The sequence below is a fragment of the Polypterus senegalus genome, chromosome 8, assembly GCF_016835505.1.
Source record: "Polypterus senegalus isolate Bchr_013 chromosome 8, ASM1683550v1, whole genome shotgun sequence".
Lineage (NCBI taxonomy): Eukaryota > Metazoa > Chordata > Cladistia > Polypteriformes > Polypteridae > Polypterus > Polypterus senegalus.
In genome coordinates this window covers 135,081,744-135,225,922 of record NC_053161.1, presented here as the reverse complement: position 1 = coordinate 135,225,922, position 144,179 = coordinate 135,081,744, and the positions used below count along the sequence as shown (strand labels likewise).

Genomic DNA, 144,179 nt, shown 5'->3' with positions numbered 1-144,179 from the left:
CATTCCTTCACATGGACTCCTCCTCTTCAATCCTGCCTCATTCCATTATTATCTTGGACAACCACAACATGAAGAACTACATTTATATGGAACTAGCTGTGTAAGCCCGTGCTGTAAAAAGCTCAGGGTCCTAGAAACTATTGAAATCGTCAAAAAAAAAATTGAAATGTAGAGATGTCAGGTAATTGAAAGGAACTACTCTGGGCATCTCTCTTATAGGAGGATTCTTTTTGCCAATGTGCTTGTATCGCTTGTGTATTAACAGCGGGAGGAAAAGTAAAAGGGATACCGTTTCACGGATGTTAGTGGCTAAGTGACTTTGTTTTACTTCTGAGGTTTTGTTTTGCCGATGTGCTCGCCTTGCTTGTGCACTAGTGGCGGGAGGAAAAGTAAAAAGGATATCGTTTTGCTGATGTTAGCGGCTAAGCGACTTTGTCTTTCTTCTGAGGTTTCGTTTTGTTGTTTGCTGGTGTTATTAGTGGGTAAGCGAGTTTTCTGTTTCCTGAGAGGTGGAGCCCTTACCCTGACTCCACCTCTCACTTACGGTCCAGACAGACAGACACAAACACTTCCACGCGTAGACATTTATATATAAAATAAGTTACTAAGTATTGTAGGTGATGCCAGTACTTTGAATAAGTTTAAATATCAAATTTATTTTGGGAGAATTAAGTAAGTGAATCAGGATTGACACACTGCATTGGGGAGCATGACTTTTTCTGGTTGAACTCACATTGTGCATTTTTGTTACAGGTATATACACTTCATTGTAAAGAAATCATGGCCAATATTGAAGGCACCACTCTGACTTTCAACTTTATTTTGTGAAATATATGTACAAGTTTTAGACCCTCCACTAAATAGTAATATTTTAAAGGACACAACAGAGAACTGAAGAAAAGTCGGGTTGCCAACTGGGTCACCCCTTTTACTGCCAATGTCCTGAAAAGTGAACAAGCATGAATGCAACAGATAATAGGCACAAAATCAACATCTTAAGCCTCAATAGTTCTGGTGAGCAAGTCTGGGTCTGGGAGCTCGCTCATTTGGTAAGCTGAGACACCATCTTCTGAGAGCTCTTGGATTTATACTGTCCAAATTAGAAGGGGCGTGGCTTATTTAAGTGGGGGCGTGACTTGGGGCCCTTCCTTGGGCAGAACTAAGGAGGAGAAAAGAGATGGTGTTGATAGCTCTGGTGCTGTCTCTTGTTCTTGTGGATTACTGCATACCTCATCCGAGCCTGGAAGGTGATCCTCAGATGTGTGATGCCATTTACAATTAGTTCCTGCACAATAATGCCAGGATAGTCCCTGAGCTCCTAAATTAATGTGTGGATAGATGTTTACAGAGATGTGTGTGTGTGTATATATGAATTTATATTTTGTATTCCCTGTTTTCTAATGGTGTTTTATTTGAACCCATGTGATATAAATGTAAACTATTTTATCCACTATGTAAATAAGTGGAATGTGTTCTTCATTCATAAAACTCACAGGTTTTTTTACATTTTGTATGAGGGATTAATAATTAAAGTGTATCATTTTTGGTTAATTGCCTGACTACATCACAAGTAAGACACAGATAATGTCTTCAAGCCAGTTTTTATAAACTGAAAACAGGCTGTTTTTTCTTTTCCGGTTTGATTCATGTTTTAGAATGATTTATTACAGCTCATTGTTAACATTTATATTGTAGCTAGTATGCATAATACAAATAGTTTTTCAAAATAATAAATGAGATATTATACTGTAAGTTTTATTGTCTAGCATCAGCATGAGTAAAATCCCTGCCTGAAAATGTAACCTGCAACAAAAATTGAAAAAAATACAATATGAATCACAAAGCAAATGCCAGCTGGCAGCTATGGCCAGGCGTGTGCACAATAACGTCATGCTTCACTGGTTGTTCAGAACGATGCTCTGCCCTGTAAGAACTGTAATGACAGAGTAGGGAAAACAATTAGAAAGGAAAGGTTTTCCTGATTGCATTCAGAGGTGCGTATTGATGTATGGATTTAACTAAATTGAAGGAATAAAATACGCAGCATTGATGATAAATGTAGAGCCCAAGCAAGCACCATGGTGGCATTATGAAGAGTCTCAAGATACTCGAGCTGTGCTACATTTACTTGACCTATAAAGTACTTTATTTGTATTCAGCTCAGAATTACTGCCCTCCAAATCATCAGCCAGGAGGCTGACCATTGTTTATTGTTCAATATGAACTGTAATTTTCTTCCTTTAATACTTTTGAAAAGTTGGTATTGGAACCATACTCAGTTTACTGTTACTTTTTCCACTTATCTCAGTATCTGACTGTGACTGCCACAATGGCTTTGATGTGTTATATTGCTGTTTTGAAGCATTGTTGGTAAGGCAAAGTTAGGCTGAATGCTTTCTTTCACCTTTAAATCCCATTCTGAAAATGTTCTTAACATGAATGCCATGCTTTTGAAAGCAGAAAGCTTTTTCATATATGTCATATATTTACATAAAATTATGTAAATGTATTTTTCCTGCATCAAGTGGAGCTTAATACCCAGATTTGCAAAATAGCACAAAGCAAAATCTTTGCAAATTTATTAAAAATAAAAAAGTGAGCTATTACGCTTTACACAAGTATTCAGACCCTTTGTTATGACACTTGCAACTTGGGCCAGATGAATTCCATTCTATTGATCATCATTTGTGGTTAATTCAAGTGATTGGTCTTGACTAAGAAAGGCACACACAGAAGGTCCAACAGTTGACAGAGTGTCAGAGCAAAAACCAATCCATGAGGATGAAGAAATTGCCTACAGAGCTAAGAGACAGGATTTTGCTGAGGCACACATCTGGGGAAGGCTACAAACATTTCCTGCAGCGTTGAAGGTTCCCAATAGTAAAGTAAAAACACACTGACCTCTGTAATTCTTAAATAGAAGATGTTTGGAACAACCACAACTCTTCACAACTCTTCATCCAGCCAAACCTAGCAATCAAATTGCTTGTGGAAGAAGGGCCACAGTAAGAGGTGACCAGCAACCTGTGTGGAGAAGGGAGAAACTTTCAGAAGAATAACCATCACTGCAACACTCCACAGATTATGGGCTTTATGACAGAGAGTCCAGACAGAAGTCTCTCTTCAGTAAAACATACATTGAAGCCTGCTTGGAGGTTGCAGAAAAAAAACACCTAAAGGACTTTCAGAATGTGAGATACAAGATTCTGTGATATAATGAAGCAGGAGGAAATCAAGCAACACTCATCACCTGCGTAATTCCATTCTAATGGTGAAGCATGGCGGTGGCAGTATCATGCTCTGGAGTTGTTTTCAAACAGCCAAGACTGGGAGACTAGACAGGGCTCAGGGAAAGATGAACAGGGAAATATAGACAGAGATATATTATAATGAAAACCTGCACCAGAGCTCTCTGGACCTCAGACTGGGCCAAAGAATCGCCTTCCAACAGGATAAAATTCATAAGAACAAAACAAAGACAACAAAGGAGTGGCAAAGAGACAATTCTTGGAATTAACCAAAAAGGCCCAACCAGAGCCCATACTTATACCTTATAAAATATCTCTGCAGAGACCTGAAAATAGCTGTCCACCAACAACCTTCATCCAACCTGACAGAACTTGAGAGGATCTTCAGGGACGAATGGCAGAAAATCCCCAAATCCAAGTGTGTGAAGCTTGTTGTGTCATACCCAAGAAGACTCGAGGCTGGAATCGCTGCCAAAGGTGCTTCAACAAAGTTCAAGGTAAAGGGTCTGAATACGTGTGTCAATGTGACATTTCAGTTTTTTATTGTTAATAAATTTGGAAAGATTTCTGAAATTTTGTTTCACTTTGTCATTCCGGGGTAGTGAGAGTTGCTCTATCTGGAGATAAAATTGACTTTAAATGATTTTAACTCAAGTCTGCAGCAGAGCAAAATATCAAAAATGTGAAGCTGCTGAATATTCTCCGAATCCACTGAATGTATTATTACTGAACAATGTGCTAGCATTTTTCTTCAGATTACCATATTTTAATATGTATTCTGGAAAAGTTTTTTTTTGATAAAACTGCAATTATACAATATATTTTGATAATAGTTTGAATGCATTTTATTGCCAGAAGGCCTTATTCTGTATGCATCTCATAATTAGGCTTGCTCTGTATGGATCACATAATTATGTTTCCTAAATTGGGAACCCTTTACATTTAATCCTTTCTTGGATTTCTTTGAAAGATCTCAAAAATAAACCTACAAATCTCATATGTTAAACCTGTAGGTTTCTTTCTGACTCCTTTGATTCTCCCTTTGTGTTAGAATATAATAATTAACGACCAACTCAGTTCATTGTATTGAGCGCTAAAGCTCACTGTATAGTTCAATCATTTACTGTGAGCTATAGTATGGTTATGTTGGATCGATACTAGCTTTCAGACCACAATATCACAAAACAGTTTTAAAGCAAATAACTCCAAATTCCGCCAACCATTGCTCCAGCCTCTCTGGTGCACCATGAATACTGAAGTATGCAATGCTTGATAGCCTCCCAATCGCATTAAAGCAATGGGTTTGTAATGTCAAGTGAAAGCAATATTTCCCCACGTGAAGTTCCGACTGTGCTGAATCGAACAGTTTGTATCATTAAGTCTATGAAACGGATTTTTTTTCACAAATGCAATATCAAAAGTCAAGTGGAGACAGAGAATTGAGAGGAATGCTGAAGTTCATTTTAAGTACCAAAAATTCCAAAATGCTGGCACTGTACCATTTAAAACTTTTAGGTTTTTTAGGTACTTTTCCAGTGCCAGTATACCGTACAACCCTAATGTATAGACATGTAAGAAACTTGCTGAGAGTTCCACAGTGAGCCACATGTAGGAATTGACCCAAACACCTTGGAATTAAATGACTGAGACACAACATCACAGTGCCTGTCCCGTGCCTGTTACTTAGTGAAAGTTTTTGGCATGAAAAGAATTACATAAACTAAACTCATCATTTTTCATTGCCACCTTATGAACTCCCATATTGTCTTTGCATTGAGCTTCAGGGCTCATAATGATGGAACCTCCCACTCAAATCAATTCAAGGAATAATACAATGAACATCATTCATACTTTAAACCCATCCATCTATCCATACATCCAGCCCACTTATCCTACTGAAGAAGACAGCAATGAGTTGCATCTTTTTGTATAACTTTATTCTTTGCAATGCAAAAAAATATAATTGATTGTGTAACATATGTGTTTTCAGTTTTTTTGAGCATTTGAGGATGAGGTTGAGGTTGAGGGAGCATGCATTAATACAGTGTGTTGCCACCCCCACCACATGACGACCCACATCAGGATCCCAAAGCACAGCGGGTGACACCTCAGCACCACACTAGTTCAAATGGAGGGGAAGAGTGTGAAGTTTTTTACAGTGGCTGGAGTGTCAATCCTGCCACCAAACCTTGAGTTTTCCTTGCAAGATGGAGGACCAACTTGCATGGCTGGATGCAGGATAACATCATACCAATGATGGAGCAATTGCTGGTTAAGAGCCGTGCTTGAGGGCCCAACAGAGAGGAATCACATCTGGCATTTATGGGATTCAAGACTTCTGATTTCCAGCTCAGATCCCTAGTCTCAGAGGCACCGCTAAACTTTTCCAAAATATAAAATTAATTCCTATAGAAGGGTATCAAAGAATAGCATGGTGACACAGAAAAATGAGCTTAACCTTTACCTTTTATGGACTAAGGGTTTTTTGGCATTAGTGTGCCTAAATTACACACCCAAAAATAAATGGCTATTACTCTGCTTATGTAATAAAGGTGAGACTAATGGCTGACGAGTAGCGTGCACAACACTTCAGATTTTAAAAATGAAGTATTTATATGATTAAAAACCTTTGCTTATACTAATATCAAGTAAATAATACACAAACATGTGGTGTTTTAGGGATTTCTTTGAAAAAAGCTAGATTTTGAACCTTTGAGGGGCACAAGTGCAACACAACAATATACGCTAAGAAACATTGTATTCTCTGTTGAAATAGAAAGAGCACTGCTAAGAAAACTAACACTGGGAAAATGTACAGTGGACAGTGTCCAGGTTTGGTAATTGAACCTAAGACGCTTGAACTGTAAAACCGCATGACCCAATTCTTCAAAGTTATACTAAGCAGTGCTTACAAATCCAGCGTAGCCTCGAGTTCTTCATAAAACATGCTGCTCAGAATCTGAATCTCAACGATGTACGTAACGATGAGAGGTTACATAGGCATTGTTTTTGTTGCTGTGTACGTACAGCTGTGACATGTAGTACAAATGACCAATCATAGGCAACGATACATTATTAGAATGCTTTGAACCTCAGCTATCCAATAGAAACGGGCCTTTCACTGTATTTGGCTCAACGTTGGTGTGATATTTGATAAAACCTGACTAACTCACGTATTTTAATAATGAAAGAGCATACACCATGGAGACTTATGATTTTTTTGAAAGAAGACACGTTTGGGTTTGTAAAAAAATGCCATTATTAATTTAGATTAGCTTATGGATTTATGGCATCATACACAAACAATTTTGAAATATGATGGTGTAATGCTGGTGGGACACCACGTGCATAAATGGTTAAAGCCACACTCTCTTTTTGTGCAGCTGTAATGCTTCCTATGTTTCTGTGTGAGTTTCTCTTGAGTACTTTTTTCTATATCTCAATGATGTGTGTGTTAGGTTGAATGGTGACTCTAAAGTGACCTGATGTGGGGACCTAGTGATGCATTTGTTCCTCACTTGTTTCCAGTGTCACACACATGCGATTGGGAAAAAGCTGAAAGGACCAAATGATAGTAATTCCATGCCAGACCAGGGAGCAATGAGGTGCACTGACTGTCTCTCTCAGTCTCTTGCAGACCATCCATAGGAAATCCCGCAGGGTACCGGTGTCATTGATGATATCACTTCCGTTTTTTCTGGTGCCAATGATGACACCAATTCTGGTTCCAACAATATCACTTCCAGTTTCCGGTGCCATTGATGACGGCACTTCCTGTTCCAGCGCCGACAATGATGTCACTTCCGGTACTGATAACATCACCTCTGGCTCACTTCTGACGTCATTTCCTTTACTGACTTTTAAAACTGTCATCTTACCTCAATAACATCAGTTCTGTTTTGGACTCGAATCTGTGAACATCTCTGTTCAAATAAACTCATTTTGCAGCCGTGGGACAACATACGGGTAGCTGCCCCAAACCTTCATGATGTCTGTGAGTCATTCTGTTGACACCAGGAAAGCTGGCAAATGTTCTGGAAAGAGTGGGGATTTCAGAAAGGATGTGCTAAAAAACAGAGCCAGACCCACTTCATATGCTATGGTACTACCACAATATGCTGTAAACACCATTCCAAGACAGATTAAATCAGACTTCCACAGCACACTTGCTAATGCATATGAACAATCAGGTTAATGGTTGAAAGTCACACAGCAAGGATGTTACAAGAAGCTTACCAGTGCAATAAATCCTTGCTTTTGGAAATCAGCCCAAGTAGACACCACTGTGTTGAATACTAAATGTTTCAGATGGCATTTGATTTGGACATAGTTAAGAGTAAGTTAGATATACAGTTAGGTCCATAAATATTTGGACAGAGACAACTGTTTTTTAATTTTGGTTCTGTACATTACCCCAATGAATTTTAAATGAAACAACTCAGATGTAGTTGAAATGCAGACTTTCAGCTTTAATTCAGTGGGTTGAACAAAACGATTGCATAAAAATGTGAGGCAATTAAAGCATTTTTTTAACACAATCCGTTTATTTGAAGTGAAGTTTTACGTACCACTTGCTGTTCCTTTGGTGATCTGTGCTGTTCCTGTTGGGTAAACTGCTAGTAATTCTAGGGTCTTCTTCCAAAATAAACTCTCTAGGATTTGATGTTTGTCCAGGTTTAGCATGGTTAGAACTCTTTGTTTATTTCTATTAATATGTTTTGTTTTTGTGAGGTTTCTTCTTGTGCTTCACGGGTCCATTTCAGATTTACTTGAGAGTTTAAATGTGTCAGTTCTTCCCTTTAATGTTAATTTCCTCTTGTTAATGTTATTCAGGGCCTTTGATCATCGTGTTGAAACTGAAATTGCTAATCCTTTATTATAAAAGAAAACTGAATTATAATTGTAATATTAGGTTGCGTGCCATTCTAGTGTTTACTCATATTTTACCCATTTAATATTTAGCATTAAGACAGGTTTAACTGTATTGGGCTGGTATTTCTCACATTGCTCCATTATATAAACACCTACAAAAACCAATGAATTTGTACTACTTCAATATTATTTGTGGTCCATGTCCTGTTAAATACATGTTGCTTGTTTCTTGCATGGCATATATTTGTTTATTTTGTATTTGATACGGTTGAATCACTATTGCTATCTATTGAATTTGGTTATTGAGATGGCTTTCCTGTTGTTATCTAATATTGCCACAACACTTTTTTGCTTTTTGTTCCTGTAGGACCAGCAGCCAATAATTTTGCTCATTTTACTAAAAGGTATATTAACAATGAATTGAATGAAATTACACATCTCAGGACCATCATCCACTGCAAACATCTAGTAGGTCCCACCCATACCTACTGTATCACTAGACTGACATTAGCTTTGACCCACACTCTTTACTTTTTAGGTGAGGAGTCCACATAGTGTGCACATCTGTGACCTCTTTATGCAGAGCCCATCTCAGCTGTTTGGGTTGCCAATAAACCTCACAACCACCAGTAGGGCTTGGTATAGCCAATGCAGAATGAGATTTACTGAGACCCATCATGGAAGTCAGCACTTGTATTCTTATTTTTCTGACTCTCATCTTAAACCAATTTTCTAAGCATAATTCTACCTGGAGCACATGGTGCCTGACAGCATAGCTCTAAGGCATAGAGGGGCACACAAGCCCTTTCATTACACCAAGGTCACAAGGACCTTTCAGTCTATTAATATTTGATTTATTATACTATATAGGTTTTTCTACGTTGGCCTCAATTATTTCTTGAATAAAGTTGTGTTTTACTGCATCATAATAGGTCACTGCATGCAAGCAGCATTAGACAAGATTTCATTGAACATTTTAATATTGGAACTTAAAACCTTTCAGGACCTGTTCGGGAAGTGCAAAAACAGAAAATTGTGATCTTAAAGAGAAAACTAACCATCCTCCCATAGAGAACTGAAACCCATTTTGACAGTACTGGGGTTGCAAGTTAGTCTCGGGTGGCCAGATGTGTATTCTCATTTGACTTGGGGACAACCTGTTAAAAAGTGTGTAGTGAATGGAGGTGGAATCCTGATCTGCAAAGGCTACACCCACAAGTCTTCTTGCTAAAACACCAAAACCCAATTTCTTCAGTCCAGGCACTTTAAAACAAAGCTGGGGTTTCATGGAGACAGCAAATGATAGTGAATTATAGACATCATGCAGAAAACGAGATGCATATTAATGTCAGAAAAAGTAAGGCCCAACGGAGTAGGGTCATTTCTTGCATTTGTGGGATTCGAACTGGCAACCTTCCAATTGCTGGCTTAAATTCCTAGCCTCAGGGCCACCACTTCACCGTAGACTTGATGCAGAGAGTAAATAAAATGCTAAAATTGCTGTTATCCATTCAGAAGTTCCATGTAGCACAAGGTAACTGAAGCTTAATAATTAATCTGCATGTTGTAATGAGCGCTGTGACATTAGAGACAGATAGACAGACACACGCATATAAACCACCGCAGCTACTGGGCTTTGCACGTTAGAGAAGTGCCTCTCTTTGCTATCATATCTTTCTGTCATTTTAACTATTGCATCACTACATGACATAAGAATAGCAAATAGAGTGTGGAATTAAGCAGTGTGGTCTATGAATATACAATGTGTTAAAACACTATTTTGTCATAGCATTTCCAATTGATAGTAATGTTACATTTCTTACATTATTTGTGGATGATGTGCAGCTTCATCTGTGAATCTACTGGTGTTAGACAGATTTGTTGATTTGGGTGTTTTGAGTATTAAAATTGGCATCTCATGTGGCTCTTTGTTATAATCTCACTTAACAGCAGTCCTTTTGATGGAGTGTGACACACCATTTCTATATGCTGGCAATGCTTTTAAGCTTACATCGACTCCTACACTATTGTAACAGTGATCAACATACAGCACACACAGCATCTGTATCAATGTATTGTTCCTGTTTACCATTCATCTATTGATGCTGCTGAATGCCAGTGTGTAGTCTGATTCTAAAGACAGCACTGATTATTTTTAAAACATACAATGTGATCTTTGCACATGCAACTCACATTTATATGTCTGAGTTTTTGAATATAGAAAATTCATTATAAGCAGAAGCTTTCTCTCTGTGGGACCAGGTTAATGAGAACATCTCTGATCTTTGCAGTTCAAAATCTTCACCCTTACTTTGAGTGCCACCTTCATTAGGTATTGGATTGGTTTTCAAATGTGGCACTCAGTAAGCCAAATGTTCCCACACAGTTTTAAGGAAAAAATCACTCATGCTTGTCACCAGACATATACATTTGGCTTTAGCTAGACTACGTGCAAGCTGGAAACCAACTCTTGGATGGAGCAACGATCCATAACAAGGCCCACTCTTACACATACCAGCAGTCAAACACATAGGGTCAATACTGTGCCGAGTTTTCATTTCATTTATTTAGTCTTCCACTTCTAACATTCATTTTTTACACCAGCATTTTCCTGTTGACGTTCATATGAAGTTGAATCAGTGAAAGGTGCAAGAAAGCCCTGGATTGGATGCCAGTTTTTTGCATGCTTCACTCAAACACAGAATTCCACTCACTCTTACTGGGGCAATTTAAAGTAATTGAAGTATGAAAGAAAGCTGGAGAAAATGCACATAACAATAATGAGAACATTCAGACTATTCAAAGAGAATGCTTTATGCAGGACTCGGGTATTATTATTGTAAATGTATTTGTAATTGTCTTTTAAAAAAAAATATTATTCTTTCACCTGCATACTAATAATGTTTTAAAAGTAATTCCTTATTTTATACCTACACATTTTCTGCACTCTAGTTTTCTGTTTTTTTCTTTTTAATCAGATTCAACTCAATTTATTGCCTTTATATTTTACATTACATTGAAAAGTATTTGTTACTAGACCACTGGTGCAGAAAATTAAAAAAATATAAAAGTGACAATACAGTCCAATGACATGGCAAACTCAAAGGACTTAACAAGGCAGTAACAATAAACAACAGAAGTAAATATGAATACATATGCAACATTATTACATTAAACATTCAGCACTGGTATGCCATTGAAGGTTATGCCATTGCTAGCTGGATGTGTGGGGGACAAACAGTTTGTTGTTATGGTATGTGTGGTCTGGAAAAAACTATAAGATGTTTTCAGAACTTCTTGCTGTTAACATCCTGTATAGCATGGGATTGTGGGCGCAATGACGATGTGAGTCGTTTGACCTACAAGCCACTGGGCCTTGTGGTCTGCAACAGTGCAGTTGCCATACCAGAGTGTGAAGCAACCTGTCAGTTTCCACTTCATTATGCATCTGTAGAAGCAGGTGAAGATTTAGGAATAACAAATTGACTTTCCTCAAACTTGTTATAAAGTGAAGGCACTATTGAGCATTCTTAACAGGAGAGGGGGTGCTGATGAACCATGAGAGATCCTCAGTGACATGGACAGCTAAGACCTACTCACATTTTACATTGAATTCCCATTATTGTCAATATTACTTGTTTTTTGAAGTTACATTTTTAACATCCTTATTGTTACATTCACAAAGTACATTCCTATACTAGATTGCCCTCTCTTCCAATGAAAGGGGTCTTCTGAGTATATTTTTAAGTGCTAGGGAAAGGTTTTGAGAGAAGACCAAAGTCATTGGTGGCAAGACCATTTATTTCAGATCCTCATGAAGTACATCACAGAACATGACAAATTACAAACGAATAGCAATAGCAATGAATTACTGTTTAACATTAAAATCCCTGGGGCCTCATGCATAACGCCGTGCGTAGAATTCGCACTATAACATGACGTAAGCAGAAAAAGCCGAAATGTGCTTACGCACAGAAAAATCGAGATGCAGGAATCTGTGCGTATTCTAGCTTCCATGTACTTCCACTACATAAATCCCGGTCAGCGTGAAAAGTAACGCTCATGCACATGCCTTATGTACCTCCCAGAATTACGCCTCTTTGAATATGCAAATCAATATAAATCGCCCTTAAGCTCAGCCTTCTATGAAAAGACAATTGGAAAAGTACAGGGGAAAATATAAGAATTTCAGCGAATACCAAGTGGAGGCAAAGGAAAAACGTACTATTTGCTTAATTAAACCGTGGTATAATCAACAAAAGGAAGCTGATCGAGTGACATAGCATGTTGGAGAAACTTAAAAGCTCAGATATCAAAGTCGCCATGAAAAGGCGAGTTGTAGCCCACCTTCTGACTCTCATATGAAAGCTTATTAGGGTACAGAGAAAAAAAAGGCACACAGTGGGGAAAAAGCACGAAATGTCAACTTCAATCTCGAAATTTCCACTTTAATCATGTAGTTTATTTTGTCATTAAAGTAGAATATCATAAACATCATCTTAAAATCGTTTAATTAACCAGTTTCTCAAATCACATCGTAATTAAAGTAGCACGTTAAATGCTTTGTTTTGTATTTGATCTTCTATGTGCTCTATGCGTGTGAATCACTACTTGCTTCTTAAACCGGCTCTTTTCCTCTGACTGTAAACAGAATCCATTACATTCATGATATTACAACTCTCTGAATAACTAAAATACTGAGATGCATACGTGATATCATTTTCACGATGATAGGAGTAGTGCGCGCAGTGCGCAGTGATTGTGCGCGACCTTTGATGAAATTATTTATTGCAGCAGTACTCAGGGGCGGCTCTAGGCTTGTGGTGGCCCTGAGCAGAGGAAAAATCGGTGGCTCCTTCGCCCGCCAATGTCAATATGGTATCTTATGCACAGTGGATGGCCACGTCTGTTGTGGACACTGCATAGCCGCCTCGTGCTCATGACACAAGAGTTTATCTTTTATTGAAATTTGCCGCTGCGTTTTTAGCTGTGTCGTTATTTTCTCTTTCTGTTTTATATTCAAAATATATTGGCGTGTCCGCCCTTGCAGTCCTTGCTTTTCTTTCTCCAAGTAATCGATTGCCACACAATCAGCTCTGTCATAGACATTAAGCCATCTGTAAGCTTGGAGCGCGATTCTTCAAAACTTTTAAGGAACATTGAACTATCTTCGTAGTACATGTTTAATTATTCTATCCTTCACGCCAGTCCCAGTGAAAAATATAGATTATTTAAATGAAGTTAAAGTTTTACCCTGTATAATATAATAAACATATTTTGCTGCATTTCATCTTAAAAATGATATTGTCATTATATGTAAATACGCACTTTATAAAGTGGCTCAGGTTGTGCAATATTATAACTGTAGTGCAAGTTTACAGTGAGGTAATTGTACTTATAAGTACAAACAGTTCTACAAGGAGCAATTGATTGAGTGTGTTTATAGTTCTTGGGATGAAACTGTTTCTGAATCGCGAGGTCCGTACAGGAAAGTCTTTGAAACATTTTGTCGTGGCTTAGACAGCGTGTGCTTAATGCTGTATACCGATAATTCCCTTTCTGATCATCTGCTGCTATGATTAACACTCAGATGCAGTGATATAAATACTCCGAGTGGTGCAGTGAGAGTAATATGGAAAAAGATCATCCGCTGTGGCAACTCCTAACGGGAGCAGCTGAAAGAAGAAGAAGAAGAAGAAGAAGAAGAAGGTGCAGTGAGAGTAACAATGCTAAAGCAGTTATGGTATTTGGAATACTATGGCTATTCCTTGGACCATTATATTGTTACAAGTTAATTACAATCAGATGCATTACACTAACAAACAATATGCGGTTAGTTTCAGTGTATTTATAAAGTCAAAAACCAATTGGAGAACTTGCGTATGACATGGTATGAGGTACCGTGGAAAAATGCGCGGCTTTACGCCAAGCGTAGGTTTTATACATTGCGATTTGAACGTGGAAAACCGTTTATACATGAGGCCCCTGAAGCCTATGATAAAACATGCAATCCCAGCCCACCTTAAATCCTTTTGAACCTCTACCATCAGCATCTTTTGTTTTATAAATGTGTCGATCAGCACAAGCAGCAAGCAGCAAGCATGCTGCCATCCCATCCCCTACCGACGGAGCTCAGCTCTCACAGCTCAAGCCTTGTTTATCTCAGTCTGATGTACCTGGAGTTGTATATGGTAAATATATCTTTATTTGGAACACATGCATTTCATGTGTTCCGTGTCTACAACAATCTAAGTGTTGGATGAAAGGAAATGCGAGAAATGCAAGAAATGTTGAACACATACCTAAAACACAAACTTTTTTCATGTTTTAGTACTAATGACAAAATTCAGTACACAAGCAATGGTATAATAATGCAGTCAGACTACTTTTTTTGGGCACATACACCGTCAGATCTAAATACTAGCATGGAGAATCGCTTGCGTACTGAATAGTATACAGCTGCACTTTTAGTGGCATTACACATACAGGTATACTTTGTCAGCATGCCCGTGTTGATCAAGCACAGGAAGCTCTGCAGTCTACTTGTGACTTTACGCTGCAGGAAGATAGGTAAATAAAACAAGGTAAACAGATAAATAACATTTCATGTGGTTTTTATATAAGTAATATATAAATGTTTTTTTTATATAAAGACCATCACAAAACATAATCATAAATGGAACTTTGCATGATACTTTGGCAAGCTCGGCATGTCTTGCTCATCTTCGCTTTAAGGGTTCACCTCTGTTATAGTTTATTTGCAAACAGAATGTCAGATCGGTGGGAGCGTGAACGTGACTGAGAGAATAAAACTCAATAAAAAAAAAAATAGCTAACCTTTACAAGTACTATAAATTTACATCGGCTGTTACAGACTCAAATCGAATATATGTTTTTATTGGATAATAGAAAGAGCAGTAGTAAAATTAGGAGCAGCTCACGACTCAAAATGCTAATTCTGGGAAGCAGCCAGGATTGAACCCACAATGTCTTGATTATAAGTCAGCAGATTTTACCGCTGTACCACCAAATTGGTAGCGTCAGTGATCTACCCTAACCTGAATTCTTTTTCTTTAGTTATATCCTCTTTAATAAAACCCCTGTGTGCATCCAGGTGTCTGTGTGTGTGTGTCTTCTGTTGAAGTGCGCATTCGCGGGGCCACACGGCACGTGTTCAGTCTCTTCCTGTACATTCCCTGTGTGTTCAGAGAGAGAGACACACACAGGTGTGTGCGCGAGAGAAAGACACACACACACAGGCGCGCAAGAGAAAGACACACACACAGGCGTGCGAGAGACAGACAGACACACAGGCACGCGCGAGAGACCCACAGGCGAGCGTGAGACAGACAAACACAAAGGCACACGTGAGACAGACAGACACACACACAGGCATGCGCGAGACAGACAGACACACACACAAAGGCGCGAGCGAGACAGACAGACACACACACGCAGGCGCACGCGAGACAGACACACACGCACAAGCGCGCATGAGACAGACACACACTCACAGGAGTGCGAGAGAGAGAGAGAGAGAGAGAGAGAGACACACACACGCACGCACGCACGCACACACACAAAGGCAAGAGAGACACAGACACAGTGGCACGCGCTTAAGAGAGACAAACACACACACCCAGGCTCGCGAGAGAGACACACAGGCGCACATGTGTGCATTGTTGCAATGTTACTTTTCTTGGTTGTTTATTAAATTACGGATTTTTCAAATGTTCATTTTTTCCCTGTGCTTAAAACTCATTAAAAAAAAGTGTTTTTAGCGAGCGGGTCGTAAGGCTATAACACAAACTCTTGCAGTGTTAGTTTTCTCTGTTGTTCAAGGTTTTCTTAGTGTTATTCAATGTTTTTACATTTAGTTTATTATTATGCTGTGCATTCAATGGTATAATTAACTATATTCGTGCTTAAAAACTTAAAATAATATATATTTACATACAGTTTATACGGTCTGTAACTGATTCATTGTATTTACATACAATCCTATGGGGGAAATTACTTCGGTTTATGACCAAATCGGGCTACAACCAGAGTTTTGGAACCAATTATGGTCGTGAACAGCGGTTCCACTGTATTACTGTCAGACAAAATTACAGGTATTTTACGTAAATACAAACCAGTATTACTGAGAGAGAAAATTAAAGGCACACAATACAGTGACACATATTACAGCCACATAGAAGGTCCCTTGCCATTTAATATAGACTGTTCCTACTAATGTTTATGCACTACTGTTCTAGCGCCCATTATTGTAATGGGCTTAATGTCTAGTTCTTGAGTAAAAGGACACTTGTTTTGTTATACATGTACCTTTTGAGAAAGTGTTTATTTGATATTTGGACTTCCGTCTTCACACATTATAAAACTTCATGTCAAAATTTTTTAGTTAGTTCTAAAACATGAAAAAAGTTTGTGTTTTAGGTATGTGTTCAACATTTCTTGCATTTCTCATATTTCCTGTCATCCTACACTTACATAGATTGTTGTAGACACAGAACATGCATGAAATTCATGCGTTCCGAATAAAGATATTTTATTTACCCAATACTTCTCCAGGCACCTCATACCGAGATAAACAAGGGTTGAGCTGGGAGAGCTTTTTGCTCGAATTGAGCTCCGTCGTGGGGGGTAATGGGATAGCAGTTTGCTTACTGCTTGTGCTGATCAACACATTTACAAAACAAAAGATGCTGGTAGAGGTGCAAAGGGATTTAAGGTGGGCCGGTATTACGAGTTGTTTCGTAGGCTTCAGGGATTCTTTTGTTAAAGCATTGTTCAAGTTTTTAATGACAGTCATTACAATACTATTTAGTAACCTGTTTTTTCCATTTTTTTCCCACTAAGTCTTTGTCATGGTGGTACACTGGAAAATGTTGTTCCCTTGCAGCTCCTGAGACCTTGGTGCAAATCATAAACAGTTACTGCCTTTGTGTAGTTTGATTCGTCTCCCTTTGTCTGTGTAATATTTTTCCTGATGCCGTGGCTTCTCACCATGTCCTAAAGACGTGCACATAATCCAGAATTTATCTAGCATGTGTGAGGTTGTTGGTTATTTATCCTGTCATCCATTAAGGATTGGTGGTTGACACTGGTGGGAAAATTCCAAAGTGTCTAAGACCCTGTACTGGACAGGGCAAGTCCAGTTTAATCCATAAATGTTCTTACTCTATTTTTTACAAAGTGAACAACAACCACATTATATTTATGACCAGTCATATTGGGTTTAGCATACATTTTATCATAGATGTGATGTGCTTGGAAAATAGTCCAAAGGAAGCGGAAGTAAAATCTAGTGTCTAAAAAATGATAGTGCTTCTTTTGGTTATAGGCAGAAAGCTAATGAGATGACTTTAGTAACAAGAAACATCAAGTGGTTGTTTTATTTCGGCAAGTGGCTATCCTAATGGTATTTATAACTCACCTCTATTGACAAACCCCTCTGGATTTAGCTGCTGAAGAACACAAAGATCAATATGTCTAAAGCTGTGTTCTGAATCCTCAACAACTTGATTCATTGCCTTCAAACTAAAAACACTTTTACCTGGAGGAATACTACACACGATTTAAAAATGATTGTCTATTATTTTTACTATGCGCTTTTTTTTTCCTAAAACAAGTAGAGCTCTATTGATTTCCAAATTCTCTTATTACCCAGTGTTCCCATATGTGTAGTGAAGGCTTATGGGCAGGTTTATTACATATTGATCTTACCTGGCTTAATTTACGTTAGTATACCCTCAGCACCTGGGACTTTGTTCTTGTGAAGAGAAAAGGTAAAAACATTTGGCCACTGAAAGACCTTTTAGACTAATAATATTTGACTTACTGTATGGACCTTTCTATGCTTGCCTCAATTATTTCTGGAATAAAAATGAGCGTTTTACAACGTCACAAAAGCTCTTAGGCTCATTGCATGCTAGAAGCATTAGACAAGGTGTGAACAGACCAATTTAATAATGCAGCTTAATTTCCCTCAGGACCTGTTTTGGATGTGTAGAGAGACAATGAAAGAAAAAGAAGACGTTCAAAGCAGGAAGCTGGTGCAGCCATTCAGAAAGAGGAGAATTAACTGTAATTGACATCAGAGAAAGAAAAAAAGAGGTAATCTGGCATCTGGGTCCTCAAATCTCTAAGTAGATAGAATAATCAGTTAACCCAATAATATTATAACGAGCACCGATAGGAGAGGAAGAGACAGGCACACCACATAGAATGAGTAGTTCAGGACCTTATGCAAACAGGAATATTTGTTGTTTGATTAAACATGGATACATGGCTACATTGTCTTGCTGTTAGGGCAACAGGGAACACCTTCACAGCTGCAAATATGCAGGCAGACAAGTTGAAACTCAACTGAGCTTGTCTGCAATTCATGTATGCTCACAATGACCCTGGTCCAGACTCTATGGTGCACCTACAGACTTGTGGACAGTTACTTACAACTCCCTTTCCAGCATTCCTGCCACTTTCTTAACACAGGTTCTCCTAGCTCCATCCAGCTGTTCTCAGCTGTCCCCCCAGCCCTTCAACTCCTCATCATTCCGAGTTTTTTCTCACACAGGCATTCGTCACACATCTCATACTACCAGAACACTGGACCATTTAATAAACGCTGTTTAAATCACACATGCCATAAATTGCTCCACCCTTGGAAAGTTGTGGAAGACTGGCAAACCCCATCCTGTCCATAAGTGGCCGTCTGCTGCACCGACTTCTCTGGGGTAGCTGACCCCACCTAATAAGTAAGGGTTTTGATCTTATTAGGGCTTTTTTTAATGACTAATGTTATTGTCAAACTAACTGTGTATAATTTCATGTATTTAAGTGGTATTTGAGCAAATCTATTGTTTAGTTTTTGAGGCTATGGGATTTTTTTCCATTTAAATTAATGGAAGTTCACCTTACAAAGTTGTCTTAGGAACACATTTTCTTTGTACAGTGGGGGGAAACCTGTACATGGTTTACATTTTCATTTTAGTTCTCTTATTTTCTCAACTTCTCCACTTTGAGGTTAACTGTCAAAAGACAGGTAGAGAATTTGACAAATCAATACAGACAGTGACCACGTCTCAGTTCAAACAAGAGTGTAATTTGGAGTAGGTCTCTAGAGCTGCTAGGGAGTACTGCTGATCCCTGCACTATTATCTGTTAATCTACTGAACTGAAATAAAGCTTGTATTCTTTTTAATATTATAAAATGACAGATATCAGTTTAAATTTTAAGAACTTATAGCTGGGTTAATATTTCATTTTTTAGAGCCTAATGTGATAAGCTCAGCCTGCAGACAATTTAAAAGAATTGTAGAATAGAAGAATAATATAATAATAATTGAATTATTTGTGGCTTATCACAAAGGTTTGAATAGTTATAGCAGTAAAAGTTACCTGTTGTTTTAGCACTCTAGCGAGGGAGAATGCATTGCCAGGGCCAAGTCGCACCGGTGTCTTCTTGCAAGTCTGCCCACTAATTGGGAGGCCTACAAGTCAGAAGATGTCTCCAGGCTTGAGCTGGTAATACCCTGAAGTGCGAATCTGATGCCACTATATTAACCCCAGGCACATATTCAAATTGAAGCAGCCTGACACCGCTGCAGGAAGAAAAGATTAGAGCAGTGAGTTTAGAAGGTTGGCAGCAGAGAGAACACACATGTAGAGAAAGACAAGACAGAATGAAAGTTGACCGTGTAACATTGCTGAGTGGTAAATGAGCAGCTGACACGATTGTTTGCTGATTGCAAACAAGTACACGTGATAGGGGGTACAGATAAAGGTTTAAAATAGTGACACTGCACCTGATTGGAGGAAGATGTAGGGTGTGTCAGGTACTGCGGTGGGCTGGTGCCCTGCCCGGGGTTTGTTTCCTGCCTTGAGCCCTGTGTTGGCTGGGATTACCTCCAGCAGACCCCCGTGACCCTGTAGTTAGGATATCACGGGATGGATGGATGGATGTTCCCAGGTAGACCTTAGCTGTTACGGAAGTCTAACCTTAGGTTTCTACATTCTAGTTGCATTTTTTCTCTCTTTTTTATTTAATTTTATTGATTTTTTCACTCTCATTACAATGAATGAGCCATACCTAAATCCATTGTACAGTACAATATTTATATTTCATATTAGATCAATCTCAACACCATTAATCTACCCAATTCCAAGAGATATGTGAGAAAGCAGTGCAAAATAAAGCAGCCTCTCATATTATACTGAGACGTCAAAAAGATTAAACAGAAGCTTGTTGATTTTAGCACAGAATCAGTATATTTTGCCAGATTTGTTGGACCATTCCTTATAAAGAAAATTAAATTGTTTTTTTCACATTTTACTAATGCTATGACATCCTTTTCCCTTATAGTAATGAAGGGATTATTACAACTGAAAAAGACAAGATGATGAACAGGCAAAGTAGTGCAGGGCTTGACAATTGATATATTGTGGCATAACATGGCAATTTTAAGTCAGGGACAAGAACTGTAGGAAATAAAATCATATTTAATCCTAATTCTTTCCATGAAGAGTAAACATTACACTGTTATTTATTGAGAGTATCTGTAACTAAATCAAACAAATATAGATGTCACACATGAGTACACCACCGACAGCATTACTTTGTCTTAATTTTTAAAGATATTCCAAAATTAAAAACTTTTAGAAAAGCCTTCCAGAGCATAAAGCATAGTAAGCCTCCTAAACAAATACCTAAAACACAACCAAATCAAAGAGGTGATCTGGTAATCTTGAGAGCATAATCTAATGCTGATCCCAAGGCAGTGGCAGCAAGCGTTGAGGAGCTCAATGTGACAATGAGAGGCACAGGCTGATCAGCATTTGGCACAACTAACTCTAGTAGACCTATGTTACTGTGAATATGCACCACAAGGTTCATCACTGCACTTCTCAACACCAATGAGCTGCATATCTTTATTGTCTACTCCAATATAATATTTTACACCAGAACACAATATAAAAGGTAATGCAGACTAAAGTACAAAATGATCCCAAAGGCTTTTAATCTAGGTAACTTCTGCAATTTAGAGAAGAAATGGGTTTATTGGGATTTTGTGATCACATCGGAGATAAAATGCACAAAAAATGAATAAAATCAGTACTCAGCTTGAAGATAGAAAAAAGAACTGATTACTATTAGAACTACTAGCTTGCCTATGTGGGTTGCAGTTATTGCAATTAAAAACTGGGCTTTCAGAAAAAGAATTATCAGTGTCCATGTGAGATTGAAAGATTGATTCTATTAAATATGTTTTTGTAACCATTAAAAAAATCCTTGTTTTATTTCCTAAGGGTGTTGTTTAACATCATAGTCTTTTTTTTTTTTTGCATAAAGATTATACTATTATAAGATATCTTCATTTTGTTTCTACTTCCTAAGGGGATTGTTTAACATCATACCCCAGGTTCATTGCATCCTGACTGTAATATTATAAGATCTCTCTCTTTTTTTTCCTAAGGGGACTATTTAATATCATACTCTAGGTTTATTGTACTTGGACTGTGCTATCTATAAGATATCTTAACTTTAATTTGAATCCTATTTGCACTGCTGCTGGGGGTTTGTTTTGTTTTGGACATGCTCTGTCTCTAGGCATGTCACAGGACTGGGACTTCGTGAAATGTGGTTTAGTCTCACTTGGGGAGGCAAATTGAGGGAGTGCTTGGGGGGGAGCAAGTTACTTCTTATCTATCCTTTTGACCCAAACAACTATAAATGGCACCGTAATAATTGACTCCTTAGCCATAATACTTGGGAATAATATATAATCAAAGCTTTACTTAAGATTACAAAATATCCTAAAAAGTTCAGAAGCGGTTTCTCTCTGACCAAACAGTGAAATTTGTTGGCTGGAATGTTGAAGGTTTCAATCATGATCTAAAGAGAAAAAAACTATTTTCTCACTTAACAGGTCTAAATATCAAGATAGTATTTATACAGGAGACCCACATAATAAGTAAGAGTCAGCTTTGGTTACAAAGAGATTGGACTGGCCAAATCTTTTGCTCTAGCTATACAAGGAAAACTAGAGGTGTGAGAATCTTCATATATAAAATGATTGAATTTGTAATATCAGAAATAGTATCTAATTCTAAGGGCAACATAACTATAGAGATTTTTCCAAACTCAAGAGCATATTCCTTCTTCCCATCAGTTCATCACAGTTACTCAAGAATTGGTTATTTCTTTATAATAAAAATTTATTGTCCACTATCAAATCTTGCAAGTATGACAGTATTGTTAACTTCGACCATGAACCTTAAATCACTATGCCCCACACAATCATTTTATAGCTGGCTTCTTAACCCCCTACCATTAGCTGAAGAGAATTGTACAGAAGTCATCTCCAAGTAAATTGATTATTTTTTTAGAGACAAATGCATCCTCAGAGGTCTCTGCAGGAATACTCTGGGAAACTCTGAAGGCTTTTTTAAGAGGACAGATTATTTCATATCTCTCACATAAAATAAATTGGAAACCAAGAAGGCGTCAGAGTTAATGAGTGATATCAGCAGAATAGATGAAGAATATGCCGGGTCTCCAAATGAGGCACTTTATAGGAAAAGACGGGTTCTGCCATCAGAATTTAACCAATTGAAAATAAAAGAAATGGGACAGATCATCTTTTAATTGTGACATTATTACTTTAAACACAGAGAGAAGGCTAATAAAATCTTGACACAATAAATCCACATGCACAAAGTTTTTAACGCAATAAATATTACTACCAACACAGATCTAAATTAAATCAGTAACCACAGAAGTAGAACCCACACATTTAGAGAGTACTATAAGTCCTTATATTCTACTTGGTTTAAAGAAGGTTAAATGCAATGTAATGAGTTTTTAATGCATTACAAATTCCATAGCTAGATACTCTTAGTGCATAGGAACTGGACAAACCTCTGACACTCCCAGAATTACTGGATGCTAAAAACTCACTCCAAAGTAAAAAGAAGCATGTCTTCATGGCTACCCAGTTGAATTGTACAAAACGTTTTTCAAATAAATTAACTCTGCTGTCATTATCAATGTTTATAGGAGTTAGAGACAACAAAACTCTACCCCAAACTTTTCACCAAGCATGAATTACTGTCTCCAAAGAAAAATAAAGACTTGCTACAATGTGCATCTTATAGACCAATATTGAATAATGATATTAAGATACTCTCCAAAGTTCTAGAGGAATTGAGAAAATGTTTCCTTATGTAATTTCACAAGACTAAACAATATTTATTAAAGGCATACACTTAGGTTATAGCCTTCGACGTTAGTTTAATATAATACACTCACCCATAAAATCTAAAACACCAGAAATCTTATTATCCATGCATACAGAAACGCGTTTGACATGGTTGAATGGGACTACCTATCACCATATTGCACAAATTTGGGTTTGGCCCTAACATATGTGCATGAATCAAACTACTTTATACCAGTCCAGAAGCTTCTGTTTGTATTAACATTATTTCAAGCTTGTTCAAACTAGAACATGGTACTTGACATGGATGGCCCCTATCACCATTGCTTTTTGTAATCGCCATCAGCCATTTACTTTCGAAATGTGTCAGAGATAAAAGGGCTTACCAGAGATGGACTTGAACAGAAAATATCACAATATGCAGATGATATGGTACTGCATATATATCAGACCCACAAAAGTCCTTAATGCACTAGCAAATTTTTTAAAATTAATTTGAATAAAATGGTGCAGTTTCCAGTGAACTCTCTTGCACACAATATTACACTAGACACCTTCCCATTTATTTAAGCAGATCAGTTTATATACAACCTGTGAACGTTGCAACTGAGCTCCACCATCACTGGGCCTCATGTTTTGGGTGTGCACCAAATTCAAATCATTGTGGACAAAATATTTGACTTATCTTGCTCAACTGGAAGAATCCCAGCCCACCTGTCATAAGTCAGTGGGTAACTGATGTTATATACTATCTGAAATTGGGGGAAAAAAATCTCACTTAGAGGATCTGGTCAAAAAATCTAATTAATAAAAGTTTAGAACAAGCTTTTACAGGTATATCTGGGGAAAGCACACCCTCCTTTCTTTGTTATTTTTAAAGGTTTGCTCTTGCTGTTATTTCCATTGTTGTAAAAATAAGTCTTGATTGTATGAAAAGTATTTTTTTCAAATAAAATCTGTAAAAAAAAACAGACAGAGGGAATGATGAGAGCAGAGTGCCCAAATCCCATGGGGGGCCATTCACAGAATACAAGGAATAAACTACCATTTAAAGCAAAAGTATACAACTACAAACATTATAGTAATAGCATTACAATATGAAAATTAATAATTGAAAATACAGCAAAAAACACAAAATAAATATATGGCAGAGAAATACCAATGTAGGACTAGTTAGGAATACTGATTTATTAAAAAAATGGTATCTCTAAGCACAAAAAATCAATATGGGCCAAACAGGAATAGTGATTTAAAAAAAAAGGAGGAAAAGTAAAAGGGATACCGTTTTGCCGATGTTAGTGGCTAAGCGACTTTGTTTTTCTTCATAGGTTTCATTTTGCTGACGTGCAGGCCTCACTTATATTATTAGCGGCAGGCGAAAAAGTAAAACGGACACCATTTAGCCGATGTTCGTAGGCTAAACGACTTTGTCTTTCTTCAGAGGTTTCATTTTCCTGACGTGCAGGACTCGCTTGTGTTTGCTAGCGGCTAAGCGAGTTTTCTGTTTGCTCAGAGGTGGAGCCCTTACCCTGACTCCACCTCTCATTTCCAGGCCGGACAGACACATGCACTTCCATGCATAGACGTTTATATATTAGATTAAATCAAAGTGAATTTAATTTTGCTTTTTTTGACTCTGATCAACAATGACAAAGTGAAAACAGATCTGCACAAAATAATTGATCACCTAAGTATTCACCCCTTTCAAGTCAGCATTTAGTAGGCACCTTTGGCAGCCATGACAGCCTTGATTTCTCTGCAGAATGTCCTTTTTGCACAATTAGCCATTTTCTTTTTTGTAATGCTAATGAATAATGTCTTTAAATATTAAAAGAGTCACTTCTTCTTCTTTGCATTTCTAATTGCAAATTGTACTTTTCTTTTTTTTTATTTTATTAATTTTATTGCAATCCATACAAAGCAATCAAGTTTTTACAAAAAGAAAAACTAAGTTAAAGAACAGATCGATCCCCACCCCTGAGAGAGAGAGCAAGCCAATTTGTAAACATACCTAAATTAATACGTTCTCTGTGCTTCCTGAACTTATTTTAAAATATTACTGATTAGATCCTGCCATGTTTTGAAGAAAGTCTGTACGGATCCTCTAACTGAGTATTTGATTTTTTCCAATTTCAAATAATATAACACATCGGTTTCCCACTGACTTAAAAGAGGAGAGTTTGGGTTCTTCCAGTTTATCAGAATAAGTCTGCGTGCCAAAAGTGTAGTGAATGCAATCACAATTTGTTTGTCTTTCTCCACTTTAAACCCCTCTGGAAGAACCCCAAACACAGCTGTTAATGGGTTAGGAGGGATTGTGAGTCCAAGGCTGTCTGAAAGGTAATTAAAAATTTTTGTCCAGAATAATGTTAATTTGGAGCAGGCCCAGAACATGTGACCCAGTGAGGCTGGGGCTTGGTTGCAACGTTCGCAGGTTGGATCATGCCCTGGAAACATTTTGGAGAGTTTTAGTCGAGACAGATGTGCTCGATATATAATTTTGAGTTGTATAATTGTATGCTTTGCGATATGGAGCTCGAGTGAATTCTCTGCATTGCTACTTTCCACTCCTTTTCTGATATATTAATTGAGAGATCTTTTTCCCAGTGTCCTCTTGGATCTTTGAAAGGGAGGGATTGTAAAATGATTTTATATATTGTAGAGATGGTGTCTAAGTCCTTGAGATTGAGCAATATTTTTTCCAGCATGGATGAGGGTGCAAGATGAGGAAAATCTGGAAGGTTCTGTTTAACAAAGTTCCTGATTTGAAGATAGTGAAAGTATTGTGTAGCTGGAATGTTAAATTTGGAATGTAATTGTTCATAGGATGCAAAGACGTTGTCTATATAAAGATCTCTAAGCAAGTTAATTCCAATTTTTTTCCAGATATTAAAAACTGCATATGTTTGTGAAGGTTGAAAGAGGTGGTTCTCTTGCAGGGGTGCCACAGATAGAAGCTTCTCCGTCTTAAAATGCTTTCTACATTGGTTCCAGATTCTAAGTGAGTGGAGCACAATTGGGTTATTAGTGTTTTGCCGATAACGTGTGTTTATTGGAGCGCAGAGCAGGGAATATAAAGAAGTACTGCAGGATTTTATTTCTATTGCGGTCCAAGCCTATGTATGTTCTTCTATTTGTGTCCAGGTTCTTATCGCCTGTATATTTGCTGCCCAGTAATAAAACTGGAAGTTAGGTAGAGCAATGCCGCCTTGTAAATTATACTTTTCTCATGTGGACAATTAGAAGGACAGTCTTCACATCAAGAAAGTGATAGGTTGCCAGCCAGGTCACCCCTTTTAATCCAAATGTAAATAAAAATGAGCAAAAAGAACACTTGATGGCATATTTAGTAGCCACAAAAGGAGATAAGCTGAAAGAAGTTTTCATCTTATTTAACAGAAATCAATCAGGTTGTCTTCAGGAGCTCTGTCCTGTTTACGATTTGAGACACCTTTCTCCAGGGTGTCCATTCTTTTATAGTCCTCTGGCCATTGGGGACTCAGTAGGAGTCTTCTTGCTGCTGTGTGTGACAGAAGAGACAAGATGTTAGTGACTGTGACCCCACTCATCCTGGGATTGGTATAGCGCACCTTCGATAAACCGGGAAGGTGGTCCTTTGAAGTGGATGTGCTATATTCATTATTATTTCTCTCAATTTTTTTGAAAGCCTTTACAACTATCTAGAATGTTTATATAAGCCACAAGTTTTTTATCAAGCAAAGCATGCAAAATTTATCTAAAGAAACAAATTACAATGTGTTCTGTAATTCAGGCTGGTTTTTATTTGATCACATATCAACAAATGTAGTCTTTCCCAGCAGCAATGGCATCAACCACCACTGGATGGATTACAAGTCCGTCAGATAAGTTGAATTTAAGAGAAATGCAAACATGAAGTTAATTTGGGATTTGCGGTCAAACATACTTTGACAAGGATTTAAGAACACAAACAAAATTAAACAAGAAGAACAAGAAAAACCACAAGTCACTTCATGCCAATTGTCATTTCTTGTAACACTTTGCTGTTTTGTTTATTTAGCTAAAATATTTTTTTTAGTCTTTATGTTTAACCAAAATTTTACATTTTAAATTCTTTGGGTAGGTGAAAACAACATCTTATTTGGTTTGCAATGTTAAGGAACTGAACATCAGTTCATTAAGAGTGGGAGCTGTTTTAGGAAGTTTGTATTAAAATGTATGTAAATATGAATATTTTACTCCACTCAAGTAAAGTCTATTTCTAATGTTATCTTTAAGACATATTACCTTTTTTAAGATGCTTTTCAAAGCCATCTGTCTTCCATATCTTCTGTTGACTGAAGGAAGGCAGGACCCTGCACTGTACTTGTACATTAACAACATGTTTTTTGACTGGGTGAGCTTGAGTATCCATTATAACTATTACAGGAAAAATGGAGTATTTAGGCAAAATTAAATTTGGAAACAATACTAAATTGATCCATCCATCCATCCATCCATTATCCAACCTGCTATATCCTAACTACAGGGTCACGGGGGTCTATTGGAGCGAATCCCAGCCAACACAGGGCGCAAGGCAGGAAACAAACCCTGGGCAAGGTACCAGCCCACCGCAGTACTAAATTGATTTTGAAGGAAATTGGAAATGTAAATAATGCCACTAAAATGCTCATAATTGTAAAGTTTCAGCAAAATATAAATTTCCTTATATGGCTAACGCCTTTATCCAGAAACTCAAAATTTCAGATAAAATTGGCTACATTTCTTTTTGCTTTGCTAATTGGAACAGAGGGAGAGACAGCAGTGAGATTTAAACCCACAACCTCAGGATTTGAGGTCCAAAGACTTACCCGGTATGCCAAAGCCTGCACAGTGCATACAAGGATGCTTTTCTTTTAATGCCATGTTGAGCTTTGGCACATAAAGTGCATTGTGCTTCAGAGATCTCGTTTAAATAGCATAAATGCTACACAAAGCGTCTGTTATTTCAGATCAAAATGCTGGAATAACTCAATCATCAGTTGCTTAGCAACAACAAATGGACTAAAGTCAGGGCATGACAGTGACTGGTCACGTGACTCCATAAACAACATTTTTTACTTTTTTCTATTTTATCCTCAGAGTTGAAACAATTAGTGAATGAATTTCAAAAGCACCTGCCAGATTGCACATTGTTTCCAATGACAACCAAGCTATTACTCTATTTTTAGACATGAGTTCCAGTGCTGTAGTTCTTTTTTCTAAATACATTCATGTACTATCCATAAAAATAGTCTGCAAAAACTTAGCAACGATTATGCAGTCTTAATAATTTTATATAGATCATATTATGCAATATGCAATGCATAGATTTTCAAATCTGTTTAATGTTATGGACAGTGCAGCCTTCCCTGGTAACTAATGGTGCAAGGCAGGAGCCAGTTGGATGTGGTCATGTGAAAGAGGGGCACAGACGACAAAAGAGGTAACTCACCTTTCATTGGTCACTCTGGTATTGTGCATCAAGCTGCTCGTGTATAGTGCTTAACTGTGTTTATGTGCCAGGTGAGCTTTAGATTTTTGTCTCTATTTTATTGCTTGCTTTTGTTTTTCCGTTTTTAATTTTTTGATCAAGAATGTATGTTTGGATTAAATATTTCTTTATTTGGACCCTTGCATATAAGACCTCCATGCTTTTTGTTTTCTATTAGGAAAATTGGATATTAGAAAAAAAAAAATCTTTACCAGTTCTGGTAGACCAGCATCATGCAATCAAATTGTTGGCGCAAGCAAGCCAATAAGAAACCTCAAGAAACATATTTCCTGAGCTACATCCACATTTTTACACATTGAAGGAATGATTTTGTCTCTTTCTGTTCCATCTTGATGGTTAAGGCGTGCTAAAAATCATTAATGTCAGGCAGGGGTTGGTTAAGGACAAGGAAAAGAAGAAAAATATGAGTTCTTGCTCGCTAAATGTGTAGCTTAACATGTCAGAAGAAAACTTGATTGGGTGGTCAGGTTTCCTAGTACCCTAAGGCACTGCATGTTTTGTAATATTTATGTATTTCTCTTGGGGGCAAAGATTAGGGGTATGTGTGGAAATGTTAGCAAAGGGCAGAGTGAATCAGCATTTCTCTTGAATAGTTCATTCCCAAATGAAACAGACCACTGTCCTTGCAAAGGCAAATGTGCACCCTGAAATGGCACCCTTACAACACCCACATCTACCTTTACAGTGCTGGCTACCAAGCCTGATGGCCTGCAAGGCAATGAAGGAGATTCACCATTGGCAGCATGATTGTTAATGTGGAAGGAATTTCTCAACCACAGGCATGAAGGTAGGTAGTGTAAAGTACAGAATTTAAAAAGTAAAGACAGTTCCAGAGAGCAGAGACATTAACAGGCCCACAAAGAACCACCCCTGACCACAGAGATAACTTAAGAGGCTTAACAAGAAGTAACATTGTGTTGGTTTGTAATGCTCCTCAAAGCTAGTGACTTTGTGAATCAACATGGGCATATCAATAATGGAAGAACAGAATGTGGAAGTGGAGAATGCGTTGGACAGTGCAATGGTGCAGTGATTAAAGTGCCAGTTACAAAGAAAGCAGTGATGTTGTTATGAAAGTATGATGTGTCATTTGGGATGAGCCTTTATTCTTGGTTTAAAATTTATTTATAATCTAAAATTGCTACCATACTGTGCCAGGATGACTAGTCAAGGTTAAGGTTTACCTTGAACCTGAGATTTGCACAGCATGTAGCTATTGATTTGAGATTGGCATGTCTGCTATTGTGGGATGATAATGTCATTGTCTTTTAGCCTCTTTCTCTTGGACTGGGTGAAAATCTGCTCCCAGGGACTTCATTACAAATGTTTGTAGTCACAATCATGACATAGGCTAATGGAATGGAGCAGCATTTATTATACTATGATACTATGCTGGACCAGTATACAGTATTAAAACAAATGTTGCATTTTTACATAAAGCTCTCTGTATTAGAGCTATCAATGTGCCCATCATCAACAGTGAACTAGATGTTAAGAATACCACAGCAAGTGTCAGACATTTTCGTTTTAAAGCTGCTGGGCTTACCCTTCATTACTGGATGATAAGGTGTGGGCAAGAGAATCGTTGCACCTCCACCATGACAGTAGTCCATTGAGGTAGCTGTGGCCATCTGATGAACAGATAAAGTACAGTTGTATTACATCGTGTGCAATCCAGAAAAATCATAAATGTTTCCATCACAAAATCTCAAATAGCTAAGAATAGCTTCCATTTGAAAATAAGCAGTTCACATTTTGAAGACCAGGCTAATGTATTAATTTTACTATACTTAGATTGATTATTAGTCAAGTTAACTTTCAAAACATTTATAAAGCACAGCCTGGATGACTTCATCAAAGGCAGAAAAACACTTCAGGTTTTAAGCAGAGGATGTGTCATTTAATGGCATGTACTTTAACAGCAAATATGTAGCAATGCAAATCTGACAGTGCAGTTGGATTTCTGCCCAATAGCAACCTCAAGTAATTTAGGATAATTCATTTCAACAAGACAGTACCATCTTCTTAAATAGTTTTGCAATGACTATGCTGTTATTCACATGATAAATCCCTAAATGTTACAAAAAAGAATTTGAAGTCCACCTTCATGCCCAGTTGGTCTAAATTAATTGTTATCAAGCTTATCACTGGGTGGCACAGTGATTAGTGCCGCAGTGTCACAGCTCCTGGCAGCTGGCAGTCCCGTCCTTTCAATTCAACTCAGATGAGTTTTACTGGTGTGACAAATTCACATTGGGATTGCCAAAGCAGAATTAAAAAATAAAAATGTATTTATAGCTTTAAATATACAATTATGTTTTGGAAGATCTTACTTACATTTTGGTAGAGTGTTTACAGAACTATGGTGCTGTTATGGGGTCTGGTGTCATGACAGCGTTGCTGAGTGTCTCTGGCAGTCTGACAAGCTGTTATGTACTTGGTCTCCATTCTCCTCCAGCAGCACTCTGAAGTGGGTCTTTAGGCTGAGCGGTGGGAAATTAGGGACTTTCCTGGTGAATCTGGAGAGGAATGGAATAAGAAAAACAACATTTACTTCTATAGCACATCTCATACAAAATATGTAGCTCAAAGTGCAAACAACTAAATTACAAAGAACAAATGAATAAATAAAATGACATGCAATGAAATACAAAATAAAAAATAAAATATGGTTTATTTGGGCCGTAACCTGCACATGTACTGGGCGTGGTTAGCAGCTGAGTGTGAAGCAGCTAGGATAAGGATCAGCACCTCCAATTGCGAGGTCGTGGTTCACAGCTGAAAATGGCTAGGGTGTCAACTCCAGTTTGGGGATAGGGTTCTGTCTCAAGTATATCGAGATCTTGTTCATGAGTGAGGGGCGAGGAGAGTAGAAGACCGACAGGTGGATTGGAGCCGTATCTGCAGTAATGTGGATTTGTACCAATCAGTCGTGGTGAAGGGAGAGCTGAGCTGAAAGGTGAGGCTCTCGATTTACTGGTAGATCTACATTCCTATCCTCACCTATGGTCATGAGCTTTGGGTAGTGACTGAAAGAATTAGAACATGGATACAAGCAGCAGAAATGGGTTTCCTTCACAGAGTGTTTGGTCTAAGCCTTAGAGAGAATGTAAGAAGTGGAGACATTTGAGAAGAGCTCAAAATTGAGCTGTTGAATGGAACCAGTTGAGGTGGTTCGGGCATCTGATTAGGATGCCTTTCGGACATCACCCTGGGGTGGTATTATGGTCATGTCCACCTACGAGGAAACCTCCAGACAGACTGACTCGATACATATCAATATCACCCCAGAGGAGTTGGAGGAGGTGGCAGGAAAGGGATATCTTGTCATCATTATTTAGACTGCATGCACTGCGATCCGGACCCAGATACATTACAGAAAATGAATGGATGGATGGGTGGAAATTAATAAGGAATGATTAAATATAGAATTTCATAATACCAATAAACAAGTAAGCAATAGAAGTTTAAGAAATTCCTAAACTCAGTTTTTAAGCCTCTAATGACTACAATGACGAGGGCAATGCTTTGGTGAGATGACCAGGGAGGAGAGGAAAACAAATCCTCCTGCTGGCGAGATGCTGGAAAAAATAAACCAGCAGGGGTTTCAAAATCAAATGAATACCAAACCCAGACTTTCCACTAAGCATACATGTGCTAAAGAAGTTCATTATTGTTTAACAGTGTCCTTAAGAGTAGACACATTGTCTCAATAGAGTTGGACTGTCTGCACTGCTTTCAACATCACAAATGGCCACAGAGTACTTCGACAAGATGGCAGTTGTGCAAGACCTGCTGCAGAAAAGAAGAACAGAAAATTGAGAAAAGTAGAGGTTAATAAATCTGGTAAATCTATAAAGTATGAGAGTAAACCTAAAAGTTAAGGCAATTTGAAAATTACGCAGTCAGATAGAAGCTGACCAGATACAACACATTCACAAAGGCTTATGAATAGTGTCAGCACACACAGTGGGTCGCTCGGCTGTTAGTCTAGTTGAAGCCAACGTCAAATGAACATGGACACTCAAGTGCAGATTGCATCAGTGTTGAACAACATGGCGTAGTGAGATTTCTTTGGGGCAGGGGGAGTGAAACCTGTTGAAATTCTTTCAAGTATAGGAGGGAGAACAGGCATGTCTCATTGAGAAGTTTATGAAGGGGTAGAAAGGTTTAAAACTAAAAGAACAAAGCTTGAGCTGATCAACCACCAATATTGTGCACACAAACCCACATCAACCTGACGAATGCCTTCCTCAGAGAAGTCCACTCTTACTGCACATTTGGATCTGCACATGCCATAATGCATGATGACTTTGGGTACCTTACATTTTACACAAAGATGGCTACCCAAACAGCTCACTAATCTGCACAAGCCAACATGCTTTGGTGAATATCAGCAGCAGCAATAAGAATCTTAAAGAGCAAAAGAAAATGTGAACACACCTCACCAGTTTTAGCATCATTACACTGGTTATATTTGTCCTTTAGAATTGATTTTAAAGAACCATTAATCATATATAATGCTCTAAATAATTTTGCTCCCTCCTACATTTTGGAGTGCCTGTCCCATTACATTTTTATTTGTGATCTTAGAACTTCCAATAGTTAGTGGTCTGCATATTATTAAGACTTAAGCATAACAGAAGTGATGTGGCAGACATTTGCTGTTATGCACCAAAAATCTGGAATACTTTTACCGATATAAATACAACAGGCTAATACCTTGGAACATTTAAAAAAAACAAAAAACATTTTTTAGTTTGGCTTTTTCATACCTGCATTTTAGTTCTGCTTGTATGCATAGAAATATCATATACTCGGGTTGATAAATTGTTCATCATATTCAAATCTTAATAATAGAGTTTTTAGTGCTATTTTATAACGAATGGCGCTATTGAAGTTTAATGTTAGCATTTGGCACTTTCAAGCAGGCAGTATATAGGAATTTTATTATGTTATCTATCTCTATATTTATGAATTTCAAAGGAACCCAATTTCAGAAACATCATTATATGAATCTATTTAATATTCATGTTTCTTCTTTTCATCACCACATGTTTAAATTATAATAAAGTGACAGTAGTCCCATAAGCTTGCTGTGTGGTGGCCCTCTGCCTCACTGCTGGACAATTTTTACAGAATCTATCAGCAATTAAAACACTAATTGTAATATTTTTAAACTGTCATGTCAAGGCAGTGGGAAGAATGACGAGAGATGTGGCCTCCACAAAGAAGAGCAGAAGTGTACACAGGAGGGACAAAGATTCAAGGTGACTGCAGACCCCTAAACACTGACAAATACAAATTCAACTATTAGAAAAGATTATTTACTAAGTCACCTCAGGACATATTATCCAGACTAGGTGCTTTTAGGAGCCACATAGCAAGTTAAATATACTACAAGAATAGGCTTGATTTGTGTGTTTTTGTTATGAATGTCTGATGCGTGTGAAATAAAAGAGGAATCTGACGCATTCATTGGTAAGCTGCCTCTGCTGCCAAGGAGCTGGTTACAAATTACATTATGCCAAGCAAAAGGTTTGAAACGACATGGAAACGGTGATTTATTATTTAAGACTATGCGGTTCAGGTACTGTATGTTATATTTTTTATGCTATCCTTTTGAAGCAAGCAATGTATCTATCAGAATGGATTAGGAAAAACAAGTACATGACAAAAATTCTTTTAAGCTATTAATCTATTATACAAAAGCATATTATCTTTTCTATGACTGTAGCAAAACCAAAGTTCTCCTGTTACAAGGATTAGTGTTTTGTCCACTTCTTTATTCATTTTATTTATTTCTTTTATTCATTTGATCATTTTTGTCTAATTTCTGTTAGACTGGTGATGCAAGCCATCCGTCTCCATATCCATTTTCAAAACCAATTTAATCATACTGGGTTGATCAGAATAGGTCAAAAATGACTCGAGTCCATTGATCTGTCAAAAAAGCTGGGCGACAGTAGTAAGGCAATCATTTGATGTGTGTTTTTGTGGGCCTGTTGAAGTCTGTGCAACAATGTTTGAACACGTGATGGTATCAGAGCGGCCTTTGCAGATCAGGTCCCTTCATATTAGTAGCATACACCCAGTCCAATGTTATTTCCTATCTTGTGCCCTTTGCTGCCAGGATAGGCTCTGCACACTAGGACCCTGAACTGGATAAAGGGGGATTCAGAGTGAGCTGAGCACACATTATATTATCTAGGAGCATAATGGAGAACATGTGTACATACAGTACATGCATTATTCATTTTCTGAACCTTCTTTTGTCAGATTATGGTTTGTGGGAACCTGAAGCCTTCTACAACAGCAGTGTGCACCATGCAGGAACCAACCTAGGATGGGACATGTTAACTGGGTCTATGTCCATATTCACACACACACTCCCTCATACTGGGACAATTTAGATTTTCCAGTTTCTCTAACTTGTGCATTTTTGGGATATATTGAGGAAAGTGGAGAACAAAAAGAAAATGCATGTAATGATAGGAAAGAATGTGTACTCTCTATAGAGACAAAGGCTTGACCAGGAGTTTAATCTGTGACACAAAGGGACTGTTACAGTATGTGTACCTCCTGGCCTCATTCCTCAGCCAAAAAATGTCAGGAAGAATTTTTTTTACCAAAAGTAGTTCTTCACTTAGATGAAACACACAAGGCAGTGATAACCACATGGAAAACTCAACTAATAAAAGAAGGAAGTCTACTATATAACTGTGTCTTCTGTACTGGTCTTTATCATTAGCGTCTTCTTGTTTGGTTTTGCTGCCTTACCAAGTTCCATAGTACATTGTTCCTTCCAAATCCTTATCTTTCTTTCCTCCCCACTGGTTGGAAGTGCTTCCTTTTACCTGCAATTGAAAGAAAGAAGGGTGTCAAAAAAACAACACTCCTCTGGTTTCCAACGTTCTGCTTTGAAATAAATTCATACCTTGGTAAGAGCACACTGTAGGGCTTTGTTTAGGGTGGAGCTGTCTGCTGTTTATGCATGACAAGAGATTTTGCCTACATAGTGTTCTTGTCTCTTGTAAATTAGACTCCATGTTTATGCAAAGATTTGTATCACTAACAATGGAAATATCTCTGGTAATGATGCAGCGTGACATCTTTAGTTACTGGTTTGCTTTCTACTGCCAGTCAAATGTGTTCCCATTTCTATTCACAGTTTATAGTTCTAGGGTTTTGTACCGTGTTAGCCATTATAAATGTAGAGAAAAGCCAAGCAAAATGACACCTGTTATTGGCTAACTAAAAAGATTACAATATGCAAGCTTTCGAGGCAACTCAGGCCCCTTCTTCAGGCAAGATGTAATACAGAAACTGGAGTTCCCTGTGTTTATATCCACGCACTAGGACAAGAAACAACATTGGTAAATCTTTAAATGAGAAATCTTAAATGTAAAAAATTAATAGATTCATCCAGGCTAAGATTAATTTAACAAGAGAGAGAAGAACAATGTATGGTCAAGATCTTTGGATAAGATAACTGTCCAACAAAGTCTTTTGAAGTTTGTAATGAGTTTTTCAAAACAATGTGGATCTGTAGACAGGTTATCTGTGTCAGTCTGAGAGAGGCAAACAGTCCTCATACCTGGCCATAAAACTCTTGACTTTATTCAAGCCGTGTTGTAATGTATTAAATTTTAACATCAGTTTCACTTCCCATTCTTTTCTCTCTTGCTGTGTTTTGAAGTTGCCCATAAGCACTGTGACTTTAAAGTCCCTCTTACAGTTTCCATGGCTGTTGAAGTGGGCCGCTACAGGAACTTCTGTGTTGCCATGTTTAATGTGGAATCTGTGCAAATTCATTCTCTGGCGGAGTGTTTGTCCAGTTTCTCCCACATAGAGTGCAGTGTCAGGACATTTCATGCAGAGAATTAGGTAGACCACATTAGATGATCTGCAGGAGAATGATCCCTTTACGTGATGTTCAAGTCGGCAGTGTGGTATAACTATACGGTCTGTATTATATATGTGGGCACACGTTTTACATCTTTTCTGTAGGCAAGGAGATGTGCCATTTTCTGTTGATTCACTTAGGGAGCTTCGGACAATTAGTTGCTGAAGGTTTTGTGGTTGTCTGTATGCCAGGAGGGGAGGTTCAGAAAATACATTTTTCAGTGTTTGGTCATTGTTTAGTATTGGCTGAAGTTCTTTTATAATTTTTTGAAGTGTTTCAAGATGTGGGTTGTAGATGACAACAAGGGGGATGCATTTCTTGTTGTCTTTGTTTTTATATTCCAGAAGGTTGTCTCTGGGTATGGCAGTAGCTCTTCTTATTTGAGTGTCTGTTGTTTTGGGGGTATAACCTTGTCTGATGAAATCTTGTCTGAGCTCCTGCAGTTGTTTATCCCGGTCTGTCGGGTCTGAGCAAATACGATCGTACCGTATTGCTTGGCTGAAAATAATGGAGCGCCTTATATGCTTGGGGTGGAAGCTATTATTTCTTAGGTAGATGCGTCTGTCTGTTGGTTTGTGAAAAACAGAAGTTACAAGGGTGTTGTCTTTCAGTGGTGTCAAGGAAGCTGACTTCTATTTTTAAGTAATTAAGCTTCAGCTTTATGTTGGGGTGAAAATAATTATATTCATTATGGAAATGGAGAAGGTCCGTCTCACTGGCAGTCCAGATTATGAAGATGTCATCTATGTAACGGAGATATAACATTGGTTTTAAGATGCACATTGACTTGAAATCTTCCTCCAATTTTGCCATAAATAGGTTTGCATAGTGAGGTGTAAACCGACAGCCTATTGCAGTCCCCATTTGTTGCAAGTAGCAATCTTGTCCAAAAGACATTGAATATAATTCTTTTCACCCTAAAATATAGCTGAGGCTGAATTACATTGTCCTTTGACAGTGATATTGCCTGTTCCTTTTGTGTAATTCCATCTCCTGATCACACTTCTTTGACTCGGCCGATGGTGATCATTATGAGATCTTAATAATCCCCATTATCATTTCTAATTCTGGGTAGTGGAAAAAAAACCCAATGAATTTGTGGTTTCAAGTCAACTAAATGAAGTTCTTCTTGGTTGGTTAAGGTGCTTTACAGCTGAGGAAAAACTCTTGAATTATAGTCTGTGCTGCTTTGGATTGAAAAGATCTAACTGAAGTGGTTTAAGAATTACATGAGATTGTTAATGTGGATCATTATATTCTAATGATTTCAGTTTTTTTGCAGAAATAAAATACAAGAATCTGATTATCTGGAGATAAAGAAATGCAGCTCTGTAATAATACTGGAAAATGTAACTGAGAATGGTACGGGAATGGGAAAACCAAAAGAATAATTTGCTTACCTTTAGTACCATCCCATTTGGTCTAACTCATTGGTGAGTTTAACAACATTAGCTCCAAGTGCCTTGAGGGAATATAATTTTATACAAGATGGGAGAAAATGCAAAAAGTTTAAAAAAGCAATTATAGTCAGAGAATGGAATAACACATTACAGTAGATACAAAGAGAAAAAAGAAGAAAGGGGCAGATAGCCAGACAGTATGTAAGATATGTCTTTAAACATAACTTAACATAAACTTAAACAGAATACTATTAGGGTATATTGTGGCATGGCCCTGTTAAAATCTGTAACAGTAAAGTAAACCAAACAGAAATAAGATTCGGAAATCATAATTGTGCTTTAGAGCCAGCTGCTCGCGTTTCTTTTTACTGTAGCATATAATATACACTATATAGATTAGAACAGTTTTAATTGTCCTTATTGTGGCTCTTTCAGTAAACATATTGCCGGGCCATGTCCCATATGCAACATTTATTGGCTTAATGCTGACAATTGACCAGTTGGCAGTGAATCAGCTGTGGTCTGCCCAGAAAAAGAAAGATAATCCAGCAGGCACTGCATCACTTGCTGCATCACTGGACTTATCAAATGTATCTGATGTCAAGCACAACATTAACTTGATTACTTAATATTTTGTGCAGCAAATGTTGTCCTTGTTATGTGCTACATTTTTGTTTGCACTTACATGTTCTCCAAATTAAGTGTGAATGGTGTTCAAAATTCACCTGTAGCTAAATAAAAATGTCAAGTTTTACTGGTACAAGTTTGCTTTTAAAAATCCTGGAAAAGTAACTAAACCAGTAAAAGAGATGTGTATTATTTATAATTCTTCTATTTCTTTGTCTTCATCTTTTCCCATTTCTATGTGGAGTCGATAGACTTGATCCACCTTCTCCAAACAGCTCGGTTCTGCACCTTCTTGCCAGTCAAGCCCTTTTCCTTCAGATCTTCTTTTACTTTATCCAAAATTGATAAAAAAAAATCTATTAAATTGCTGACATCACATCTGGTGAAGACTGTGGTTTTGTGCCTGGAGATGAAGCATAGGAAACAGAACAACTGACCGTGTAAAATGTCCATGAAATGGTGACACATCTAAATAAATCAAACCACAAGATGGCACAGATAAGATGTTAAACATTGCAATGAGTTGAAAAACAGATTAAACGATATCAATGTTTGTTCAACGGATTCTTAGATTACAATTTCTCTGAAAATAGAATGACTCCAAGAACAACTGAAGTGAATTAAACAAAGGTGTTTTACTAAATGAACAATAAATACAAGAAGAGGGTAGAATGTTCTAAAATAAATTAGGAAAACAGTGAAACTAGGGCCATCTTTCCCCTTTTGAAAAGGTTCTCTATCTATATTGTTCGAAAAGGGTGCTCACCTTAAACACACTAAAGTACACTCCCTTCTTATCTCTACTACCTTTCTGGCCTCTTTTCCACCACCAGTTGAAGATAAACCTTTGCCTGACTCTCCTTAGTTCACTGGACTTCTGGTCAGAAGTGCCTTTTTAAGGCCAGACCGACAATCACTTCCAGATAACCTATAATCATTTATTTTAAGTTCTCTGGAGGCCATCTCTTGCTGAACGGGTTGAACTTTCCCTAGAAGCACCAGGTACTAACTTATATAGCATCCTCAACATAGAATTGTACTTGGGGGACCTAACCTGGCTGTTCTTTCTGGTTCCCTTGTGAGACCACCCTACATTGCCCTCTAGGGACTTGGGGAACGCCAACACATTAAGTAAAACTACTCTTCACTCTTGAGCCTTGCCTAACCCAGATCTTCACAAGTAGCACCCCCTTCTTTTTCTAAATAGTGACCCAAATTCTGTTCTCTATATAACTAACATTGTTCATTGACATGTCAATTCATGCTGTGCTAAACTTGTAGATAAGTTAAACAAATTGAAATTAAACTTTACTTAAAGACTGAAAGCGCTGTGGCACAAAATCCAGTACTGCTTTCCCACAAGCTAAAGAAGAATGGTTCTGAATTATGTTCTGGTCATTGTCTATGTGAAGATTACATGTTCTTCTCATGTCCTCCCACATTTAAAGTGGCAAATGCTTGTGTGGTTCTGTGTATGTGATCAATTAGCTCACCCAAACAAGAATTGCCTTAAACAGATATATAACTGTATCAGAAGATAAATAAATATCATTCACTATTTTTTTCCATGTATCTTCTTTAAGTTTCTCCTCTGTAATTTCTAGAGTACCCTTTTGAACTCATTTGCTTTTAACATTTTTCTGGTATTGCAGCCTGATAGCACTAGAATCCTGGGTTTGAATCTTATCATGGATATTCTACGCAGGGTGTTGCTCCCACTCAGATATCATAGGTGGGATGTAAAGCTAGGACCTTGGAATAACAAGCAGCAAAGTCTACCATTCAGCCAGTTCCACTACCACAAGTTTATAAATTTCAGGCCATATCTGTTCTCCCCATGCCTATGTGAGCTTCCTTAAGGTGAATTGGTGTCTTTGCACATCCAAAAACATGCACGTTTGGTTGGTTGGCTGTTCCAGATTGACTCTGTATGAGTGAGAGTGTGGCATGGGCCCTGGGACAAACTAGCACCCTATTAAAGAAGGATTGTTGTCTCAAGCACATTTCTGACATTGGCTATAGTTTCCCAGTACTTTTTTTTACTGGAAGTAGTGGGTTTACACAAATGAATGAATGATTGAGTAACCTGGTTTCCATTAAAAAGCCCTGACAGGATGAAAATGTGAGCTTACAGCTACCTCCAACTGACATCATGCTCTTTTAACCAACCGCTTGCACTCTTCCCTGACATATCATCTAACATGACTCATGGTGTTCACTGCTTCAGGACTTTGCAGGCTTAGATCTCTGAGTGACACTTGATAATGGCTATGCCATTCAGAACAAAGGCCATTACTAACACATTGAGAGCAAGAACAAAGCCAGCACTGCACCAGGTCCCCAAAAGGGGAGGCTCATTATGACATTGTGGAAAAAGCAGGCTGCGTCTATTGTGGTTAAGCTTCCTGTCCCTGCCGTGTATCAAAGTTAGATCAAAAGCAGTTTCCATCATTTGGTCCTTCAGTTATGTCCCAGTTTTCCATGAAAGGGGATGAGACATTAATGAATTTGAACTAAAACCTTTACACTGCTATAGAATGCTGCTGCATCAGAAGGCATTTGTTTTAGATCATATTGTTTTAGGAGTATTAAAGGAAACCATCAAAACAAATATTCATTTGAGGTTTCTTTCATTATTTAATTAAAGCAATTCATTTAAAGCTTTCCTTCTGATATTATAGCTCTCATGAGGAGCACAGATGTAGGGATGCATACCCAAAGCTGCCAGGAAAGGTACTACCATGAATTGAATAAAGCCAGTCAGAGAATGCCATGATATGTTAGAACCTGTAATTTTTTTAAGAGTATGTAAATTTAAAGTTTGTGCCATTATGTTATTAGGCCTTGTCTGAGATCTTTATTGCAGAGTCTTTAAATTGCCGCAGACGCTGCTTTTTACATTGAAGTATTCATTTCAGTCATTTGCACAGGAAAAAAAAAAAGATTGAAAAACATAAAGAGCATTGCATATCATTCATTAATGGGGAATGCTCTTGCTTAAAGTAATTTTCCTATCAGTAATTTTCTAACATGTTGACAGATGAAGTGTCAAGGAGAGGCAGAGCTTTTCACATCAGGGAAATGGAAAATATGTCAAAGATAAACACTGGGCAGAGAATTTATCAGAGTCCTATTGTACCCCAGTGGTCAAATTTATTTCACAAGCTTGTTATTTCCATTCATGTGGGAGTGTGTTTGGGTACGAAATGCTGGCTTTGCCTTTGTTTGGGTTTTTTTGCTGCACAAATATGTTGATTTGATTCGCTTTCCCTCACCCTGTTTCTGCTTAAATTATCAATCCATGGTACTGTTTGGTGCTTTTCATCCACAATATAATACTTTAGATGCAGAACTTGTTTACTGCTAGCCTTTAATCTTTAGAAAAAGATTATCTATCTATCTATCTATCTATCTATCTATCTATCTATCTATCTATCTATCTATCTATCTGTATTACTTCTCAAAAAAAATTAAGGGAACCCTTAATCGTCACAGTCTAACACCAAGTGGGTTGGGATATCAATCTGTCCAGTATAAGGGATTGTGAATCAACTTTACCTACTTTAGTGCAGATAAAAGGGACAACAGGTACACTGGAGAGGCAACCCCCCAAAATGGGAGTGGTTTGGCAGTTGGTGCCCACAAACTATTGATCTCTCATTGTCCCTCCTGACTGAATTTCTCTAGTTTTGCATTTTGCTAGTGTCCTTGTCACGACTGGTAGCATGAGACAGTACCTGCAGCTCATTCAGGCTACGTGGGCAGTCCAGTTCCTCCAGGATGGCTCATCTCTTGGTATCTCCACCCTGCTTTTGAGACTGTGCTGGGAGACACAGCAAACCTTCTTGTGAAGGCTCGTATGGATATATTGGGAGGTCCGAACTACAAAGGAAGCATTGGGTGCAAGAAAGGGTGTCATTGTAGGGCACACTTACACACACACACTCCCACATTCATTTAAAATGGGCACATTAAGAGTCAATATTTATTTTTTAGAGTGTGACAGATGCCCGGGGCCCATGCCTGGCCAGGACGCCCCCTCACCACATCTGCTAGGGGGACAAGGGTGGGAAGCCCAGTATCACCCTCTGGACACTAGTTGGCAGCCTCCCTGGGTTGCAGTGGTGCCTCGGACTCCCCCAGGGCTTCATGAGGGTTGGAGTTCTGTGCAGCTCTGTGGCCCCTTTTGGACACTGGTTTCGCCTTACCCCGGAAGTGCAGCCAGATGTCGGCAATCAAAGAACTGGAGCATTTCCGGGTACCCAATAAAAGGGAGCCAACGACCACCACTCAGCAGCCAGAGTTGGGAGGAGGAGGACAAAGCTTGTGGAGGAGTGGTGGTAGAAGAGAGAAAAGGAGTGTTAGTGTGGTGCTTACTGTACTTGGGACTGTGTTGTGGCTGGAGGGATTACGGGGAAGACATGCCCTCCAGCTGAAGAAAAATAAAAGTTACTTTGTTTTTATACATGCCTCCGGGTCCAGTCTGTGTATATAGCACCTTTTCTAACAAAAGAATAAAAGAAGATGAAGAAAGTGCACACAGACAAAATGTGAATATGCTAGGATTGCAATGTAGTTCAGCATTATGGGAAGCCAGAGGCTATACTAGAAGCTGTAGGTGCACCTAAAGAACTAATTCTGCATGATCCACCAGTCCTTGGCAGGACACTGTGTTCCATTAAAGCATTTGGATCCCCTCTATAACGTCTATGGTAACAGTTTAAGATGTAGCTTAAAGGTTGCTGCATTCTACTTATGGGTTCTTTTGCTAATGTTTTCTGCAGGTTTTCTTCCAGGTAATAAATAATGCAGGTGTCTTCAGCTACAGAGACTAAAGGGTGAGCTACCTTAATCGATGTTCACACTGAAGCTAAAAGTAACTCAGATGTGATTTTTGGCTCATATCCTTTTTATATTTGACTGTTCAAATTAATTTTGCAAGAGGTTCAAATCAATTTGAGTGTGTACAGATATCTGACCAGAATGTGCCTTGCATGTGCAAAATTAATTAAAACAAATTTATCAGACAGATGTGACCTAATAGACAACAATGAATGCCAACAGTCCTGGAATCCGTAAATTCACTGGCTTATAATGGCAAAAAGTGAAATAGAAGACAAAAAATGATATCTGATACTTTTAGATGGAATAATCACTACTGCATCCATATGTAAAGAATTGTGAACATGAGAGAGGAGCCTGATCTGGGAGGAGTGAGACATGGTGAGTTTTGATGCAAAACAGTGGATTAACAATATGTCAGAATGTCAAGGGAGATGTTCAATGAATTATGCCATTGTCTGTCTGCAGGACTCTTAGAAGAATATACTTTTGACCATATCCTTTAGAAAATACAGAGAATTTGGGCTGTTAATACTCATTAAGTCTTCAACCTTCCTTTCTTTTCATTGATACTGTCATCTAACCTGCTACTGTCAGACCTAACAAAGAAAAATTATTTGGGGTGTGCAAATCTCCAGACAAATACAATTCTGTCATTCAAACGCAAGTTGCATACAGTACATCTGTATCCGATTTAGTCTCACATAACAAAGTGGTTTCGGTCTCATCTGAAATGTTCTTATTCCATGTGTTTATTTGCTGCTCACACTTCTTTAAAATATTGTATTTGTGTTAAACAGAAGAAAGAAAACGAGCTGTAGTGTAAACATATGAAATCCTCCCTCTTCCAGAATTCCAGGTTTGTGTGCTGACAGACTAATTACAATGCAGTGACCAAGGGCCTCATGTATAAACGGTGTGTAAGCACAAAAATGTTGTATAAGAACGTTTCCACATTCAAATCGCGATGTATAAAACCTAAACTTGGCGTAAAGCCACGCACATTTCCACGGTAGGTCATAACCCTGTCGTACACAAGTTCTGCACTTGGTTTTGCAGACTGGTGGCACCCAGCGTCAAAGCAGTGCTACTGTTCCTGTGTGGTTACCCTTTCTTTTTTAGATCCACATCCTTGACGTGGCTTTATAAATACACTGAAATTAACCGCATATTGTTTATTAGTTTAATGCATCTGATTGTAATTAACCTGTAAGAATATAATGGTCCACAGAATGGTCAAACTATTCCAAATACCATAACTGCTTTAGCGTTGTTACTCTCACTGCACCTTCTTCTTCTTCTTTCAGTTGCTCCCATTAGGGGTTGCCACATCGAATCATTTTTTTCCATATTACTCTCACTGCACCACGCAGAGTATTTATATTACAGTATCTGAGTGTGAATCACAGGAGTACAGCAGCTGATTGGAAAGAGAATTATCGATATACAGCATCAAGCACACGTTGCCTCAGCCACGCTGTATATTGAACTGCTCTCATACGGCAAATGCTTCAGAGCCTTTCCTCGCGGTTCAGAAACAGTTTCATCCCAACAACTCTAAATGCAATCAATCAGTCCATCAAGTGCTCCTTGTAGAACGGTTTGTACTTATAAGTACAATTACCTCACTGTAAACTTGTACTACAATTATAATATTGCACAACCTGAGCCACTTTATAAAGCGCGTATTTACATATGATGACGATATCATTTTTAAGATGAAATGCAGCAAAATATGTTTATTATATTGAACAGATAAAACTTTAACTTAATTTAAATAATCTATATTGTTAATAATTAAACATGTGAGGACACGGTGCCGCAGCACTATTGAGCCACTGGAGCTCCGTTCACGGATTGTTCCTGCCTCGCTCTATTCTTGTTGGTGCTGACGTGACACTGGAAGGATAGATGGATGAAATAATTAAATACATACTATGAAGATATTGCAATGTTCCTTAAAAGCTTTGAAGAATCGGCATTCTAAGCTTACATACGGCTTAACGTTAATTACAGAGCTGATTGTATGGCGATTGGGTATTTGGAGAAAGAAAAGGACAGGAATTGAGGGTTAGTACGTTTGAAAGAGACAGTACTGCTACAATAAAGTATTTCATCGAAGGTCACGCATGCCACAGCAAGCATCTTGTGTGAGACATGACCAATCACTGCACCACCATGTTCCCGTGTTTAATAACATGCTTTAACTCCTATCATCATGAAAATGATATCACGTATACATCTCAGTATTTTAATTATTCAAAGAGCTGTAATATCACGAATGTAATGGATTCTGTGTCCCTTCGGAAGAAGAAAAAGCCCGTTTAAGAAGCACGTAGTGATTCACACACACAGAGCACATAGAAGATCAAATACAAAACAAAGCATTTAACGTGCTACTTTAGTTACAATGGGATTTGATAAACTGGTAAATTTAACAATTTTAAGATGAAGTTTATGATGTTCTACTTTAATAACAAAATAAAGTACGTGATTAAAATGGAAATTTCAAGATTAAAGTTGACATTTCGTGCTTTTTCCCACTGTGTGCCTTTTTTTTTTCTCTGTACCCTAATAAGCTTTCATATGACACTCAGACGACTATGATATCTGACAACTTCTTTTTAATTTCGGGCACTGTGGGAATTTGTGAACTTGAGCTTTTGAGTTTCTCCAACACGCTATGCCACTCATTCAACTTCCTTTTGTTGTTTATACCACTGTTTAAACCAACAAATGGTGCGTTTTTCCTTGCCTCCACTTGGTAGTCGCTTAAATTCTTCCATTTTATCTCTTGATTTTCCCATTGTCTTTTCACAGAACTCTAAGCTTAAGGGCTATTTATATTGATTTGCATATTCAAAGAGGCGTAATTCTGGGAGGAGTTGGGGCAGGACAGTAGGCGCGTGCACGAATGTTACTTTTCACGCTGACCGGGATTAATGTAGCGGAAGAACGTGGAAGAACGCGGAAGTTTGCGAACACACAGATTCCTGCATTTGGATTTTTCTGTGCGTAAGCACATTTCGGCTTTTGTGCTTATGTCATGTTATAGTGCGAATTCTATGCACGCCGTTATGCATGAGGCCCCAGGACACAAATCTGTGGAAACACAAGGAGTTTGGGGATTTAAACTTACCTTAGAAGTGCAAGGTGCTGTCATGAGGCCTGGATTTTCTAGTCATATCTCTACCAGGAGTTGGTCCCAATGGAATTTTTGTTTGCGGACCCTACAGGGAGAGGAACCCAAAACCAAAAAAGCTGCTCTAGGCACAGCATGAGGAGAACCATAAAACAGATACTACTATTGTCTGTTATATAAGATCTCATATTACAAAAAGCCTTCAGAGTAATAAATAAATAAAATGTCCATCAAGACTCAAGTTCAGCAGCGCCTATGTCTTCCTATCTTTTGTCTCCCCAAACACCACCATTGGTTTCAGTCTAATTTTGATTTTGCCCAGTATAGACAGCCATAGCATTACATGGGTGCTATGATAGAGTCTAGGTTAATAATACTATTTTGACATATGGTCATATTTGTCCTGAATCAAAGAATGACCAGGTACACTAACATTTTGTAAATATAAAGAGTGTGCAGCTGAAAAAGTAATTTCATGTGTGTTGAAGGTCATAACTGTGCCGGCTGTGTTTTGCATATTGTCTCACTGCCCACATACCCAGCTGTGTAGTTTATTATGACATAAAACATTTTAGCCACACAAGTGAAAGCAAAGTGTTTTTCATTGACTCTACCAAAAGTAGTCGGAATTACTGTTTTCCTACAAGTACCCTACAGCAGAAACTCTGAGCAATTTTGTGACTCCAACTTCTTTAATTACAGTGAAAACAATAAGAAAATGAGCAACAATAATAATAATTCTGCCAATGAAATAAGGTATCATTGTTTTTAATGATTGTTATTATGCTAAGTATTACATTGCATGTTGAGCTTTGTTTTGGCACTAGAGACGAGACACTTCTTGTTTTTTTGTTTTTTTTTTAATATGCTTTCAATAAGCTGGAGAGACTTCAGCTCCAATAACTAATTGTAAGATAAAGAAATGGCTAAAAGGTTTAACCACTTGGGGGCCTTTGATGTATTTATGTTTACTTATTTGGCTGGCACCTTTATCCAATATGACTTATAAAATTTGTGATACAACTGGTTACATTTCTTTTGGTTTTCTAATTGGAGCACAGGCTGGTCAAGTAACTGGATGGTCACACAGTGTTAGTAGTGGGATTTGAACCCACAAATTCTGGATTTGAAGCCCAACGTCTTAACCACAACACCACATTGCCTGGACTAATGGACAAGACACAAAGGGCTGATTGAAATAACTAATCATGCTGGTGGACTTCATCCATCCATCCATTCATTATTGCCCTCTGGACAACATCAGGCATAAAGCAAGGTTAAACATCTCGACATTATTAGGCATTGTACAGGAACCATTCCAGAGTAGACTCAAGCACACCCATGCCTGCACATGGCAGGCCAATCAGTTTTCTAATCCCAAATCAAATTTTAATAATTTGATCAGTGCAATGCAAATCCTGTTGGATGTTGGACTTTTTAGATGATGGTTTGGAAGAGCCAGTTCTCTATGAGGGCTAAATCTGCAAGATATTCCAGCTGATCCAGCACCTGGAGCCCAGGGTCGCCGATCTGGAGGAGGAGTTGGCTGACCTGTGTTGTAATAGAGAATTGGCGGACTTGGCCCAGGTGTCCTTTAGAGAGATAGTGTGCACCCCCAAGGTGGTGTGGGAGGAGATTCCAGACCAGACAGGTAGGAATAGGTGAGTCACGGTCACAAGGCGTAAGGTAAAGGGTGCATCAACCCCAGAATTAGAAGTGTCAAACCGTTATCATGTCCTTGCGGAGCTGGACGGTGTCTCTGATAATTCTGAGGTGGTAGACAGGGATGAAGCGCCGCAACAGACCACCTCAAAACCAGTTCCCAAAAAGAGAGAGGTAGTGATAGTTAGGGACTCGATCATTAGGGGGAATTGAAGCGCAGATTTGCTCCAGAGAAAGAGAGTCTCACACAGTGTGTTGCCTTCCGGGAGCACAGGTGGGAGACCTCCCTGGAAGGGTGGATAGGCTCTTGGCCAGAGCGGGGTGAATCCAGTTGTCATTGTCCATGTTGGAACAAATGACATACATAATGGTAGTCTGTCAGATCTGCGATCCAAATTCAAAGAGTTAGGTTCCAAGCTGAGGAGCAAGGCAAGTTTACAGGGGGATATTATAGTCATGGGGGACTTTAATTATCCAAATATTAACTGGGATAACCTTGCAGATGGAGGAGCACAAGAGCAGGAGTTTTTAGAAGTAATCAGCGACTGTTTTTTAACACAGCATGTTAAAGCACCAACACGGGTTGAAGCCTGTCTGGATTTAGTATTCTGTAATAATCAGGATAGAATTGAGGGTGTAGAGGTGATTGAACCACTAGGGTCAAGTGACCATAATGTAATACAGCTCTCAGTATTTTGTAAGAGTACAGATGCAAAGACTAAAATTGTTAAGTTGAACTTTGGTAGGGCTAATTTTGAGCAGATGCGACAAAGCCTAAATAGGATAGACTGGGATAAGCTTTTAAATGTGGAGACAGTCGAGGAGCAGTGGAACAAGTTTAAAAATGTTTTACACGTAATGCGGGACAGATACATACCTAAATTTGGAATTAATAGGAAACTAAAAAAAACTCCACGATGGATTAATAAAGATTTAAAAAAGAAGTTGCAAAGGAAAAAACTGCTTTATAGGGCATATAAGACTAATGACTGCAAAGAGAATCGTAGCGCGTATGAGAACATGAGGGCAACCATTAAGAAGGATATCAGGGAGGCTAAATGAGGAATATAGCAGATAAGGCAAAGGAAGACCCCAATAGATTCTTTCAGTATTTTAGCAGTAAAAGAACAGTTAAGGAGGAGGTCAAGTGCATCAGCAATAGTAAAGGGGAATTAAAAGACACAGACAGTGAAATAGCAGATGTCCTAAACTTACATTTTTCTGAGGTGTTTACAAGTGAGCAAGTGGATAACCTGCCAGAGGTAAACACAACTACTAAGGAGGTACTGAGGGATTTGGAAATTGTAGAGGGAGAAGTGCTGCTCAGATTAAATTACCTGAGATCAAACAAGTCACCAGGACCAGATAATATTTATTCTCGTGTTCTAAAGGAAGCTAGTGAGTACATATATAAACCCTTGACACATATTTTTAGGAAGTCACTAAAAATACTGGAGAGATTCCAAAGGACTGGAAAATGGCAAATATATATTAAGGATAAGATTGAGCCACACATGGCAAGGACAGGAGTTATTCTGAACAGTCAACATGGGTTCAGAAGAGGGAGGTTGTGTTTTACTAGCATGCTGGAATTCTATGAGGAGGCAACAAAAGGATACGATCAAAGTGGAGCTTTTGATATTATTTATCTGGACTTTCAGAAAGCATTTGATAAGGTGCCACATGAGAGGTTGGGCATCAAGTTAAATGAAGTGGGAGTTCAGGGTGATGATTTTAGATGGGTACAGAATTGGCTCGAACACAGGAAGCACAGGGTGATGGTGCGAGGAACCTCATCAGAACTGGCCGATGTTAAGAGTGGTGTTCCACAGGGATCAGTGCTAGGGCCGCTGCTATTTTTAATATATATAAATGATTTAGATAAGAATTTAAGTAACAAGATGGCTAAGTTTGCAGATGATACCAAGATAGGTGGATTAACAGATAATTTGGAATCCGTTATATCATTACAGAAGGACTTGGATAGCATACAGGCTTGGGCAGATTTGTAGCAGATGAAATTTAATGTCAGTAAATGTAACGTATTACACATAGGAAGTAAAAATGTTAGGTTTGAATACACAATGGGCGGTTGGAAAATCGAGAGGACACCTTATGAGAAGGATTTAGGAGTCATAGTGGACACCAAGCTATCAACTTCCCACCAGTGTTCAGAAGCCATTAAGAAGGCTAACAGAATGTTAGGTTATATAGAACGATCTGTGGAGTACAAGTCCAAGGAGGTTAAGCTCAACCTTTATAATGCACTGGTGAGGCCTCATCTTCAGTACTGTGTACAGTTTTGGTCTCCAGGCTACAAAAAGGACATAGCAGCACTAGAAAAGGTCCAGAGAAGAGCGACTAGGCTGATTCCAGGTCTACAGGGTTTGAATTATGAGGAAAGATTAAAAGAGCTGAGCCTTTACAGTTTAAGCAAAAGAAGATTAAGAGGTGACATGATTGAAGTGTTTAAAATTCTGAAGGGAATTAGTACAGTGGATAGAGACTTGTATTTTAAAATGAGTTCATCAAGAACACGGGGACACAGTTGGAAACTTGTTAAGGGTAAATTTTGCACAAACATTAGGGAATTTTTCTTTACACAAAGAACGATAGACACTTAGAATATGCTACCAAGTAGTGTGGTAGACAGTAAGATGTCAGGGACTTTCAAATCTCGACTCAATGTTTTTTGGAAGACATAAGTGGATAGGACTGGCGAGCTTTATTGGGCTGAATGGCCTGTTCTCGTCTAGATTGTTCTAATGTTCAAATGTTCAATTTAGCCTACACAATTTTGTAATATGGGAGAAAACTTGAGAGATGTTGAGAAAATCCATGCAACCACAGGAACAATGCAGAGCAAAATGATTTGCCTGAAACTAAACTATTGTTACTATTGTCACTGTTAAACAAAAAATAAGCTAACATACTGTATATAAGCCACGTATAAAAAGTAAATACACTCTTATTCTTATAGTTATTGAGAAAGTGCATCAGAATGTGCTGTTATTTATTCAGTTCTAAATAGCTCATGTTTTCTTCTATCCTCCTCAGATCTAATCCTGCAAACACTAATAACTTGCTTAAATTATACAAATATCATCTGAATAAGTAAACTACTGTATGTTGTCTGCTATATTAGCCATACAGATGAACAATTTATTCACCACGTTGTAGGTTGTGAATCACATGCTCAAGAACATCAGTTAAACGTGAAAAGGATGAATAGCAAAGAAAGAGAGAAATAACGGTACAGTAGTCATGTAGTTTATGCAGACAGAATCACAGAATTTAAGATAAATTTATAGAAACTGATCAAACAAACTGCATGGCCGAAATGGTCTCCTGGTTGATTTTAAAATCTGTCATGATCCTTTTCGTTTCTTTTCGTCTTATGTCTTCATGGCACTAGGAAGAACCTTCTGTTATGTTCGCAGTGGCTAAACACAAGCTGTCCTTATCTTGCAACAATGTTTCAAAATAAACAAAATTTGTATGGAAAAGTGCAGACATGGAGCTTTATGTAGCCTGACCTGAGTGTAGAGCTGGCTCCACCTTTAAGGCTAATTAGGCATTCACCTATGGCGCAAATCATTAGAGGGGGAAAACCCAGGTGCATGGGTTAGCTACCGAACAGTCAGCTGGCACACTAATAAGCCTGGCCTAAGGCACTGCCTGAGTGCCACTGGCAATAATGTAAAATGTCAAATGTTGTTGGTTGAACCCTCAGTCCTGAGTTCATGGACCTGAAGACTCCTGGTTTATTTCTTTTTTCTCATGTCTCATGTCTTTCTCCTCTCAAAGTGATAAAACTAGAAGCTTAACCACAACAGACACAGTTATAAAACAAGGTATACAAGAGAGGGAAACACATGGCAGAAAACAATGTCCCAATATTCAGAAAGTGCCACTTCTTTTGCTCCTTTGGAAATGATTAAGCTTCTGCTCTGTCTACCAAATGGAGTAGTGTACCTCCAATATACCATGAAGCACTTTATTTCTGAACTCCACTGTTTATCTTACAATGATAACTTTTAGTACAGACAAGTCCTTGGGGGTCAGCATCGATAACAATTTGGACTGGTCTAGGAAAAAAGAGGAACTACTGTATATAAGAAAGAGCAGAGCAGGCTCACATGTTCTACAACTCTGTGATGGCCAGTGCAATTTTCTATGGTGTGGTGTGCCGGGCTCGTAACATAACTTCAGAAGGGGCCTACAGAATCAACAAGAGCAGGCTCAGTTATGGGACACACTCTGGACCCCTGGAGGTAGTAGCAAAAGAGAGTATGAAAACAAAACTGAGTGCCATTATGAACAATGCTGCACATCCTCTCTCTGACACACTGACACTGAGGACTTTCAGCCAACAACTTACTCAGTGGAAGTGTGACAACAAATGTTATTGGGGCTCCTTTATACCAACACAATTATGTTGTGTTATAATACACCTGCATAATGCCTCACTGGGATGGTGATGGTCAAGTCAGAAGTTTTCTTTGTTTTTAGTAATTCTGGTGTGTTCAGACTATATTTTTTTAAAGCTTCTGCAAAAATCCATCAATCTATCTATGGTGGCAAGCGGCTGGGGGTGGTACTCAGCCAGGACGCCCAGAAGGACCGGAGGAGGGATTACGTCTCCTCCATATCACGAGGGGGCGACCGCCCTGGTGTCTTTGGGGACCATGGGAACAGAGCTTAAAAGCTCAACCCTCATTGAGACATTCTGGCCCCTTAATCATCCCCTGTCTCTAACTGGCTATCTCACTTACCCCTTCATAACTAAACAGCTAATATGTGGTGAGCGTACCGGTGTAAAATGGCTGCTGTCACATTGTCCAAGTGGATGCTGCACATTGGTATGGTGGTTGAAGTGGCTCCCCACTCACTATATAAAGTAGTGAGAAAAGCACGAAAAAATGTAAAGAATTATTAATAATATTATTATTATTATGTGCAGCCACTTATTGATTCTTACAGACCTTCGTGGCCTCACTCTTCTAGGGCATCATGACTTTCAATGTCTGCCATATTTTCCCTTTGCTAACATGTAGCCATGCTTTAGAGTGTATGTGCTGAATTCCATATATTCTGCATTGTATCACAGTATTAACATGTTGTCCTTATTCTGAACAGTCTTCTTTCACAGCAATAAACGTAACTCAATTTCTAAAACAGTCATATTTTGAGAAACCACATATGTTTTCACAATAAAATTATGAAGAGTTCTATTTTCTTCCGAACCTGCAGTATGGTACTCAACATTTATTAGAGATCATATTGCTCACATTGACAGTGAAATGAGTTCTCACCTGTCAAGGCAGAGAAAAACAGCTTCCAGCACTTTTCATATTTTATTCTGCTCCTTTGTATTTGCAAGAAAATATTACCTTACCATTTAAAATCACCAGACGAGAGATATTTTTTAAAACTATATACCACTAGGTGAGCAAGCAAGAGCCATTTAGTGTTGCTGAATTGTCTATAGCTTTGACATTTTCAGCAACACAAATACAAAAATGTTCTTTTATATTTTTAGGACGTGCTCTTTTTGCTAGGGGACTACGTAAAATAATAATCTAAATTATTACTCTCAAACCCACAAATGATGCTACTAACTGCTTTACAAAACTTCCACACAGGGCTTATCCTCATGTAGCCAAAGTCTGAGCCACACATATTGAAATTAGTTTGTGAGTTAAAATGACAACTCACAGGGAATTGTGCTGAATGAGCTGAACGGAAGGCTTTAACAGGAACCCAGCAATTATGGCTTCAACCCACTCTTAATTTATGCCAAAATTCCAGAAACTTCAGTAAGTAAAAAAAAAATGTGAGCTAATTAAAGTTCAAAGTGCTGTAGAAATGAAGAGATTGAATGTGCGACTATAATGAAGCTCCTATTCAAGTTTCACACTTACACTGTAAATTAACTCACCGCAGACGTGTTCTGAACAGCTACTCTAGCAAAGAGAAAAACAGAACAGAGTTTTGTATTACAATTGTATTTTTAATAAATAAAATTTGAATGTAAAGGTCAAAAATGAATGGACTTGAAGAAGCCTCCAGAAGCTCCTAGGATGTTACAGGGCAGATGTTCTAAATGACTTAGATGTGATTACACTAGCTGGAAACATACAGACCTAGAATTAGGAGATGGAGAGGCATGAACCTCAGAGAAAACAGATTGGTGGCAGGTGGTGTTCTGGTCTGTATGGCTGATGGGATTTGCTTTTTCCCATTTTCCTATGTTGTTCTGAGTTCTCTACGCTTTTTACAGTTGTATATATACTCAGCAAAAAAAGAAACGTCCTCTGACTTTCAACTGTTTTTACTTTCAGTAAACTTAATGTGTAAATATTTGTATGAACACTAAAAGAGTCAACACCATAAGACATAAACTAAAAATGTTTCACAATGTGTCCCTGAATGAAGGGAGGCTCAAAATCAAAAGTACCAGTCAGTATCTGGTGTGGCCACCAGCTGCTTGAAGTACTGCAGTGCATCTCCTCCTCATGGACTGGACCAGATTTGTCAGTTCTTGCTGTGAGATGTTACCCCACTCTTCCACCAAGGCACCTGCAAGTTCCTGGACATTTCTGGGGGGAATGGCCGTAGCCCTCACCCTGCGATCCAACAGGTCCCAGATGTGCTCAATTCCTTCGACGATAAACACGAATCCGTCCATCACCCCTGGTGAGACAAAACCGTGACTCATCAGTGAAGAGCACTTTTTGCCACTCCTGTCTGGTCCAGCGAAGGTGGGTTTGTGCCCATAGGCGGCGTTGTTGCTGGTGATGTCTGGTAAGGACCTGCCTTACAACAGGCCTACAAGCCCTCAGTCCAGCCTCTCTCAGCCTATTGCGGGCAGTCTAAGCACTGATGGAGGGATTGTGTGTTCCTGGTGTGACTCGGGCAGTTGTTGTGGCCATCCTGTACCTGTCACACAGGTGTGATATTCGGATGTACTGATCCTGTGCAGGTGTTGTTATACGTGGTCTTCCGCTGCAAGGATGATCAGCTGTCCTTCCTGTCTCCCTGTAGCGCTGTCTTAGGCGTCTCACAGTGCGGACATGGCAATTTATTGCCCTAGCCACATCAGCAGTCCTCATGCCTCCCTTCAGCATGCCTAATGCACGTTCACGCAGATGAGCAGGGACCCTGGGCATCTTTCTTTGGGTGTTTTTCACAGTCGGTAGACAAGTCTCTTTAGTGTCCTGCGTTTTTAGAACTGTGACCTTAAATGCCTACTTTCTGTAAGCTGTTAAGGTCTTAACGACCATTCCACAGGTGCATGTTAATTAATTGATTATGGTTAATTGAACATGCATGGAAAACATTGTTTAAACCCTTTACAATGAAGATCTGTAAAGTTATTTGGATTTTTAAAACATTATCGTTGAAATACACAGTCCTGGAAAAGGGACGTTTCTTTTTTTGCTGAGTATATATATATATATATATATATATAGTTGAAAGGCACGATATTGGCACCCGACCCGGCACAGAGTGACACGGAGGCACACGTAAAAAGAAACCAAACTTTTATTTCTCTTCAGCTGGGGGCCACATCTTCCCCATGTTCTTCAGCCCTAACACAGTCCCACAAGCACAAACAAGTCACCAAAGCAAAAAACACACTCTTCACCACTACTCCCAGCTGGCATTGTCTTCCTCCTCCTGACTCTGGCTCCCAAAGGCTGCTGAGTGGCTGCTGGCTCCTTTTATAGCCCACCCGGAAGTGCAGCATGTGCTTGATAACCTGCATCTTGCTGCACTTCCGGGTGAGGCTGCTTTGCCCCCAGACAGGCTCAGGATGCCGTGCAGCTATCCCTGGCGGTGGCTACTGACCCCTACAGGGCTGAGCTCCGGAGGCCCCGAAACAGCTCAAGGGGGCTGTCACCAAGTGTTCTGGGGGAAGTAGTATGCCGCCCATGGCTGTTTTAGAACACCTCAGTTTTTCTTTAGGTTTAATCAATTGAAATGCAATAAAGGACCTAAAAAGGTGAATACTGTACATAATTAGTAAATTGGCAGAGGTTAAAATTTACAGTTTAGGTTAACAAAAACTGAAAAAAGGATAGTTTAGAATATTACAGTATTACAGGGAACAACGAATAGATTACAACCTACAGACGTAGATTAAGCCTTACAAGTTGCAAGCATACAATATACACAGGTGTCCCAACTTCTGTTGATTACTTAAAAGTCCTCTGTCTGTCTTAAAGCAGAGTTGGAACAGACTTTGTTACTACACCCTCTGAAGTCCTACGTGGACAATATTAAACTTAAGAAAGTTGTAAATTGATTTTGACTCTAGAGGACGATATTTCCTCCTACTGTGTACTGTAAGTATATTGTTAGGATGACAATAAAGCTCTACTTGACTTGACTTGACTAGATAATGGCAAGAAAATGTCAATTAACAAAGGAAATGAGACAGAGCATTATTACCCTTGGAATAGCAGGCCTTACATTTTGAGAAATTGGAAAAAAAAGTGTTAATGAGTACAATGGTGTCCTATACAATCCAAAGGCAATTGGAAGCTGGAAGAAACTCTCATAGGAAGAAAACTGACAAACCCAAAGTCACAACCCAATCAGAAGACAAGTTTCTGAAGATCACCAGCTTACGTGACAGTCGCCTCACAGCACATCAGCTTCAAGCACAGCTTAACCGTGGTCGAAAAAAGAAAGTCTCAGTTTCTACTGTGAAGAGGAGACGTTGGGCTGAAGGTTTTGACAGGCCGAATGGCAGTAAGAAGGGCATTCATTAAAAGACAAAATAGAACCATGAAATACTGGCTGTGGACTACAGCAGACTGGAAGAAAACGTTATGGACCGATGAATCATAACTTGAAGTCATGCAGGGTGTTTGTACACCATCAAGTTGGTTAAAAGATGGTGCCTCAGTGTGTGACACCAACTGTCATACATGGAAGAGATAGTGTGATTGTCTGGGGTTGTTTTGCTGGAGCCAGAGCTGGTGACTTCAACAGAGTGACTGGCATTGTGAATGAAAAGGGTTACCACAGCATTTTGCAGCACCACACAATACCTTTTGTTCTATGTCTGGTAAGTCAGGAATTCAGCAAGACAATGACCCAAAATACAACCTCCAGGCTATTTCAGAACTGCGTTAAAAGAAAAGATCAAGTATGTACACTTCAAAACATGGACTGGACAGCACAGTCTCCAGACTTACAACTCATTGAGTTAATTAGGGATTAAAACATTTTGTTGAAAATTCTGCAACAGTGATGGGAAGATTGTTCTGACCAATATTTAATTTCTGAAAAAACTGAGGTGTTCTAAAACGTTTGACCAGTAGTGTATAATGCAAAGTCACTCATTATAAAGTTTATTTTGTCATTAATAACTCAGCTGTTATGTAGCATTAACATACGGAGAAGTCAGTAATAACCATAGGACAAAAGGCTAATTTTGCTGGCACTGTATTGAATTGGGGGTAGCATGGCGGTTCAGTGGTAGCACTGCTACCTCATAGTAAGTTCATGTCCCGGGTCTTCCCTGCATGGAGTTTTCTTGTTGTTCCTGTGTCCATGTGAGATAGATAGATAGATAGATAGATAGATAGATAGATAGATAGATAGATAGATAGATAGATAGATAGACTTTATTATTAATCCCAAGAGGAAATTCACATACTCCAGCAGCAGCATACTGATAAAAAACAATATTAAATTAAAAAGTGATAAAAATGCAGGTAAAACAGACAATAACTTTGTAAAATGTTAATGTTTGCATCCCAAATGAGGTGGAATTGAAGAGTCGCATAGTGTAGGCAATGAACGATCTCCTCAGTCTGTCAGTGGAGCAGGACAGTGACAGCAGTCTGTCGCTGAAGCTGCTCCTCTGTCTGGAGATGATACTGTTCAGTGAATGCAGTGCATTCTCCATGATTGACAGGAGCCTGCTCAGTGCCCGTCACTCTGCCACGGATGTTAAACTGTCCAGCTCCATGCCTACAATAGATCCTTCCTTCCTCACCAGTTTGTCCAGGCTTAAAGCGTCCCTCTTCTTTATGCTGCCTCCCCAGCACACCACTGCTTAGAAGAGGGCACTCACCACAACCGTCTGATAGAACATCTGCAGGAATTGGTAATTGTAAATGCACGATTAAAAACATTAACATCAAAGTGTCAACTAAAGCATTTGAAGTAGGTATACTGTGAACAGACAGCTGTTGAATTTCTTAATTTTCATACATGCTTCACAGATTCATAACCAGATATTTATGTTTTACCAGTCATTAAAGTTGGGATAGAGTGTAGAAATGGGTGAAATGATTCATGCAAAATTGAAAATGCAGTAAAACTCAAAAGAGTTTCTCTTTACAATAATGCTTTTTGCTTCCAAAAACTTAGTTTTTGTGTGAATGGCACACATTTTGCTGGAAGTGAAACTGTTTTTGTAATATGACTTTCACGATAAATTCATTTTCACACAAATTGTTTCCCTCATCACTAGTAGCCATAATCTACATTACATCCACTGCATTGTCATTACATAATATGCATTATGCCATACAAGCAGAAAGAATGACTTTCTTTTTCTGTTTGAGGTTTCTCCAAGTACCCCAAGCAATAGCACAAATGTGTGTGTGTTTGTGTGTGTGTGTGTGTTTGTGCATGTGTTAGGCTAACAGGTTAACTGTTAAAGTGCAAATGAGGGTGCCGTGCACTTGACTCTATCCCAGCTTAGGGCTGGATACTGCCTTGTGTCCGAGGCTACCATGATAGTATCTGGTCTCCGCATTCATGATTTATTTGATCATTGACGTATGGATACATCCACAAGCATTTTCCGTGTTAGTTACAACATAGTGTTTTTGTCAGTGTTTACTATTAAATTACCTATAATAAAGAAATAACTTAAGGATATTCACTGCTGAAACATATTAAATTGAAGCTTTTCTTCTTTTTTTACAATCAAGAAATGTTCTTTTGTGCTTATTACAGAGGCTTAAATGAAAACTTCATGTTGATTTTAAATTGTGCGCAGGACAAATGATGGACATTTCACATATTCAAATGTTAATAAAGATAATGTGATTTTCTTTCTGAAGTAAGCTCTTAATAAAAGAGATAAATCAGGAAAAATGAGAGTATGCATGCCAGATGCACCATTCCTGGGAGAAGACTTTCCAATTATTTAAGCTGACTAAATAAATAGTTTCTTTTCAGTCAACCGAAGGATTTCCTTTCAAAAGTGCAATTACATGGCTATATGTGGATTTGCATGAAATGTAATACTTTTTGTTGATAATTTTATCTTGACAGCACTGCTCCAGGCTGGTATAAAATGATTAAGTCTCATTTTCCAACATTATAAATTAAAATCTGAAGTGTTTCCTGATAAACATATATTCAAATATAACTGGAAAGCACAATCCTAATACTTTTGTCATGGTACTGGAAAAACTGAATGAGATTTTATTTTCATTCTTAAAACAAAGTGGCTATGTGAAATATTCTGTCTCTTATTAAGGTTGTAATATAATGTTCAAGAATTCTCCTTGTAGTAGTCAAGTAAATGTGGTAATATCATTGTGTTTTGGTTACGTGAACATTTTATATTTTATAAATGATTGTTTATGCATATGCTTCATTTTAAGGCAGACCTTAGAAGTCAGACACCTTATTACTCCATCACATTCACTTTGGACCAATTTATATTAACCATATTAATGTACTTTTGGATGATATGGACTACATGCAGAATGTTATGATTATGCACACTTTACAGTTTTTTCCTATCCTTAATGTATATTTTTCTGTTGCACAAATATAGTTTTCTAAAAGTATACCACATATTTCCTAATTTGTTATGGTTATGTACTTATTATTTTATGGTTTGCACTTATCAAGGTGCCATTTCGATCTTTACAGGCAACTTGTTGCCATTGGATGTTAGTCCTAGAAGGACAGCTTACATTTTTCAGTTTCTCAAAGCACAGATGGTTACTGAATCATTATCACTAAGTTTAAGGTTATTTTCTCATGGGAATCAAAGGATACATATTCTAACTAAGCAGAACACCATAAAGCTTTGCCTATCCGCTTTCCCAGAATACATTGCACTCCAGCTTGACAAGATGTTCAAGCTAAGACCTATTACCTGAAATCTGACAGCTGCAAAGGCTAAAGTATCTCCCCATACATAGACTTGGTGTAACTCTGCCTTTTTTCATCTGAACTTCCAAAAAAAAGTTCACCCCATGCTCCATGTGCTTGTGTACTCACTTTTATTCCCTTTTCTGCCTATTAACTGATAGTCATTATTGCCGTACTCAACCACCACAGTAAACATGTCATGCTTTAATGAAAGGCACATGCATACATCAAACATGGAGGCTAAGCTGCACATTCAATAGTTCTTCCACTGAGCCTTCTTCTATGAGAATTCAGCTTGTGGAGCCAGCTGCTCACCAGCTTACATATTCACTAAAAAGCAGGACAACATGAAATCTGTTGGTCTCCAAAGTGACTGCCAATGTCTTCCGAAGACTGCTTAAGTTGCCACACTACAGTCTTGAAAAGTGCGTGCTAGCAGTTCCAAGTACAGTAAGTGGAAGTAAGTAATCCCTCATGCAGCTTTCTGTATAATAAACAGAGCACCTAGATCACTTCTGCAACCTCAGGTGCATGTATGTGTACGGATCTCACGCACTACATAACGTAAAAGCGTATATGTTAGCATCACTTCAACTCAATTCTCTGCAAAGAAATTTCGCAAATGTTTGTGTTGAACACTTAATTAATAATAAATAATTCATAGTAATTATGTAATTAGTAATGTAATTATTATGTAATTAGTAATGTAATTATGTAATTATTAATTATAGCAATTATGAAATACCATTTCCGTCTGTATGGTATACCAGTTGAGTATCATTTATATGTTGCAATTTTTGTGTTTTTCAAGGCTCATGTTATATTGTTCAAATGTTTGTGTTGATTAATCTTTGCTGTACAGCATATTTTTTTAATGTTAAAACGCTGATTTTGTTGCTAGTACCAATAAAAATAAATATTTGTCTAATTTTAACAACCATTTACATTTTATTCCTGTGAGTGGTTGTGTAGGTAGGGGCCCCAGTGCACTGCTTTGCCCAGGGCCCTATAATGCTGTTAAGACGGCCCTGGTGATTCCATATTCAACTGAAAGAATTCTGTTGATTGAACTTAATCAATGTCTTTGAGAATTTTGAAACCTGCTCTAGGGCCCCATCCAACCTTTTCTGCTCAGAGTTAAAGAGGTTTAACTCACTTAGCCAATCAGAGTAGGACTTGCCCTTTAGTCCCAGGATGCACTTGACTCCTTTCCTCTGCACATCATCTAGGGCTGCTATGTTTTATATTGCTATAACAGAGTAATGTGGCCTTCATACTTCCAGTATGTGGTTTTTCACATGATCAGTTATGCATTCTGCAACGCTTTCAAGAGGCAGTGAGAGGTATCTCAATTAATTCTTCAAAAATTTCTTAACTGGCTCAACTTGAGCAGGAGAAGCAGCAGTTCAACTATGAGAACCTCCCATAACGGTGATTTCCTCATCTTATCATGGCAAGTGAGTTCAGCAACTCTGCCCAGTAACAACCTTTTGGCTGCTTGTACTTCCGATCTCTTTCTTTCAGTAACTAATCAGCGCTTATAACCATAGAGGATGACAAGGATGTAGACTGTCCAGTAAATCAAAAGCTCCCACATGGTAATGGCCTGATACAACTTCTGCAAAACCGCTTGTGCTGCACCAGTTCATCTTTCACACTTAACAGTCACAACAATCCTCAGTTGTGAACAACATCCCAAAATGCCTGAACTCCTTCACTTGTTGCAGCTACTGACCCTTGCAGTGAACAAGTCATTTTTTTCTGGAGACAGTCATGATCTCAGATTTGAAGATAATAATTCTCTTCCCAACTGCATCATGTTCAGCTGTAAACCTTTCTTGTGTGTGCTCAATGATTAGAGGTCAATCTAATCATACCACAAGGACAACATCACCTAGAAAAGCAGAGATGCAGTCCTTAGACTCCCAAAACAAGGGCATGCACCTTAATGCCCTATCTATAAAATATTGACCTAAAGATGAAACAAGAGAGTCTCCTGGTGGAGCACATGTTCATGTTGAGTGGACTCAACTAACCACACAGCCCTTATTTTATATACTGTAGCACGTTTCCAGAGCAAATAGCATTCCATGGCACTTAACAAGAGCAGATAGGTAGGACAACTGTTAACCTGCATTTGTTTAAGGCTAACGCACAAGCAGATTATGTGACCTGCTCAGGGCCAAATGGTGTACACCAGTGGGGAAGTTAACTGGAAATGCAATACACCACATTGTCTACCTACTACTTCTTCCAGGTTAGCAGACAAGGCATAGACAGGATTGACAAATTCCAGTCAACCCTCAAGGATTTCTGTGGCCACAAATCAGTTCACTTTTCATAGCCATATTGTTCCTCCTTAATCTAATCTTTAATTATCATGCTTGTTTTTAATTCACTACCTACAGTCATATCCATAAGTATTTGGACAGTGACACAATTTTCATAATTTTGGCTCTATAAGCCACCATAATGGATTTGAAATAATGCAATCATTATGTGACTGAAGGTTAGATTTTCAGTTTTAAGTTAAGGGGTTTACCCAAAATATTGTATGAGCCGTTTAGGAATGATAGCCATTTTTCTTCATTGCTCAATGCTCAAAAGTATTTGGACATTTGACTGAAAAGGTGTTCTATAGCCAGGTGGGGGCAGTGCCCTCATTATTTCATTAACTATTAAGCAGGAAAAAGGGTTGGAATTGATTCCAAATGTGGAATTTGCATTTGGAAGCTGTGACTGTGAACTCTCCATATGAGTTGTCCATCTAAATAAAAAGTCCATCATTAGGCTGAGAAAACAAAATAAATCCTTTAAAGAGATAGCAGAAGCATAAGAAGTGGTCAAATCAACCATTTGCTATATTCCTAAAAATAAGGAACACACTGGTGAAGTAAACAACACCAGAAGGTCTGGAAAACCACAAATGATAGCAGAATTCTGTCCTTGGTGAAAAAGAATCCCTTAACAAAATTTAAGCAAACTAAGAACTCTCTCTGGGAGGTAGACCCATCATTGGCAAAGATTACAGTCAAGAGAAGACTTCATGAAAGTAAAGAAAGAAGGTTTACCGCAAGGTGCAAACCACTGGTAAACCTCAGGCATGGATAGATTAAAAAAAGCCAAAAACATTTTTTAAAAGTTAGAAAACAATTTTCTTTCGACAATGGAGACTATTAGCAATTTATACCAGAATGTTGGAAAGAGAAGAGTATGGAGAACAGAAGAAAAGGCTCATGATCCGATGAATACCACATCATTGTGATCCATGGTGGAGGTAGTTTTATGTCATGATCATCAAAACTGATGTCAGAAAGTCCAATGAACAAGCAGCAACTGAAGACAACTGCAGTAAAGGCCTGGCAAAGTATCATTAGAGTGTAAATGGAGAACTTGGAGATGGCTATGTGTTCCAGATTTCAGGCTGGAAACATGAAAATGATCATTATAATTATGATTATGTTAGTTTGTCCAAATGCTTTTGAGGCTCTGAAAATGGGGAGACCATGTATAAAATGTCTGTCTTTTCTAAATGGCTTTAGAATGGCCTTGAATTTGAACTAATAGTCAATACTTAAGTCACATCTTGATTGGTTTGTTACAAATCCATTGTGATGGTCTATGATGCAAAAATTATACAAATTGGGCAACTATATACACATACATAATGATATGATATGAAATATATATATATATACAGTGGAACCTCGAGATACGATCACCTCTGTATACAAGAAATTCAAGATAAGAGGAAAGTATGAGCGAAAAATTTGGATCTAAATACGAGCATTGGCTCGCGTAAAGAGCCACGAGCCAGGCTGTGGGTATGCGTGACGCGTTTCCCGATCTGCCCCGACTCGGGGATTCACCCAAGCTGAGGCTGCCAGCCCGTCAGCTCACTCAGTGTTCCTTGTTCTCCCATAGCGTGAGGATCTACGCGTTTGTGCGCTTGTGATTTCATTGTATAGCTGTAGCAGTTTGCTGTATAAGTGTATCCAAAAATATCGCGGACATGCAGACGGAGAATAGGAGACGATTGCCCTCAAGAGTAGAGAGAGAGAGAGAGAGAGAGAGAGGAGGCGAAACGAGAGAGATAAGGGGAGAGAGACGCGCACGAGAGAGAAGAACCATCAGCTCAGTTATGACGCTCAGCAGACAAAACGTATCCATACTACTTGTATTGCAAGGCATTGCTCGTTTTATCAAGTCAAAATTAATTTAAAAATTTAGCTCGTCTTGCAAAACACTCGTAAACCAAGTTACTTGCATACCGAAGATCCCCTTGTATATATTATTTATCAGTGTTATTTGTTAGGAAAATTGATTTTTATGTTGATATTTTTGGGGGTATGGAACAGATTAACTGGATGTTCATTATTTTGAATGGGGGAGTTTGCTCTAGATATAAGAAATTCGCTATACAAGCTCAGTGCTGGAACGAATTAAACTCATATGTCGAGGTTCCACTGTATATATATATATATATATATATATATATATATATAAATATATATATATATATATATACTTGAGCATTATCAAGAGAAAATAAAAGAAAACCCATTTGTTCTAATAAAAGAAAATAAAACATTTTTTTTGTATGGGTAAATCTTATTTAACATTTCAGGATCTTGATGTTTAATAACTCTGATTAAAATGGAAAGTTTAAGCAGCAGATGGCCAGGCATTATTCTGTTTGTTTCTTGGTTGAACTGAGGACTCTGCAGAGCAAAGCACAGAACACAGCAGGAATGCTTTTAGCAGATGTAAAACATTCCAGAGTTTGACAAATATGCCTGCTGCTATTGCTGACAAATCTCAAAGAGTCAAACTCGAGTCTTCCTGTAACATAACAGTCATAACAGTGGCTCTTAAAACTGAAGTCAAAATATTCAACAGAATAGACAATGTCATCATTTTTGAGGTCGGAAATAATTACCTCTTTTTTACCCAGGTTTTACAATCCATGCATCAGTCATGTACTCAGTTTTGCACAGCCTTTTCCTAATCCCTTTATCATCTTTGCAGTGCTGTGGTTCACTTGAATCTAGCAGTTACATGTAAAATTAACTTACTGTAATGTGACTTCAACTAAAGATGGGGCTGCTAGATAAACTGAATTATGGAGAATCCATCAAAGTGGCTTGCAGTGAAATTTAAGTTCAATAATCAAATAACAGTTAATGGCTGATTTTCAACATATATTTGATGTAATCTGAAATTTTTCTTTGGAAGCTTCATCATCCATCAATCTCTTTGGGTTTTGAATGTTTAATAACCTGTCTGTTAGATAATATGATGCTCAGTAGGACACAGAAGTGACCCGCAAAGGTTTTTCATGTGCAGTGTCATAGCTTGTTGGGAATTTTACCTGGAAGGTAAGCCAATGTGCCAGGAACACTGCCTCAAAGAGAGCCCATTGAGCCATCCAAGGATTGATTGGGAACACAACCCAGGCAGGATATCAATGTGCCATCTGGGGGCTTGGTCAGTTTCACTGCCCAGACAGGACACAAAGGAACAATCCAGAAGCTGGAAATCCCATCCATGATGTTGTAGTGAAGTTGGCCAAATATTTATTTGTTGAAATAATTCTAAGGGAGGGGGCTATACTAATAATAGTAAAAAAAATTACTCATGATAAATGTAAAAGTGCTTTATTTGGACCAAGTATATATAGAGCATCACAACTGTGAGAAGATGTCAGGGAGGTGTTTGCTGGTGACCACCTGGTGGCCAGGTCACCCAATATAGCCAGGTTGGTCTGAGATTAAATTGTTACTAGGAGCTGCCATGTGGTCTTTCCACCAGTAAACTGAGGTTTAAAGGTCAGTTGCAATCAGCTAAGTGGCAGACAAGAGTGAAACAGATTAAGGTGTACTAAACCTTGACGATGGAAACTGGAGCTTAGGGCTTAGAATGCAAATATTAAAGATATATTTAACCACACTTTTTGATCAGAATTAGCTCTAGAATTAGACATTTTAATTAAGGGTGGTCTCTCTTTTTCATAGGGTAAGTATATGGATATTAAAGAGGTGTAAAGTTGCAGTTTATACGATTAGAGTAGGTGGTTACCTTATGAAACTTTAAGTTGCACAGAGGAGCACTTTGACTGCTGCTTTTGTGTACGCACATAACATCTATGCAAAATATGTGGCTTTTAGGGACAGTGGATATGGCGCCTGAAAAAGCAATACCAACAGACTTCACAGTTCTTTGATAAGACTTCAGTCCTTACAACCACCCTAGTGTGAATCCTTATGGTCAGTTTATATTGGATTTCTGGGAGACAACCAGACATGGCCTGATGAGAGAAGAAGCGAGGGCAGATCAAGAATTTGCTAGAAGGATGATAGCTCTAGGATTATGAGGGAATTGTCAAAAAGAACTGGAGACCATTGATGTGGTGAGGGTGGTACAGTCTGTCCGCTTTGGCAAGTTACTGCCGCATAGGGAAAGGTGGATAGAAATCCAGACTGATAATAATAATAATAATAATAATAATAATAATAATAATATTCTTTATTTATATAGAACTTTTCCCATGTTCAAGTTGCTCTACAGATTCTCAGAAAGAAACAGCAGGGGATATGTAAGATTGGTTACAAATGTTTCCTGAATAGAACACTAAACCAGATAGATATAGGATATACAAAGCATTAAATAGAATAAAAGGAAATAAACCAGAGTAAAATACTAAATTCAATACTAAAAGAAAAGCCTAGCAAGTAACATCATTTGTGATATAACACAAATCATACTTGGCATCAGGACAGAGAGGAAGACTGAAGGAGGAGGCAGAATGTCAGGTTAAGTTAAAAGCCTTCCTAAACAGATAAGATTTCAGTTGTTTTTTAAAAGAATGAATTCAGTCAGCTGATCTTATTCATTTTGGGAGGTCATTCCAAAGTCTGGGCACTATACAGCTGAAGGCCCTCTAATCCATACAGTGCAGGTTAGTATGGGGCACAACAAGATTGCCAGAAACAGAGGACCTTAGGTAGGGAAAGGAGGGGAGTGATAAAGAAGGTGTCACTGATGTAGTCCAGTGGGAGGCCATTTATAGCTTTGTAGTTATTAATAGAATTTTATATTCGATTCTGTAAGACACAGGAAGCCAGTGGAGGCAATGCAGGATATGTGTTATGTGCCTGCTGTTGCTGGTTCATGTTAGGATTCTTGCAGCAGAGTTTTGAATCAACTGGAGCTGTGATATAAAATTAGAAGGGACACCTGCCAGCAGCGAGTTACAGTAATCGATGTGGGATGTGATCAAAGCATAGACAAGTTTCTCAGCATTAGAAAAGGAGGAAATGAGTGAACACAGGATATTTTACAGGTGAATGTAAGAAAGTTTCTTAATGTGGTTTATGTGGGAGGAATAAGAAAGGGAGAAATCAAAAATGACACCAAGATTGTATTAGAAGAAGGTCTGAAGAGATCACCATGAAGAGTAACTGAGAAGAAGCTCATTTTCTTAAGTTGTGCTTTAATGCCAATCTGCAGGAGTTCAGGTTTGTTGCAATTTCATTTTAAAGAGATCTGCTCCATCCAGTTTTTAATTTCACTGATGCAAGTTACAAGCTGAGAAAGCCCTGATGAAATTTACTTTTATTTTGAAATAGAGTTGAGTCTTATCTGCATAAAAATGATAACCCACTCCAAAGCTACGAATAATACGGCCAAGGAGAATCATAAAGATGCAGAAGAGAAGAAGGCTGAGGACAAGCCCTGAGGAACTCCTTGTGTGACTGGCACTGAATGGGATCTGCTGTTGCCAAACAAACTCTTGACTGCCAGTCAGATAGGACTTGAACCACTGGTGGGCAATGCCAGAGATACCCAACTTGTTCTCCATTCTGGACAGTAGAAAGTCATGTCTGACAGTTTTAAAAGCTGCACTAAGATCTAACAAAATGAATATGCTGGTTTGTCCAAAATCTGCTGCCATAAGCAAATCATTAGTTACTTGAAGCAGAGCAGTTTCACAACTGAGCCATACCCTGAAACCTGACTGAAAGGGTTCGATCAGTTTATTAGAGGTTAAGTAACTGGTGAGTTGGAAGGCTACTACATGCTCAAGAACTTTTAACTATAAAGGTAATTGAGATATAGGCCAAAGACTGTTAAAATTATTAGCATCAAGACCAGACTTTTTAAACCTTTGGTTACAGAAGTGTTTTTAAAGTGGCTGGCATAAAGGCAATGTCAAGGGATGTATATATTATTCTTGTAATAGTCAGGATTATGGCATGAAGGCAAGACTTAAGAAGTGTGGTGGGGATGGGGTCCAGTACATAAGAAGTTGGCCTCATCTTACAAAGCAGGTCGTTAACCAATGCAGATGTGATGTGTGAAAATGTATTAAAGTAGCTGGGTGGAGTAGGAAGACAAACAAAGATATAATAGATGATATGTTTATGTTAGTGGAATTATTTAGATCTTTAATTTAATTGAGGAAAAAGTTGATGAATATTTTACAGACTTCAGTAGAGGAGGTAATTGGGGCAGATGCAGTTTGAAGTAGTTTATTAACTATTAACTATAGAGAATCAAACCCTCGGGTTATCATGGCCACTTTCTATTATTCTGTCATAATGTGTGTTCTTGGCTGCAGTTAGTTCATCCCTGTAAGCTCTTTGATGGTCAGAGAAAGCCTGGATATTTACAGTGAGGCCAGTCTTACTTGACATTCTCTCAAGATGTCGGCCAGCTGTTTTCATAGACTGTAATTCTGAATCGTACCATGGAGACGAGCACTTAAATGAAACCTCCTTATGCTTTAAAGACAGAAAAAGATCAGAAATGGATCCAACAAGGATAGAGGGACAGATATTTATAGGTTTTCTGAAAGAAATTTGACGTTTACAGGTAAGAGGAGGGAGAGGTAATGAGACAGTCAAAAGCACTGCTTTATAGTCAGAGAGTCCCAAATCATTGCTATAAGTGTTGCCAACAGATAATCCAGATGTACAGATCAAGTCCAATATATGACCACCATAGTGAGTAGGAAAATCAACATGTTACACCAAGTCATTAAAGTCCAGTAAAGATAGGAATTCATTTCTCAGTCTACATGTAGTAATGTCAATATGGATGTTGAAATCGCCAAGAATGACTCGCCAGGAAAGAGAACTTAAGTGGGTTAATAATTCAGTAAGATCAGCTAAAAAGACACATTGTATTTTGGGGGACAATAAAGAACAATGAGTAAGACAGGACCTGATTTCATTATTAGCTTAAGAGCTAGAGACTCAAAAGACAATGAGCAGTCAATTGCGATTGTTTTGATGTTTAGCTCTACTCTAACCATTACTGCGACCCCTCCACCTTGTCTTGAGCTGCGAGGCTCTACGAAGTAAATGTATCGGGATGGTGTCGCCTCTGTGAGTGACGTAACATTGTTTGGTTTCTGTTAGGCATACTGTGTTAAGGTTAGTGTCTGTAATAAATTCTGACAGAACCAACACTTTGACAGTAAGAGATTTTGAGTTAAGCAATGCACTATAAGCTGATGAGGATTCATTATGCACATACAGTTGTGCTAAAAAGTTTGTGAACTCTTTAGAATTTTCTATATTTCTGCATAAATATGACCTGAAACATCATCAGATTTTCACTCAAGTCCTAAAAGTAGATAAAGAGAAACCAGTTAAACAAATGAGACAAAAATATTATACTTGGTCATTTATTTATTGAGGAAAATGATTGAATATTACATATTTGTGAGTGGCAAAAGTATGTGAACCTCTAGGATTAGCAGTTAGTTTGAAGGTGAAATTCGAGTCAGGTGCTTTCAATCAATGGGATGACAATCAGGTGTGAGTGGGCACCCTGTGTTATTTAAAAAACGGGGATCTATCAAAGTCTGCTCTTCACAACACGTTTGTGGAAGTGTATCATGGCACAAACAAAGGAGATTTCTGAGGACCTCAGAAAAAGAGTTGTTGATGCTCATCAGGCTGGAAAAGGTTACAAAACCATCTCTAAAGAGTTTGAACTCCACCAATCCACAGTCAGACAGATTGTGTACGAATGGAGGAAATTCAAGACCATTGTTACCCTCCCCAGGAGTGGTCGACCAACAAAGATCACTCCAAGAGCAAGGCGTGTAGTAGTCGGTGAGGTCACAAAGAACCCCAGGGTAACTTCTAAGTAACTGAAGGTCTCTCTCACATTGGCTAATGTTCATGTTCATGAGTCCACCATCAGGAGAACACTGAACAACAGTGGTGTGCACGGCAGGGTTGCAAGAAGTAAGCCACTGCTCTCCAAAAAAAACATTGCTGCTCGTATGCAGTTTGCTAAAGATCATGTGGACAAACCAGAAGGTTATTGGAAGAATGTTTTGTGGACGGATGAGACCAAAGTAGAACTTTTGGTTTAAATGAAAAGCGTTATGTTTGGAGAAAAGAAAACACTGCATTCCAGCATAAGAACCTTATCCCATCTGTGAAACATGGTGGTGGTAGTATTATGGTTTGGGCCTGTTTTGCTGCATCTGGGCCATGACGGCTTGCCTTCATTGACGGAACAATGAATTCTGAATTATATCAGAGAATTGTAAAGGAGAATATCCGGACATCTGTCCATGAACTGAATCTCAAGAGAAGGTGGGTCATGCAGCAAGACAATGACCCTAAGCACACAAGTCGTTCTACCAAAGAATGGTTAAAGAAGAATAAAGTTAATGTTTTGTAATGACCAAGTCAAAGTCTTGACCTTAATCCAATCGAAATGTTGTGGAAAGACCTGAAGCGAGCAGTTAATGTGAGGAAACCCACCAACATCCCAGAGTTGAAGCTGTTCTGTATGGAGGAATGGGCTAAAATTCCTCCAAGTCGGTGTGCAGGAATGATCAAAAGTTACCAGAAACGTTTAGTTGCAGTTATTGATGCAAAAGGGGGTCACACCAGATACTGAAAGCAAAGGTTCACATACTTTTGCCACTCACAAATATGTAATTTTCAATCATTTTCCTTAATAAATAAATGACCAACTATAATATTTTTGTCTCATTTGTTTAACTGGTTTCTCATTATCTACTTTTAGGACTTGAGTGAAAATCTGATGATGTTTTAGGTCATATTTATGCAGAAATATAGAAAATTCTAAAGGGTTCACAAACTTTCAAGCAGAACTGTATCCATGAGTTTAGTTTAACATTTTGTAAATTTGGACACTAACACTCCTATTTCCAAAGCTGTAGAATGGCATGCTCCTGAAGCAATGCTGCCATTGGTCTTTTTGTATGCAGCCTGGCAGGGGTATCACCCTGACCCACAATGTAAATATTTCAGGTGCCACACAATGCCAGTATCTTTTAGAAAATTCCAGTCTGACCATTTGCTCTGGACAAACTGTTTAATATAAAGGAATTTGTCCCAAGAGTATTTTAGCATAGTACAGAGCAATACTTATCTGACAATAGCAGAGATGACTGGGATGGTGCAGATGAGCAGCAATAGCAAGCAGCAAAAGAAGCATAGTAGGAGAAAATACCAGAATGCGTACGTTTCAACATACAGCCACATACATATAACACTGGGTGTTACAGGCGTATTCTCCCCAGAGCCACACACCAGTTAAGTGTAAAATCAGATCATTTCTCAGTCGTTCAGTACGTATAGATGGAATAGAGAACAATCCAGTATAATCAAGCAGACAGATCTTCTATGGCTCCTAGGTCACCACGGTGCAAAAAATGTTCATAAGACTCATCCCATGAACCACAGAAAGAATCAGTTGTCCCCAAGGCTACAAATCCAGTTGAGGCAAAGTTCATAAAGTCTATAAAAAATTGTCCAAATCAATAGAGTTCAGTCAGATGCATCCATGAACTACACATACAATAAAAGAAAGTATAAGAAGTGCAAATTTAACACAAATGTTAATGAAGAGTGTTGTTAACAGGAAGGAGCATCAGCAACATGTGTGTGCCATTGTCCCCTCCACTGTATAAACCTTTAAATACATTATATCTAAATCATAGCATATAGTAATCAACCTGAATCTCCCACTGTTGAAGTGTTTATTCCTTCATACTTCCTCATTTAAATCATTTAGGGTTCTATCAGCTTTTTGTATTATAACTCAAACTTATAAATAAACTTTCATTTAACAAAAGTTGTAAATCAGAAAGAAACATGGCTAACATTTTTATTTAAATAAATTCATTCTAAACATTTCCCATTAATGTTTGTGCCAGGAATGTCCAAAAGATAACTATGAGGTGATCATAGATGCGATTTCGGAGTTGATTTTTTTTTAATTATACAGGTCCCTATATATAAAGCAAAATACAAATGATGCTAAAATGAGAGCACTAATTTATACATTAACTTTTATGTTTAATCATGCATCGGTGAGGTGCACTGCAAGTTAAGTGTCATCATAGGTGTGACAATAAGCTAAAGTGGGACAAATGTACAGTATAACCACAAGAAACATTACTCGGGGCTAACATACTGGAGTTACTTACAGTTAGTTTCCATGACGGCCTTGTCTCCTCCATGATTGATGCATTGCCTGAATTTATCACTTTGTATTTCGCCCATTGCTTGCCACAGCTCTAGAGTGTTCAAATTCAAAAATGCACACTGAATGAGGACATCATATTTCACTTTTTAATATCCTGTAGTCTGCATGGGCCTTGAAAGCAATCTAAACTGTAACAGTTTGGAACTGATCTGGCATTGTGTATGTTTCTTGATTGTTATATTTGCAATTTTTGAAACTGGTGTTTAATTTAGTTGTGTTTGTATGCCTATGAGTCAGTAGATGTTATGTAATTAAGAAATGTGATTTTTTTTTAAAGCAGAAATCTTAGTTGCTGGTTGCATACTCTAATCTCAGCAGAATAGTTTCAAATTTAGTTAAATGCATTGTCGCTTTGAATAAAAAAATGAAAAATATGCTGCTCATGTAACTGTTTAAGATACAAATCACATTTTTCACACCTGCTTAACTCCTGTTAGATTTTACAGTCAATTTTTTATAATATGTTACCTAAAAACTACACCAATTCCTCTGCTATAATTAACAGAGTCAAATAAAAATTAGGACTTTAGCTTAATAAGCAACATGGCCTAGTGGATGAGGCACAGGACTTTGAATGACAAAGTAGCTGGTTTAGAATAAGTACCTGTGTAACTCTGAACTTGGTGGTGCAAATGCAATTCAATACTTGGTGGTGTGTACAAATATAGAAATGATACCGTATGTGTAAAGTGACTTGAGAAGATACCTATGACATAGAAAGGGATGCATAAATAATAATAGTGTGCTTGCTAATCTTTGCAAAACAGAATTAAATGATGTGTGAAACGTTTGTGGCACAGGCTGGTGATTCAATGATGTTGTTCAGGAAAGGCTTTTTAAATCATTTCCTGCTTACAGCACAGTAATTCACTTCTAAAGGTTATAACTACAGCACATTGAAGCATACTTTAAAATGAATAGGTAGCTCTTCTTATCACCCTACTCCAGATTACCAAGATTACTTTTGTTTTGTGCTAAATGATTTCTTTATCCCACTCTTTGCCTCTCCTCCATCTCTTGTATTGACTGTGTGGAGGTTGCATGTTTTTTCCCATGTCTCTATGGGGTTTCTCTCCAGATGCTCATATTTTGCTCCTTGCACTGGCCTTATACTACTGTACTACTATTTAAGGTGACGTACAACATTTGAGTTAGAATTGATTGCTTTTCTTTTGTTTTTTCCATTGGACCACTGACAGGTCAATATAAATTTGCAAACAATAATTATTATATATTTATATACACACTTGAACATACACTTGTATATGGAACTAATGTACAGATTATTAAACTTATACCTCGCCCATGATAAGTGGCCCAAAGCACTGTGTTGATTTTAAATTAAGATTTTGCGCCCCACAAGAGTGTAGGCTCTATTCGGACTTGAGCCCACTTCACTCCGAGGATGGCTGGGGGTGCTTGTCTGATCATGAAGACACGTGCAAGTGAACACATCAGGCAGGCGCCTCATTAATTCCTAGGAGGATGATGCGCATTCGCGTCTGTGTCCCGTAAGGAGCGTTAGTAAAAGAGGAGCCTGCATGGGACAGAGGAGAAGGAAAAAATAAAGAACAAGAAAGAACAGCCGTAGGAACAGCATCAGGGGGAAGAGGCAGGACAAGCCAGACAGCTAGTGCAGTGAAGGGCAGCATGGCCATGAATTAGTGAAGGATTGGTGCTCTAGGTGGCGGATTGTTGCCACTTAATAATGGTGAGAAGTGGGTGTGACTGAGAGGGAGTCCTTCCTCATGGATCAGAGGTACGCCAGGTGAGTGAGAAGGAAGACAGGAAGACATCCCACCCCGAGTCATCTGGACGATGCCATTTGAGGCAGCTAAGACAGGGGTCAGAAGGTAAGGACCTCGGCTGCTAGTGTCTCCACCAGCTGAGCGAGCAATGGGTGAGCTGGGGAGACAAAGGGGGAGTTGCGCTGGGTTTGTCTGCCATAGCAGGAAGGATTATTCATTAATTGTTTTTTCACTGGTTTTAATAAAAGCACTGGAGAACTTTTGCACCAGCCCCTTGCTATGTTTGTGTGTTGTGTTCTTATCTGCTGACTCATCCCTCGGTTACATTATTGGTGGTAGCAGGTTCAAGAGGCTCCCCAAATGGACCCAGTAGCATGGGGCCAACCTGCACTGTCAAACCCCCATAGAACTATCCCTAAAAATGAATCAAAAGAATCAGTTCACTTAAACAAGAAGCTTGGAAGAATCCATTCAGTAAATTGAATCGAAATGCCCATGACTACTTGGTTTAAGCCACACTCTTAAAAATAAGGGTGGTTTTTCAGAGTGATGCCATAGGGGAACCATTTTTGGTTCTAAAAAATCCATCCAAATGAAGGTTCTAGAAAGAACTTTTATATACAGGTATTTAGATCTGTAACAAACCCCATACAGTAAATAACTGTGAATAGATGGTAACAGATGTGTGAAATACCAGTGGGTCCTGATTTTAAAAGGACTCTTGCAGCATACGTACAATAACACGGGTTAAATTTAGGTTTTCTTAATCTGTTAGTGTCCTTCTAGGAAGTGTACCATACATTAAAGATTTCAGGTTTTTTTCTGCATATTAGGACGTTTTTCAAAGTACAAAAAAACTTTCTCAAGCAATAGCTCTACGATGAACCACACAACCCAGTAAAGGATCATAAAGTGCCATTAAACAACCAGTAAACAACTGAAAATGTGCCACACTGAACTGAGACCCTGGAGGTTTACAAAGGAGGCAGGCAGATATCTGCTTCCCCTGGAAGAATCTGCAGTGCATATCTGGAGTATCTGCTGCCTCATTTCAACTCAAGGAGATACACAAATATTGTAACTTAAAACTGCAAACTTTATCCTACTTCACTTCCCAGTGCAGTTAAGTTCTTAAATGAATGAGCCAAAAATCTTCATCAATGGAGGAGGAGGAGGAGATCTGTGATGGTTACAAGTCAGCTGTTCAGCTGTCTTGTTGGTGCTAATTGTGTTGCACCTCTTTCTCGCTTAAAACTTGCCGTTAGCCCGCCATTTGATGTGTTTCAGGGCCAGACTGGTTGAGGATATACGACAGGGGACCCACAAATTTACAGAACTATTAAAAAAAAAATAAGTCATTGTAAAACATATGGCAATCCCCTTTTAGCCACCTTCAAAATACTCTTCTTGAGACGTAATACACTTCTTCTACTTGTGACATGGCAACTACATTTTTGGTGTGTGCAGGTGCCTTGTAATGGTACAAAATGTAGTTTTTCATGAGCCACTGCTATGGCGTTTTTTTCCTGATGCTTTCCCACAGCTGTCTCAACAGTTTAATGTAATGTCACTGAATGGCAGTTGGTTGGAAAACAAACTCTTGAACAAGTCCATCCATGTCAAATAACACAATCTTCTTTGTCTCTTGAAAATCAGCGAAAGTCACCTACACTCGATCGGCTCAGTACAATGCCACTTGGTGGACTGATTAACCAGACTGTAGGCAGCATAGTCAATAAGTACACCATACTCCCATGATACTGATGAATTTCCAGAATTCTTGGTTCCTCGTTTGTAAAATCAGATTAAAAACCTGAAGGCCTGGTAGCTCCATATCGGTATTCCCCAAAAGGCAGGAACTGGTCCCAGGAAGCCCAAGTTTAGGTACATCTATAATGATAATAAGTCAATCAGTGTCAAAAACACAATCATCATCGTCTCTTGATAATCTGCCATGGTGGCTTGGAGAAAACATATCGCCAAACTGACCTGCATGATTGCCCACTGGCAGTAGTGATGTTTGCATAGTTGCACTATATTAGTGTTAACATGAATTATCTATCTGTCTATTGTAAAGGATGACACACAATGGAAAGGAGTGAAAAGGTGAAGTTTGTTACCTGGGTGCTAGGCCGATAAGCACAAGAGCACAAGAAGAAAGGCAGGGTGTTTCTTGCCTTAGCCAGGAAATCAACAGAAGATGCCAGTTTGGAACTTGGTACTCTGATGTCCCGGCAGGATTGGATCAAGAAATAGTACTCAGCTAGGAGACCAGTGTGACAGAAGAACATGAGGGATACAACACACAGCAAGGGCTAGTGGCTAGTGGCCACAGGAAACATCACAGTAACAACAAGTATGCTGCTAAACTCTGGGACAAGTCAATCCTCACCTCGTGTTGTTCCCACTGCGCGCCCACTCAAGATGATTGCCAGCTGTTCTCCCTTGTGCTCCTGCTGACTTGTGGAGGCCTCATCAGGATCCTTTTTCTCGCATGTGAATCATCAAGGCTCCTCATCATTATATTCTGTCACTGGAAATCCCCTTGACCCTTGTGTACTGGCTAAATGCATCCTAACACATTAGATGGCAGCATCCCTGGGCGGCGCTTCTAGTATGGACACCCACAAGGCATGCTGGGATCTGTAGTCCCATAGGGAAGCCTTGTTGGGTTCTGGGTGTGCCACCAGAGGTTGCTGGGGTGATTTGTGATCACTACTCTCTGGGACCTCCTTTTGACCCAGAAGTGCTTTCATCAGGCTGTGCTCTAGCACCAGAGGTACTCTGGTGCAGAATAAATGCTAGAAATACGCACGATGTGGACTGATTAACCAGACTGTAGGCAGCATATTCAATAACTACACCATATTCACATGCTATTGACCAATTTTAGGAATTCTTCCCCTCCCCCCACCACAGCCCTTATATGATCAGATTAAGAACCAGAAAGTCTGGTTAATCCATATTGATATTTCCAAAATAGAGGAGCATTGCATGTAAGGCAGGAACCAGTCACAGACAACCAAAGTTTAGGCACAACTATAATGATACATTTACTGTTTAATACTTACTCACATTAAAGTTGTTCTTTTCACAGCCTTTGTTAACATTTCCTTTAAAGATTTATGGCCCAGGTTTGCCACTGATGATGACTGCATCTCATATACATTCAAATGCTGATACATTTTTAGGTAAATATATACTGGATTTTTATATCTCTTGAGTCAACCTAGATCTGGACTGCTGAGCCCCTATAACAACTGATATAGAATCCACCATTCATGTAAGAAATATTTTGTTGCAGGAATAGGCTGCTTCCTCCAGTCTTCATATTCCTGTTGTGTTGGCTCAGGCTTTTTCCAAACACTCTGATTTCCTCTCACCTCCTCCCAAAGTCAGGCTGGTATGAGCAGCAATGTGACTTGTGATAAAATGATACCCGATCCAGTGCTGGTCCAAACGTTGAGCCTCATGTTCTTGGCATAATCTTTAGCTACCTGTGGCCAAGTAACGGAAAATCAAGTTTAGAAAATGAAACGGGCAATTAAATGGCTGTTGGACCATTAAATTCTTTGACTACAAGGGACAGATTAAAATGCATGCATTGTAGCATTTGCAAATTTTGAAAATGTTTAATTACTTATAATGATTAATTATTGGTAGACAGAAACATCAACTTTTTTCTGGCCTGTGTCAGTGAGAAGGCAGCAGCCTTTACTCACAGGAGCTGTGGTGTGAATTTATTGCTCAGTGGGGACTTCTTAGTTAAAATCCACACATCAAGCAGTGATTTGAATTGCTGCATGACTCACGTTGCACTCTATTATTCACTTTTCCTTTGTTTCTCCAAAGCTTATGTAGTTGAATGAGGTGGCAATCTATTGCTATGCTTTCAAGCTTGTCATTATTATCACGCAGTATTGTTTTATATAACCTGCAAAGGCATACACAACACAGAATGAGTGCTTTTTAAAGTGCTTCTTGTATTCAAGTTTTCCATCTTTTCTTTCCTTTAATTCTGACTTTCTTGAATACCTACCAGGGTACCCTACTGTTTGCCTTTCTTTGTAACTCAATCTAGTACTTAATAGAGTTTCAAAACCATTCAGTAAAATAAATAGGCACTTTTCAACTTGAACTCTTCGGTGTAAGGCAGTTGATTGCGCTGTTAAAATTAACTGACTTGCTTAGTTCACCTAAGACAAAGATCTGTTGAATTCTGTTATTTCCTTTGGTGGCAAACAAAATTGCCAGCAGAGCATGGCACATACCTGCCTCCAGTGTGGATTTCAGACAGGGCATTTTGTAATTGTGTGTCATGCCCTCAGGGTCTTACTTATAGAGTGGCTTTTCTTTTAGGGGTAGTTAAGTGCATAGTGCTAATGTAAAGGGTTAGGCTATTACACAGTATAATCCCACTCTACAGGGCCAGCTCCACCATTTAGGCAAACTAGTTGGTCGCTTAGGGTGGAAAAATTTTAAACAATACTGGTCCTGACTTACAAACACCTGAACTCAATACAGCTGTCCACCTTTCCATGTACTAGTGATGGCTGACAACCTGCATGTTTTACATGACTATAATTTTATAATTATTATTACTGTAGCAGCCAGTTTACATTAATCTAAATAATATTTGTTGTAAATTTCTGTTTTTTCTTGGCAACATATACTAAGAATTGCAAAGTTTATCAAAACAAATATTTACCAATAATCCAGATAAACTGCATATGTTAGTGTTAACAGTTCATAATCTGTTTAAACTACCAGATTATGTTAATACTATATCAATAGGTAAAAGTACTAATAATCCTACATTTATTAAACTCTTATGTGTTATATTAGGTTATACAGTGCGTGATTGGGGTGTTCATTATTTGCAGCTTCACTTAGGGCAGCCTGTGGTGGACTGGCGCCCTGCCCGGGATTTGTTCCTGCCTTCCGTCCTGTGTTGGCTGGATTGGCTCCAGCAGACCCCCGTGACCCTGTGTTAGGATATGGCGGGTTGGATAATGATTGACTGACTGACTGACTTAGGGTAGCAAAATGATAGAGCTGACCTTGTCCCACTAATGTGGCAGTTTGAGAAGCACTGGGATAAAGAGACCATTGCTGACGGCTGAAAGTCCTTGACTTTGAAATCTTTTCAAGAACCACAGTCAACACTGGGTGGTTTTCTGTGACTTGTTATTTTAGAGGCAGGACAGGACAGAATAAATAAACGTCCTCTTACTCTGAAATTAAGAAACAAAAGTGACAAGCACCAGAGGACATGGAAGAACAGCTCAGCCAGTAAATGAAGGGGAAGATAAGAGATGAGGTGGTGCCTGGGTAATACCATGGGGCATATGTATGGCTGTATTTAAGCTCATACTAACCTAGGCTGAAGTCTGGAGCCTGAATTCAATAAAAATGTATAATGAAATACTTTTTCTTTTTTTTTCAAAGAAATATTTTTTTCTGCTAGTAAGGCAGATCAAGTTTTCTTTACCCCTTTATAGTTTGTGACCAGTAGTGGGCATGACTGAGCCCCTAAACCCCAAGCTATAACTACACAGCACTGTCTTGGGATCAAACAAAAGATGGTTATTTTACAACACCTTTACAGATCTCCTAGTCCACTTCCACATGTCTCAAGTGGTCTTATCCACTCTCCCCCCGATTCTGATAATTCCATAGGAGAAGGCTTGCTTTTTTGTGCTGGGCTGGGGAGTGCTTCCGGTGGTACAGCATTGTACCTTGTAAGTACTTCAATGTTATACTGAAGTACCTCAAAGCAGGTAGCTTCCACAGTGTTATGTGTCTTTCTGTGAGGTTAACTTTACTTTTCTCTTACTTTTCTCTCACACTTAAAAGCTCTCAACTCACACTTTTTGTACTCCTTAGTGTTAATGAACCCTTATGCTGTTGCCCTCTTAACTGCTCTGCTTTCCTGACTGCTACAAACTGTTCAGTGTAGAAAAACTCACTTGCTGAATGTCCACTGCTAGTTCATTTCCTATTGACATGTCTGTTCCTACAGGTGCTTGTGCCTAATCGGCATCATAACGCTAGCTACCTGCCAGTATATCACTGAGCCTTTCTCCTTATCACTTTGATGATAAGTACAAAGTAACAAGTAACACTCTCCGAAACACCCAGCTGCTTTTGCACATGTGCAGGCAAAAACGGCAAAAAAACCTTTTTAAAGGGAAAAATAGCTTTAAAAATTCCAACCTGGCTCCTTACCGGCAACCAAAAAAACAACGTTTTTAGGAGCAAGAAGTACTTTTAATTAACTTTCACATAGCACAACACAAAACTCTCAGTTGCGTCTCCCTTGTTTGCAAAGATAATGTCAGCACATCAGTACACTCAGTTTTATCTGTTTTGCTGCTATCACTTGTTTACTTAAATATTATTACAAAGTGATGTTCTGCTTTTAAACAATAAACCTTTATAAAATGAATTATCATTTTATCATTATTTATAATTATAATTTTTGATGCTTACTGTTTCATGCAAAAAGCATGGCAAAATTCCCTAGATACTAAAACAACAAAGCAAAAACGTGATCCTATTACAGTTAATTTAAACAAACTGCAAAAGTTCTGTTTAATCATTCTAATGAAATTGGCATTTTATTTAAGTACACTTAGACAAGTTTCTCTACTACATAATGTTCCATTTATTTAAAACAAGCTCTTGACATTCAGGAAAAATTAAAAAATAATTCCAAGATATTTACAAAGCATTTTTGTTCTCTGGTATCCTGACAAATTAAATGATATTTTTGACCACTTAAATTTAAGTAGTATTCTATTACAATATGTTCTGAAGTAGTAGTGAACGTATAATAAAAGTGCTAAGTGTTCTGCTGAACCTCACTTAGGATACTTTGGTAATTAAAAAAAAAGTCAAGAAACTTGCAGCCAAGCAGAAACCTCCAGCTCAAGTCAAGTTTTGATGCCTTCAGTTGCAGTTTTCGCTGCTGCCCAATCACAGTGTCAAGAGGTTGCTGTCAAGCATCTCCTGTCTCACTGCCAGAGTTTTGTCTTACAGTCCAGTTATCCCTTCCAGACAGTGGTGTGGTGTCTGCAGCCCTAGGAGGGGTTGTTCTGGTGGTTTCAGAAGTTGCTGCTTTCAGTTACTGCTCTCGATCCAATTAGAAGGTCTTCCTTGCATTCTTGCCAGAGGGACTGTCAGAGTCAATAACAGTGTACCCAGGAGAAGACATTTCTTCTTCAGAGGGTGTCCCCAAACACAAAATTGTGCCCAAGTTGACGGATACTCCAGAACTGGTGGCAGCACCTCAAACAGTGCAGGACTGTTTATCCTTGTCACTGAGACATTTAACATATGGTTAATTGTTGGAGTATCTGGAGGCCATAGATTTGTCATGGTTTGCCGTGTTTGCTGTAGTTTATTGTTTTCTTTGTAAACAATTTTGTTTCTTTTGTTAAAATAATTATATGTCCTAATCAATTTCTTTTATTACTTAATTGCTTTTCATTCATGTTTTCTCTTTTCTTGCAAATGATTTATTTTTTTTTATTACATTCCATGTTTTTCTCTCAACTGATTTTACCCTTAAATTTTAGGGCAAAACTTCAGCATCTTTCACTGTGTGATGTCAGCCTCTTGACCTCTTCTTGTTTTACCTTTCCCCTTTCCTAGCATTAACATTTTTTCTTTATTAACACACAACCAAAACATTTTGGATTCAGCTTCACTGAATGTGGATTTGAGGTGCTCTAAAAAGAATTGATTTGTTTATCCTGTAGTTCATGGTTTGCACAAAAATCCAAAAACAAAGCATAAAAGCATTGATTTATTTAATGCTGCTTCTGGGAAAACTGTTAATTATTTTACTATAATTTCATGTTAATACAATACTTATTGGCTTCACAAATATTCTCTAGTATTTGATGTTCTTTGGTTCAAAGAAAAATGCATCTTGTTTTATAATTACAATAACTGCTAATGTGTCAAAAGGAACCTTAATATCTATTTTTTTTTATTATCGCCATTTGACATAGTCTGCAATGCATGCACGTCTATGGATTACTTTCTAGGCTCATCTGAAGCAGGTACTACAACCACGGGTTGAGGGTGCTCATGCTAACCTTCTCCTCTTTTCGTCTCTCTGTAATACCAAGAAGATGCCCAATGAGGACAATTGACTCCAACCCTTCCAATTTCCCACCTATAAAGCCTGCAGCTGCCAGAAGAGGACAGTCAGTTGTGAACAGATTGCAACGTAAAATGGAGCTTCACAAAACTTGAAAAGGAAGACGAATCTCATTGTCTTAGACAGACAGCTTTTCCTTTTGTTCTTAGTACTGCCATGCATAGCGACCCTTTTTGTTACTTTTTCTGTGACTGAATTAAATGGGTGCAACCGGGTTGCCGCCTCAACATTTATTTGTGGAACCTGCATTGACTTATTTGACCACAGCTTAGTTTTTATTCTACTAAGAAGCAAGTCAGCAAGTATTATATTTATTATGCCTCTCAGTTCTTCATTTTCATCATGTCTAAATGTATAAAACTCAAGACTTTATTGGATGTACTCATAAATGTATTGGGTGTTATTCATCCCTAAATATGCCCCATTCTCACATATCAGACCCACTCTGGAATTTTTCAGAAAAGAGAATCTGCTTCAAGAGTTCTCCCCAATAATAAGACACCTATGTTCTGTTCATGCCCCACTTCAATCTGTTATCTCGTTTTTTATCAATTTCTAGCTTAATTTTTCTGAGGCACACCATATTCCTCTCAGACAGCAGCCATCCATGCACATAATCCTCTTGGTTCAAGACAGGGTCAGCACGCTCAAACCATGTCTTTAAAAGTCTTCTGCTAACATCATCAAAAGCGCTGGGGGCTGAAACCTGGTTCACTGCTGCAGGGTGGGAAATGAGATCTAACTTCAGCTCTCCCCACCATTCGTCCATTCTGTCCAAAGCCTCAGAAAATATTTTATTGAAGTCAATAAAATCACAAATGCCTGAGTCCAGGGAGTGCTCAGTCAATTAAACAATTCATCTGCTTTTATACTTTTGTCTGATTACATCACCTTATTTAATACATCATGTCAGCTAATATGCAGAACTTTATTACCTCCTCCAATCAACCAACGTCTCCAGTAATTTCTGACTCATGTCGATTTTCCCATTATTCTGAACACCTCTTCTTTAAGAGGGTGTGTTTTGCGGATTGTCCTGTTGATCATAGTACTGCTTCACGCGAGTGGTGTATAGGCTTCCCCATCAGTTTATCCCCCCTTTCTGCAGGGGTGTTTGTTACTTATTTACCTCATTCTAACTCTGGAAAATTACGTTGCTAGCTTTCCTAAGACAAGACAAAAACCTGTTGTGCTCTTTATGTTACACTCAGTCCTTTTCCTTGTGTTTAATAACTCATTCTGTTATAGTTACAGATATTGTATATATAGTTGTTACAGATTTAAAAGATTATTATATATTAATTACATATTTTTATTTGCGCCATGACAACTTTCATTGGAAGCATTTCATAGCTCATTGTGCATTGACTGGGATTCTGAATCAGTTCTTTTGATTTTCAATGAATATTTCAGTTGTGTTTTCTTTATTATTAGTAACTTATAAGTGTTTTTATTTAAGAAATATCTGAACCTCATGTGATAAGCCAAGTTCAGAGGCCATAAATAATGCAAATAAAGAGGCAGCTAATCGGTTTATCACAGACATTTGGAAAAAAAGTAAAAGAAATAAAGTTTTCATTTACCTGTTTAAACACCCCTACACAGATTAACACAGCAGCAGGACAAAGTTTTAGCTGCGGTTTGAGTGCCGGGATGTTTGAAGGGCTGCCTAGAGGCCTACAGGTGCTCTGAGAGCAAGCCGTGGGGCTCAAACTTGCCAACGGCAAGGCACGCACCTGGGGCCATTTTTTCGAGAGCGCTCATGGTTTCTGACGGCCCAGTGCAGAGGCACGCTTCTGTAACCACTGGAGGAGAGAGGGCGAAAGTGGTAAATTTAAAATCAGAGGAACAGGTCTGAAGGATAGAAAGCTCAGTCTTAAAGTAGCCAGCAAAAAGGGAATTCACATGTGTGGCAAAGTATAGAAGTGAAGGCAGAAGAAAGTAAAATAGTACTTAATTAATAGAGGATGAACATGGAGCCCGCAAGTCATCAAGACAGATGGGTACACGTGCGAGCGATAGAGCAGGAACATTTAAATAGGGTGGACTGTACCAGAGCAAGTGTTGTTGAATGGTGCACGTCCCAACGTGTTTGATTATCTGAAGTCCACGGGAAACATAAAGGCGGATTCAATAGTCAATAGGGCTTGCAATATAAAACCAGGGTCCGAACACCAGAGGTCGTCTTTTGACCAGGTCTTCAGTCTTTAATTTTTTTTTCATTTTTATTACTATTTAATTTAATATTGTTTCTTTATATCAGTATACTGCTGCTGGATTATGTGAATTTCCCTTTGGGATTAATAAAGTATCTATTGTAAAAGATGAACCAATAGACAACATAAAGGTTTGGGGTTTTCCGGCCCCGTATATTGCAGACAATCCACAATATTTCAAAAAGAAAACCGGTCAAAATATAAACAAAACAGTTCATATGCGCGACGCCCTTCAGATGCGTCGGCCATTTTATAGAGGAGGAGCCGGAAGTGGAGGAATGCTGTGAAGAAACTGTGAGGGAGGATGGGACTGCTGGCGTCAGGAAAGATGGCGGAGGAAGGGCGGAAGTGGACGTACTGCGGGCAGGCTATGATGGCAGAGCGTCTCTTTTTCTGGAAGACAAAGGAGAAAGGTTAGTACCCGCCACTCCCTGCCGCGAACGTCTTTCAAGCGGTTTAAGATCCGTCCGCGGCCTCCTACTCGTGCATGCGTGACACAACCCCCCCCTTAGCCCAAGACCGTCAGGTCGGGTGGACCTAACTGAGAGGTCGTGGATGCAAGAGAGGGCATCGGCATTGGCGTAAAGGCCGCCGTGGCGATAAGTGACCGCAAACTTATAGGGCTAAGTCCAGAAACCACCTGGTGACCCGCGGATTCGACTCTTTGTGTAGGGACATCCACTGAAGAGCAGCGTGATCAGTCACCAGAGTGAATTCGCGACCCAACAGGTAGTACCGGAGATAAGTCACGGCCCACTTAATGGCCAAGGCTTCCCTCTCCACTGCCGCATACCTGGCCTCTCGGTCCAGTAGTTTCCGGCTTAGGTACATCACGGGGTGTTCGACACAATCGACGCTTTGGCTCAACACTGTGCCCAGGCCTGTGTCCGAAGCGTCGGTCTGGAGGATAAAAGGCCGCCCAAAATCAGGAGTCCTTAATACAGGTGCCGACGTTAGGGCCTTTTTCATATCATTGAATGCGTGTTCCGCCTTGTCGTTCCATACCACATGCAGGGGAGTGCCCTTCTTTGTCAGATTAGTCAAGGGTGCTGCCCTTTCGGAGAAATGGGGTATGAACCGGCGGTAGTACCCCGCCAGCCCCAAGAAAGCCTGCACCTGTCTCTTGGTATTCGGACGGGGGCATTCCAGGATGTCTTTGACTGTGGAACATTGGGGTCTCACCTGTCCTTGTCCCACAAGGTAGCCTAAATACTTGGCCTCCTTTAAGCCAAAAAAACACTTACGGGGGTTAATGCGGAGGCTGGCTTTAGCCAGTGTCGCGAGGACAGCAGAGACCTGCAATAGATGCTCCTCCCAGGTGCCAGAATAGATGACGACGTCATCCAGGTAGGCGGCACTATAGGACTGGTGGGGCTTCAGCACCCTATCCACCAGACGCTGAAAGGTCGCTGGGGCCCCGTGCAGCCCAAATGGGAGGACCTTGTATTGCCAATGTCCACTAGGGGTGCTAAAGGCCGTCTTTTCTTTTACAGATGCCGTTAAGGGAATTTGCCAATACCCTTTCGCCATATCAAGAGTAGTCAAGTACCGAGCCGCACCCAGCCGCTCGAGCAGGTCGTCAATGCGGGGCATCGGGTAGGCGTCGAACTTGGAGGCCTGGTTTAGACGTCTAAAGTCATTGCAGAACCTCCAGGAGCCGTCCAGCTTGGAAACGAGGATGATTGGGCTGGACCAAGGGCTATGGCTTTCCTCGATAATGTCCATATCCAACATTCGTTGCACCTCCAGTTCCACTTCGGCGCGTTTTGCCTCCGGGAGTCTATAGGGCCTCTCCCGGACGATCACTCCGGGGTCCGTGACTATATCGTGTGCAATCAGCGAGGTCCGGCCTGGTGACTCGCTCACTACTTCGGGGATGGCGTGGATAGCCTGGGTTAACTCTCGCCGCTGTAGGGGTGTCAGCTCGTCACCGAAGTTAAGGGCAGACGTGCTAGCAAAAAGGGAGAGGGATCTACGAGTGTCAGGAGGCTCGTCCCTGTCCTTCCATGGTTTTAACAAATTGACATTGTAGATCCTCTCACTCGGTCGACGATTAGGTTGCTTAACTAAATAGTCGACGAGCCCCTTTCTTTCCTTAACCTCATATGGCCCCTGCCAGTGAGCTAGCAACTTGGAGTGGGAGGTAGGAATGAGCACCATCACTCGATCCCCCGGGTGGAACTCCCGGAGGGCGAAGTTGCGGTTGTAACACCAGGCATGCGCTGCCTGCGCACGAGTCACGTGGTCCTTTAGGAGTGGCCTGATTTTAGCGAGCCTGTCGCGCAGTTGGGCCACATACTCCAATATATTGGAGGATGGAAGGGCCTCAGCCTCCCAGCCCTCTTTTAGTATGTCTAAAAGTCCCCGGGGTTGTCGGCCGTACAATAATTCAAAAGGGGAGAAGCCTGTAGAAGCCTGGGGCACCTCCCGGTAGGCAAAAAGCACGAGCGGTAGGAGCTGGTCCCAATTCCTGCCATCAGCGCTGACTATCTTGCGGAGCATCTGTTTAAGCGTCTGGTTAAAACGTTCTACCAGCCCGTCTGTTTCGGGGTGGTAGGCAGACGTCTTCAGGTGCTTTATTCTCAGTAATTTGGCAACCTCCCTGAACGTATCTGGTCCGTGAGGACTTCTTTGGGGATACCCACTCTCGAAAATAGGTTGACTAATTCCCGTGCGATATTTTTGGTGTTAGCGGAGCGCAGCGAAACCGCCTCTGGGTATCGGGTTGCATAATCTACCATGACCAGTATGTACTTGTGGCCACGGTTTGAGGGTTCCAGGGGTCCTGCTAAGTCCACCCCTATTCGGTCAAACGGGATGTCTATCAGGGGTATTGGGATGAGAGGAGAGCGGTCCCTCCCAGGAATCTGGTGAATCTGACATTCCGGAACAGGATTGACAGAAGCGCCAGACCTCCTTGTTGATCCCGGGCCAGTAAAAGCGGAGCTTGATTCTCTCCAATGTCTTTTCGGCTCCAAGGTGGGTGCCTAGGAGGTGAGCGTGAGCTAGTTCACATACCTCTCGCCAGAAGGTACGCGCCACTAGCAACAATTTCTGCACCTCACCCTCGTGGGTTGCCACCCGATACAACAGATCATTCTCCAGCACAAAGAAGGGCTCGCGTGGCATGGAACCATCAGCTTGTGAGCTGCCTGGAAGAACAATCGCATTCCGGGCAAACCGCAGGGAATCGTCATTCCACTGCTCCCTTTTAAACGCGGCAGACGTGGACCGAAATTGGTGGTCCAAATTACTCAAGGGGTCTTGGGAGCGGGTTGGCGGAAGTGTTCCCTGGCTCTTCCCTTCCCCGGTGGATACTTCCGGGTCAGAGTCCGTCGCCTGAGAAACTTCCCCCGATGTGCCTGCGCCATTATGGCTTGCCTCAGAGCATGGCGTGGAGACCGCGGGAAGGGTGCCTCGCCCCCTAATAACCAGACCTAGTGAGGCCCCGGAAGCAGTGTTCGTCTTACCGCTTTTCCTGTGCGACCAGTCTTGTCCCAAAATTACTGGATAGGGGGGGGTCGGGCAACACCGCGACCATCAAGTTGGAAACTTGCCCCTTCCATGTGATGTAACAGCTGGCGGAAAGGTAAGACTTGGTCTCCCCATGCACACAAGTGACTTGTAAGTGCCGCGTAAGCCACTGTCGCGGTAATACGTAACGGCGAGCGGCAATTGTAATGTTGCTGCCGGAGTCAAATAGAGCCACCACCGAGTGCCCGTTTAATAACACCACTCCCGTGTTTGGACTTGCCAGCGGGTGCGACGGAGTACAGTACCTTTCGGCGGTGGCCCAGGTGCAGTCCATCGGCTCCGTTGGGGTGTTGAGGGGACAGGTCGGCAGTAGATGGCCGGTCTCGCCGCACTTGTAACAGTGCGGGGAGGCCAGCTTTTCCTTAGGCCTCTGCGGTGCTTCCACAGCGCGTTGAGAGGGCTCGGGGGTAGCCGCCCGTCCCTGTTGGTTCCCACGAGCGTGCCTTTCCGACCCCCCGGCTTGGTAGACTGCAAGCTGACGCTCCAGGACTTCCAGGAGGCCTGGCATGTCCTTATAAGGATGGCACCGATCCTGCTGGGCGAGGGAGCTTGGCAAGGCGTTTACCAGGCCCTCACAGGCCACCTGCTCTACAACCTTCCAGGCCTGGGGACCTTTGGGCCGTAACCAGCATCCCATTTTGCCCCAGAAGTCGAAGGCCTGTGCACGGGCCGGCTTCTCCGGGTCAAAATGCCAGCTCCGCCATTCGGTCGCCTGCTGGCCCGGCGTGATGCCGTAACGTGCAAGGATCTCCTGCTTTAGGAGGTCATAACTCGCGGCCTCCTCCTCGGGAGGAGGTTGCGGTCCCTTCAGGTAGGGCGCCAGAATGGACCCCACTCGGACCGCTGCCACTCGTTCTAGGTGGCCGTCCGTTCAAATATGCCCAGGTAGGACTCGATGTCATCTGCCTCTGGTGCCTATGACAGGCGTTGGACGAGGCGGATCGGGTCTTACCCTTCGGGCTTCTGCCAACCTGGCCTTCGTTTCCTCCAACTCGCGGGTGGTTGCTGCTTGCGCCTGCTGCAGGGCCAGGATCTGGGTATTCATCCCCTGCAGCACTGTGTTTAGGTCTTGCCCTTCAGTCATCTCTCTCGGGTTCTTATCCTGCCGACTACGCCACTGTAAAAGATGAAGCAATAGACAACATAAAGGTTTGGGGTTTTCTGGCCCCGTATATTGCAGACAATCCACAATATTTCAAAAAGAAAACCGGTCAAAATATAAACAAAACAGTTCATATGAGCGATGCCCTTCAGAGGCATCGGCGGCCATTTTATAGAGGAGGAGCCGGAAGTGGAGGAATGCTGGGAAGGAACCGTGAGGGAGGGTGGGACTGCTGACGTCAGGAAAGATGGCGGAGGAAGGGCGGAAGTGGATGTAATGCGGGCAGGCTATGATGGCGGAGCGTCTCTTTTTCTGGAAGACAAAGGAGAAAGGTTAGTACCCGCCACTCCCTGCCGGTGAATGTCTTTCGAAGCGGTGTAAGATCCGTCCGCGGCCTCCTACTCGTGCATGTGTGACATGACCCCCCCTTAGCCCAAGATCGTCAGGTTGGGCGGACCTAACTGAGAGGTTGTGGATGCAAGAGAGGGTATCGGCATTGGCGTGAAGGCCGCCGCAGTGATAAGTGACCGCGAACTTATAGGGCTGTAAGTCCAGACACCACCTGGTGAACCGCAGATTCGACTCTTGATGGCGGAGCGTCTCTTTTTCTGGAAGACAAAGGAGAAAGGTTAGTACCCCACCTACTCGCGCAAGCGTGACACTTTCTATCTATCTATCTATCTAGATCCGTTTTATAGCTGGACAAAGGTGGTGGGAGAGGTTTTTTTTTCTGATTTGGTCTTCACTTTTGATTTGGAAACAACTGTAAATATTATAACACCTGCACTGAGTTTTTTTTGGAAGTGTCTTTGCATTAGACTTAGTAAATATTTTTTTGCAAGATATTTATTTGTAAGATAGTATGGACATTGCTGGAATAAAACAGGTTCCTGATTTTGAATATTTTTTTTTTAGTCTAAGTCTCTCTTACTCCATCCCTTGGTTGCACAGTCTCATCTATTGACACCCCAAGTTGGGATTTGCACAGCAGTGTCCTTACCCAGGGTGTCACACCTCAGCCCTAGTTATGTCTTCTCAAAGAGTGATGTTGCATGTAAGATATAAATTAGTGAGTGTTTGGAAAGGATTGGAAATCTGAATATCCTGAACCAGTACAACAGCAGAATCTAAAAGAGAGAAAAGGATAAAGGAGCTATGACTAAAACATACAATTACATGTTTAGTGAGCATCATATCAGCTTTAGTTTGGTTGAAATTAAATTGCTGCTACTTGCATGGCAGGGTATTGACAAGTTATGCTAATAGTTATTATAGTATGAAACATTGACAAATATAAGAGAATTAAGAATACAGGTGAGACTCCCTTTCTGTGCATCATGAAGATAAGATTAATTCAATTGTGCAGCTTTACCTTTCAGCTGACAATGGTCAGACAGGTGGAGACATTTAACACGACCGCAGGTTAATTGAAAGATGAGATGGACTACGTTGTAAGAACTGAGAGACATGTCAGTGCTCCAAAAATAAATAGTTGTCAAACAAAAGCGATATCTCATTTCAGTCTCAATATTTATCTTGTTCTTACAACCTACATGAGAAACATAAATGTTGCATCTACTGTACAATTTGAGAAGAGCTAGAGCCCAGATGATTAGGTTTTTACACTTCACCACAGATGAAGATGCACTCCTACTCTCTCACTTTTCATTCACACTTATTAATCCTGGCTTTGTTGCGAGTGATGAGGCAAGACCAAGGTTATATAAGAAGCACTGATAGATATGAAAGTAAGCAATCTTTTTTTTTTTGCTCTCTCCAGCAGCACATGTAATTATTTGAATGTTGCTAAAAGCTAAAGGCAACATATGGGCCAGAGAGCTGCCTTTTTACAGGGTGACTAATGCAGTCAGGCTCTGTGGAAGCAGAGACCTGAGTGAAGGAAAAAAACAACAAATATCGATAATGAATACTGCTAAATCAGAAAAAGAGGCAATTTAATTGAGATGGTGTGATTGGTAAACCTTTCTGCAGCCTTCAGGGACAGATTTAAAGTGCACTAAGTAAATGGTCTGTCACATTTACAATAAAACAAAGAAAACAGTGCAAGGATGTCCGACAGTATTAACCTACTGACACTACACTGGACTCACACATCTTTAATGCACTTTTTTTTCCTTCCTGGCCCTTTGAATGAATGATAAAACAGTGTAGTGGTTTGTACATATCCAGCTTCTTAGCTAGGAATCCTGTGTCTGGTCTTTTTCTGTGTGGTCCTTGCAAGTTCACCTCATGACTGGATGAGTTGTCCACAGGGTACTCTGCTTTTCCTCTCCCATCCCCACTTCTAAATTGGACTTCTGTCTGTGTGTATGTGTGTGTCTGTGTGTTTGAGAAGGCACTGTGATGGAGGATGGTTTCCTGCCTTGTTCCCAGCTCTGGATTGGCGCTGGATTTTCACAATGCTATACTAGACATGAGAATGTTACGCAATTCTCATATTTTTAATTTAATTAAAAAAAAATTAAATCCGTTAACTTCATACAGTGGTGTGAAAAACTATTTGTCCCCTTCCTGATTTCTTATTCTTTTGCATGTTTGTCACACAAAATGTTTCTGATCATCAAACACATTTAACCATTAGTCAAATATAACACAAGTAAACACAAAATGCAGTTTTTAAATGATGGTTTTATTATTTAGGGAGAAAAAATCCAAACCTACATGGCCCTGTGTGAAAAGTAATTGCCCCCTTGTTAAAAAATAACCTAACTGTGGTGTATCACACCTGAGTTCAATTTCCGTAGCCACCCCCAGGCCTGATTACTGCCACACCTGTTTCAATCAAGAAATCACTTAAATAGGAGCTGCCTGACACAGAGAAGTAGACCAAAAGCACCTCAAAAGCTAGACATCATGCCAAGATCCAAAGAAATTCAGGAACAAATGAGAACAGAAGTTATTGAGATCTATCAGTCTGGTAAAGGTTATAAAGCCATTTCTAAAGCTTTGGGACTCCAGCAAACCACAGTGAGAGCCATTATCCACAAATGGCAAAAACATGGAACAGTGGTGAACCTTCCCAGGAGTGGCGGCCGACCAAAATTACCCCAAGAGCGCAGAGACGACTCATCCGAGAGGTCACAAAAGACCCCAGGACAACGTCTAAAGGACTGCAGGCCTCACTTGCCTCAATTAAGGTCAGTGTTCACGACTCCACCATAAGAAAGAGACTGGGCAAAACGCCTGCATGGCAGATTTCCAAGACGCAAACCACTGTTAAGCAAAAGAACATTAGGGCTCGTCTCAATTTTGCTAAGAAACATCTCAATGATTGCCAAGACTTTTGGGAAAATACCTTGTGGACTGATGAGACAAAAGTTGAACTTTTTGGAAGGCAAATGTCCCGTTACATCTGGCGTAAAAGGAACACAGCATTTCAGAAAAGAACATCATACCAACAGTAAAATATGGTGGTGGTAGTTTGATGGTCTGGGGGTGTTTTGCTGCTTCAGGACCTGGAAGGCTTGCTGTGATAGATGGAACCATGAATTCTACTGTCTACCAAGAAATCCTGAAGGAGAATGTCCGGCCATCTGTTCGTCAACTAAAGCTAAAGCGATCTTGGGTGCTGCAACAGGACAATGACCCAAAACACACCAGCAAATCCACCTCTGAATGGCTGAAGAAAAACAAAATGAAGACTTTGGAGTGGCCTAGTCAAAGTCCTGACCTGAATCCAATTGAGATGCTATGGCATGACCTTAAAAAGGCGGTTCATGCTAGAAAACCCTCAAATAAAGCTGAATTACAACAATTCTGCAAAGATGAGTGGGCCCAAATTCCTCCAGATCGCTGTAAAAGACTCATTGTAAGTTATCGCAAACGCTTGATTGCAGTTATTGCTGCTAAGGGTGGCCCAACCAGTTATTAGGTTCAGGGGGCAATTACTTTTTCACACAGGTCCATGTAGGTTTGGATTTTTTCTCCCTAAATAATAAAACCATCATTTAAAAACTGCATTTTGTGTTTACTTGTGTTATATTTGACTAATGGTTAAATGTGTTTGATGATCAGAAACATTTTGTGTGACAAACATGCAAAAGAATAAGAAATCAGGAAGGGGGCAAATAGTTTTTCACACCACTGTAGTACCTGTATAGACAGATTTTCATGCATTGCTCATCTGTTTGAAGTGCTTCTATCTTTATAGAGAAGAGCATATTCATGCTATAGTACAAATTGGACCCACCAATTTATACTATTTAAAGCCTGGCTGACTGTGTGTTCGTTGCACACAGCAATTTAGGAGGCTGGTAGCGAGCAGAGCTGGAAAGGATACCAAAAATAGCTTTAGATCCAGCTGATATTGTAGTAGAGCAAAAAATAAAGTGAGCTTTTTTTTTAAAACCATTTGCACTTGTCAGTTTTATATGGTAAATAACAAATAACAATATCAGCAAAAAAACAGCTCCTTGCCTCAAATGGAGTTGCCAGGAACTTTAAAGGCAATCACTCTCCGAGGCACAAATTTCTAAAAATAAGTATCCTCCCAGTTCTTTTCCAAACTATATTGCATCTGGAAATCTTTTTATTTCATTTGATTTGCAAGGAAATAGTCCATCCTCTTCATTTTTTCCTGTTATCTGTTAGCCTGAGGGTTTAATTTTGATGCAAATGGAAAAATAAAACCCAGATAAAAGAAGCACCGCTGTCTCCACGGTGTACTGTATCACTGGGTTTCAGAAGTTTATGAGCTGAAACATATTAGTCCCACTCACTAACATTTAGAAAATGTATCACAGTTTGAATATTTTATTCTGCGAAGCATACTTTGGGAATAGTAAATACAAAAAGTAGCGCACATACTGAAAATAAAGGAGAACTGGAATTGTCAAATTGCACTGGCCCGCTGATCTTAAAATTCACCTTTGTCTTTTCTTATCACATTTTTCTATTACATACTATTTTATTGTCATCACCTGTTTTCATGTACAGTGCAACAACTACAGCTGGAACATCTAAAAACAGTGGCTACTGAGAATGCAACTTGGATACCCAAGTCCTTTTGTCTCATTTGTGAATGGGCTAGCCAGGCTAAAGAGTGTCATTACATTAAGAAGAACATTTTTCAATCCAACAAAGATATTTTTATCGTCTCTTCATATAAAACTTGGACTGATGAAAATATTCATAAAAGTGAACAAGGAAGGCAAAGGATGTCAATATTTGACATATTTAATTGATGTTTCCATGAATAACCGATGCCAAGAATAGGGACAACATTTTGGGTGATTAACAAATCAGATACGCCATCAGTGACTAATGGTCTGGAGATCTGCTAGTTGAGCTGGAGGAAACTGCATAGAAGGCAGTTGAAATGTTTCTTGGCAACCACAGAATACCAAACTATGTAAGACTGGATGTTAACACGCTTCAAGCATACAAAACTATGAAGTGAAACGTGTCGGTAAAAATTTACTTTACTGCATCCACACACTTGCATTTCTTCTCTGCTAATCTTAGTGTAGTCAGTGACAAACATTATGAAAGGTTTCACCAAGACATTAAAATGATGGATAAGCAGTATCATAGCAAAAGGAGTCCATCAGTGCTGGCTTAATATTATTGGAACTGAAGCAAGAAGCATCAGACTCTGAATATAAATGAAAATCAGCAGCAAAACATTTTAGCTCTATTGAACTAATACAATGTGCCAGCATCATTAAGTGATTAAACACTCTAAACTCGATGAAAGCTAATTCTATGTTTCTCCACATTTCTACATGGTACAGTCAAATTTAAAATATATTTGTGTTCAGCTTGATGCTGTAATTACCACCAAAAAGTTTTCAGGAAGCAGAACATTTGAAAAAAATGAGATTGTGTCTGCTTTGAATTTTGCATACCAGTAGGAGGTACCACTGAGCTCCAAACGCCAGACACAATCGCACCTAAACCAGTCACTGGTCCTAATATAGTCCCTTTATCAATAACTAATATCTTCACAGACAACCTGCGATGACCAAAGTATACACAGCCCAGAAAACAATCCTCTTCCTTCTCACTTCGCCCATCAACCCTTGCCCACCGACTCCCAGCTCTCATGTTCTGTTCAAGATGACATGGTTCATTTCATCTTTGACCCAGAAGTACTTCCATGGATAGGACCTGGTCTGTCGGAAGCTCTTCCAGGTTAGATTGGAGTCCCAAAAAGTAGGGACCATATGTCCCTGCAGCACCCCTTAGTAGCACCCATGGAACCCAACAGGGCTATATTCTGCAAATTGAATTCCCATGATGCCCTGTGGGTATCTGAAGGGGAACTGAACCCCGGGGACACTTTCCTCTGGTATATCGGGAGACTTTGTTCCTGGATGCTGGTGTCTCTACAGGACCTCCCAGCATACTGATCTCCCTGCCTGGTAAGGATTCTTTTATTGTAGCATCCTGTCTGGGCAAGAAATCACCCTCTGGGATGCTGGTCCATCTACTGTGGCACTCACAAAATATGTTGTAATAACAAGAAAAAGAAATTATGAAGAGTTGGGACACCAAAGGTGATCCCCATATAATTGTTGCCAAAATAACAAGGTGATAAATACAAGGACATCTTTTAAGACATGAGTCTAAGACTAGATTGTAGAAAGATGGCAGCAGTACCAGCTTTGAAGGCAATGAGGTGGGAGTGCAGACCCAGGACCAGAAGTGATGTCATTTTCCCTCAAGATTTGGTTTCTGGATCTGCATAAGGAAGTACAGAAGAAGTATTAGAGTATAAGGCAGCGTCAGCCCTTGACTTGGGGTGGAATTACAGTCAGTGAGCCCTGAAGTTGTCTTCTAGGCACACGTGTGTGACAATGCTTAAACAAAAACTCACCCATCTGTTGCATCTTCTGAAATTGTGTTTTTTCCAGTAAGTTATCAAATTTGAAAAAAACAGACTTCTCATCCTGCACAGTCTTTTTTCACAAAAAAATATTAATGGATAGTATCTTCAAATTGATGTCAATGTCAATTTTAATTGTTTTTTTTTTTAGTAGTAAAGATGCCAAACATGGCCAACGCAGTAGCAGCTAACTGGTAACTCATACCGGCAACTGGATTCAATTTAATTTATTTCTCTGTAATGCTCTTTATTGAGTACAGACTGAGAGTGCTTCCAGAAATTTCCAGCAATGATGCAAGCAGTTAAACCATAAATCATTTACATACACAAATACATAAATTAGGTTGAACAGAGAGAAATATAGAGCAAACTTCAATTTGATTACTATAAAGAAATGGAAGACAATGTAACTCCATTAACATTATAAATGAGATCTGGCCAGTTGATAACGCAGGAGAAGTAAACAAAAACTCCATCATTTCCTGAGACAATCAGCCTCTTGATGATCCATGGTCCTTTGCAATAAGCTTTGACTTTTATTTGCCTGACTTACACCAATAAGCCATCCTACCTTTCCTAAGGACCCTACAGTATTGTAGCGCATATGTTGGAATTCAAAGTAGTATAATAATATAATGGTCCAATCTGCAGCATTTCTGAGATAAAAATTAACCAATGGAGGTCCATGGTGACTTGTAACACAAACCCAGAGTTTAATTAATTCACATTTCTGATGACTTACACCAACTAGTCACTCCCTCCCTCTTGGGCATTCTACAATACTATAAGGAAATTCAGTCTTTCCATGTTTGGATTTCAAGGCTCACAGTATTTCTAGTGTTACTTCTCATAGATGAGTAGCAGGCTGGCAATGTAACAGTGACATGAAGTGCCTCTGCAGATATAGAGAAAAGAAACAAAAAAGAGAGAGAAGAGTCAGTAAACAATCATAGGTATCCCCCTAGGCACTGTCATCTCAAAAGTGCCATTTATGAAAGTTAAGGGGCACACAATCCAGCCGTCAAGAGGGACACAGAGGGGGAACAACTCTCCATCAAGGGTTGGTAAAATGTGAGGATACTGAGTGGGTGCTGTTTATGAAAGTAAAAGCCCTCACACTAACGGGGGGCACACACTCCTTAAAGACCACTATACATACACATTTGGAGCCATCTGTGTTACTGAAGGGACATGCTCTCTGGACAACAAAGGAACACCATTCTCAATACTGACTAGTACTATGAGGGGCAATGTCCATCCACCATGCCTAGGGCTTCAAATGGGCTTCGACAGGCACTGGAGTTATTCCATTGCCCAGGAGGCAAGTTCCATTGCTAAAGACTAGTATGTCTAGGTTAGTTCCACCTACTTCACCACTGGTTAGCTACAATCAGGATATGTGAGTCACCAAGCCACTAGGCAACTCTTTGGTGAACACCAGCCACAAGCCTGGCTTCAGGAGTGAATCCCAGCATTCCTTTTTCAAGTAAGATTATCTTAAATTTAATTAGAAAATCCATGAAGAACAAATTATGGGTTATCCTTCGACTAACTCCTATGTTTACAGCTGTTTGCTGTGGGTAACCCTATCAGTAGCGTGCATCTCCAGACAAAGTATGTGAGGCGCAGAAGCCCCCATCACACCAAGATTTTCTAGAAAGAGTTTTGGTAGAATTCACAAAAAAATGATACTAATGCTGAAAATGTCTACATTTTAATTAACACTTTTACAGTTTTATTTTTGTCAGCAGCCATACCACCTGTGCACTTGGATGGGAGACCATCTAGGAAAAGCTGGGATTGTTGCTGGAAGAGGTGTTGGTAAGGCCAGCAGGGGGCGCTAAACCTGTGGCCTGTGTGTGGATCCCATTGCCCCAGTGCAGTGATTGAGACATTGTGCTGTGAATATGGCACTGTCTATTGGATGAGGTCCTGACTCTCTGTGGTCATTAAAGGTCCCTGGGCATCCTTTATAAAAAGCAGGGTGTATCCGGGTGTATGTCATGGCTAAACTGCCCATCACAACCTTGTCCGTTTTGGCCCCCTGATCATCCCCCATCTCTAATTGACTATCTCTCTCACCCCTTCACCCCCTAACAGTTAATGTGTGGTGACTGTACTGGCACAATAGTGGCTGCTGCTACATCATCCAGGTTGCTGCTAGACAATGGTGGTGGTTGAAGTGGTTCCTCTCTTAATATGTAAAGCACTTTGAGTAGCAAGAAGTGCACTATATAAATGTAATTAACTATTATTATTACTTACAATGTATTATATGTTCTATATATAGTATTGACAGCCCCCTTTTTCTTAGAGTTCCTATTTTATTCCACTCTAAATTACCATCCATTATCCAACCTGCTATATCCTAACTACAGGGTCACGGGGGTCTGCTGGAGCCAATCTCAGCCAACACAGGGCGCAAGGCAGGAAACAAACCCCGGGCAGGGTGCCAGCCCACCGCAGGGCACACACACACACACCAAGCATACACTAGGGACAATTTAGAATTGCCAGTGCACCTAATTTTTTTCTTTATTTTATATAGGAATAATATAAATGTGTGAACATTTGTTTTGCCTCTTTGCTCAGAGTCACTTGTCTACGACTCATTCTCTCATCATTTATACCCCCTCCTGTCTTCATCTTCATTTATGTATGTGGATTCCATGCTTCTGCGATCCTCAAAAAAGTGTCTTATTAATCAAGTTTAGTTTTCATAAAATCCATTTATGTAATGAAGGGGAACATTGTTATTAAATACAATTTCAAATTGGGCATTTCAAAATAAAACACTGCAGAGTTGTTTCACGACAGATACCCCTACTCTGTAAATACGCAATTGAAAAGCAACAGCAAATCAAGTGGAGTGGATCAATATGTCTAAAAATAAACAAAATAATGACATTTCACAAACAGAAATACATTAAACTAAATTATGCAGGAGGTCAAAAACTAATTATACTGTAATGCTGAAAATGACAAGCATGTATGTGGACCCTGGGAGATTTTCTTTTACAGGTGAGAGATTAAGTCGGGAAGAATAAGATTGTGTTACAGAAGTGCTGAAGCGAGACAGGACTGAGCATGTTTAACTAAATAGATATAAAAATTAAAGTCCAGTTATTCTTACAGTGTATTATAGACATGAATGTGTTTATCACAATACATACATTGAATAACAGCTTCATTTGATTTTGGATTGTGGAGCACTAAGCCTACTCTGGCAGGCATCAGACAAAGGGCAGGAACCAGCACTGGACACGACACCAGTCCTGTCATGCACACACCTACACTCACACTCACCCTGGACCAGTTAACCTAACCAGCACATCTTGGGGAAAACCGAAATGTCTGGAGGAAAACCAAGGCAGGCGCGGAGTGAATACGCAAACTCCAAATAGAAAGCCATCAGATTCAAACCCAAAATGCTGCATCTGTAAGGCAGCAGTGCCACTACCCATCTGGTAAAATAAAATAAATTATGTTAAAATGAATGGTAGACCTATACTGGAGACATCAGATGATTTCTTGTGCAGTTTGCAAGCAATGAGAACTGTGAGGAGAATGAATTTTATTGCAGAATGAAGACTCGTGCAAATTCAACCTACATGGTACAAACTAAAATTTGCAGATCACTAGCAAACCTTCAGTTTACTATTAGTTGAGTGTTTTATTTGTTGTTGAAGGTGACGTTAGCTCCCTGTGTAAATGTGGCTTGTAATCTCCGTAGTGTTATGTTCACTCTATAAAAAGGTGCCAAAAACATTGATTTTCTTTTAAAGATAATGTTATTATGTGTAACAGAAATTTGTAAATACCAAAATGTCAAGATTTATACAGTAGGAAAAGTGTATCTACTGTAGCTGCCAGATGAAAATGGTTTGCTTTGACTTCTCCAGCACTGCTCATCATAACGGTTCATTTTAAGAACTATTTTTTTCCACCAGGCTATCATCAAGAAACAGTTGAAAACAGTCCACATAATCCGAACCTACAGACACCTTTGGACTGGGGTTACCTGAAAATGGGAAACAGGAGGTGCAGAACTGTGAGCGGTAGTACTGTATTAACTTACTTGGATGACTCCTTTATTTAGATAGATAGAGACTTTCTCAGGGTCACACAGTGTCAGTAATGAGATGTGAACCCACAACCTCAGGATTTAATCTGCAAAGTCCAAGCCTTAACCAATGTGCCACACTGCCTGGCTATTTTGTTTGTTTTAGCTCTAAAATTACCACTGTTATCCAAATAATGATGAAAGGGTGATGAGTGATGAAAGGGACCATAGTCAGGAGTATCAAGGCAACACTAAACACAAACATCACTGAAAACTTGGCAGGTCCGAATCTGCCGAATACATGTTTCCCTGTTCATGTCAATGTCTAATGACCAATTTGAATCTAGCAATGGTTCCATTTTACTTTGTTCTGAATCTAGCTTTGAAGATTTTCACTTACATGTTATTGTGTTTTAGGTTGAATGCTCCGCATCACTCATGATTTCTGATGAGTTACCATAGAGTCTCTATGAATTGTCAGAATGCATAGAACTACTTATTTTTTTGCAGCATAATGCTATTTTATTTACTAGATAGCAGACAAATACACTTCCAAGCATAATTTGGGCTCAAGGCTGTACTTCAAATAACAGCAGATTATCCCAAGTCTCACTCAGAGTTAACCATTTTTATATAGAATTCTGAGACTAGGGGTTAATGCCAAGTAGATTAAGGACTTATCAGCTTCCATGATGAAAAGCAAACAGCCGGGGAGGCAAAAATCAGTTTCTGATTTAGTCTAAAAAGGAGCCCTTAGAAGAACCCTTAGTTTTCCCTGAACATTTTTAGTTTTGGCGCCTTTTTGTTTTTCTTCCTTGGGCTTTATTCTGTTTTGGGTTTGTCATTTTTTTATTCTGTTTTACTACTTGTATTCCGATGCTTTGCCTTCACCACGATTAAGATGTGTTCAATCTCTTGGCACTTGGCACTTTCATCTCCAGGCCAGTTTGGCTATAATACATCTTCAGGGCACATGCTCTTCAAGGTGTTCATAATTCAATGAATACCTCTTCTTTTATTCCATTAAAATAAGATCTCATTTTGATCTCTGAAACTCATTATTAAAGTTTGTCCTAGATGACACACAATGTGTCCTGTTTGAACACAACAATTACTTCCATTCCCTTGCGTTATTAGCAATGTACTCAAATTAGAAAAAGGGTGTGAGGAAGACAAAAACCAATCAGGCTTCATCTCAGTCAGCCTGACCCCGAAATTTCACAAGCAGACTTCAGTCTGTACAGGTTGAAAATGGGGAGTTGGCCTTAAAAGTTGAACAAAAATATCTTAAATGTCCCCAAATACATATGAGTAGAGAGAGAAAAGCAACAAAGGATCTTAGTAAAATAAAGTAAAATATTTTATTTGAATTCCAAAAGAGAATCACAAAAATGTCAGAAATGAAAAATGTAGGCACAGGGTTTGCCTAAAAAGGCAACCCACAGCAAACAAATTCGAAGATGAATTACAATAATCAAATACCAAAAACAGAAGGAGAACATCCAGAAACAAAAATAATCAATATAATAATGCACTCTTTGAACATCAATGTACCAGTGAAGGAACAAATCTCAAGCCTGAAATACAAAAGACTGAGATTAGGGTGGCCCTGCCCCTTAGGGTTCTACCCACAAAACACAAGGAATGAAAGCAAAGAAGGTATTTACATAATATATAAATGGTGAATAAATAATAACACAGTATAAACAAAAATAATGAAATTACTATAATTAATGAAACATAATTTAGTGTTGATTGCCTTGTTTTTCAGCTCAGCTGTAAAGAAGGGGCCACAGACGCTCAAAGTGGAGCAGCATCTCCTCCACATCGAAAAGAGCCAGTTGAGGTATTTGGGCACCAGATGAGGATGCCTCCTGGACCGCCCCCTTGTCCAATCTGGAAAACACCTCAGGGGAGACACCAGACATGATGGAGAGATTATATCTTTCAACAGGCCTAGAAATGCGTCACTATCCCCCTGGAAGAGATTTAGGAGGTGTCAAAAAAAAAAAAAGTTGTCTAGTCATCCTTGCTTAGACTGTTGTCCCAGTAACCTTGACCTAGGTAAGGGGCAAAAATTGGATGAATGAATGAATAGATACAGAAATGACAAAAAAGACAAATATAATCAACAATATTAAAAAGCATATAATATTTGAAAAACAACAATTAAACCTGAAACAGTACTAGAACCCTGGCTAAATCATGACATATATGTGTTAATGTTAATCTCTGAAAGTTATTTTTAAAGATATTTTAAAGTTATTTTAGTCTACCTCAAAGCTGATGACTTCACTATGCAATTGCCATAAGCCTTGTAGTTATATGCTATGTTAAAGAAACAGCAATCTAACGTGACTATTTAAGAAGAAAACAGCAGTGTTACCAAAGAACGATAGGCAGGGTCAAACCAACAAGCTTAGCATAGGAGGCTAAATTAAAGAAAAATCCAAATACTAATGAGCAGAACAAAAAACTTAAAGTTGAAAGACAATCCCAAATTAACCCTCGAGCAAAATTCCTTCTGTTTATGCAAAATTAAGATGGGATTTTTACTTGTTCTTCAATAACATGACTGCCATGTGCAATGGTAATTGTGCCTCCAACAATCAATCCAATTAAGAAGTTAGTATCCATAACGCAAGTGATGCTAAAGTTAAGTTGCAGATAATTCTTTCTGCACCGAGAAAGAAAGTTCTATACCCTCCTTGAATATGCCTAATTTTAAGTAAAAATGATCAATATCAATAGAAAATATTTAGTAGATATAAACTGATATCACTACAATTTATCAAAATCTTAACATATCTAAACAAATCACCCAAGAACAATTTTAAACACTACTAGGAGAAAATTAAATTGTTCCTTTAAATGAAAGTCTCCAATACAGAAAACATTCAGAGACAATAAAAGAGATTTTTCTTCCCTAGAATTTTGATTTTAGTTAAATTCTTGCCATTTTCCAAAATTATGTGCTAGAGGCTTTTAGACTATGTAGGCTCTTGACATTAATGTGGCAACATGCAGTTTAGGACCTAATTGGGCACAATTTGTTCATGCAGTAATGGCTTCACATTTGCTTCCTGTGGTCCCTTCCAGTTACACGTGAGGCAGCTGTGCTAATAGTACAGTAGGAATGGCACACTGAAGACTCTCATGCAGTATAAATGAATCGCAGCATTTAATGACATACTTTTTCAAAGTTAAAGACACTTCTGCAAAATATGATCTAATACAATGGGTTGCTTTCAGAAATATAAAGATGAAGATTTAGCAGGATGTGGCCACACCACAAGGATTTCCAGCTCAAATCCGACCTGTAACAGTGCACAACACAACTTAAGTGACTCCCTGCAGAACAAAATATGTATAATATAGTAAAGTGAGCTTTTTAAAATATAAGGCAGTGGCGCCTTAATAAAAACAGAAAAATCAATATATGAATATTTTCCACAGAACATTTGAATTTGCTTAAAATGCAATTGATATTGCTATTCAGAACTGTACTGAATGTCCATAATTAACATATAGACACTAAAATAAAGAACACAAAGTTCTAGAGAAGAACAGTAAAAAAAAGTAAAAGATTTGCATCGTAAATAGTGGATACAGAATGCAACATGGCAGCAATAAGTACAAAGCGGAAACCAACCTTGGATTGAACGCCTATTCATCACAGGCCACTCTCACCAATGCAAAACCAATTAAGAGTAACCAATTAACCTAAAACACACATGAGATTGAATTTGGGAGAAAAATGTGCAGCCTTAAAAAAGGAGGGAATGTGCAGACTATTATTACTATTAAGTCATTAAGTTACTAGGGGGAGTTATCTGGTGTTTCCCAGGCACAATTCTATAATAGGTTAAGGTAAGAAAGCAAATAATGTTGACCTTTTTGTCACTGCTGGCTGTAATACAAGAACCCCATCTCTTTATCGATTTGTCTGCTCTTACGAATTGAGAATTGGTTCTTTTTGTGCATGATTGGATTCCATAATTGACGTAACTCCTTCCTGGGTAGAATCCATGAGTGCCGCTTCAAACTATTTTCTTGTTTATTGTGATTTCACAAATTTGTGTTTTATTTCACAATAAAGAACTGGATGACTTACTGAACAAATGAGTCCATGGACTGTGAAAAGCATGTATATTAAAGCCAGCTGGAGGCGATTGACATTCACAGACATTGCATCACAGATATGGAAGGAGCCATGAAATATCATGGCAATTACCCTAACAACAAGCATCCCTCTGCCGCGGCCATAGTAATATGTATTCATATTGTTCCTATTGCATATCTACCTCTAATAATGAAATTAGTTATAATAACCTAAATTCCTGGAATGCACATAATTCACTATCTGCAGAAATACATTCATCTATGGCGGTGTGTATGGACACAGCAGCTCGTGGCTCTCTTTTAGATGCTGTTGTTTTTGTTTTGTGCAGAATGTTGGTTAAGTATGTTTGTGTAGAGTTGTGGAAATTTCTGCTATAGCTGTCGAAATTTAGTGGATGCTGGTTCATGGCTAAAATTTCCCATTACAGCTGATTTTCATCGCACTCACAACATTGCCGCTGACATTGCGAGACCATAAGGATCACCATGAATTGTTATTGGGTCTGGCAAATGCCACATACAGCAGAGGAAGAGGAAGCAGAAGAGGGGATGCCAGTCCGGCCTACTAGAGAGGTGTAGAAAACAACCACATAAACCTCTTATACCGAGTATGTTTGTCACCAATGAAAGATCCATGACTCAGAAAAGGCATGAACTGGAACTGTTTATTGCTGGAAATCATTATGTTTGTGACTGCTGTGTTATTATAATAAGTGAAACTTGGCTTCACCTGATGATTCCAGATGCAGCAGTGCAGCTTGCAGACCTCACAATAAACCGTGGGAACTGAAACACAGACTCTGGTAAGAGTTTGGGTTAGGGGGTGATCTTTGCATTTCCATGCATAATGACTGGCCAAAAAACAGTATAATCATAGACAGCCATTATTCTCCTGACTTAAAGTTTTTCAGCTAAATGGCACTTTCTTCTAGTGATGATCACTGCTGTCTCTTTAACACCCGATGCTAAAGTTAGTATGGCTTTTGATCTCCTGCTAAATGGCATAAACAAACACCAGGGGCCTCATGCATAACGGCGTGTGAAGAATTCACACTATAACATGGCGTACGGACAAAAGCGGAAATGTGCTTACGCACAAAAAATCCAGATACATAAATCTGTGAGAATGGAAACTCCCACGTTCTTCTACTACATAAATCCCAGTCAGCCTGAAAAGTAACGCACGTGCACACGCCTGCTGTCCTGCCCCGTCTCCCAGAATTACACCTCTTTGAATATCCAAATCAATATAAATAGCCCTTAAGCTCAGCATTCTGTGATAAAGCAATGGCAAAAACACGGGAGGAAATAGAAGAATTTCAGCGAATACCAAGTGGAGGCAAGGAAAAATGTACTATTTGTTGGTTTAAACAGTGGTATAAACAACAAAAGGAAGTTGATCGAGTGACATAGAGTGTCAGAGAAACTCGAAAGCTCAAGTTCACAAAGTTGCACAGTGCCAGAAATAAAAAAGAAGTTGTCAGATATCAAAGTCACTGTGAAAAGTCGAGTCATAGCCCACCGTCTGAGTGTCATATGAAAGCTTATAAGGGTACAGAGAAAAGACAAAAATAAGCACACAGTGGGAGGAAAAAGCACGAAATGTCAACTTTAATCTCGAAATTTCCACTATAATCAGGTAGTTAATTTTGTCATTAAAGTAGAACATCATAAACTTCATCTTAAAATTGCTTAATTTACTAGTTTCTCAAATCGCATCGTAACTAAAGTAGCACGTTAAATGCTTTGTTTTGTATTTGATCTTCTATGTGCTCTATGTGTGTGAATCACTATGTGCTTCATAAACTGGCTTTCTCTTCCTCTGACATGATACAAAATCCATTACATTTGTAATATTACAGCTCTCTCTATAATTAAAATACTGAGATGTATACTTGTTATCATTTTCATAATGATAGGAGTTAAAGCATGTTATTAAACTTGGGAACACAGTGGCGCAGTGATTATTCATGCCACACGCAGGATGCTTGCTGCACTGTGCATGACCTTCGATGAAATAATTTATTGCAGCAGTACTGTCTCTTTCAAATATACTAACTCCCAATTCTGGTCCTTCCTTTTCTTTCTCCAAGTAACCAATCACCACACAATCAGCACTGCAATAGACGTTAAGCCATCTGTAATCTCAGAACGCCGATTCTTCAAAACTTTTAAATGAAGTTAAAGTTTTATCTGTATAATATAATAAACATATTTTGCTGCATTTCATCTTAAAAATGATATCATCATCATATGTAAATACGGGCTTTATAAAGTGGCTCAGGTTTTTCAATATTATAACTGTATCGCAAGTTTACAGTGAGGTAATTGCACTTATAAGTACAAAGCTTTCTACAAGGAGCAATTGATGGACTGATGGAGCACGTTTATAGTTCTTGGGATGAAAAAGTTTCTGAACCACAAGGAAAGGTTCTGAAGGGTTTGCCATATGAGACCAGTTCAATAGACAGCAAGGCTGAAGCAGCGTGTGCTTGATGCTGTATACCGATAATTCTTTTTCCAGTCAGCTGCTGTAGAGCTGTGATTCCCCACTCAGATACAGTGATATAAATACTCCGAGTGGTGCGGTGAGAGTAATATGGAAAAAGATGATCAGTAACAACGCTAAAGCAGCCGTGGTATTTGGAATACTTTGACCATTCTGTGGACCATTATATTGTTGCAGGTTAATTACAATCAGATGCCTTAAACTAATAAACAGTATGCGGTTAATTTCAGTGTATTTATAAAGCTGTGTCAGGAATGTGGATCTAAAAAAGAAAGGGAAACCACACTGGAACAGTAGCACTGCTTTGACGCTGGGGGCCACCAGTTTGCAAAACCAAATGGACAACTTGCGTACGCTAGGGTTGGAGCTACTGTGGAAATGTGCGTGACTTTACACCAAGTTTAGGTTTTATACATCGCAATTTGAACATGGAAACGTTCGTACGCAACATTTTTGGAGGCTTACCCAGATTGATTTCACGCCATAGCAGGGGATTTTAATCAAGCGAACCTGAAGTTGGTACTTTTTAAATTCTTTCAACATGTGAAGTATCTGACAAGGGGTGAAAATGCAGTTGATCATGTCTACTCCAATATTACACATACATATAGAGCCCAGCCCCTCCCCTACTTAGGCCAGTCAGACCATCTTTCTCTGCTCCTCATTCCTGCATACAAAGCCACACTCAAAGTCTGTTAAAACCTGGTCTGAGGATGCTCTTTCTTGACTACAGGACTGTTTTGCACACACTGATTGTGTGTATATTTGTGTGTATATTTAACTGAAACCCTCCACCTGTGTCCTTGACTCAATACCAACAAGCTTTTTCAAAGAAGTATCTGATGTAGTAATTGATAGCATGCTTGACATAGTAAATTCAGTCTTCCCAGACTGTTTTACGACTGCTGTTAAACCCTTGAACAAGAAAAATAATCTCAACTCCTCTGATTTTAACAATTATAGACCTATTTCTAACCTGCCTTTGTTAAGTAATATCCTAGAAAAGGTGGTCATTATGTAGCTAAATGATCACCTAAATAAATATTCTGTTCTTGACAAGTTTCAGTCGGGTTTTAGAACAAATCACAGTACAGAAACTGCACTAATTAAAGTAGTAAATGACTTGCTTGTAAATGCAGACAGAGACTGTTTATTTGTTCACATCCTCTTAGATCTGAGTGTCTCATTTGATACCATTGACCACAATATTCTTATTAATCCTGAAATTGTCTGCTTGGAGCTCAGCAAATAACCTGACACTGAACACCATGAAAACAAAGGATATACTCTTTGACTTCAGGAAAAACTGTAAAAACCTGGCCTCCCTCCATATCAATGGGAATTGTGAGGAGAGGGTCTCAGCCTTTAGATTCTTGGGTGCCTTCTTCTCTGCCAAACTGTCTTGGACTGCAAATACCAGAGAGGTCATTAAAAAGGCACAACAGCAACTTCACTTCCTGAGACTGCTTAGGAAGAATAATCCGGATCAAAAGCTGCTGGTGAACATTAACCGCTCCATATAGAGCATGCTGACATATTGTATCATAGTATGTTACAAAAGTTGTACTAAAGCAGACCTGAAGGGGCTTCAGCATGTCATCAACTCAGATCAGAAGATTGTTGCTTCTATACTTCTCACTGCTTTGGCAGGACAAAAATCATTTTGAAGGACCACTCACATCCTGGTTTTCACCTGTTTGCCTTTTTGTCCACTGGTGGGCACTTACAGGTCCATCAAATAAAGGATAAACTCAGGGACAATTTCTTTCCCAGATCCATAACTACATTGAATCTCAACATGCACAGAGCATCACTCTCTCTGTGCCTCTGTCTCTTTTCTCTCTCCTTCTCTCACTCACCTTTAATTTTGGATGTGCACATTTCTAATAATTGTAATAATCACAGTCTACTACAATACTGATCTATTTGTTCTATGTGCCAATATTTACGTTATTAGTATTCTTTGTGTAATATTCATATCATTGGTATTATGCATTACTCACATGAACAGTAATATTTCTTGTTTAGTAATGCCACATTTCTTGCTTAGCAACCTATTAATTAGTATTTTTTATATATTCATTTTATTTAGAAGTTTTATATGTAGTACTTTACAGTTACTGTAAAAATGATTGATTGTTTTCTTTTTTTCATTGCATCTGAAGAAGAAGCTGCTCTGTAATTTCATTATACATGGTATACTGACAGTAAAAGCTTCTAATTCTAATCCTAAATTCAATTATGCAATACAATACAACTTTTTTTTTTATATAGCACTTTTCACCAAGTGCAGGCACAAAGTGCTGTGAGCAAATTCTCCTATGCACCTATCAAAGACATCAATTGGTTGCAGGGAGCCCAGAATACAGCAGCAAAAATCTGGTAAAGCTATGTAAAGTTTTAAATAATCATACACCTTCCTATATCTTGGAGTTCTATCCTCCTACTTTCCAAGTGATAACCTTAGATCCCACTTTTTTAATTTTGCTTTTTTCATACCTCCAATTTAGTTCTATTCTTAATAACCTTGATATGCATAGAATTATCATTCCCTTCAATGAGTCTGCAATCATTATTAATCTTTAATTTTCTCTGTTTTCTTTTCCTTTTCTTCCGTGGTGATCACTACCTGATTAAAGTTCTGGACAGCAACCTGTGATGTCTGATACCCCAAAGCATATACCCCATTTTGCCTTGAGACCCATTGAGTAGAATCCTCTAAGATGAAGCCTAAAAACATCCAATAAAGAATAATTTAAGATCATTAATGGTAAGTAGAATGCCCAGTGGGAGCTCGGTGGTCTTTTGCCCAGGAACCCCTAGAGAATTTGTTTTTTTTCTCCAGCTTAACTGGAGGTTTTATTTTTTTTTCTGTCCACCTAGCCATCTGACATTATCATTGAACTGTCATTTAGAACATTTATAAAAAAAAAGTTCTATATTTTATATTTTAAGGATTTAAGGATGTATATATGTTTCTGATGTAAGTGTGAATCATTTATCTTTTGTTTGTTATTTTTTTCATTATCCTTATCTAAATTGAAATTGTTTTTCTTTTCATGTAACTGCTTTTTCGACATGTTGAGCTACATCCTTTGTGTGAAAATGTGCTGTAGAAATAAACATTGTTGGTGTTGTATAATACAAAGCACTAAATACAAAACAAGCATATATAAAGATACAGAAACTGATTAACATAAATAGAAAACAACAAAATCTGCCCATGAATTAATTGTTGAACTATTACTGTTCGAAGTTTAATTAAGATGCAGTTAATGGAGTGTGCATACCTTACTTTGAGCTTAAATAACACAATGATCAAAAAGAATTTTGGAATAATATGTTCAGAAAACCCTCTCTTCGACACCTGTTTAATGTAATATACTCACCAACTAAATCAAACACCCCAGAAATATTATTATCATTGGATGCAGAAAAAGCATTCGACATGATTGAATGGAAATACCTTTTTACTATTTTGGAGAAGTTTGGGTTTGGCCCGAACATTTGTGCATGGATTAAAATACTGTATACTAACCCAGAAGCTTCAGTTTGCATCAATAACATTTGCTCAGATTACTTTAAACTAGAACGTGGCACAAGACAAGGATGCCCTTTGTCACCACTGCTGTTTGCGATTGCCATTGAACCACTGGCAATACATTGTCGAAATACTGATCAGATAAAGGGGATTAGCAGAGAAGGACTGGAACAGAAAATCTCATTATATGCAGATGACATGGTACTGTATATATCGGACCCAGAAAATTCTGTGCCTGCAGTCTTAGCAGCACTCACAGAATTTCAAAAGCTCTCTGGTCTCAGAATTAATCTGAATAAAAGTGTACTCTTTCCAGTGAATTCTCAAGCATATAATATTAGATTAGACACCCTACCTTTTATCATTGCAGAACAGTTTAAATACCTCGGGGTAAACATCACAAGTAAACATAAAGCTCTATATCAACAAAATTTCATCGTCTGCATGGAAAAAATTAAACAAGACTTGCATAGATGGTCAACCCTTCATCTCACACTAGCTGGAAGAATTAACACTGTTAAGATGAATATTCTTCCTAAGCTCCTTTTTATTTCAAAACATACCAATATACATTAATAAATCATTCTTTAAGCAATTAGATTCAACAATAACCTCATTTATTTGGAATTCTAAACATCCACGCATCAAAAGAGCGACCCTACAAAGACAAAAGGCAGAAGGCGGCATGGCTCTACCTAACTTCCAGTTTTATTACTGGGCAGCAAATATACAGTCGATAAGAACCTGGACACAAATAGAAGAACATACACAGGCATGGACCAATAGAAGTAAAATCCTGCAGTACTTCTTTGTATTCCTGCTCTGTGCTCCAATAAACACACGTTATCGGCAATACACTAATAACCCAATTGTGCTCCACTCACTTAGAATCTGGAACCAATGTAGAAAGCATTTTAAGGCGGAGAAGCTTCTATCTGTGGCACCTCTGCAAAGAACCACCTCTTTCAACCTTCACAAACATATGCAGTTTTAATATCTGGAAAAATTTGGAATTAACTTGCTTAGAGATCTTTATATAGACACGTCTTTGCATCCTATGAACAATTACATTCCAAATTTAACATTCCAGCTACAAATTTCTTTCACTATCTTCAAATCAGGAACTTTGTTAAACAGAACCTTCCAGATTTTCCTCATCTTGCACCCTCATCCACGCTGGAAAAATATTGCTCAATTTCAGGGATTAGACTCCATCTCTACAATATATAAAATCATTTTACAATCCCTTCCTTTCAAAGATCCAAGAGGACACTGGGAAAAAGATCTCTCAATTAATATATCAGAAAAGAAGTGGAAAGTAGCAATGCAGAGAATTCACTCAAGCTCCATATGCATAAAGCATACAATTATACAACTCAAAATTATATATCGAGCACATCTGTCTCGACTAAAACTCTCCAAAATGTTTCCAGGGCATGATCCAACCTGCGAACGTTGCAACCAAGCCCCAGCCTCACTAGGTCACATGTTCTGGGCCTGCTCCAAATTAACATTATTCTGGACAAAAATTTTTAATTACCTCTCAGACAGCCTTGGACTCACAATCCCTCCTAACCCATTAACAGCTGTGTTTGGGGTTCTTCCAGAGGGGCTTAAAGTGGAGAAAGACAAACAAATTGTGATTGCATTCACTACACTGTTGGCACGCAGACTTATTCTGATAAACTGGAAGAACCCAAACTCTCCTCTTTTAAGTCAGTGGGAAACTGATGTGTTATATTATTTAAAATTGGAAAAAATCAAATACTCAGTTAGAGGATCTGTACAGACTTTTTCAAAACATGGCAGGATCTAATCAGTAATATTTTAAAATAAGTTTATAAAGCACAGAGAATTTATTAATTTAGGTATTTTTACAAGCCTTAAATTTTACACCGTTTGGCTTGCTCTCTCTCTCAAGGGTGGGGATCGATCTGTTCTTAACATAATTCTTTTTTTTGTAAAAACTTGATTGCTATGTATTGATTGTAATAAAATTAATAAATAAAAAAAAAAAAAAGAAAACCCTCTCTGCTGAGGGCCTGCTAAAAGAAGAATATAGATTGACTAGGGGGTTCCCCCCTGCTCACTTTGCTTGCCAGCCACTTTGCGTCTCTGCCGCTCGCGTTGTGAAGAGGGGGGCTGAACACACTCCAAAGAGATGCGGTCGCTCCTCCGAAACCCTCTCTTAAATGGTGATACAATGGGAAACACAGTTTTTTTTACCCCCTCTTTGCTTGATCAGCTGCTGGCTTGCTGCTGATGCCGTGCTGCGTGATCTGAATCTCGCATGGTGCTTCGAACATTTAAAAGCCTGTACAGCAGCTGTCCTAGTTTTTGTCTTTTATTTCCGCCCCCAGGCATGGTTAAATGTCCATCCATCCATTATCCAACCCGCTATATCCTAACTACAGGGTAATGGAATGGTTAAAAGTCGTTAATTTTCGTCTTGCAGAATGTGAGTTCTCTATATTTTTTAGTTTATAATTTAAAAATAGAATAAGAAACTGAAAATCTAATAACATCACTTTAAAGTTCGATAAATTCTGAAAAGAATGCTACCAAACATATATACAGTATGTAGCTTTTAAAAATAAGCCTAATTTAAAGCATGACAAAAAACGTGACCTAAAAACGTCACCGTTGCACTTTTAGGCTCAGGATTTTATATATAGAGAGAGTAGATTGAACTTTAATTGTCTTCTGGAGGAAATTTGGCTTTTTTCAAATAAATAAATACATACATAATTTGTGGCAAGGATGACTTGAGATCATTGGGAGGTAGAGATCTCCTCCAGGTCCATAGCATCACAATCAGGAGAGAAGCAGGCGACATGCAAAGTTCCAGGCCTCCTTTACGACCTTCCCCGTAGTCAGTTTAATACTTGTGAAGCTGTGCATATAGTCACACTCTTAACACAGACAATGAGAAAACAGAGTGATAACAGTAGGCGACAAACCCTCCTGCCCAACAAGTAACAGCACATGTTTTCAAACTAGATCTGAGGGCACCTTTAAGATGGAGACAAGGAACAGCACCAAGAAATGAGCTGTGTTTTCTTAGGCGGTTGACAGCACAGAGTTCCCATTTCAAATGAATATTTGTCTTTTCAAAACTGAAGCAGCACAATAGCTGTCCCAGGGACCTGGCTTACTCATGAAATATTGACACTAGAACTTGCTTGATGGAGCTCTAACCTGGTGGCCCCTTTACTCAGAGGCAGCCACGGCAAACCCAGAAGTGATCCTAGGCCTTGGTTTATAAGTGACACTGGGAAAAAGATTAAAATGTGCTCCTAACCACAATACATTTGGGTCGGATAGTGACAACTCAGTGGCAGGTGGGAAAGTGGGTATGGTACTGTGGGAGAGAGGGACAGCCTTGGAGGGTGGGGAAGCTGCTCCACCTGAGAGTCATGGGCAAGGGGATTTGCTTTATTGATCATTTGCCTCTGTTGTTTGGCCCTGCCTGGTGTTTTCTTACAGATTAAGCAGACCTCAGATGTCTGTGTGTATTTGGTACTATTCCTGGCAGACAGATGTTGTGGGCGCCTCTCCATATTACCACACTAAGTGTCTCCATTAGTCAGAACATGAATACCAGATAACAAAAGCCTCTTAACTTTCAAGAATTCTCTTTAATAGGGTCTTGCTTAGGGAAACCTATTTTTTTCTCGCCATTCTGTCTTCCCGCACTGTATTAATGATTCCTATCTGTTTTCTCATAAATATTCCCTCATTCCCTAGCAGACTCTCAGTGCTGTTCTTAACAGGATTTTCACTTGGCACGGATACGACAGCAGACTTCATCACCCACTCAGCCCTAGTACAGCAGCATTAAACTGGAGTGCGGCTGAAAGTGTGCATGCATCAGACGCTACATCTGTTCAATATCACAACCCTGGCGGCACAAGGCCACTGACGCAGATGCTTGATATTTAGTGCCACTGCCATGGTCTAGTGCTTTTTTGATAAAAGCACGACTTATGTGATTCTGGTACTGCTGTACACTAAAGCCTTTTGCAGTGGCTTTGACACTTAATGCTTGACTGGAAATATTTAAATGTACTCTTGCTTTTCAACATTACAATATTTGTTATTAGACATTGTGCATAAAGAAGCAGTGCAAATTAGTGCTGGAACTTTTACCAACACATTTTTAAATCCTCCCCTCAAAGGATGCATACATATGTACATCTACACTCACCTAAAGGATTATTAGGAACACCATACTAATATGGTGTTTGACCCCCTTTCGCCTTCAGAACTGCCTTAATTCTATGTGGCATTGATTCAACAAGGTGCTGAAAGCATTCTTTAGAAATGTTGGCCCATATTGATAGGATAGCATCTTGCAGTTGATGGAGATTTGTGGGATGCACATCAAGGGGACGAAGCTCCCGTTCCACCACATCCCAAAGATGCTCTATTGGGTTGAGATCTGGTGACTGTGGGGGCCATTTTAGTACAGTGAACTCATTGTCATGTTCAAGAAACCAATTTGAAATGATTCGAGCTTTGTGACATGGTGCATTATCCTGCTGGAAGTAGCCATCAGAGGATGGGTACATGGTGGTCTTGAAGGGATGGACATGGTCTGAAACAATGCTCAGGTAGCCCGTGGCATTTAAACGATGCCCAATTGGCACTAAGGGGCCTAAAGTGTGCCAAGAAAACATCCCCACACCATTACACCACCACCACCAGCCTGCACAGTGGTAACAAGGCATGATGGATCCATGTTCTCATTCTGTTTACGCCAAATTCTGACTCTACCATTTGAATGTCTCAACAGAAATCGAGACTCATCAGACCAGGCAACATTTTTCCAGTCTTCAACTGTCCAATTTTGGTGAGCTTGTGCAAATTGTAGCCTCTTTTTCCTATTTGTAGTGGAGATGAGTGGTACCCGGTGGGGTCTTCTGCTGTTGTAGCCCATCCGCCTCAAGGTTGTGTGTGTTGTGGCTTCACAAATGCTTTGCTGCATACCTTGGTTGTAACAAGTGGTTAATTCAGTCAAAGTTGCTCTTCTATCAGCTTGAATCAGTCGGCCCATTCTCCTCTGACCTCTAGCATCAACAAGGTATTTTCGCCCACAGGATTGCTGCATACTGGATGTTTTTCCCTTTTCACACCATTCTTTGTAAACCCTAGAAATGGTTGTGCGTGAAAATTCCAGTAACTGAGCAGATTGTGAAATACTCAGACTGGCCCGTCTGGCACCAACAACCATGCCACGCTCAAAATTGCTTAAATCACCTTTCTTTCCCATTCTGACATTCAGTTTGGAGTTCAGGAGATTGTCTTTACCAGGACCACACCCCTAAATGCATTGAAGCAACTGCCATGTAATTGGTCGATTAGATAATTGCATTAATGAGAGGTTGAACAGGTGTTCCTAATAATCCTTTAGGTGAGTGTATAGGCCCATACATAAATATGTGCCTATTACATAACTACTAGTTTGGTCCCTTTAGTTGCTCATAAGGATAAGATGCAATCTATCTACCTATTTATCCATTGTGAAATGATAGGTGACCCACTGATAATGTGTTGTGGTCCATTATGGATTCAACATTTAATGGTGAATTACAGAAAGGAAGTTTTTGTTTCATACTAGGGCTTATTCAGCCAAAAAGAAGAGCTTCTGAGGCTAACAATCTATCTACCTCAGTTGCTGGTCCATGAATAAAAGCTGACTACTGGTCTGACCATCATTTAAACAGTTTGTAGGGTGGAAGGGGCTTGACATTCAGGGTCTAAGAGGAAATGATGTCAAATGTTCCATTTGGATGTGCTCCTCCATTCAAGGGATAAAAAGGGTTAGGGTTAGGGCTATCTATCTATCTATCTATCTATCTATCTATCTATCTATCTATCTATCTATCTACTACCCATTGACCCATGCATCTATACTTCGCCCCATCAATCCACCCTCTCTTCTAGCATTGCATCCATCCATCACTCCCCATTGAAGATTACTTGTGCATGATAGCCTTCACTTCTTGTGCGCCTAATCGAGAATAGGTTGCCTCAGTGGCAGGCACTGGTGAGTTTTTATATACATTTTATACAGTAAGTAAGAAAACAATACAGTGTTTTAATTCATCACCAAATCTCATTTCCTTTAGAAGTCTGAAGGCTAGTCTGCCATACTCACCTTGATGTTACCAGCATGGCCAACATTAGACAGGGAGTTACAGACAATAAGATGACAGCCCACATTACATCTGAAACTGGAGAGAGCATCTTATTATTTATTTAATCGTTAGGCAGCACACATGCACACACACACGCACACACACACACGTATACACACACAAACTGCCTATCACTACAAAACAATGACTCAGCTGCTCCCACAGCATAACACTATCACAGTTACAGTCGTGGTGGGTGATTACGATGAATTTCCAAACTCAAAATGAACTGCCAAGTCCATTCACTAAAAATTTCACAACATAGGATTATAAGGTTGGAGTTATTGAGGTGACCTTGGAGTAAGTGGGAAGAGATACAGTATCAAAGTATTTAAAGCTAAAAAAGTCAGGTGTCTGGATGCTTGACATTTAGAGGTGGGTGGAGGACATTTGAAGTGTTTAGTTTCGTGTGCCACTTCTAAATAAAAGAGAGGAACACTGGAAAATGTTTGGGGTTGCCACCCCATATACTTGAACATTTGGCTGGAAAAGAGCAAAAAATCATCAATATGTCTTTACAGACTTGAGTCCAAAACAGAACTGATTCACTGCTAACAAAATAGTGTTTTTAAAGATAAAGTGATGTTATCAGGCCCGGAACCGGAAGTAATGTCAACGGGCCCAGAACTGGAAGTGATGTGGACAGGTCCAGGCAGAATTTCCCCTGAGTGGTCTGCAGGAAAGAAGGATGCACACTGCCATGCACCTGTCCGGAGTGGGATTACCATCTTTAGATCCCTTTAGTTGCCTTCCCATGGACACGTGTGTGACAAAATGAAATAACATTTGGGGTAAACTGCTGGATCCATCAGTCAGTTGCAAAGTTGGTGGACTCGACAGGCACTTAAAGTCATTGACTAGAAGGAGTGGAGCAAGGGAGGGCCTTCTGAAGGTGTAGTAAGATCATATTCTAGCATGAAAGTTAATTTTGGAGACTAAAATAAGATGCAAGAAGGCCTTGTGTGTGCAACATAATCATGAAGGTTTAACCAGATGGTATTTTTGTCAGATTCTTACATCTTGGAGTAGGAAGTGTGTGAGGTAAATATATGAAGTAGACATCACTCTGTTCAATCTTTGCAGATATACAAAGCTTTTCTAGTTTTGAAATGTGCTTACAGTTTTTAAATGTTCCACTAAGCAAAATGTATAGTTTATACATTCAGCTTCAGTTTTTGGACTAGGAAAGTGTAGTTCTGGAGAAAATATTGATGATTCTCAGTGCTCAGTCATGGCAGGAGCTATTGTTCAGTGTAAACCACCTGCTTTAATACAACAAAGGCCACATTTAGAAACTAGCAAACACCAAGGAGAAGGTTTGTGATTATTTTCTAAAAATGACTCATGTTTTAGTTAACTTGCCAGCATCATGCCACCCTGCTTGTATATTAGTCAGTCTTTACTGACAGTATGTGCTGAATAATTACCTAATAGCTGGGTAGAGGATAGAGAATAGATTTAGGCAGGGAAAAAATGTAAATTTTCTGGTCTGTACTTGCTAAAGAAAGAGGAACTCATGCACCCCACACTGTAGTCAAGAGGCATTTCTCCTCGTACACTTCTGTGTATTATAATGCACACACATCCTTTTTTCTGTCTCTCTGAATCATCAAGCATTGCTTGAATTGCCTTTTAACAGTCTAGCTGTTGCTAATCTGCATTATACAAGTTGTCACCCTTTTTTGGAACAATATTCAGTCCATCATTATTTTATCTAAAACATATGTGACCCTCAGAAATAAATGTAGTTTTGGATAACTATGCATTATAGTTGTTCGATTTCACCTGTCACTGCAAGCATTACTCATGGCTAACTGATCTGTTGATTCACTACTATATCATAAACGTATTTGTACCATCTAACAGAGTATGACTAAAATGTGACAAATGTAAACCACTAAAGAAAACCACTAATGCCTGAAATGTATGCACTGTTACACTTTCTCATGGCTACACTTTTGTCATATTGTCATCTCATTATACAATTCAGATTCATTTTCCTTGACTTTGTTACACATTGCTTCATGACACATCGGAACCAAATTGTACCTTTCAGTCAGCACTTATGGGTAACCTCCATTTGCGAATATGTCGCTCTGCCATAGGTGTAAGCTTTACCCATGAACAAATACTAGCAAAGGTGGCCAAGCCAGATGGGTTAAAAAGGTAGAAATGAAAAGGCACGACTGTAGTTATAAACAGGCAAAAATGGTTAGCATGAAATAAACTCTAAGCAAAACTTTAGTTTATAAATCAAAAGAATCTTAATAAGACATTTAAAAGATTACTGAGCAAAAAGTGAATATCAAGAATCTGCTTAAATGTATCACCTGTGGTCAAACGGTAGTGAAACCCGATTCAGAGATGAAATGTTGGGACACTAACTGCGTTGTCCTGTTTAATTCGTTTAAACAGAGAATAAAATAAACATGCTGTAGCACTGAAATATAGAAAATAAAGGCGGTTGCCTTCTTTTAAGGTGGTCATTGCACGGCTGTCCTTCTGTGGAGCTCCTTCTTTAAAGTTGTCTTGACTCAAAGTCAGACAGATACCAAAGGCAGAAGCACAGTTTTATAGGAATTATTTTGAAAGGGGCGGGCTCAGTTGCCCTCAGTGGCCGTATTCTCGGTGCTGTGGAGGTTGAAACAGGGTTAGCAACAGCACCTCCTCTCACTTCAAGGTAGTACTACAAGCCTCAGCAGAGCCTGGAAGGTCACCCATTGATCCGCATGCATGACATGCCATAACAGGAGAAATTCAAGTAAATTTAACTAAGTTGCACTGGCCATACAATTGAAAGCTGTAAGTAATACAGCAAAGCAAGGCAGTGGTGAGGGACATTAGGAGAGGTGAGTTTGTGAAGGACGTATGAAAGATTTCCAGATATCAAGATGTTTAATTAGTTATACACATTGATCATGGTGCCAAAGAATGGAAATATGTTGCCTGGTGATTATAAGTGCAAGTAAAAATATCACTGTACAGTAATATGAAATTGTCACATTCCAAGGCTTTAGTTTGTTAAAAGAAACTTCATTGTCAGAGACAAATATACAATAGGAGGAATATGGAATAGTATTGTAACAGGTGGGGTTCTGCCTCCAGTAACGCTGTTGCCACCCTGATATCCTGCAACTCCCTGTGCTGTCATCTGCCGTAATCCTTTGCCTGCATATACAGTATATAGATAGATAGATAGATAGATAGATAGATAGATAGATAGATAGATAGATAGATAGATAGATAGATAGATAGATAGATAGATAGATAGATAGACACTATATAAAAATAGCTGAGCTACCATGATACATAGCTCTTTAAATAAATACTGACATAAATACACACACTCTGGTCTGAACACACACTAGAATAACTATAAATGAAGAAAATGTTTGAATTGGCTGCCATAGTCACAGTGGGGCATTATGCCAGCCTTTTGCTGTTGATATAAAGGAGCCCCAGTAATGTTTCTTGACACACTTCTGCTAAATAAGTCGTTGTCTGAAAGTCCTCAGTGTTAGTTTGTCTGAGAGTGGATGTGCAGCATTGTTCATAATAGCACTCGGTTTTGTTTTAATTCTCTCCTTTGCTAATACCTCCAGGAGGTCCAGAGTGTGTCCCATAACTGAGCTTGCACTTTTTTATTAGTTTGTTAATTTGGTGGACCTCTCTTGAAGTGATGTCACCAGCCCAGTACATGCCAGTTCAGAAAATCACACTGACTATCACAGAGTTATAGAAGATGTGAAGAATGTCAATTTCCAAATTAAAGGAATGCAGTCTCCTAAGGAAAAAGAGCCTGCGCTGCCCTTTCCTAAATAGTTCCTCTGTTTTATGAGACCAGTCCAGCTTGTCATTTATGTGGACCCCCAAGGACTTGTAGGAGTGGATCACCTCTGCATCCAATCCCTAAATGGTGACTGAACATAGAAGTTCTTTGGTGTGGTGAAAGTCAATAACCAGTTATTTGGTTTTACTGATGTTAAGGTACAGACAATTCTCTTTGGACCAAAAAACAAAGTTCTCCACCTGACTCCTGTGCCTTGTTTCATCCCCCTTATCAATACACTCCATAAGTGCTGAATCAACTGAGAATTTCTGCAAGTGACATGACCTGGTGTTATATTTGTAGTCGGAGGTGTGCAGAGTGAACAGAAAAGGAGACAGTGGTGGTGCTCCAGCATTGCTAACATTCATATCAAAAACAGTCCTTGAGCCTCAAAAACTGCGGCCCACCCGACAGACAGAACATAGAGTCTTCCACCTGCATGCTTGACCTTATTTCTTAAAAGGGATGGTTGGATGATACTGAAGGCACTGGAGAAATCATTCAAAAAAGCATAATCTTGACAGTACTACCAGCCAGCTTTTTCCAAATGAAAATAAGCCTTTTGGTGCACATTGATACATTGCATCTTTAACTCCAATAAAAACTTTCAACAGTAAAGTCTTCTTGGGAGTGTCCTTAACCTTCCTTTAATGGCAGGAAGAGAATAAAAGAGATCCAAAGGAATGATGCTTGGATATTCAAGCTGGCATCTTAAAAATGGGTAACATGATGGCATCATGCCACTGCCTAATCATGTAACTGGGAAGAGATTTAGTTACTATATATAATATGGCTACATTCATTAGAATTCAACACAAAAATATAAACACTATTCCAGCAGTCCATAATTCTGCATGAGTGACCTCACCATCTGAATGATAAATAAGTAAACACTGGAGAAATAACGCAGACAAGTCTAGAACTGAAACAGTCATGGTCTGATGATGCAAACTCTCCACATTCATTTTGCTCCTATGGCTTTAGAAGAAAAACACCAATCTTTTGGTAAATAAAAATGAAAAACTCTCTTGACAAATTCTTGCTAAATGTTTAAGTTATTCCGTGCATTATTATACCTTTATTTTAATTTATTCCTTACAAGTTGGATTTTTCACTCACATTTTTGCTTTGACTGAGTAATATCTCTGTGGAACACTGCGTGGCATCATAAGTAACGTCAGGACGTAATTGTGAAAACTGCTCACAAACAGCTGCTTTTTCACACAAATATGTATGATCTAAACTAAATCATTATCATCAACAGCTCTCAAACATAACTGCAATTATGTCTTGTGAATTCTTGTCTATGATGTTTAGGAATTATTTTTAAATTTGAGATTCTTTTTCTGGTCTTCCATACTGACATTGAATATGTCTACATCTCTCAACAGTACATAGGTACAAGCAATTCTAAGTAACAAAAATGTTTTAATATTGCAACAGGCACCTAAGAATAGACATCAATTTACGCAAACCAGTTTTAAATTGTAAAATTTTAGTATATCAAAGGTAGTACTAAGGTGTTGTACCGTGTTAGCCATTATGGATGTAGTGAGAAGTTGAGCAAAATGACATCTTTTATTGGCTAACTAAAAAGATTACAATATGCAAGCTTTCGAGGCAACTCAGGCCCCTTCTTCAGGCAAGTTGTAATGAAAGGTATATCAAGGTTGAGGGACAACTTTTAAAACGGAGTATTCTTCTTGTGTTTTCTACAGAACAGGTTGGGAGTCTCAGTAAACAAATTTTGTGTATGGCAGACCAGGACTAGTCAGAAGTAACATCAGCAAAGTCAGTACGCTGAAATTGTCAAATATCTTTCTTCAGGTTAGTAGGACTTGAAGACACCAACCCAAATTTATCTTCTTAATTGCTTTCTTCATCGATGTTGTTTGACAGCCAGTCTGTGACAAAGTCTTTTCTTGTGAAGATCTGGACACCTTGTTGTTCACACTAATGCAACCATGTCGGCTCAGATTCACACAGTGTTGCCTGTCAGTGTACAAAACAAAGAAAACACATCTGAAATGAAACACTAATGCATTTCTGACCATGATGTCACTAACATAACCCTGAAGTCAATAGTGATTAAGCATAAAAGCAAACCCCAAAAAAATTAATGAACCATGCATTCGTGACAACTGCCGCCTCAATTATGATGCTAGCTCTCAGCAATTATTTAAATTCACAATATTAAGCAATTTATGAAATCAAAAACTAGTTCTCATATTATAACATATGTAAAACTGTATGTCCTGCTGTTAACAAGCAGCTTTACTGTCATTAGATTGTTAGATTAGCTTTGACAAAGCAAGTAACGTTAAATAAATACAGAAATCTAAGCGGGAAAAAAATAGAATCAGCTGTCAAAGGAGTAGCCATTTTTCTTTTTTTTCCAAACCTCTACAAATGTAATTTTTGGGGACATTTCCTTTAATTAAATCCACTCAGCCTTGACATCAGCCATGCTAATTTATTGCAATATGTCAAGGACTATGACGCAGTTTCTAAAAAGTAATGACAGGACTGCATATACTGTTCACAGCGAGGCCTCAGAATTCCCTTCCATCTGATTAGTTGAAATCTTTTCTAAAGCAAGAACCAAACATTTTATTAATTAATCAGTTTTTGCTTTATATTATACCTTTTTGAGATAGCAGAATCACAAAGAATGTTATCACAGTAAACAAAATTTTGATACAAAGCCACACAAGACAGTTAGGTAGATTACAAGGAAACTGAAACCCACCATAAATCATAGATGCCGAGAAGAGCTTCCAAACATCCTGGCTTCAAGTCAGAGTTTATCAAGTCAGAGCTATGAACCAATATATGTAGAAGTCAATTAACAGTATTGATCCATGTGGCAAGAAGACAAGAGTCAGTATTTATATTGTAAATCCAAAAAGGAGGAGAGAATAGAAGGCACCTCAAGTGGGATTTCAAGATTATCAGCCGTAACATACAGTACCATTGGTATTCTGCTTTGTGTTTCTTCTAAGAGTACACCTTACCACAAAGTGTCTAGATAGCAGTAGTCCCAGTAGTTAAAAATGAGGCAAAAAATCAAATAACACTGAAACTTTTTTTTTATTTGCGACTTGTGAGCTGCTTGGAATATTTAATTTGGAGTGAGTTTAGAAAATAAACAAATAAATTACTATATTGTGACTTGACTAAGATGTGAAGAAGTGTATAGCATCCCAGCAGTACCAGGGACTACTAAAGAGATACTGAGTGATTTGAAATTTGTAGAGGGAGATGTGCTGCTTGGATTAGACATGCTGAAATCTAACAAAATGAGTGCTTAAAGTGGTGAGGGAGTGCATATATACAGTAAATCCTTGGCATGTATTTTCAGAAAGTCAATGCATACTGGAGAAATTCCAAAGGAGTGGAATTATTAATGGAAGGAATTATTAATGAAATGATTGAGCAGCACATGGCAAGAACAGGAGTGTTATTGAAAAGTCAGCTTGGGGGACATCGTATTTTACTTACATGCTGGAATTCTATGAGGAAGCAACAAAAGGATACAATCAGGGTAGTGCATATGATATTATTTATCTTGACTTTCTGAAAGTATTTCATAATGAGAGGTTGGGTATTAATCTAAAAGAAGTGGGAGCTCTGGGTGTAGGGTGTAGATGGGTGTAGAATTGGTTTAAACACAGAAGAAACCTTATCAGAATTGAGTGATGAAAAGACTGTTGCTCCACAGGAGGATGTTATTCTTTTCAATATACATAAATGGATAGAAATATAATTAACAAGCTGGTTAAGTTGGTAGACACCAAACTAGGTGGAATGGCAGCTAATGTAGAATCAGCCAAGTCATTACAGAGGAACAGCAGAGACAGCAAACACTCTTGGTAAGTCTTGCGGCAGATCAAAATTTAATGTAAGTAAATGTATGCAGGTAGTATGTTGTAGTGGCTAGGGCTTTGGACTTCAAACCTTGAGGCTGTGGGGTCAGATCCTGTTACTGACACTGTGTGACCACGAGCAAGTCACTTGACCTGCCTGTGCTCTAACTGGAAAACCAAAAAAGTAATGTAACCAATTGTATCATAAATGCTGCAAGTCACCCTGGATACAGACATCAGCCAAATAAGTAAATATAAACGGAGGAAATACACATGTTAGCTCTGAATACAAAATATGGGGTTTGAAACTTGAAAGTGTGCCTTATGAGAATGACCTTGAAGGCACACTGGACTTGTCACTATCATCATCCAGGCAATGTTCAGAAGCCATTAGGAAGGCTAATAATATAGAGTTTAATCCAAAGGTGGTTATTTGTAAGCTTTATAACATACTGGTGAGGCATCAACTGTTGTACTGTGAACAGTTGTGGTCTGGGCTACAAAAAAAAATTGTAATCCACAGAAGAGCAACTAGGCTCATTTCAGTAGTGTAAGAAATTATCTATGAGGAAAGATTAAAGGAGCTGAACCTTTTCAATTTAGGCAAATGGAGGTAAACAGGTGACATACTGTAACTGGGCTTTTTAAAATTGTGAAATGAATTAGTACAGTGGATCTAGGCTGTTACTGTTCTGTAGATTATCTTCCTTCTTTCCTCTTCTGTGTGATCCTGACCACATCATTTAACTTACTTGAGTTACAAGTATACAGTATATATCATGTACAGTATGTAAGCAACTGCAACATACTGATCATGGATAAAGGTATCAGTCAAATGTGTGGTAATAATAATACTACTACTAATAATAATAATAATAAGCAGGTCCCTGCAAGTACACTTATGATACTGGCTTTACTAAAATGGAGTGTGATTTACTAGATTATTTGTTTTTATTAAACCTTGAGTTATCTCTAGTTGTTACAAACACTTGTGGCATGTTGGGCCCCTTTAGTGTCACAGGGTATTGTTGGTTGCTTACTAATATATAATGCTGTTATATTAATCTAAGACTCACTACACACAAATGCTGAAATTAAGTATTCCCCTTTACAGCTACTATAAAAATAAACACTTGCTCATTCATTCCTCCATTATTATCTATTTAATTTTTTTTATTATTATCTATTAATTTTCTAAACCTCCTTAGTCCAGTTCAGGGCTGCAGGAAGCTGAGATTCCTCTTGAGTGCAACTGCAAAACAAACCCTAGATGCAGTGACAGTCTATAAATCGAAACTACAAAAAAACATGTTTCCGGGGTATTTTATGTTAGATTCTTCTCATATTTTGTTAAAACAGTTATTATTTTCATCTATAAAATATATTTATTATCACTATGGGCCAGCAGAGTTCACAGCAAATTGAGTTAAAATGAAGAAATGCTAGGAAGTACCAGTACATAATGCTGTACTTTGTGTGGGTGCCCTGTTGAATTTGTCAACTAGACATGAGTGGGATTTTGAAGTACAAATTCTTTATCATGTGACCTCATTCTGTACCCACATTGCCATTTCACTTGAGCTTGTGACTAATAACTTAATGTCAGGAAGCTTGAGCTCTTATAATATCTTCTAATCAATATGCATATAACTGAAAGTGATATTTAACATTCTTAAGAGAAGATAAGGATGTAACCATTGGCATAATTGTAATTGTGACACTGGGCATCATGGTGGCTCCTTCTAGTCTTGGACTACAGTCCTGATTTCTGCCCACATCCTCAAGATGTGGACCATATATTGTCTAATGAGTTTGAATTGTCACAGTGCATGTAAGAGCCAATCTTAGAAAGTTAATGTTTAATGTTAAATTCATATAAGTGTTTGCTTTATTTATATATAACAACAGTTTCTGATAGTTGGCTAGAACGGGCATGCCAAACACGCAGCCCGGGGTCCGGATGCAGCCTGCAACAGAAATCTGTGTGGCCCGCATGACAGATCCTAGTTAGCACTAAACTTGTACAAAATGATTACTATCATTTGTGATTGAATCTTTCTGCATCTTCGGCGTTATTGACTTTTCTTACTTCCGCCATTCTGACTAAAGCGCATTTTCCCATGGCATTACGGTACCGGAAATGTCATCTGCTAGTATAGTTTCAGCTGTGGCTCCTTGATACCCACCCATTCCCCAAGAGCCTTGATCAATAGTTAATGAGTCACAATGTTGCAACTGAAGTGCTAGGCTGCAGCAGCCTGGCAGGCTACACTACTGGCTGGGCTGCTGAGACTGGCCACTGGGCATAATTGATCATGACAACTAGTAGTAGCTCGCATATTTTCACATAACGTAGTGGGAGATCAACAGGTGGATCAGTGCGGCATCCACAGTGATGCGGGCTCTGCATTGGTCTGTCATGGTGAAAAAGGAGCTGAGCCGTAAGGCAAAGCTCTCAATTTACCGGTTGATCTACGTTTCTACCCTCATCTATGGTCATGAGCTGTGGGTAGTGACCAAAAGAACGACATCACGAATACAAGTGGCTGAAATGAGTTTCTTCCGCAGGGTGTATGGGCTTTCCGTTAAAGATAGGGTGAGAAGCTCAGTCATCTGGGAGGAACTCAGAGTAGAGCCACTGCTCCTCCGCATCGAGAGAAGTCACATGAGGAGGCCCCCTGGTGAGGTGTTCCAGGCACGTCTAACTGGGAGGAGGCCCCAGGGAAGACCCAGGACACGCTGGAGGGACTATGTTTCTCGGCTGGCCTGGGAACGCCTCGGGATTCCCCTGGAAGAACTAGAAGTGGCCGGGGAGAAGGAAGTCTGGGCATCGCTGCTCAAGCTGCTGCCCCCGCGACCCGATCTCGGATAAGCGGAAGAGGACAGATGGATGGATGGATGGATATTTTCATGTTTTTTTACTCTAATTTTATGTAATTTTGTATTAGTATTGTAACGAACAGTTAGTGAAGACTACAGCTGAAGATCTGAAGTGGACTCGAGAAGTTGGTGAGTTGTTGAGTTTGTAAAATTAGTGTAGGTCAGGGGGCTTTTTGCATATCGGTTTATTTTACAATATAAACTTTGCACTGTTTACGTCACCATACTCTTACAATGTTGAGAATGTGCCTGAGAATATCCAAATGGAATTGATTGAACTGCAGTCAGATTCTATTCTGAAGGCAAAATACAACGAAGTTGGTGTGCCAGGCTTGTATGTTTACCTGCCACCCTCATATGTGCAGATCCAGAAGTTGGCATCGAGAGTACTGTCTATGTTCGGAAACACTTACCTTTGTGAGCAATTGTTTTCTTTAATGAAAGCTACCAAAACCCCACATCGCTCAAGACTTACTGTTGAGCACCTTTCATCCCTCATAAAAGTTGCAGCTGTACAAGATTTCAAGCCTGATATTGACGAACTGATTACTAACAAGAGATGCCAAGTGTCGGGACAAAAGAAATAGATCTCAGACTGTAAGACTCCTATATAAGGACCTAACTAAGAGGCTAAGACTCTAATTGTACGCTGTTGTACGGAGATTGTATGGAAATACATTGCTTTTCTTTAAACTTTAAGTGTTACATTTTTTAAAGTTTTCAGTATTGGAGAGAAGGCTACAGTAACTTTGTATAATAGCATAATAGTATTTGTTACAGTGTGGCCCGCTGACACATGTATGGCAGTCGGTGGCCCACCAATGGTAGTGAGTTTGACATGCCTGGCCTAGAATATGGTATAGACTTTTAACCCCTGTAAGGTAACATGAGACAGAACTTTCTTGGCTTTATCTGTAAAATAGAGTGTTAATTAATCCTACTTTTTTTTAACATCCACGAGAATACTACTTATGGTTTACAATGATTTAAATAATCTCGCTCCATCCTATATCTCGGAATGTCTTTCACCTTATACTCCAAATCGTAACCTTAAATCTTCAAATGACTGTTTGCTTGTAATTCCAAGAGCTAAACTTCAAAGAAGTGGGCAGGCAGCCCTTCTGCTGTTATGCACCTAATATCTGGAATAGCTAACCGATAGAAATCCCCCAGGCTAATATGGTGGAGCACTTTAAAAAACTGCTAAAAACCCATTATTTTAACATGGCTTTCTCATAGCTTCATTTAAGTGTAACCCTGATATTCTGTATATGCATTTAATTATCATTTTTTTCATGGTTCCAAAATCCTTACTAACCCCTACTTTCTCTACTGTTCTTTTTCCAGTTCTTTTTGGTGACGATCTGCACCACCACCACCCCCCGATCAAAGCACCATGATGTCTCTACATTGATAGATTAAAGGCCAGAGGTCCACATGACTTTCATCATCTAATTCTTCCACGTGAAGCATGAAAACCGTGAGGACTGATTGAGATCATTGATGTTAGGTAGAATGCCTAGAGGGGCCTGGGTGGTCTTGTGACCTTGGAACCCCTGCAGATTTTGTTTTTTTTTTTCTCCAGCCTTTTTTTGTTTTTTCTGTTATTCTTTGTTAATTAGTATTGCCTAATTTTTATATTTCTTTTTTCTTTCTTCATCTTGTAAAGCACTTTGAGCTACATCATTTGTATTAAAATATGGTATATAAATACATTTCGTTGTTGTTATTTGTAGTTGGTGGATGAGCATTTACATCTGTTCTGCGTCATACTAAATCTCTGCAACTGTTATGGCAACCACTTTAAAAGGTCTGGAGATAGTAACAAATATTTGATAGTGTTTTAGATAATGAAGGAGGAGATGGATATTTTATTCTAATAGCTATTTTGCTTTAACATCAATTTTCTAACACTTTTATGAAATATGTAATGATGTTTCTTCCCATTCTTAGAAACAATAAAAAGATAACAAGCAAATCCTTTTAATATTTGTTAAGCTTAAATATATCTAACATTGAATAAATCTGCCTGAAAGATAATTCTTGTTTAGATGGAAATGAAAACACTAAAATTGGAAGTAAAACACCCTGGCCACAGTTGACTCAAATCATTGATTCCTACTGGCAAAACTTCAAAAACGTTACTTTTGTTAATCCTTCAGTTAGAATTACTCCTGAAATTTGTGACAGGAAATTTATCAGTGACAGGATGCTGAAGTCTACTAACCTAGTGTTATTATTGGACTCACTGTATTGTGTTTCTTGAAGAGTGGAGTGAACATTACCCACCTACCACAAGCTCATTCTACCATGGTGTGCTAAAAAGCACCTCTGGGGGACTCTTCTACCCACTGCTATCAGGCAATTCAGCGCTTCTACCTAATGTACTTGTTCATTTTGAAATATCTGCACAAAATATATCTATTTAATTTATTTGTTTACTTATCAATAAATTGATTGATTTTATTATTTGTCCTGAAGCCTGTGTAATGTTTTTTTATATTATTGCTGCTGTATGATTCTGAATTTCCCAATGAGATTAATAAAGTTTATCTAATCTAATCTATGACTAGGTGTTTGACCATCAACAGGGTGTAGAAATCAGTAAATGGCTAAGCATGAGCAACATGCAAAGGGTTAAGTCAGATCAAAGTCAGCAGTCAAAGTGAGAAGCCTAATGTGAAGGAAGCAGGAAAGTTTTGATTGAAAACCAATCCATTCATGTATTTACTGAATACATAGAACATAACAATACATAAATAAACAGATTCTGCATTAATTATAGGGATGTCAGGTGCTGCGATTAACACCAAGGCCTGGTGACCATTAAATAAAGATTACTCTTTTTTAACACAGGAAAACCCTTTTTTAATTAAAATGGCCTATGTTCCATACAGAATCAAATTCTGCACTGGAATTTTTGTTAATGGTAGAATTTGGCTCAACTAGCCATTTTCAACAACTTAATAGAAAGGCATTTTTATTAAAAACTTACATTTATATATTTGCATTTGGTAGACACAGGTGTTAGCATTGGTGCCCAACGGCTCCAGAGACCTGCACTCATCATCTAGCTTGATACCCATCTGTTGTACTGAGTGTGCAAATAAAAGTTGGATCTTCTTCCGGTGCTCAAGTTCCTGCACACATACACACACAGACGTACACACTCACATGCATCCCAAAAGTGAGTGCCTATTCACTAGTAGTCCACCTAGGGCATGTCGCTCCCTTGCAAATAATGTCCACGTAACCACTGGCTCCACAAACTATACTGGAATCAACAGGTTTAGATAAAGTAGAAATAGATACATCCATTTACTGAACCAGCTTAATCTAATTTTAGGGTCAAAGACAAGCTTATTCCATAAGCGTTAAAGCGCTATACAAAGACTGACCCTTAAATAGGGCATTAGTCCAGTGCAGGGGACATTAACACACTTCATGTGAGGTACCAAATGTTAATGTGAGTTTAAAAGTCATTAAAGCATGCAGCATGACTAACAGCACTTTTTGAACTGTCCATTTTCTGTTTGCTGTGTGTTCCATTTGAATACGAATGATCTGTTTTACGACAATAAATTTTGATTCAACAATAGTTACATTAGTTTAATCCATAATGGGTTTTACAGCTTTTGTACCCAGGAAGGTCTCATTTTCCTGAACGAGAGCACTGAGAGCCTTTGCCAATACAGTGTTATGCTCACTGAAGTGCGTATTAAGTTCTTATAACAAAGAGTCTATAGTGCTGAAATAAGTTTGTGTTTTTGGAACCCATCGTCGTTTCTTCAACCACATAACCTTCTAACTTCCTGTTGTCTGTTCATCTCTGTTTAGGAGCAGGCATCATTGTCAACAGTGTCCAATAACTCTTCACAGCACAGCTTGTGCACACACTCGGATGTACTTGGTACAAGTTTTTCAACCATCAACAGGTCTACCCCTTTTCTCTGGAGTAGGTGAGATAAGTGAGGTCCAGTAACAAAAGTATCTTGTGTACCAGATGTACGATAAACATGAAACCTGGCTCAGGAAACTGTTGCTGTAGCCTAACCACCTCCATCCTTACTTCTGGGCCAATTGTCTGCAAACTGTCAATCTTAGTAACAAATAAAGCAATGTTCCTAAAAGATGCAAGGATAACTGACACAGATGCAAGATAACCTTGTAATATATAGAAAGCAGGCTTTCTGACTAAATTGTACAAAGCATTGCAAATGTAAAATCAGTAATATGTAGCTGGTGATTTAAACAATGTATATATATATATATATATATATATATATATATATATATATATATATACTGTATATATATATATATATATATATATATATATATATATATATTGTGGAGCCGACCCAGACACAGACAGGCAGACATGTTGTTAATCACCACTACACGTATTTATTTACAATTATTATTTACAATTTACCGTTACTAAGACTCAGTCCATGCACAATCCAACCCCAACACACAGTCCTGGCCACACAAATGCCTTTTCTTCGGGCCGCCTCCACACTCTCTTCTGCCTCGTCCTGCTTCCACCCGACTCCAGCCCTGAATGAAGGGAGACGGCCCCTTTTATGCACTCCTGGATGAGCTCTAGATGGTTTCCGGCACTCTCCCGTTGGCCACGCCCCAGCGTGGCGGAAGTGCCAGCTGTTCTCCTGGCAGCTCTCCGGGTGTCCTTCCAAATCTTCCCCCCAGCACTTCCTGGTGTGGCGGAAGTGCTGAGGCAACAGGTCCCCAAGGCATTGGGGAGCCTCCTGGCGGTGACCACGGGCCCCTGCAAGGTGGGGCTTCCATGCCCTCAACCCGTGGCCCCCAAAGCAACCAGGAAGGCGGCCCCCACGTGATCCAGGGTGGGCGCAGACCCACATCCGGTCCCTCACGGCGTCCCGGCCGGGTCGTTGCCCCTGGCATCCCTGACAATATATATGTATATATATATATATATAGTATTTCACTTACTTTTTGAACAACAATGTGCTTTACAAACATAACAGATTCTCCAAGTATTTTAGATGTTCTCAATCTTGCCTACAGAAGTTTGGCAATATATGGTATCTGTTAAGTTTTTTGGCATTGCTTGTACTGGCACTTGCCATTGAGTAGAAACTTTCAGTATATTGTTTAGTTTCTTCAGAGACGAACCAAACAAACATCGCTAGATTTTCAGTGCAAGTGGGATTTCTTGTGTTATCCACTTTGATCGTACACCAAGACTCCCCAATTTGGCCGACTACTGATGCCATTCTTAGCTTCATTCAACTCATTCTGCATGTCATGACCTGTATAAGTTACATTTTGTGGGATAGTTGACCTAGTTTTCACTAACTCACTATTCTTTGTGATTGCGTAATTAAACAATGACAGAAAAATTCTGCTCCCTTCCGCTGACATCTCATGAAATGCCTCGTTGTTTCCTCTAAGAGGCAGCTGATAAGGTACAAAAAATACAATAATGTCATTAATATACAACTGCTCTGCATTCGCAAGAGTGTATATTTCTTTTTAGTATTTCACTAGGTATACTCCAGGTCCTTTCACATAGCACGACAGGCAAGATGTTCTTTGGAGGTGGCATGTTTGTGGAAGCTTCTGTTTTACTGTGTAGTGTGTTTCCAATTTTAATACCCTTTTATTAGAGAAGGTGAATCCAAGCCAACACATTGTTCAAGACTTTAGCCATGGGTAACACAATGTTCTTTGAGCAGTTTTAACCTAATATTCAAGCCAGTTTTGGCTGTGAAACCACAAGCTCATGAATGAGCGTATCTTTCCCTGAAATAAACGAGTCGGGTATTTCTGCAATTTAACCTGTGCAGGGATATCTATGACAGTGTTGTCAGGTGGTTCAGCGGCTTCATTAACTTCAATGATAGGAGTTACCAATGCAGAAATGCTGGATGTGGCTGTTAGTACCAAAAGCATGGATTCATTTGCCTCTACTTCTTGTTTGGTTGAGGCTTCTACTGCTCTAACAAACCACTTCCTAATGTCCATGTGATCTGCTGATTAAGAAAACTTTGTATGCAATGAAAAACTGATTGGAGTGGCAATTAATCAAACAAGAGTTAAAGTCGCTGCATGAGCTCGTATTAGCTAGCAGTAACCAAAACAATATGAATATCCTTGCAGCAGTCATGTGATTAAAGTTGCATGCTGTATTGTCCACAAAAAGTATTCGCATTTTACATGTGCAAAAAGAGCTTTTTTCATATAGTTTGTACATGTATTATGTACATTATTATAACGTATATCACATGCATTTAAAAAATATACATTGTCACACGTGTGCATGGGAGACAACTTATGGGCTCGAATTCTTGCATTTCCATGCTGGACCGAGGATTGGCACTGCCCTCTAACTCTTTCTCCTTTTCCCCTGCAGACCTACACAACAACCATCTTTCTAAGCCCTCTTCCGGTAGCCAGAAGTCTCCACCTACCACTTCCTCTTCCATGACACCAGATCCCACCTCCTCATGATGTCACCTCCGCTTCCAAGATGACACCCATCTCTGACATCATTTCCTGTCTGTAACATATATTTAGCAACCATTTTGTAATCAACCTTAGTTCTGTTTGGAGCTCATGTCTATAACAACCTATCATTTGCACCAACCTTTTCAAGTCTTTGTCTCTGTGCTTATTTTACAACACATATACATAAATACCTTTTTAAAAACTTCAGGGAGGTGATGCAGGGCAGTTGGTCTGTATGGTAGGAGGTGGGTGTGTGACCACCATGGTGCTGACCCTGTAGGAGTGGTTCCAGCATCATGTGACCTTGAATTAGAATTAGAATTAGAATTAGAACAATCTAGACGAGAACAGGCCATTCAGCCCAACAAAGCTCGCCAGTCCTATCCACTTGCTTCCTCCAAGAAAACATCAAGTCGAGTTTTGAAAGTCCCTAACGTCTTACTGTCTACCACACTACTTGGTAACTTATTCCAAGTGTCTATCGTTCTTTGTGTAAAGAAAAACTTCCTAATGTTTGTGCGAAATTTACCCTTAACAAGTTTCCAACTGTGTCCCCATGTTCTTGATGAACTCATTTTAAAATACAAGTCTCGATCCACTGTACTAATTCCCTTCATAATTTTAAACACTTCAATCATGTCACCTCTTAATCTTCTTTTGCTTAAACTGTAAAGGCTCAGCTCTTTTAATCTTTCCTCATAATTCAACCCCTGTAGACCTGGAATCAGCCTAGTCGCTCTTCTCTGGACCTTTTCTAGTGCTGCTATGTCCTTTTGTAGCCTGGAGACCAAAACTGCACACAGTACTCAAGATGAGGCCTCACCAGTGCATTATAAAGGTTGAGCATAACCTCCTTGGACTTGTACTCCACACATCGTGCTATATAACCTAACATTCTGTTAGCCTTCTTAATGGCTTCTGAACACTGTTTGGAAGTTGATAGCTTGGAGTCCACTATGACTCCTAAATCCTTCTCATAAGGTGTACTCTCGATTTTTCGACCGCCAATTGTGTATTCAAACCTAATATTTTTACTTCCTATGTGTAATACTTTACATTTACTGACATTAAATTTCATCTGCCACAAATCTGCCCAAGCCTGTATGCTATCCAAGTCCTTCTGTAATGATATAACGGATTCCAAATTATCTGCTAATCCACCTATCTTGGTATCATCTGCAAACTTAACCAGCTTGTTACTTATATTCCTATCTAAATCATTTATATATATTAAAAATAGCAGCGGCCCTAGCACTGACCCCTGTGGAACACCACTCTTAACATCGGCCAGTTCTGATGAGGTTCCTCGCACCATCACCCTCTGCTTCCTGTGTCTGAGCCAATTCTGCACCCATCTAAAAACATCACCCTGAATTCCCACTTCTTTTAACTTGATGCCCAACCTCTCATGTGGCACCTTATCAAATGCTTTCTGAAAGTCCAGATAAATAATATCATAAGCTCCACTTTGATCGTATCCTTTTGTTGCCTCCTCATAGAATTCCAACATGTTAGTAAAACACGACCTCCCCCTTCTGAACCCATGCTGACTGTTCAGAATAACTCCTGAATTGGATTAAGTGTGTTCAAGAATGTCATGTGATTATTTCAACTTAGGTGACTTGGTCTAAGTTATGTAGTGAATTAGAAAAGCGGACAAAACCATTAACCTTAGGATAATAACGTTCCCTGAGCCGGACACCATGACACGTGGCCTTGCCAAATTTACCAAGAGGCTGACTGTTACAGTTGAAGTGACTTTCATAGGCCAATCTTGAACCAATGTGCAAAGCTAGGCTATTAAACTGAATACTCTCTTTGTCTTTTTAAAAAGTATTTATTAGTGACAGTGTTGCTTATGATACATGCTTGAGTTCCCTGCCTAAAAATTACTCTTAATGAGTCTGACAGGATGAATCTGTGGGCTTCCATTTGTGTAACATTACTGCACTTGTGCCATCTATTAGCCTTTATCACTGGACGCATTCGACTTCTCACACCTACTCTCTCCAAATAATACATTGCATCTCCTGTAATTTGATGAATCACTGCAAGAGTAGAGGTAGTTATAAATCACAGCTGCTGGAGCTGATTTATGAATTGACAGGTGGGTTCTTATCCTTTTCTTCATTCCATTATATCTTAATGAGTCATTTACTTTCACGCCAGCACTGCTGCCGGATCATAAAACAAACCTTCATATATTTATTTATGCCGTTATGTTTGTCACATTGGAAACAGTAGGAACGAGTAAGATTTATTTGGCTTTTTACATAACAGTGGCACTGCAATCATGAACCCACTGAATTGCTGCACAACATTATCCACTATGTACCAAAGAATTTGTAAGCATGGCATATAAAGTGTGCAGCTGTCTTACATTTGCCCTCCATAATGATCACATTGAAGGAAATGCCTCTGGTCCTCTGCATGCCGTCTTATACAGAAGTGACCTCTCTTAATGCTCCAGTAAGAACCCGTGTTTGTTTTTTGATCAAACAGACATTCATACCTTATTATGTATAGCATTGACACAGCAGTGACAATCATAGATAATGGCTGTATTAAATTTTAAGCAACAGTAGATAAAAAACAGTAGGATTGCACAATATGTGTCATAAATAAAATGGATGATCATTTTTTAAAATGAAATGTAGAAATGGTGCATCTTTAATCTTTATTTAACTGCGGCAGGCGATGTGGTTTAGGAGCTAAGTCTCTGGGATTTAAAATCTCAGGACTGTTTTTCAATCTGCACTTGGTATGAGTAATCAAACAAATTATTTGCTTCACTATGGAAAATATGGTTAACTAAGAGGCACATGCTTTTGTGATTCTTTGAGATCTCTCTGTAATGGTGAACCCATGACATGATTGCATCACTAATTAGTACAATGGACTTTAAAGTATCATACTGACACAGACTTATTTTAATCTTCTTCTTCTTTCGGCTGCCCCTGTTAGGGGTTGCCACAGCAAATCATCTTTTTCCATATCGTCCTGTCTTCTGCATCTTGCTCTGTTACACCGATACCTTCAGCAAATCACTTAACCTGGCTATGTTCTAATACAAATATAATAATCATATTGTTATGATTATGTTTCTGGTTTGTAGCATTTATTCTGTAATGTTTCCATAATTCCTTTGTTTTTTTTTTGGTTATGTTTTTTGTATTATTTGCTATTTTTCCCTGGTGCCTTTCCTTAATAGCTTGCAATTCCACCTGATTGCTACTCCTTTCATATGATGCTAGCAACTGCAGCTCCAGACTGAAATGTTAAGAAGGGAGGCATCTAAAATACTAGGTGGGGCATGGTATGAAAAAAGTCTCAAAAAAATCCGACAACTAACAGTATACTTGACAGCGTGGGTTATAGGGGGCCTGACATCAAATTTATTCTGTCTAAAAGATGGGGGATATTTTTGTAAAGGACCATAAACAAGAAACTTGCAAAGATCGAAAACCAGGAATCAAACCGACCTTTAATCCAAATAGGGATGAAACAAGAATTGTAGTTGAGAATTCAGAATAAAAAGTCTTAAAAACCAGAAAAGCACTAAAAAGAACTATTTCAAATGTTTTTCTCAAGCTTATCAAATCTTAGATACAACATAAAGTTGGTGCTGGTATTTATATGGAAGCATTGACACCGTCACACATAGTGCAATTTCGGAGAATTCTGGTACCTGGCGACCATCCGCACTGATACCAGAATATGGTGATATCTGTAAGAAAAACATAATGGCTTTGCAACATATCAGGAAAAATATGTATCTTTCTCGGGAAGTCTAGAATCACACAATAATTGTCAAGGGTGAATTCCTTAGTTATAAAAACTCTATAAACAATATTAAAATTGACACAAACATTACAAAGAGACACTAGAAAATTAAAGAAATGAATCACAATAATATTAGAGGGGGCTTAGTCTGGCTAAATGATCATTTTGCACTTCCCTTCTGTTCTCTTTTTGAGAGTTTTTGGACTTTAAACTTTTTCATTTCGAACTTCTGGGTTTTTTGATTTGGCTCTGTTTTCTGAGTTTGGAAATTTTTTTGGTAGGATTGCCTTTCTTTTCTTTGGATATTTTTATTGGATTTTGGTTTCGTTTTAAATAATTTCCTTTTTAGTTTATATTTGAATTTAGTGCCTCTTTTGTAATTTTGAAGTGATAGAATTAGTATATCTTTGGAATACTGATTATTTCTTCATTTTTGCATTTTCCTTATTTAATTTTATAAATAAAACATTAATAGTTTTGTTTTTTAGGCCATGATTTTGATTTCCCTCCCACTTATAGAAATTAGGTTTTTGACTGAGAGGCTGATGAATGAAGAGAATGGGGGAGAGAGAAGACTGGATGATTTGCAGATAGTGAATCAGAAAGTGCAATGGATTTGCTAGGAGGAAGTAAGGACAGCTATGAAGAGGATGAAGAATGGAAAAGCAGCTGGTCCAGATGACATACCGGTGGAAGCATGGAGGTGTTTAGGAGAGATGGCAGTGGAGTTTTTAACCAGATTGATAAAATTGATGAGCCACAGCATGAAGTTATGGGAAAGAGTAGTGGAAGCTCGTTTAAGAAATGAGGTGATGATTAGTGAGCAGTAGTATGGTTTCATGCCAAGAAAGAGCACCACAGATGTGATGTTTGCTATGAGAGTGTTGATAGAGAAGTATAGAGAAGGCCAGAAGTAGTTGCATTGTGTCTTTGTGAACCTGGAGAAAGCATATGACAGGGTGCCTCAAGAGGAGTTGTGGTATTGTATGAAGAAGTCGGGAGTGGCGGAAAAGTATGTAAGAGTTTTACAGGATATGTACAAGGGAAGTGTGACAGTGGTGAGGTCTGTGGCAGGAGTGACGGATGTATTCAAGGTGGAGGTGAGATTACATCAGGGATCGGCTCTGAGCCCTTTCTTATTTGCAATGGTGATGGACAGGTTGACAGACAAGAATAGACAGGAGTCCCCGTGGACTATGATGTTTGCTGATGACATTGTGATCTGTAGCGATAGTAGGGAGCAGGTTGAGGAGACCCTGGAGAGGTGGAGTTGTGCTCTAGAGAGGAGAGGAATGAAGGTCAGTAGGACCAAGACAGAATACATATGTGTGATGGAGAGTGCAGTCAGAGGAATGGTGAGGATGCAGGGAGTAGAGCTGGCAAAGGCGGATGTATTTAAATACTAAGACATTTATGACAATGGTAAAATGTGTTTGGTTCTGTGTTTATTTTGGGTTTTGAATCACCAGGGATCAGTTTCTGTTCCTTAGTATTAAATTAAAAAAGTATTAAGAAATTTATTTTTAGTTAACATTTTTGTTTTCTTTAATCACATTACCATACATGAAGTATAAATAGAACAGGGGTACTTATTTTCCTTCATCTCTTGGTGGATTAAACAATTTCTCTGAATGGTAATTTATCTTAGTGGTAGCAGTAACTCTCGTTAGTAGGTTCTAGTGGTAGGTTGGTTATTTTGGTTTTGGCTTGGTTCTGTCTTTGACCCTCAAGCAACGTCTTGGTTTCTGGTTACCTCTTTGAGTTTGATCTCACAGTTTTAATCTCTGCCTGTCTCAGATTATGATTAGGGAATCGTTTATCTGTTTCTGTTATTTCAGTATTCACAATACTTTTCAGACACATCACAGTGCCCATAACATTGGGATGGAGAATTTGTAAAGAAATAAACAAAGGTATATAGCTTTTATTTACATGTTGTAATTTTCTACTTGGGTTTTTATTGAACTGTAAAATGACCATGCTCATTTCTTTTGGTCCAAATCATGTAAATGATAGAAAGAAACTTTTATTTCATCTAAGAATTGATCTTCTGCATTCGAGATGTTATCAAGGCTTACTTTGAGTAAGGTCACAAGGAAGATGGGACATGTTGGCAGAGGATTTGATTGGCTGATTTGTTGGTTAATTCACTGGTTGACTTAGTGTTTACCAGTGTCTTATATTCCTAGTATTGTCTTTTGATTTAATTTCTACTTAGCTGTCATTTCTGGTTTCTATCAGGTAGAATTGGTTCTGAAGTTTTCTGGCAGTGTGGTGGAATGTACAGTATTTTTAGAAAAGTTACACATAGTAGTCAGACCAGCTAAGGACAAACACTGCATGAGAGACTGGTAACCAGAACATGGATTACTCTTTTGGACATGGATTACTCGTTTAGCCGGATGTCATTGTTGACGGTTTGGCATGATCCTGGATCTGTCAGTTTTTCGAAACTCTTGCTGGATGTGTTGTCATAGCAGCACATCCAAATCCTCAAACCTCAGAGGAGCAGGTTTTTTCTATGTAAACAAGGATTAGCTTAAAAACACAATATTAGTGTCCATGCATGGAATTCATTCAGTCATGGGTTCGCCGTTCATGAATGAGCGACCAATTGATATCGATGTGCAAATTATAAGAAGAGAATTTCATATAGAGAGGGTTTTGCGCGATCGGCAAGATTCTTTATTGCTCCCAGAGGAAATTCTTTTCGTAAGATACCTCTTTAGCCTTGTGGTGGGGGGAGAATATTGTACCTTAAAGATTTATATCCTTATATTCGAAGTCAAACTAGGCAAAGTCAGGTTCTCACAACCACACAGACAGTATGCATTGCTTTGAGGTTTTTTGCAAGCTGCACTTTATTTATATACTGTAGGCGATGCGGAAAATCTTTCTAAAAGTGCAGTTTGCCAGGCAATTCGTAAAGTCAGTTTGGCTCTGAAATATTTCCTTTGGGTTTTCATAGTGTTTCCTGGACACCTGCGTGTGCAGACATTTGATGCCATTGCAGGTAAGTAATACACAAGCAAAAACACCCACAGTTCCATAAAAAATCTCACAATCTGCTGAACATTCTCATTACCTAGGATTTATAAATGTGATTGGGGCACATGGGACTAATCAGAGTGGAGTTTGATCAAACATTATTTGGAAAATTTACCTCTCCTCCTCATGAATAATCAGACACAGTTTCTTCATCAAGTATTTGACCTTCGTCAATATCTCGTTGGTCAGACACAAGTTCTAGGGATATGACATTCCCTGCAACTGACCCAACAAAAAAAGAGGACTATATGGAACATACAGTGCATCCGGAAAGTATTCACAGCGCATCACTTTTTCCACATTTTATTATGTTACAAACTTCTTCTAAAATGGATTAAATTCATTTTTTTCCTCAGAATTCTACACACAACACCCCATAATGACAATGTTAAAAATGTTTACTTGAGATTTTTTCAAATTTATTCAAAATAAAAAAATTGAGAAAGCACAGGTACATAAGTATTCACAGCCTTTGTCATGAAGCTCAAAATTGAGCTCAGGTGCATCCTGTTTCCCCTGATCATCCTTGAGATGTTTCTGCAGCTTAATTGGAGTCCACCTGTGGTAAATTCAGTTGATTGGACATGATTTGGAAAGGCACACACCCGTCTATATAAGGTCCCACACTTGACAGTTCATGTCAGACCACAAACCAAGCATGAAGTCAAAGGAATTGTCTATAGACCTCTGAGATAGGATTGTCTCGAGGCACAAATCTGGGGAAGGTTACAGAAAAACACAGTGGCCTTCATCATCCGTAAGTGGAATAAGTCCAAAACCACCAGGGCTCTTCCTAGAGCTGGCCGGCCATCTACACTGAGCGATCGGGGGGAAAGGGCCTTAGTCAGGGAGGTGACCAAGAACCCGATGGTCACTCTGTCAGAGCTCCAGAGGTCCTCTGTGGAGAGAGAAGAACCTTCCAGAAGGACAACTATCTCTGCAGTAATCTACCAATCAGGCCTGTATGATAGAGTGGCCAGACGGAAGCCACTCCTTAGTAAAAGGCACTAAAGAAAGAAAATTCTCTGGTCTGATGAGACAAAGATTGAACTCTTTGGTGTGAATACCAGGCGTGACGTTTGGAGAAAACCAGGCACCGCTTATCACTAGGCCAATACCATCCCTACAGTGAAGCATGGTGGTGGCAGCATCATGATGTGGGGATGTTTTTCAGTGGCAGGAACTGGGAGACTAGTCAGGATAAAGGGAACGATGACTGCAGCAATGTACAAAGACATCCTGGATGAAAACCTGTTCCAGAGCGCTCTTGACCTCAGACTGGGGCGATGGTTCATCTTTCAGCAGGACAACAACCCTAAGCACACAGCCAAGATATCAAAGGAGTGGCTTCAGGACAACTCTGTGAATGTCCTTGAGTGGCCCAGCCAGAGCCCTGACTTGAATCCGATTGAACATCTCTGGAGAGATCTTAAAATGGCTGTGCACCAACGTTCCCGGATGCACTGTACCTATGGCACACATTGAAGACAAATATATGCAATGACCATCCTTTACCTGAAATGAAGTGACCACTGCATCCTGCCACTGGTTCTGAGGAGGAGATGTGTCCTGGAATGCCCTCAGAAACAGGGCGATGGGCATTTTGCTGGAGAGCCAACTCTGGACTGTGTGGACCTCCACATGTTTTTTGCTTGTCTGCCTTCTTATTAGCTTTAAAATTAATGTATTTTATATTATATATGACTCTTTATGTCAAAATTCTTTAAATAGTTCTATACCAATATTTACCAGTTTGAAGTATATTCTTGTACTTCACTTTAACCTGTTCCTATGTTCTCCTTGTGCTCACGTTTGATCTGGAATTATGACATATTAAATAATAATTAATGTGACACATAGGAAATGAAACGCTGCATTTAGTAATTACAATGCACACTACTTACGCGTCTAATTTGTCGGCCACTTTTTGCCAGCCGTTTTTTCTGGTTTGGGTTGCTTTTGCAGTGTTACCCCTTGTGCATATTAAATTTTGAAATTCTTCATATCCTTCAAGTAAAAGGTCCTGCTCCGCTTGTGTGGAAAAACTGAACCCGTTCTTTCATCATTTTGTTGCAGCCTATGAAAGACTTGCAGATCATGTTTTCTAGACTCAGTATATATGGGCTTTTCAATCAACGCGGGCACACACATTCATCTCGGATGATTAGCTCCAGATAGACTAATCTACTACACGGCTGCGTTTGAAAAACTGACTTATCCCGGATGAGTTTCACCAGCATTAACTCATCCAAGATGAGGCATCTGATCATCGGATGATATAAGCGACGTACAGAAAATACCCCCCAGGTTTATGGGCAAAACAAAAGTCGAAGTCAATAAACAGATGCTTGTTGGAGTCAAAATGAAGATGTCTTTAGTGAAATTGTTCAAGAAATAGTCTTTTGCTAGCCTGTCCTTTATTTTCACAAACTTCACACTTTGAAATGTGGCCTAATCTTAAATAACCTATGAAGTGTGAGGCTCATGAACCTATCAGAATTTTTCAACATAACAACCAGCATACAAAATTTAGTCAATCATTAAATTATTGATACAATGGTAAAATAAAGAATAATAAAATAACACAATAAACAAAACCATCTATTATATTCTGGCAGAAGTCATCACAACAGCATTCATTCATTTACGGGTTGTCTGATATCAGGTTTTTCATGTTCCTCATCTGACTTGTTTGTTGGTCTTTGTGACAGTAGTTTCATGTCCCCTCTTTGATTATTCTGTACAAGATGGCCACATTTGTCATTACTTAAAATTTGTCTATTAGTTCGGAATATCTACACTTCTACACCACATATTTGTGTCTCGTGTTTGACTCATTAAACAGAATTGGCTCTTCTCAAGAACGGCTGTGTAGGTAATCCGTACTTGCAACAAGTAATGTGATTGATTAATAGCCTGGCTGGTTTATTTGTTGATTGATTGATCAATTTTATTAGATTACCCTTATCCTTTACAGCTTTACATCAGTGACCAAGGGTTGATTGCAACTTCAGAACTGTCTTTTTGTTGAGCAAACACTTTCCCTGCTCTAAAAAGTGCCATACATTACCTAAAAATGTTCCCTATTTTTTTCAATTAAAATATGTCAGGTT

General features: G+C 39.0%; 1 long non-coding RNA gene across 1 annotated transcript; it reads left to right on the top strand.

Annotated features, from left to right (window-relative positions):
- The first annotated feature begins 28,634 nt into the window (after positions 1 to 28,634).
- On the top strand, positions 28,635 to 129,128 carry LOC120533636. The gene is made up of 3 exons (XR_005634583.1): positions 28,635 to 28,784; positions 110,067 to 110,197; positions 129,091 to 129,128. It is a non-coding gene; the product is annotated as an uncharacterized LOC120533636 (long non-coding RNA).
- The last annotated feature ends 15,051 nt before the right edge of the window (positions 129,129 to 144,179 follow it).